Source organism: Heterocephalus glaber, unplaced genomic scaffold (genome assembly GCF_053883595.1).
Source record: "Heterocephalus glaber isolate CG9 unplaced genomic scaffold, H.glaber_assembly_v1.0 deba00001004, whole genome shotgun sequence".
Classification (NCBI taxonomy): domain Eukaryota; kingdom Metazoa; phylum Chordata; class Mammalia; order Rodentia; family Bathyergidae; genus Heterocephalus; species Heterocephalus glaber.
The window spans coordinates 7178588-7320009 of NW_028258179.1; the positions used below are offsets into that span (position 1 = coordinate 7178588).

At 51.5% G+C, this 141422-nt stretch overlaps 1 protein-coding gene and 2 long non-coding RNA genes across 10 annotated transcripts; 2 read left to right on the forward strand and 1 right to left on the reverse strand.

The window, feature by feature from the left end:
• Positions 1-3984: 3984 nt before the first annotated feature.
• LOC110346425 (uncharacterized) lies at positions 3985-5102 on the forward strand. Its single transcript, XR_002390471.2, has 2 exons — positions 3985-4160; positions 4657-5102. It is a non-coding gene; the product is annotated as an uncharacterized LOC110346425 (long non-coding RNA).
• Positions 5103-32956: 27854 nt separating this feature from the next.
• Positions 32957-49149, reverse strand: LOC110346428 (uncharacterized). Its single transcript, XR_002390473.2, has 4 exons — positions 49041-49149; positions 37554-37637; positions 36154-36369; positions 32957-33709 (listed from the first exon to the last, which is right to left on the reverse strand). It is a non-coding gene; the product is annotated as an uncharacterized LOC110346428 (long non-coding RNA).
• Positions 49150-49266: 117 nt separating this feature from the next.
• On the forward strand, positions 49267-120197 carry Sh3bp4 (SH3 domain binding protein 4). Of its 8 annotated transcripts, XM_021247425.2 has the most exons (8): positions 49270-49430; positions 95624-95835; positions 96200-96319; positions 99788-99929; positions 104809-105060; positions 109977-112330; positions 117688-117876; positions 118498-120197. In XM_021247425.2, exons 5-8 carry the CDS (start codon positions 104943-104945, stop codon positions 118723-118725), a joined length of 2889 nt encoding a protein of 962 aa, XP_021103084.1. In that variant the 5' UTR covers positions 49270-49430; positions 95624-95835; positions 96200-96319; positions 99788-99929; positions 104809-104942; the 3' UTR covers positions 118726-120197. The 8 variants fall into 8 exon arrangements, 7 of the variants coding, with proteins under 7 accessions (XP_021103084.1, XP_012922398.1, XP_012922397.1 ...); XR_015450598.1 differs by lacking the exons at positions 96200-96319; positions 118498-120197 and adding an exon at positions 114047-114240 and having other exon boundaries at positions 49267-49430; positions 117688-117875; XM_013066944.3 differs by lacking the exon at positions 96200-96319.
• Positions 120198-141422: the final 21225 nt, after the last annotated feature.

Consider the following 141422-nt stretch of genomic DNA (forward strand, 5'->3'; position numbering starts at 1 on the left):
AGTGAGATGAGCGTGCACAGGACTTCCTGCTGAACGCCTCCACTCCACCATCCGAGTCAGCACTGATGCCGCCCCGTTCCACTGCAGACTCAGGGATATGAAATGATTCCGCCATGGGGACTCCAGTAATAAGTGATACATGCAGGCTCTGAGCCCGTAGTTTGAGACTTTGAACTCACACCTCTTTTCACTAAATGACAACTACTCTTCAGAAGAGATAAACCTTTCCAACCTGGGGATGTCACCAAGCCAGTGCCACTTGGGATGAGAGAGCCAAGAAAGCCGCCCCAAAGCCAGAGAGGAAAGAACTAGAGGGGTGGCACGGGACGGGAGCCCAGACAAGGATGCCCTGTGATCAGTGATGGGACGATGCTTAAACTAAGAGCTCCCGGGTCTGTACTTCGAGTGAGGACCCGCTGTCCTGTCTAAGGGGACAAAGCGGAACTGTGCCTCTTCTCAGGCACTTGCCGCAGCCTCAGTGTCAGAGTGGAGAGGACAGGTCAACTTTAGCCAGTAACTAGGAGAATGCGCTAACCCTAAATGTCAGTCAAAAACTTGGAAGAGGGGTTTGTGTGACATAAGGGCCACATCCCTGATTATCCCTAGGGGATGGAGTTAAGAGGGCCACACCCTGGCATCTGAAACCAGCGTTCGACAGCACAGTGTACCTCTTCCGGGGGACACTGGGGCTGGGTGAGCCCCTCCCCAAAGCTGGCCTTTGTCCTCTGCGGCCCCATCCCCGGAGGATGTCACCAAAGGTCAGCTCTCAAGACAAACAATGGCCTGGCCCTCCTGTATTAGAAACTCAGCTGAAGCTCGGGTTTCTGTCTCCTTCCACAGCTTCCCAGGCGTTGGACACGAAGTGCCTCTCTCTGCAGCATGGTGTGTGTCACGTGTAAGAGTCTGCGTTTGCATGTTTCATTCCTGCTCTAAGGCAGAATAATGAGTTCTCTGCACGACAGAAACTCTGCATAAATTATTAGCCAGGCTGTGTTTACTTTTGTGCTCAGGTGAACCTTACCCCCAATTTCAGCTGCCACCGCTGCTCTGTCAGAATGAGCCCGAGCCCCCGCCTTTGAGGACTGAGCCCCCCGGGCCTGCTGGTCCCGCCCTGGGATACCATTTCCCAGTGCTGAGAAGGGCAGTGTCTGTGGAATGGTAAACAGCATAGAAGCTGGTGCGGCCCATGCTAAACCTACACTTGAGTGAAGGGCTGCCCTGGGTGGGGAAGAGCTGCCTGGCAATGTCACGTGACACTGAGGTTTCAGTGACCTCCTCGGCCACACAGCCACCTGAGAGATCTAATCGTGACAGCAAGCAGTGTGATTATTTTTGAGCCAAGCATAAAAAGTATTAACTTCCTTGTGTTAGTTATCAGGTAGTGGTCTAGAGAGAGAGAGTAAAAGGAAATCTGTAAAAGCAAAGTAAATAAACTACATGTTCTTAAAATTAGTAAGGAAGTGAGCTGGGGATTTAGCTCAGTGGTTCTGCCCCCTGCCTCGCAAGCGCAAGGTCCCAAGTTGGATTCCTGGTACCAAAAAAAAAAATAAAGAAGTTAGGGAAGTGATCAGGGCTGAAACTATCATGGAAAAATCAGCGGTGGAAATGAATGAAATCCAGGAGTTGCTTAAAAATAACTGGGCAGGGAGAGACAGATTGGGTGGGGAGAGAGAAAGCAAGATTGATCATAAATTAATTATTCTTGAAGTTTGGTTTCAGGCACTCACAGCTTCCTTGTATTCTTCTCTCAAATTGTATAAACTTTTGAAACTACTCTAAAAGGTTTTTCTGAAAGTACCCCATGCATAATAACAAAAGCCATAAAACACAAAATCAGATCCACCTAGATATGTGCCATGCATTTCAAAGAAATCTGCAACATCTAACTGAAAAACCTAAAGGTCCAATTAGAGAGACAGGATATTCCAGGATAGTTGTTATCAGAAAGACATTGATTTTTTTTCACCCAATCAATCCATAAATTCAATGCAATCCCAATCAAAACTTCTGCTGGACTTTTTATTGTAATATAATTGGCTCATTCTAAAATTCATGTGATAAAGAGAAATAGGTAAGAATAGCAATGAAATTTCAAGAACACAATGAATGAGAAGGAAATTATCTTTTTGAATATCAAAACTCAGTATAATGCTATAATTAAAGTACTGTGATTTTAGAACAAGAAAGGACATTATATAAATAGGACAGAAATAGAGATTTTGGGAGTAGACACACACACACACTGAAATCTAGTTTAAAATAGATAGCATTTCAAATCTTTCCCCTCCTTATTTGGGAAAAATAAGATTTTTAGCTTGGAAAAAATATATTTATGTATATTCATTTATATATCCATTTATCAATATGTCTCTTTGGTAACCTATTTCTATGACTATATAGTCATATAAAATTATATGTTCCTCACAACATACTTATATTTTACATTTTTATACCTTTTCATCTGAAAAATATTTAACTAAGATTTGTTTCTACATCCCACAGAGGCTAAATTCTACAAGACTAAATAAAGATAAACAAAACAACGTTCCCAGCTGCCCTGTGCCACAGTCCGTATTACATATGTGTGCGTATCACACATATGTCTATACAAGTGACTTACATGTCTGCAGGCATGTACCTCTGCACTTTTGTGTATAGCTACCCTATAGGGAAGACACCTGTTCCTGTAACGCTCAGAAGTCGGAACTTAAACCCCAAGGTGATGGCGTTGAAGAGGCTGGGCCATTGGGAAGTGAGGACTCTAAGCTCATGGATGGAATGAGAACCTTGAGAAGTGAATCCCTCTCTTCAGCTTGCCTGCCTTCCACCTTTCTGCCCAGCACCGCCTTGGAGACAGAGCGCGGCCTGCAGCACACATCACACGCTCCAGCACCTTGATCTTGGCTCTCCCAGCCTCCACCGGAGCTATGAGAAACGGGCTGTGAACACTGTCAGAATCAAAATGGGGCCGCTTGTGTCAAGCCCTAACAACCAATCGATAAAGAAAGCTGGGAGTTTGTGAAGGAGAGGATTTCACACACGTGAGCCTAATGGCAAGAACTATCTCGAGAAGCTCTGCCAGAACCACATCCGTGCCCAGAAACACTTCCTGCAAGGCCATCTGTGCCGCAACTGCCTGTTCGATCTTGGACTGACACTGCCCTGTTACTGACCTGTGTAGCCAGCCAAGCTGTTTGAAAGCAACCTGGGTAACTCCCTGCATCTTACCTGTAGGAACCCTTGTTTCCCTTTATCTCCCTAAACACATCCATAATTTCCTATGGCACTCGTATTCCACATCACAATGCCTGTTCAGGAATAAATCTATTGTCTTTGGATATTGCTCTTTGTTACTTAGTCTGACAGTATATACTGAGAGAGAGAGAGAGAGAGGGAGGGAGGGAGGGAGAGAGAGAGAGAGCGAGCACACCATGGAGACACGGAGGTGAGCAGGAGAGGTTGAGGAAAGTCTCACAGAGTTGGGGCGTCTGCCCAAGTCTTCCCCATGTGCCCAGCCAGAGCAGCCCTGGGAACCAAGGTGGAGGCCCAAAGGCTCCTGCAGTTGACATGTGGTGACTACCGAATGTGCCAGCAGCAAGTGCTTTGGGAGAGGCAGGAATGCAGGTAGAAAGGAAAAGAAGAGGCAGATCATGGGTGTTGGGAGGTAGGTCTCATCCTCGGCCTAAAGGAGATGCAGCAGTGGCTGCCAAGGGGAATGAATGGAGGAGGACATAGCCTGGTGGGTGCAGGAAAAAGCCCCTTGGTGGGCACCTGGGCACCAGAGCCAAGCAGATGCATACAGAGGCCAAGGCACTGGGCCCAGAAGTTCAGCTGAGAGACCCACCTGGACTGGAAGAGGAAGAAAGTCCAGAGGCTTAGGGCAAGAGTTCACACCTGGGCACCTATGGAATCACCTGGGGGCCTCATGACAGGCTGGTGCCTGCCTGGACTCTGCCCAGACCAGTTAAATAATGATGGACAAGCTCCTCAGAGGATTCTCTTTCGCAGCCAGAGTTGAGAATCACTGAGGTTTTCAGCCAAGACAGCAGGAGGGGCTGGTGCGGTTGGCCTTGCCATAGCTGCAGGACATCCCTGTGGAGAGGTTTGTTCACTCACAGGTGTGGACCACCATGACTGCCACCCTGGAGGCTTCCACCAAGGTGAGGCGTGAGAGGGGACCTGTGTCTATTGGCTCAGGCTGCGGACATTTATTGTCTGGTGGACACAGAAGCTGGAGGTCCAAGGTCCAGGAGCCATAGGGTGGGTTTCATCACAGGACCCTCTTGGCCTGCAGGTGCCAGCTTCTCACTTCCTCCCACGGTCTTTCCTCCGACTGTACCTGGTGTCCCTTTATGTGTCCAGGTTCCTCCTCTTATGAAGACCCCACCCTTACAGGATTGCTGCCCACTGGGTAACGTCCCATACTAGGGCTGAGGCTTCAGACTATGAAGGTGAGGGACGTGATTCAGCCTGTAACAGCATCTTCATGGTGGTGGACAGGTCAACCACAGGCAGCTTTGCCCCTCTGCCCTGGGCACCAAGCCTGGGATGGGAGATGGGAGAAGCCCCCTGCCCAGGTGCTGTCTGGTCTGAGGACATTCTATGGGAGGGGTTCTTGCAGTGTGTCATGCTAACCTCTGTGGTGTCCACCTCTAGCAGACCATAACTGGACAGGAGGATGCTCTGTGACGACACCGTCTCACCAGGGGAATGAGTAGCACACTTTCGTTTCCTTGGAGCCAAACAACAATCGTGCTCGCCTTTTACTGAGAGCTTCCTGAGTGCTGGGAACAGGGTCGGATGCATCATCTTGTGGCATCCCTCCCTCTGCCGACACACGGTACGTCTGCTGTCGTCACCTGGGTTTCTGAAGATGGAAAAGCAGTTTGCCACAGTCATGCGACAGCTCAAATTGCTTGGCTGGGCAGTGCCAGGCTATGACCTCATGCGTCCTATCCATCTACAATGCTGTGACTTTGACCCTCACACTGTACTGCTTTTTCTTCAGGTGATTTCAGCTGTTTTTGTCTAGGAAGATTTCTAATTCTTCTAGAACTCAAAGTTCTTAGGGAAACGCCATATCAAGTAAGTGTTTTTATATCTAGGTTTTCAAACCTTTGTATTCCTGTGACTCTGGGAGCTTTGGAAGGTGCTATGGACGGGCTGTTGGGAGCTTCGGGCTGGGTCTCTGAGGGCGTCCTTGGAGCAAGACTGTGGCAGGCTCCAGGGATGAGATGCAGAGGAGAGGAGCTGCCAGGGGTGGCACTGCCAGGGAAAGGCGTTTCATTTCTCCTCTCTGGGCGACATCAGGGAGGAATCCGGACAGTGACCTGGGCTGAGGAACTATGGGGTCCCGGTGCTGTAAGTGCTTCAGGCCTGTAGCCCCGGGATGGGCGCTGAGGGAGATCAGAATGTCCTGAGATTCCCAGGGTGAGCAGCAGGCAAGCGGAGCATCCAGGGAGCTCAACACACAGCCCGCATCTGTGGCCACATCTGCGCCAGCTGCCCATCACTCTCAAGAGAGCCGTGTGGCGGAGGATGGGAGGGTTCCAACTTCATAGATGGGACAAATAATTCAGTGTCATTTCAGCTAAGCGCCCTTTACTTCCGTAGTCCAGATGGGCACACAGCCACCTGGAGAGAGAAGCCAACGACCAACATATTCCAGAGAGATTAATTACCAGGGGAAGCTGTTAAAAAAAAATGAGAATTACAGAGGAATTGGTGTCACCAAAGTGAGCCTCGTCGTAACAGCGACAAGTATAGAGTTTTATCGCAGCAGAATGGCATCCTTGTTGCGCAGTCTGTAACGCAGAGAAGTGGCACCAGAGTTAAACGCGGTTTGTCCCCAAGTTCATGAGCTGGGAGCTGGCTCCCCAGTGGAACAGCATGGACAGGTAGTGGGATCGTTGAGACACAAGTCCTAGAAGGAGGTAATGGGTCATGACTCACGTGTGAAGGGATTAATGCAGGTCTCACCAGAGTAGATCGGTTCCCCAGAGAGCAGGTTCTTGTGAAAGACAGAGGGCGTCTCCTGCGTCCATGCTCAGCTGCTCTCTTTCTTACACACTTTCTGGCTGTGTGATGCAATCCACCATGAGGTAAGGATCAGAAGCTGATGCCAACACCATACTCCTGGACCTCCAGAGCTAGAAGCTGAGTAAACCTCTTTTCTTTCAATAACACCAAGCCCCAGATATTTTGTTACAGCAACACCAAGCCAATAAGATAAGTGGACTTCAGTCTACAAAGGTATTTGCTGAGAACATTTTAGGTTAAGTAGAATTGTTTTACAAATAGCTTCTTCTCATCTTCAGTGTGCAATACAATGGAAATCACCAGGGATGTCTGGAAAACATCTCTACATTGGAAATATTTAGGTATCTCAGAAAATTGAATTAATTCACTGCAGGAAAAAAAAGTTCTCTTACTTGGCAGGTATTTTCCAAACAGGACAAATACATTCAAAGTAATTTTTGTTTCAGTGGCTGCTACAAGAAGCTATAAAAATTACTGGCACTATCGTAAGTTTGTTTTGGAGGATAAAGCATATGAAGCAGAAAGAATAATCCTTATTACTTAACAAATATGCAGCCAACCTGCCCCTAGCCCTCGTCCTCCATGAGTGTCCCCTCTACTGTGTCCCCAAGACCTCGGTCCCCCATGCCCCTGCTGCTCCTCACGAGAGTGCTAACGCCCAGCCTTGCAGGCTGAAAGGCAGGGACAGCCACTGCCCGCCCAGGTAGGGGTGGGCGGGAGGGAGGAGCCCCGTCCAGATGCACTGGAGCTCACTGTCTGCCTGGGTGACACACCTTCCCAAGTGGGCTGTGTGCCTCGGCCACATGCAGACCGCTCTTGCTTTACAATGCTTTGACTTGTAATGTTCTGACCTGCCAGTGGGGCAAAAGTGATAGATCCTCAGGATAAATCATACTTCAAATTGTGAATTTCGCTTTGCTCCCAGGAAAGCCAGGTTTGGCACGGTTGCCCTGGCGATGCTGGGTGCCATCGCTGAGCCACAGCTCTGTCAGAGGGAGCCGACAGGCTGTCTACATGGCAGCAGGGTCTGAATGACCACCCGGCGGCAGGACACGCCTGGCCCTCCTGGGTTCCCCTGAGGGACGAGGAATTGTCTTAGGACCCATAGGAAAAGTGGGATGTAGTTAATGTATCTAAGTGAGAAAACTTTCTTTTCTAACTTTTTTTTTAATTAGCAGGAGTGTGTGACCCACAGGTTGGACACAGCTGCTCCACAGCATGCTGTTTTGCTCTTAGGTGGGTGAATTTGATATCGACTTCTGATATTTTCCACTCAGGATGGGTTTATGGGATGTAAGCTCTTCCCAGGTCCAGGAACATCTGTAATAGATACCACAAATGGTGTAAACAGCTATTTTGAATTTCAAATATTCTAGTAGGACAAATGGATAGATTTCCCTAATTATTCATTGTGATACGTTCCAGTCTTCTTGTTTGAGAAGGAATTTCTCACCCACTCTGTGGGTCTCTCTCTGCTTCCTGGAGCAAGGACCCAGTGCCACCCTGGACCTGGGGCCACCGCAGGAAGAAGAGGTAGCAGAGACTGAAGCAGGGCCTACAAAGACCAGGAATGTCCCAAGATCCCAGGGCCCAGAAAACCCAGGAATTCCTCCTCACCTCCACCCAGTGACCACTTTTCTCTCTCCCTTCTCTCAAAAACATAGCCGCTTTAACTTCTTTCCTTGGGCCTATGTTAACGGACGTTCCTTTAGTCTCGAGAACAAAATCATGTCGTCTTGGTTAAGTGGCATTTCACTGTGACCGCTGGTCCCTGGCCACCAACTGAGGCCCGAGTAAGCAGAGACGGCCCACCCTGTGCCCCCACCACATGCGCCCCTGCCCCACACCTGCTCCTGCGTGGCTAATGTGGGAAACCTTGGGATGGTGAGAGGAACAGTAAGTAGCTGGGCTGGTGTCTGGAGTGTCCCTAGATGAAACTGTTCAGGCGGAACCATCACACGGGTCACAAGGCACCTTCCTAAAGGGAAGAGCCAGCGTTTACACCAGGTAAACTGGGGTGTGGACTGGGAATTGAGTCCCATCGAAATAGCTGCTGGAAGAAACCTGTGCATTTAACATCCTCCTCGGCTTGACCATCTGCAACACACTGACAAGGCGCCTACTGGAGAGCTCTTATTTATTAACTCTTTTACTAAGTGGTATTGATTATCCCCATGTGGCAGATGGGGGAAAGAGGGGGCCTGGGGGATTTCTGCACCTCACTTAGGTATGTGTGTTACGATACTGAGAAACAGATCTTCGGTCTTCTCTCCAATTCCTGCCACGGGACTCCTAAGACTCTTGGAACCGCCTGAGTGGTAGGCGTGAGAGGAGCGTGTTAGGCTGTTTGTAATAAACTCCTTGTAAGCAAATCTGAAAAGCGCCTGTAAGGTATCTTTTAGTGGATGCCTTGGGGGTGTGTGTGGGTGTGTGTGTGTGTGTACATGCAGAGCTGGGGATTGAGTCCAAGACTTGTGCACTGAGCTACTCCCCCAGCCCTTTTTATATTTTTTGTTTTGAAGGAGGCTCTTGGTGAGTTAGTTGCCCAGGCTGGGGTTAAATTTGCAGTCTTCCTGCCTCAGCCTCCAGAGTGCTGGGATTACAGGCATGTGCTGCCATGCTTCACCATTTTTATTCCTGAAGCCTGATTTTTATCTGCCTCAACCCTCAGACGACAGTCCAGGCTGACTATGATGGTGCACACTTGTACTCCCTGCTTTTCAAGGCTGAAGCAAGAGGATCCCACGTTCAAACACAGCCTGAGCAACTCAGTGAGCCCTTCCCTTCGAGTGAAATGCTTGCCCGGAATGCACAAGGCCTTGAATTCAAACCTAAGCACTGCAAACAGAGGCAGCGCGTGTGTCTAGAGGACCCACACACCCAACCCCAGAGGAAGGGAGAGGGGCCGTGGGTCGAGTGGCCACTGGCCGGGGATTTAACCCTTCTTTCTGTGTACACGGAACCTCTGAAAATCCCCAAGCCTCGGAGTTCAAAGAACTCCCAGCTGGGGCACATGTACGGGTGCTGGAACACAGCTCACCAGGAGAGAGTGGCAGCTGCTTCCAGCTTCCCCAACACCCTGAGCATCGCCTCCATTTGGCCACTCCCTAGACACAGTCTTTATTAAAAAATGAAATTAACAGCTGCGTGTGGCGGTGCACAGGTGTGACACCAACACTCTGGGAGGCCAAGGCAGGAGCGTGGCAAGGTTGAGCCCAGCCTGGACAGCTCAGCAGACCAGCAGAAAACTCTGCCTCAAAAGAAAAGATAAAAATGGGGAATGGAGCTCAGTGCAAAAGCCCTAGCTTGGATCCCCAGTACCTTAAACAGACAAACAAAAGAACAGTGAAAAAGGGTTTTCCTGAGTTCTGTGTGCCCTTCCAGAAAAGTGCTGGTTCCAAGGAAGGGATCTGGACCTCCCCAAGGGTAGGTGGCCAGGCAGGTGTGTGGGGTCCCAGGCCTGGGGTCCGGGGGTCTCTAAAGAGGCTGCCATCTCGGGGGGATGAGTCATTCACCTGTGGGGCCCGAGTTCATCCAAGGGGGAGAATCGGGGTAGAATCAAACTGTGAGGCATCAAGCTAGGGCCAGCGAAGAGGCTGATGTGAGGAAACTGCCCTGCACATTCAGGGCCAGAACTGCCAGTTCTAAGATAAGAGAAAGGAGAGAGAAGATTGAAGAAAAAAATGCAAACTTTTGCAAATGGAAAAGGGGACAAGAGTTGGGGGCAGCAGGGAGGGCTGGGAGGGGAAGGGGATAAAAAAGAATTAGGACGTTTTCTGTACATGGAAATAAACCCCTGGGACAAATGCAATCATTATGAACTGCAAACAGACTAATAAGAAAATTGTTTAAAGGAGAATGCAAGCTGGGTGTGAGCAGAAAGCAGCTTGCCCAAGAGCAAGGGACCCCCACCTCCACTACCGCGGTGGCCATCCCTGTCACCTGGCTGCGGTCCGCAAATAGGTGAGGCCAAGCCACTCGGTGAGCAGCGCCTCACAGGGCCGGGGCAGCGGGGAGCGGCAGCCCCTGAGACCAGGAGGGGAAGGGATTCGAGCTCCCTGACGTCTCAGAAACGCCGCAGAGACGATGCAGTCACTGAGAAGTGACAGCTTCTGTGCAGTCTGGTCCCGGTCAGCCTCTCTCTAACCCTGACAGCGGCCTGCTAAAACCCCATTCTCCTCCCCAAAGGAGCTGCGAGAAGGGTCCCTAACCTCACAGCACACTCTCAGCCTCCCTCTCCCTCCTGACCTTGTTCCGGAGTCAGGCACTCTGCCTCCAGGAAGTCTTGACTACTTTCTCTGTGCTCCAGGCTGCAAACGTGCACACACACACACTCATGCACACACATGTGCGCAAATGCATGCGTGCACAGTCGCCAAGTTGGAAAGAATGAACTAATGGGATTGGCACGCATTTCCCCGAGGCAGAATGGTGGGGACAGATTTGTACTCTGTGTAATCACAGGCACGATTATATCAGTTTGTCCCTGGCACACAGTCTAAGAAAGAGCAGGAGAGTGGCTGGGCTCGGGCTGATAGCAGACTGGTGGATGAGCACTAGGGGAAGGCCTTCCCGCCCTGCCCTGGTGGCCACCGGGGGTCCTGCTCGGCCGCCTCCTCTGGGCTCTCTGAGGTCCACCGCCCTGGGTGTCAACCTGAAGAGGGCTTCTGCAGCCCGCTCCACAGGTGGCCACTGTCTTACATGTTTTGTTCTTGCTTTATTTTGCAGAAAAGATTGACTTTTGTTTGTTGTTTCATTTACATAAAAAGTTTCCATTTAATATCCTAATCTTTGAAAAGTCTTGTAGCTGCCTCCGTGTCATCCGCATTTATGAAATAACGCTCTCAGTGTTTCTCTTTTCAGTGATCTCTTTATGGTCTTGGTTTTACCCTGATCTTGTTTATCATTGCTATGGGTTGAATTATGTCCCCCGCTTCCCAGGCAAATTCACATGTTGAAGTCCTAACCCCCAGCACCTTACATGGGATCTTCCTTGGAAATAGGGCCAGGGACGATGTAATGCGTGAAGATGAAGTCACAGGGGAGTAGGCTGGCCCTGATTCAGTATGACAGGTGTCCTTATGGAAGGGAGAAACTGATCCAGAGACACACACAGGGATGGGCCATGTGAAGAAGGAAGGGAGAGATGACCCAACTCTTCTAAGAGCCAAGGAACCGCGAGAGCCAGGGAGAGGCTGGGCAAGGTCCCCCACAGCTCAGAAGCAGCTGCCCCTGCCCAGACCTCTGTCTTGGTCTGCCAGCCGCCCGGCTTCGGCACTATATCACACAGCCCTGGGCAACTAATACGACACTCGGATTCAGTTCACACCGTTGTCCTTTGGCTATTTCCCCTCTACGGCCAGTTTTATTACTACCTCGCTTCTTAAAGTCTGGTTTTACCTCTCTGAATAGTTGAATCTTTCCTTTTACTACGTCAAACTCTATTTCTCCTACTTCTTTTCTTTTGTTCCTTTTAGTCTTTCTTCCATAGGTCATCTTTATCATCTTCTTGTTTGAAACAAGGTCTCACCCTGTGGCCCTGGCCTGGAACTCCTGCTCCTCCTGCCTCAGCCTCCTGAGCACTGGGATTAGAGTTGTGCGCCACCACGCTGCCTGGCCTGCAGGTCACATTTTACAACTTGTATTAGCACACGATTGCGGTATGCAGGGATTATTCATGGTGGCTGTTGATGGTGTACATAACACTTCTTTTTTTTTTTTTCGGGAAAGCAAAGCTTTATTAGCTCTTGTCTCCAAAAGAGATGGTTCATGTAGGGCGTTACATACAAACAATATCTTTTTTAGTATTTTTTTTTATTAAATTCTTTCATTGGTACATAGTAGGTATACAACACAATTACATTTCTCATTGGGAATTGTACCTTTACATGATGCATCTTGGTTCTTATTTTTTCCCCATTCCTAGCCCTCCCTTCACCCCCTCCACCCTTCCCTATTTACAAAGACTTTATTTCCATTTTTTCCATTTCTCATCATTTTTCCTTTCCCTTCTCTCCTTTCCCCTGCCCCTCCCACTACCCCTACCCCTTTGGACCTTTTATTCCTATTTTGCATTATCGATTATTCATTCTAATCATTGGTACATTTTAGGTATACAATATAATGACATTCATCATTGGAAATTTGCACCTTTACATAGTCTCTCTTGGTTCTTATTTTTCACCCTTGCCCAGCCCTCCCTTCAACCCCTCCATTCCTCCCTATTTACAAAGATTTTGTCCCTATTTTTCCATTTTCTCATATTAATCCCCTTCCCTTCTGTCCTTTCCCCTACCCCCCCCCACTTCCTTCCCCTTTGCCCCTTTTCTTCCTATTTCACATTACCTATTATACATTTTAGTCCTTATTTACACTTTCAGTTTCTCACACCAAAGAAACTATTTGTCATTTATACATGTATGTCCTATTTATTTCACTTAAGAATATTGCCTCAATGTGCATCCACTTAGCTATAAATGTCTCTAATTTCTCATTTTTGATGGCCGAATAGTACTCCATTTTATTAAAAAGCCACATTTTCTTTATCCAGTCTCCAGTTGATGGGCATTTGGGCTGTTTCCAAGTTTTAGCTATCACAAACTGTGCTGCTATGAACATGGGTGCACATATATCACTGTGGTATGATTCTTTTAATTCTTTGGGGAAGATCCCCAGCAGTGGAATAGTGGGGTCAAATGGGACTTCCAGTCCTAGTTCTTTGAGGTATCTCCATACTGATTTCCACAGTGCTTGCACCAGTCTACACTCCCACCAGCAGTGGAGCAGGGTTCCTCTTTCCCCACAGCCCCACCAGCATTTGTTATTGGTTGATTTCATGATAGCAGCCATTCTTTCTGGGGTGAGATGGAATCTCAGTGTTGTTTTCATCTGCATCTCTTGAATAACCAGTGATGTTGAACATTTTTTCATGTATTTATTTGCTATTTCTACTTCTTTGTCTGCGAAATGTTTGTTCATTTCAGATGCCCATTTTCGGATTGGGTCTTCAAATTTGGGAGGTCTGATCTTTTTAAGTTCTTTATAGATTGGAGATAGTAGACCTTTGTCTGAGGAAGAGCAGGTGAAGATTTTTTCCCACATTGTGGGTTTACATAACACTTCTTAATTCTTTCTGCCTCTGGGCCTCTCCACAGATTATTGAGCTGGCATTGCTAACTTGTTGTCGGCAGATTGACTTCATCTCTGATTACAGCATGTGAAGTGGTCCAGCAGATACCACCATGGCATACCCCTTGCATGGACCCTAAGGATAGACATGCTCCTCCTTCCTTCTGTTCTCATTTCTTTCATTGGATCTCTGTCTCCCTTAGCAGTGATCACCGAATATTCTCCACTTATTTTTCCTGAAGACCTCCAAGCCAAACCAATTCTTCTGGGACTGTTGGGATTCTTGCTGCTCAGATTAAACCCTTGATTGTTGGGATGTGTTATTTTCTGTGTCCTCCACCACGGAGCCACTTTGGGAGACGAAGCCACTCCAAGGACACAAGCTCAGAGTCTAGGCTGGGGTCTCAAACTGCTTAATAGCTTCTGCTGGGCCCTGAAAATTATGTAGCCAGTTCCATTTGGAGAGCGCTGTCTAAAATCTGCACTCTTCTATCGCTAAGCAATGGATGCTGGCAAAGTTACGCGAACACGTTAGGGTGTGTGATAGCAGTCCTGCCGAGAAAGGACCATCCGTGTGAGGGCTGGGCCTCCCAGAGCTGGATTTCCTGCTCGGGTTCCCTGGAAGGAAGCCCAGGGTGGCCCTGTGGTCACTCTTGGAATGACTCTAGGCATTCTGCCTCGAGAGTGGTTTGTTGCCAGTAGGGCTGGAACTCATCAATATGCAGAATTATGGTTTTACAGTTTCCCATGCAGGAAAGAGAAGATGGGGAGGAAACTCTCTGAGACAGGCCGATGGGCTGTTGGGTAACATCTCAGCTCTCACTGGGACATCTACAGACCTTGACGAACCTGAGACACAGGACACGGCATCATCGAAGCCCCAAGTCCCCTGCTCCATCAAACCCCATTTCTCCATGAGCAGCTTCCTCAAAGGACATGGTCCTTTTGCCCAGCCAGGACTTTCACAATGTGGCCTCCCAGTTCCCTCCTTGGCTGCCTCTCTGGAGGCCCCAGACCCATTGCTCACACCCTGGCTGAGCAGACCTGGTTGGAGTCCCTTGGGCTCCAGCCCATGACTCCATCCAGCAAGCTGAGCTGTTTCTTTTTATAAAGCAAGTAGAACAGTACTCATAAAAATGCAAAACAATGTGTTTTCATAATCCCCAAAGCCTGAGAGAAAAGAATTTTTTAAAATAATGTTGTAATAGGTGGATGAGATATTGCGTGACTTGCCCTTTTCCCCCCAAATTTTATATTTTGTTTTTGCATTAACAAAGAAAAAAATCTGTATTTACTTTGCCAAACATTCTAATGTACATCTCAGAGGTTGGTGGGGTGATATATACTCCAGAATATTATAAAGTAAAAACCCAATAATGATCAGAAAACACCCCCAAATCAATGCAGGATATACTGTGAAGGCCCCAAAATAAGCAAAATGGGAAGCACACAAACACACGTTGTGAGTCAATGTGACATATTATGAAGGAAAAATTACAGACTAGTGAGGCAATGAAATACGTTCCTGCAAATCATGTTTGTACAATAAATAAATAGGCTGAGAGTTTGGAAGACAGTTAAGTCTTCACTTTTCATCTTGAATGAAAATGAACTCCAGATGGGTTTGGAATTCAATATACAGAACAAAGCCGTAAAAATAACAGAAAAAAGAGATGAGTGACAGGTTGGCACATCATCAAGGCGGAACAGAGACTTCTAAGTGAAGACACTAAGGCCCCTGGGTGGGCTGGGCAGCACCAAGACCGGGGCACAACCAAGAACACAGCCTAAGCGGGCTCCGTGTGTCACAGGAGCAACTATCTAGAGGGTGTGCGGCAGACAAGCAGATTGTTACATCACGTTTTACCCTTCTATACATTGCTTTCATCCTTCTGTATATTGTCATAACAGCAAAAGCAGAAGAAGCATGTAAAGCTGCTTTTATATTATAATAGCAGTTATAATTTTAAAACCCGAAGTTAGCAGAAGAGAAAGACTCATTTCAATAATTATTGTATTAAATCAGGATATTCTGTTGCTGAGCCAGCAACATTTAGGGAAGTCATAAAAGAAACAGATATAATGAATAAAATGCTATATTTAAGCCATAAAATTATTTTCTTAGCTTCAATTCTTTTCAGCAAAAGTCACAATGTTTTCATTAAATTTTCCACCCAACTTTATTCCATTGACACCAATTGAAACGATCAGAAAATAAAATTTGATTGCATTCCAAGAGTCCAAATTTTGAGTTATTTTCTTCAGAAATACAAAGTGCATGAAGATCTTTTTTAAAATCTGAAATTATTTTCATGGGTTTTCTAAAAATATTTTTCTTCTAAAATATGCATGATTTCCCATCAAAATTAAAAGACCAAGTTTTAATGATGGCTATTAGAATTTTAAATCAAAATTATTTTTGCAGAGGTGAAACGTTAAATTTATTTGCATTAATTAAATCTTAATAAGAATTTTAATTAAACTATCACTACTTGCAAACCTACTATTCACAGTTCTTGTTGCCAGAGTAAGGAAATGAAATCATGCTTCACACTTGTCACATTTATAAATGTGGGTGCTTATGGAAAATACTACACCCAGGATATAAACAAGACATCAGTTCCTACAGAAGGTAATGTCTGTATAAAATATTGTGTGGGGCAAGGGATTTTAGCTCAATGGTTCTGCCGCTGGCCTTGCAAGTGCAAGGACCCAAGTTCAATCTCCGGTACCAAAAAAAAAAAAATATATATATATATATATATTGCGTGTGCAGAAATCTTTTAATCTTTATAGAGAGGTGTGTGTATGTATGCATATATAAAAGATCATATATTGTGTATAAAAATCACTTTCATCCTTTTATAAAGAGATGCCTATGGGTATACACACAAAGAAGAAGAGAAAAATTATGAATAATTCAGTATTCCAACATGTTCCTTGGCTGCCATATGCAATTTTGAATGCCATGCTAATCTTGGAAAATCCTGGATTCAAGAATTTGAAGACTAAAAGAAGCAAGAAGATTGGTACTCCTCCAGCCAAGAAATTGTACTTTAGGATCCAGAATATACTACATTCATACTATTCCAGGGCCAGGGTTTGACTAGGAAGTCAATCTCTGTCCCTGCCTTTTCTTGTCAAAGCTCTTTGGCCACCCAATTGTCCCCTCTCAAAACTAGGGTCCCTTCTCGGGTTTAATAGTGGCATAACAGACTGTCCTGGTGTTGGGACATGATCACCTTCAATTTTAGAGACATGGGACAAGAGATGAGAAATCTTTTCCAGCAACAAGAACATCACCAGTGAAAATATCTGCTTTAAGGTGTGGACCTCAAAGTACCAGAGCTGGGTGTCCCCAGGCCCTAAGAGGACACTGACTTTGACAACATTCAAAAACTCACATTTTTATGAAACAAATAATAAAGCAAAAAGTTCCTTGAGTAAAATGAAAAAGTAGATGTTATGTCTATATCTAGTTGTGTCCAGATGTCCCCCTGCAAAGCCTCATGTGATCATAAGTGGGGCTTTTCAGAGGTGGCTGGATCTAGGGTGTGTGAAACCAGGTGGGTGCCAACTGCTCTGTTCTCACTGTTCTGAGGTCCCACTGGAGCAGCCAGTTATGTAGATGGCAGGACAGCCATTAACTCTGCTGCTCTGAGGGCACCAGAAATGTCAGCCACCCATGGTGGCAACTGTCTGAAACTTCATGGCTTTGTTTTATTTGTGATCATCTCTAAAAGAGCCAACTCAACAAAATGATGGCTTTGCCAAATACAGGTTCCATCATCAATGGCACTGAACCGATCTTAATTAATCACGTCCTCTACCACCATAGAAATGAAAAACGCTAGCATTTGTTTAGATGGGTTGAACTCTGGATCTAAAATGGCATTGCTGCTTTTATAAAATGTATAGCTACATTTTTTCTGTTACCATTATTAACTTAAACTAGCGATAAATATTGAACTAGAATTTCAGGACTAATACCCAGTGAGCCTAAAAATAGCTTGTATTTATTTGCCATTGGTGGTGCAAAGCACCTTTCTATTTAGCAAAAGATTTTATAAATCATTATTAAAAGGAATTGTTTCAAGAATCACTCTTTGGAAACCATCCCGTCTGCCACCATATTGTAGATTTATAGATGTCCCTTGGTGTGCTCAGGAGATTTGTCTCAAGACCTCTCAGATTCTAATATTTGAGGATGCTCAAATCACTTATGAAAAATGACATGGTGCTATGGTTTATGTCTAGATGTCCTCCAAAGCCTCATGCCCTCATAGGCGAGGCTTTCTGGAGGTAGCTTGATCTAGGGTGTGTGGTACTGGGATTAAAGGTGTGTGGTACTGGATTAGTTCACTAGTTGGTTTAGTATAGTTCTGGATGTAGATGATGGGAAGGCCCACCCTGGGTGTGGGTGGCCTTCCCAAAAGGCAGCCTGGATGAGATAAAACTTGCTGCTTCCTGCCTGTCATCCCATGGACTATTTCTCCTTTGCCATACCACCCTTCCTTGCTAGCTGACAATGGATTGGAACCTCTACAAACTGTAAGCTAAAATAAACCTTTCCTCCTTTAACTTGGTATCGGGTATTTTGTCCCATGAACAAGAAAGTAACTAAGACATAGTGTTTGCCTTAAATCACCTCTAGGTCACTACGATACCTAGTACAATGTGAATGCTACATGAATGCATGTTATGCTGTATTGTTTAGGGAATAAAGACACGAAGTCTGTACATGTCCAGACAGATATGTTTTCCTTTCTTGGATATTTTCGTCTGTGTTTGGTTGAACCCCAGGATAGAGAACTCACAGATATGGAAGTCCAACTGTATATATCAAATAGGGGAATCATAGAATGAGAACACTAAGTCATCTTTCCCACAGCCACATTCTCACTGAACCATGAGGCCAAAGTAAGTGGCACTAACCTTAGCCAAGATTTAGCCAAACTAAAATAATTACAATACTCTATTTTAGCTTTAGCTTTAAAAAAAAACAAAAACAAAAAACACTGTTCTCAATTGATGCAGTGGATTCTCTCCTCAGTTGTTCTCTTGGGTCTCCCACTTAGAAATTACCACCTACTTCTTGGAGGAACTCTCCAAAGGAGTTAATAACATGCTGCCTTCAAGGGTGGTCCCTGAAGCAGAATTTCTGGATTACACCTGAAATTGCACTTGACTCTCCCAAATAAGCACCATCTAAAGTAACCAGAAAGAATACAACTGTCCACCCTTCCTGAGTGTGTAGAGCAGTACACAGAAGTCGCTAAAAGGTCTCTACTGGAGACACCGATTCTGGCCAATGTCATTTTCCTCCGCTTCCTGGAAGCTTTTTAGATAGAGCACCAATGTCCCTTTGGGCCATTAAAAGCCCTGCAGGTTCCAAGCCCTGCTGTCATCTTTCCATTGCTTTCGTTACAACCCAGGCACAAGGTTCAATTTCTGCTACTGTTACTGTTTCTGTTGTTTGTTCATGGTGATGTCCTGCTACTGAGGTAGAATGACTACAGAGTTTTCATGAAAAGAGGCCATATAGTATGCATAGACTATTAATATGCCTAGACAAATCAGTAATTCTAACTTTATAAATTTTACTAGAATTATTTTCAAAAGAATCAGAGATGCTGCTTCTGTCCCACTTCTGTGACCCAAAGTGTTCATGAGTGGCCATCCTTAGGCAATCCCAAATTCCCATCACACCCAACACCTGGACAACCTAAGGATGAAAGCATGATAAGATTAAATAGGAGGGGGCCAGGGATTTAGCTCAGTGGTTTCGCCTCCTGCTGGGCAAGCGCAAGGACCCGAGTTTGATACCCGGTACCAAAAAAAAAAAAAAAAGATTAAATAGGAAAGAGGCCAAGACATGGACAGGGTGGAAGAGAGAGAGAAAGGAAAAAGAATTAAGATTTGTGGTGCACATATGCCAAGTCCGCATGATGAATGCAATCATTATGTACTGAAAGCATGTACTAATAAAAATGAAATTCTTTTAAAAGGACGATGAAACTAAGAGTACATGTACAAATGTGTGTTCACAAAATATTAGCAAAACACGTGTTCTCCTAGACCACTTGGTGGTTGTAATTACATCTGAGAAACAGTACAACATATTTGTAAGATCTTGTTGTCTCATGATGTATTCCCAGCCTCAGGCTTCCGGCAGCAGTGCCTGACTGTCTAGGACAGAAGCGGTGAGTTTTGGCACATATGTGGGGGAAACAGAGATATGCTGAGCCCTGTGTGTCCACGGGATCCAAAGACATCCTGACAGGCTCAGGGAGTCTAAAGTGAGACTGTGAAAGGGGGCTCCCACCAATGTGGGCTCAAAGTGCTCAGACATCAGCAAGGGTGTTAACACTGGTCTGTGGGAAGAGAAACACAGAGATACGTTGGGTTTGGCTCCCTTAGGGTGGAGAAACCAGCAAGGCAGGAGTAGGATGGACACTGGACCTGCTGCAGGCACAAACACAAGGACCAAAGCCAAGGTCTAGGCAGGGTTACCTGGTCCTGCAGGGGGCATAAAGACTTTGGCTCAGAAATAAGAAAGGATTCATTTATAAGGAACCACACTGGCAGAGTAGGGCTGGCTGCAAAAGGGAAGCCTTGCTAAGCTTCCCAGGGTTGGTCTGGACATGTTTGATTACCTGTCCCAGAAGGAAAAGGCAGAAACGAATGTCCCCAGGGCCACCAAGGCTGAGCTGCAAAGAGGTGGAGACAGACATAGATAATTACTATGGGCCTGAAGTCATTCCACCAGGGCTATAAAACTATTGACCATGACCCAGCAGCATTGTAAAAATGTCACTTGTCAAAACAGGGAGAAAAGGGAGGCATTACATAGGATTTCTTTCCAAACTCCACTGCTTTTAAAATCAGACTTCTTTTAGACAAGTGAAAAGAGCATACATGGAAAGAAGATAATGACAAGAAAACTTTTAAAAGTTGTTACTTCAGACTCTCCTTTCTTAAATTATAGCTACTGGTCCCACTATTGTTAGGAAAAATTGCACGAGACTTTAAAATTTAAAAATATAAAAGGGCTTATTGTGCTTACTTCTTGGGATACAGTCTGCAAAAAGAATATTGGTATTGATGCAAATTATTTCTGTCCAGAGAAATGTGAATTGGTTGTGTCTAGTGAAAGGCAATTGATTATAGACCCACTTTGTATCTATTTACACAATCATCTCTGCCCCCCTTGTCTGTGTTTATATTCAGTGTACTCCAAATTCTCCTTTATACAGATTGTAACATCTTACTGGTTCCCACATTCATTAATGAGTTAAATCAAGTCTTTGTCATATATTTGAGAACCATAATTAAACTCTCTTGTAAATATTCTCTTTTAATACCAAAGAAGGGTTGGCAGTATTCAGTCAATTGGAAGGATGAAAGGTAACACTTATGTGTCCTAGAAGACAAAGTCACGAGAGGAGGATTTGTGACAAAATAATTGAGAACTGGTCATTGAAATACTGGGCTCCAGTCCCAGGACTGGCACTGGCTACATGGCAGTGGACAAGTCCATGCCTTTCCCTGGGACTCAGTTTCCCCCTCCAGATCAATGAATGATGGTTCTAATTTCTTTGCTTCTACATCATCAAGGAGTCAACTAGATTTGTCTTGGATTATAATCCAAAATTATTCTATCCTAAAGCGTGGACCCACAATGTCAAAACTTCAGTCTAAATAATTTCCCAAAGGAAGAATAAACATCTCTATTGACCTGTCCCTCAGAGTGGGCACAGGGCACTCCTGGCAGCCAGACTCCTTTCAGTCCTCCTTGGGAAAGAGCTACCCCAGATCCCAGGGCTACTGGGAAGACCGGCTGGACTTTGGCCTCTTCCAGAGGGAATGGGCAGGAGCAGGTAGCTGGTAGACAATACGGGTTGTGCCCACAAGCCCAGCCTGGCTTAAACCACTGGCGTGCACAAAGTAGCCCTCAGAGAGATCTCCATGAAATTATACGACAGTAGAAACAACCATCCAACCTCCAACTTATCACTGCTCAATCAAGTGTTGTAGTCAACGGATAAGGCAGCCCTCACACATTTGAGTTTGAAAACCAAAAGAAGCAGAGATAACTGAATAGACAAAGTCCATTAGTCTTGCGTATATACAGAAGCATGGTGTATAAATGTATATTCAGAATACATATATTCATATACACCTATATATTTTTTCTTTTTTACCGCTCAGTGAAAATGCTCCCAATATTGAAGAACCCCTAGGAAGCTGCTCACTCGCAGGTTTGTGCTTAGCATGTCCAGGCCAGTCGCACCTGGGCAGGGAAGCAGGTGCATGAGACAGCTTCCCCAGCTGGCCGAGCTTTGGGACAACTTGGTTGTTTGTGTCAAGCAAGGGCTTAGGAGACTCTGAAGTGACTGCAAGTCCCAACTGTCCACCCAGAGCAGGGAGGAGCGCAGAGTGGATGCACCAGCTCCACCTCCTTTGGCCAAATTCTCTTCAGAGCCTGGCTGAGCTTTGGTGCTCAGCATGCAAAACCGGTCACCCCTCAGTGACCGCAGGGTGTCCCAAGACCAGAGACACTTGGTGGATGTGCAGTAAGGCACTGCCAGGGCCTGCTCCTCAGTGTGGGTCCCCAAGGTGACTGTGATCATGAGGTGTAGCAGGGCCACACCGGTCAGAAATCCAGGCAGTGCACACACAATGTGCACACGTGTGGGAGGCACACATGAGTCCCAAGCGCACAGTGCTGTTTCTGCGACCTTTGTGTACAACTCTATCTTGGCTTCATTTCCACCTTCTGGTTTAGTTTTCCAGGAGAAAATGGTTCAGGCATTTGCATACCCATGCTTCAAATAAGATGACTAGATTTCTTTTTTCCTCTCGCTTTGCTTCATGAATCAACATGAAATATGGGTTGAAACAACTCCTGAAGGGAAGTCACATTTTCAGCATCTCCACTAACCTTAGACAAATCACATTTTTGTCAGGAAAGTTCACTGTCATAAGTTTAAATTGTCCCCAGAGCCATTAAAATCCTGGTCCCAGAACCCATCTATATTTTACGACTTGCTTCCTGTTCACGGGTCCTAAATCTTCTGGGAAGGAGGCATTGTTAACTAGAGGAATGTAACCAGCAGCTGGGACAGCCTTGTTTCTCAGCAGCTGGCGGGGCGAGCACTGCTCCCGGGTGGATGCGGTCTGGCTTGGCCACTTCCCTCAGGTCTCCTGGAGCGGAGGCAGCCAAGTCCAGCAGAAGCCTGGCCCTCACTTCAGTTCTCCCCTTCAGCAATGTTTGTTTCTACTTCCTTTGATGGTGTTTTCAGCCTCTAATTTTCAGTCATGTAGTATTCTCTCCATTGACTCAACACTGTGTTAAAGGCCAAACATTAACTTTCTGGCATACGCTTGTTGTTATCTGTATGAAAAATGGAAAAGGCTTTTTGCCCAGCCATCTCGCTGCGAGTCTACACCCAATGGAGATGAAATAGGTACTGCTAGAGGTATCTGCACATTATCACAGTGTCATTCACAACAGCCTAGATATGGAGACAGCCCAAGGGTCCCTCACCCAAATAAAGGATGAAGAAAATGGGGATGTTTGTGTAAATAAATATAATTTCCTTCCTACCATCTTCATATTTATACAATGGAATCTTGTTCCATCCTTTAAAAAGGAGATACTGCACGCATTATGGATGAAACTGTTAGACATCATGTTGAGTAAAATAAGCCAGGGGAGGGGGATACTGCATGCTCTCACTTACATGTGGAATTTTTTATAAAAGTGGAGTACTTAGAAAATGAGGCAACAGTTACTAGGAAGGGAGGAGGAGGGGAGCGAGCAGTGATATGTAGTAGGCAAAGGGGATGGACTTGCACAGATGCCCCCAGTACTTGACTAGATGACCTAGTCTAGAACTCTAAGGTGCACCACGAGGACTACCCTTATTATATGCAGTGTATGGAAACTTGCCAGGAGAGTGCGCGTTGATGCTTTCACCACCCACACAAACAAGATGATGGTGCGAGCCGAGATGATGGGGGTGTCAATTCCCTTGACTATAGTACCATTTCCCTATGCATATCCAAAGCCATGTTGCACCCCTTGTATGTAGAATAAAATGCAATAATCATAATAATCAAAAGAAAAGTACTTTGGTAATTTTAAAGAGCTATGCAAGGTACATGGTTGAGGTAACACCGCTCTGGAAGTCAACTAACGAGCAGCATAATGGCTTTTTGTGGAAGCCTTTGTTTCATTTTGGCCACCATCTGCTGTGTCCCCTTCCTCTTCCAGCTTGAGTGGCCTGAACCATACCCAGCAGTCAGAAGGTCTGAAGTTTGCTGGGAGGGGACTGAACTTCAGGAGCACAAGGCGATTCAGCCCCTAGCCTGTGTCTGGACCTAGGGGACCAGCTTGTCCTGATTTGTCTGGGGTGCATCAGAAAACTAACAAAGACCTGAGAAAACCACACTTGTTCATCCCACCTGTACTCTTGCGTCCTTTCTCTGCTTTAGAGAGCTCTGGGCCGACTGTGGGAGGTCTTTCCTACCTACTTTCCCAAAGATATCGAGAAAGTAGCTGCTTCCTGAAACAGCCTCACCCTTACGTTTGAAATCTGCACGAGGCTGCAGTGTGGCTCTGTGGTAGAGCATGTGCTTAGTCTTGGAATCCACTTGGGTTCGCACTTAGCGTGTGCGAAGCCTCGGGTTCCACGGCCACCACCCCCAAAAGTTAAAAAGTCAGTAGGGTGTCTCTACCACCACAAGAACTCCATTTCTACCCCCTTACAACTTTTAACAGGACACCAAAGCTTCCTTCTCCTGCCAGTGTGGTGAGACACTGCAACAACCAAATAATAACTCCACCCTGTTTGAGGGCTCATTGGGTATAGCCAAAATGATTTTTGCCCCCAATACTTCAGGCAGGGGAGAGGTCTGATGTTCCCCAGAGGTATTTTTATTCTGTAGCTATTCCAAACACTAGGCAGACTGCCTCAGGTACCCTATGGCTGCTCCCAGAGGTATTTGCTTCCCTCATACCAGCTTCAGCCATGGACCAATCCCAGGTGATTCCATCCTGCACACGTGATGTTTGCAAGCTGAGGCTATGATTTATTTGGAAATGCAAAGGGTATAGAATAAGCAAAATAAAACTGACAAAGAAAAATAAACTGGAGGGCTTATTTCAAGCTGATTTCAAGACTCGGAAGGCCACGCTCATCAGCACTGCAGTGCTGGCACAAGGTTAGACCTGTGGATAAATGAGGTGGGATGGAAGACCCAGACAGAGACCTATGCATGTGCGGAGAACTCTCTCAGCATCGGTGCCTTCAATGGGGAAGAGAGGCTGTTCAATCAATGGTGTTGGCACTCCAGAATATCCATTTGGGAGAGAGAAAGAAAATGAACCCCAACTCAGGCTAAGTAAAATTCAGGTTACAAAACACTTGAATCACAAAATATAATACTAATAAACCAATCTTCATTAAAATTAAAATTGTCTGCTCTGCAAAAAAGGTTATGCTTTTAAGAAAATTAAAAGCCAGGCTGCAGATCAGAAGAAAATGATCTTCACAAAGATCTCTGAAAGGGATTTGTACTAAAAATATATAAAGAACTCTTATAAATAAAAATAAGATAAAATTCCTTAAAAATTTTTGCTTTGGGTACTGGGGATTGTACCCCTGGGCCTTCATGCTAAGCTACATCCTCAGCTCTTTTTATTTTTTATTTTGAGACAGGGGCTCACTAAATCACTAAGTTGCAGAACCCAGAAGGAAGCTCCCCCACCGCCATCCCAAGCTCCTAGGGCAGAGAAGCTGAGCCGGTCCCAGCACCTGGAAGGAAGCTCTCCCACCACCATCCCAAGCTCCTAGGGCAGAGAAGGTGAGCAGCGCAGGCACCAGAAGCACCCCACCCACCATGGAAATGAGAAGACACATAAACAAGCCTCAAAAACAGACTTCTGGATCACCTACAGCATCCCCAAAGGGAAACGAGATGGAACAATCTGATACTCAACCACCTGGACTCTCTGAACTGGCAACAAAAGAGGATCTGGGAAAAATGAAATCAGAAATAATTACTCAGATAACAGCAAAGGTTTTGCTCATGGTGCAAGACATGATTAATAAATCCAGAGAGAACACAGATAAAAAATAGAGGATCTGAGGAACATGATGGAATCCCAACATAGGAAACAAATGGAATCCATAAAACAGATGCAAACAGATTTCCAGGAGATTAAAAACTCCATTGAAAGTCTGCACAACAGAATGAACCAATGTGAGGACAGAATTTCAGATATAGAAGAAAAGATTGCAACTAGTAACCAGGAAAAGAAAAATTGCTTTAAAATTGTAAAGGAACACGAGAAATCAATCCAGCAGCTGCTAGACGATGCAAAGAAGAATAACATAAGACTGATTGGAGTCAATGAAGAAACAGGAGAGAGTGCAGATGACATAAAAAAAATTTTCACAGAAGTGATGGCAGAAAACTTCCCAAGGAGGGGAAAAGAACTTGACATACAGATAAGTGAGGCATATAGGACTCCAAATAGCCTTGATCAAAAAACATCTACACATAGGCATATAATAGTTAGGATTCCAGAAATCTAACAGAAGAATAAAATTCTACAAGCAGTGAGAGAAAAGAAACAAATCACATACAAAGGAAAGCCCATCAGAATCACAGCAGACTTCTCAATGCAAACCCTCAAGGCAAGAAGAGCTTGGAGTGATGTATTTCAAGCCCTAGAGGAAAACAGCCTCCAACCCAGATTGATGTACCCTGCAAAACTATCTTTCAAAATTGATGGAGAAATAAGATACTTTCATGATAAAGAGCACCTTAGGGAACTTCATGAATACCAAACCAGCACTCCAAAAAATTTTAGACAATGCCCTAGGAAAAGACAATGAGGATCACAACCCCAGGAAACCCAGCAGAATGAATCCACTGGGCGTGACAAATTAAATGCAAAGGGGGAGAATCCAACAAAAAGAAAAAGTCATGACAAGGCTTTTAAAACTTTTGACTTCATCTCCCTAATGAGTGTATAATTCAATCTTTATATTGTACTGATTGCTATTTTTCTGATTCTAGAGTTGCACATCATTCCTTGTGCTATACTGGCTATTTATCATCTTCTTATGTCTACTTTTTAATTGGGTTGTCTATTAATGAGCTGTAAGAATTCTTTATATATTCTGGTCATAGGTTATATGCATTGTAAATATGATCTGTTTAAGGGCTACTTTTCATTTTAATGATGTCATTTAAAGTTCTAAATTTTGATGGAATCTCATTTATCAATTTTTTTCTTTTATATATCATGTCTTTTGTATACTAGGTAGTTCTTGTGTACCCTGAATTCATAAACATTTTTCCTTATAATTTCTTCTTAAAGTTTTATACTTTTAGGCTTTCATATTTTGGTTCATAGATACCTTCAAGTTATTTTCATGTAGGGAAATAAAGGGTTGAGGTTAATTTTTTATATACGGATACCAGGTGTTCTAGTGCCGTTTGCTGAAAACACTATCTCTTCCTTGGCTCCTGAATTGAGTTTATAGTCTATAAAATGCTAATGTTAAATAATCTTTCAAAACTCAGTGGACCATATATGTGTGGTTCAATTTCTAGATTCTCTGTTTTATTCCAATGATCTATATGTCTTTCCTTACACCAACACTGCCTTGATTACTGTAGCTTTAGAAGAAGTCTTAAAATTAGGTACTAAATGTCTTCCAACACTATTTTTGTGTGTGTGTTTTTTTAACTTTTCTAGGTCCTTTGTACTCCTACATAACTTTTAAATTTCAATATCCAGTTCTTCATTTATAGCAAGTATATACAGACCTGAGTTTTTATATATACCTTGTGTTTTCTAATCCTGCTAAATTCAAATACAAGTTCTAGGGGCTCCTAGAGATTTCTTAGTATTTTCTCTGTAGATGATCATTTTATCTACATATAAAGATTTTTCTTCTACCTTGCCAATCCTATCCTAATTGTGTCATTTTATTGCCAGACTATTTTGGTGGGGCCTAGGTTTCAAAGTTTAATGGACAGATAAAGAGTAAGCCTATCTGCCCTTGTTCCCAACCTTAAGGAGAAAGCATTGTATCTTCTCCATTCATATAAGGCATTCTCGCTGGAAGTATGGTGTACATGTCTTTAAGCTGTTGAGAGGGTTCTGTTCTACTTCTAGTCTCCTGATAGCTTTTACTGTGAACAGCTCTAGAATTTAGTCCAATACTTTTTCTCCAACTAGTGACAGGATCACGTGGCTTTTTCCTTTCCTCTGTTAAAATGATGACTTTTGGGGGTGGATCTTCCAATGCTGAACCAACACTGCCATCCCTGTAACAAAACCACTTTCTACATCCTGCCAGATCTGACTTCTAAGAGTTTGTTTTGTTAAACAAATTTCTATCTATGTTCATACCTTTTTCTTCTATTATCTTTATCCAGTTTTAGGATTAGCACAATGTTGAGTTCCTAAAATGAGGGGAGAAGTGTTCCTTCTTTTTTCTGCTTTAATTGTTTGATATAATTTATCAGTTAAAATGTATATGAGCCTGTTGTTGTCATATAGGTAGGTTTTCAAGCTAGGAATATACTTTCTTTAATAAGGGGTATTCAAATTTGATATTTCCTCCAGAGTTAGTTTCATTAATTTGTCTTCCAAGGTACTTCTTAGAAGTTGTCAAGTTTATTTCAAAACAGTTTTTTGAAATATGCTGTCTACATCCTTTTAAATTCTGTAAAATCTGTGGTAATGTCTCCTAGATCTTGATATTGTAATTTTAAAAATGTATAATTGATATTGTGTAACAAGAAGAAAAGGTCTAAAGGTGCAGGGGAAGTGGGAGGGGTAGGGGAAAGGAAAAAAGGGAAAAGCAAAAATATGAGAAAAGGAAAAAATGGAAACAAGATCTTTGCAAATAGGGAAGGGTGGAGGGGGTGAAGGGAGGGCAGGGGAAGGGGAAAAAAATAAGAACCAAGAGACTCATGAAATGGTACAAGATCCCAATGATGAATGTAACTGTATTTTATACCTAAAATGTACCAATAAACTTAATGGGAAAATAAAAATAAAAAATAAATCACTAAGTTGCCCAGAATGGGCTCAAACTTGCTGATCCTCCTGCCTCAGCCTCCCAGAGGACTCGGATTACAAGCATGTGCCACCACACCTAGCTAAAACTCCATTTTTTTTAAAATGGGCAAAATATTTGAATAGACTCTTCACAAAAGAAGATACATGAACGGACAAAGGCTTATGAGAAGCTGCTTATTAGGATTATTCATCGGGGAAATGTGAATTAAAGCTCTGATCAGGTTCCACTCCACATCCGCCAAGAGACCTAAAATTAAACTGACTGACCAGACCATGTTGGAGAGGAGGCGGAACTGTGATAACTGTATGAAATGATTCCGCTTCTTTGGTAAACTGTTCATCCATTTCTCACAAAGCCAACCATATTTCTAAGCTAAGGCCCTACAATTCTACTCCCAGGGATTTACCCAAGAGAAATGCAAGCAGATGTTCACAAAAGGACTTTTGCAAGAATGCTTTTTGTACCTTTATTCATGAAAGACAACACAGAAAATAGCACAAATATTCATTATCAGGAAAATTGAACAAAAAACCCAAATAAACAAGAAAGCTGTAGGGGATCCATGCTATGACCACTACTCAGCAACAGAGACAGACTTCTTATCTGTACAACAGGGATGAATCTCAAGAACTTGTTGAACCCAAGCACGTGAGGGTACGTAATGCATGATTCACCTCCATGCAGTTAGAGATTGGGAAACAAAACCCACAGTTACAGAAATCAGATCCGTCCTGGCCTCCAACAAGTGGAGGATTAAACAGACGGCCGAGCAGAAACTTTCTGGAGTATTTCACATCTTGATCGGGGTGTTGGTTTTACATTTGTCAAAACAACTGGATGTTTGGGATTTAAGCATTACATAAAATGTCAATTTTTCTAGTATATTCTGCACTGTATTTGGAGGGATGTAAAAGACTAAACAAAGAAAAGAGTTTTTCAGGAAAAGAGAGCAGTGGCATGCTGGGAAGGAGGCAACATTTGTGATTGGGAAACATCTGGGACCTTCTTGTTCATTCCCAACTGTGAGCAAATTGTCATTTTCACAATTATTTGGTGAAGCTGCATTTAGATGTTATTCTGTTTTCTGATTTCAAGTTGTATATCAGCATTTTAAAACCATTTTTAAAATTGCCATGGCAGCTTTCTAGTTCTTTGAAGAATGAAATAGCTCTACCACTCTGATTCTAGCAACATTGCTCACCTCCCTCGGCCTCTTTATTCTTATCACCAATTTTCCTGTACATTTCTTTAAAGGAAGCAGATTGATTCTCTTCTCGTCTTTATGTACCTTTCTATCCCACAGCCTTCAGGCTTTAGATTTTCATCAAACAGCTTATCACAATATTTTTTTAATATCTACCTTTTTGGTTTATACAACAGAAGATGACTGATTGAAGGATGGATAGACAGGTAGGTGAGAAAAGGTGGAGGAAAGAAACATTCCTTAAGAACAATGACTTTTCAGGAATCCAGGATAATATGATCCTAATTATATTACTTTCTGTGAGTTGGAAGCTTCTGGTTTCCATGGTGATGTACCACCTCCAGCCATACCTGAGTTGTTCCGAGACCCCTTATAATTGGACTGTGACATTTGATTTCCAATCCCCAATTCACGGCTGAGTGAACAGCCTATCATTTTGACAATGCATTTGATGGTGAAATGGGAAGGGTGATTCATTCCAACGGCACATCACACATACTGGGGGTTGCTAAGCGTTCAGAAAGCAGGAGTGTGCTTTTAGCATTCAGCAGAGCTCACACGACTGTCTGCAGCAGCATGGGGTGGGTAAAGGAGGCATCCCTCTCTGTAGCCGCCTCTGAGGGCAGATTCCTGGAAATACCAGAGGGACCCCTATTTTAAACTTGCTTCTAAACATAATCTCGAATCATAAGCCAGTTACCAGAACCACAAGACTCCAGCAAACATAGTTGCGTATTCAGTTTATTTTAGGAAGCAGCATATAAGGCATCAAGAGTATTTTGCAATGTGCTCCTGATTTGCCTTCCAGTTCTCTAGAAAATGTGTTCATCTGCATGACTTCTGTCACTGGGGGACTAAAGAGGAGAAAGGAGCTGTGCAGAGCTATGCAGGTGCCAGGCACAGGCTGGCATTTTCTGGGTTCTAGGCTAGTCCATCCTCCAGTGTGGGCGGGGTGCACTGAGGAGCACGAGCAGGAGCCCCTGGCAGGTCAGAGGTCATTCTACCAGGATGATTTGCCCAGCGTCACCCAGCATCCCCTGCGGAAGCCAGCGGGAAGCCAGGAAGGACCAACTCAGGGGAAACAGGGTTCTCCACTGGAGCGATGCCTGTGCCCCTGGCCTGTCCCTTCCAGTAACAGCACCTCCCTTCAACCACACAGTTGACAGTGGAACTCTGGACCCCCCGTGCTCAGAGGCAGCCAAACAGAGAGAACTGGACAGCTTCACCTTGTCCTTAGGGGAGCCAACAAGGAACTTGCCCTCCCGCTGGGTAAAGGAATGCGGTCCTCCACCCTCCCCTGTCAGGGCATGACCACTAACACACTGAGGCTCCCAACGTCATCACAGTGGAGAAGCTAAAAGCAACGATGACAATAGCAACCGAATATTTCCATCACCCAAGCACATCCCTGCTATGATTCTCCTGGCATGAGGTGCTCCTGGGGGGAGCCAGCTCCAGAATGAGTCCTCCTGACCACAGGGTAGACAGTGGCATTTAGGGTTGACTGGCTGCATCCAGCATGGCCGTACTTTGCCATACTCTGCATTCCTTGCAATATTTTTTCATTGGTAGAATTGTTGTCCCCTTAAAACTCCTACTCCCAGGGCCTCAGAATACAACTGTATTTGGAAATGGGGCCTTTAAAGAGGTCATGAAGATGCGACCACACGAGCGGGCCCTAATCCAGGTGACTGATGTCCTCATAAGAAGAGGGGAGTAAGATAAAGACGATGTAAAGGTGCGGAAAGAAGAGCCACCTGTGAGCCAAGGACAGAAAAAGCCAGCCCTTCCCACACCTTGATCTCAGGCTCCAGCCTCAGAATTCTGAGAAAATAAATCAATCCAGCCAATCTGTGGTGCTTTGTTATGGCAGTCCAGGTGAACAAACGCTATATGTAAATATTTAATGAGTGCATTTAATGATCTTATGGGAACGCCCATGAAGGTAAGATTGCTATTATTATTCCATTTTCCAGAAGAGACAGCTGACACCTGAGGTCACATGGGTGGGGGCCAGGAGACAAGGAAGCCCCAAATCGGCCTTCGCACCAGAACATTTATGCACTCTGCTGTGCTGTGTACAGCCAGATGCGGCTCTCGGCGGCCAGTGAATGAAAATGACTCTTGTGGCCTTCAGCAGAAAAGTCATTCACAGAAGGACGGACCCACTGGCCCCAAAACAGACAGGGCCAGCCTTGGCACTGCCTGCAAGCCGGCCCCCAGCACCTGCACGAGCACCACCTTGGCTACTCGGGGGAGCACACTGCTGGCTCCTGTTGATCAGGACTCAGGGCCCACTCCTTCACACCCCAGCCCTGGCTGCAAGGAGTGAGCCACCAAGAATCCCTGAAGTGGCTGAAGCTGCTCCCTTTGCTGGATTCAGCCTCTGTAGTGCCTCAGATGAGAGATTCCTCCAACATCCAGACAAGATTCCAACCCCAGGCAGCCAAGAGGAAGACAGCCTTGGAAAGCCTCCTGTGTGACGCAGCTGTAGAGCAGCTGAGCTGGAATGATTTCAAACAGGGTGCGCTCAGCACAGAGAGGGACTGGGGAGGAATGAAGGCTCCTTTGGGACCAAGGCCGAAGTCTTAGTCACTTTGCTCATGGCTGGGACACAACACCTGATACCCACAATGTAAAGGAGGAGAGGTTTATTTTGGCTCAGGGTTTCTAGAGATTTCAGTCCATAGTCTGCTGAACCCAAGGTAGGCCAGCAAACAGAGAAGTGCAGAGCTGGGAAGGGAGATATACTCTTCCAGGCCATGTCCCTTCTGATCAGCCCCCACCTCCTAACAACACGGCAGCTACAAATACCCACAATCTAGTCACCTTCCAAAAGCCCCACCTGCGATTGCATGAGGCTGGGGGGGGGCGGGCATTTAGATATAAACCATAACAGAAGGACTCTCTTCAGAAGATGGAGGTGGCAGCTGTGTGTATGCCCCAGGAAGATGGCTTCTTGTCACACCTGACAGCAGCTACCTCTGATGTACCCAGGCCACCAGTGCTAAGGACCCTTGGTGTCTCAAAGGCAGATGCAGAGGCTGGCCTGGAGTTGGAGGAAAGAAATCAGCATCAGGTGACCTTGGCCTGAGAATGGCCGAAAGACCTACAAACATGTGATCTCAAGACCAATTCTGTGACTCTTTCTGAGGGAAGGGCAGCAAACTGAACTTGACTCTGTGTAGACCCTGTTTTTCGCACTCCACAAGGTTCCAACAGTGAACAAAGGACATAATCCCTAAAATGGAAGAGATGGGAAACACATGTATTCAAAGTGGAAGAATTAAATTCTCAGTAACAATGAAAGGCAGCAGTTGGATGGGCACCATGTGGCAATTCAAGTGCAATGGCTAGGTGAATTTTGAAGATAAAAATTTCTATTGCAAGGATACTAAATTTTAGACAAACTCCCTCAGACATCTTGAAACCATATTTCCCATCAGGATGAATAATTAAGACCCATTCGTAGGTGGTCAGTTTCATGAAATCTCAGGTGACATACCTTGTTATTAGTACCTGGATGAATTCTTGCACTCTGTTTACTTAGATGCAGTGTTGGGTTGTTTTTGTTTGTTTTTAATCCACTCTTAATGAAGCGTATGGAGGTTATATGATTTGTGTATTTCAGCAATAAACATCAAGGGCCGAGTTTTCTTTCTTGGCATGTGTGACATTTCCTGGAGGAGTGGGCCTGCTCACCACAGATGGGAATGCATGCTGGATGGGAAACTCTCCAAAGGAAGCAGAGCCAAGCAGGACCTGCGGGTGCCGACACACTGGAAAGCTAACCCTAAAGGCCATTAGGGTTTGCGCCTATTTAGCATTATCTTCTCATTCCTTCTTCCATTAGCACAAATAATTGAGTTTTGTAAAGTACACTGAAACTATTAAGCACATATGAGTCTTGCAACGCTCTTCCTCCTTTAGCTCTGCTTAGTGGTTTTCAAGTCAGAGCAGACATCAAGAGCCTTCCCAGAACCACCTTTTCCACCGTACAGAGAAAGAGATGGCCCTGGAAGTGTTTTTGGAAAACAAGTGACGTAACGCAGTTCTCCCCAGGTTGCCTCACCAGAGTGACTCAGAACCAGAGGATGAAGGTGGCAGCTGTGTTTGTGGCAGTCAGATGAAGTGCACAGGTGTGACAGTCCCAGGGTTCGCCTGGCATAGGAGGCAGCCCCTGCATGCTGGATGTCACTCCAACCCTGCTCCCCAGCCAAAGATCCTGCCAAACATACTCAGGTGATGAAGGGTGCCATTGAGGAGGTAATACTGCTAATGCAACTTAAAGTAAAACATTTGCCAACTTTAGTACTTTACGTCTTGCCAACAACAATCACTTTAAGTAATAGACCAACTGTGTAAAAACACCCATGGGGTATGACACCCCAACTGAGAAGACCTGCCCCAAAGTATATAATAAAACAGCCCACATCATTTTAAGTAATACACTTCCAGTCTCCAAAAAGAGGCGGCATTTGTTTTGTATAATGTTATGGTTTAGATCTGGGTATCTCCCCCAAAGCCTCATGCTGTCATAGGTGGAGCTTTGGGGAGGTGACTGGGTTATGGGTGTGTGGTACTCATCAGTGGATTAGCCCACTGATAAATTTTTAGCTAAATGGAATGCTGAGAGGTGAAGCCTGGTCGGAGCAGGTAGACTGGGGGATTGGCCCTGAAGGGTCTATCTCCCTCCTCCTCCCTTGATCTCTCTCTGCTTCCTGCTTACCCTTCCATGAGCTGTTTCTCCTCAATCAGGCCCCTCTGCCATGCAGCCTGAGTTGGAGCCACCTGACTATGGACTGAAACATCTACAAACTGTGAGCCAAAATAAACTTCTATTTCCTTAATTTGTGGGTATCAGGTATTATGTCTGAACAGTGAAGAAAATAGCTAAGACACACACTAAGCATATATTCAAAATGTAAGTGCAAACTCTCTGAAGAGATCCACATGTAAACTCAGTAGAGCAAACCAATTCCCTCTCAACCAAGCAAAGGGCTGTAAGACACCCACTTCAGTGGGGTTGCATTTCTCAGCCAAAAACTGAAAAAAAAATCTGCTGCACAAGGCCAGGAACCTGAGTAAATATTGACATTCAAGATGGCCCTGTAACATTCAAGAGGGGCTGTGGCTGTACTCGAGCCACTGGCACTGTGCTGTTCAGCCAAAGTGCAGAGGAAGCTGGACAGTCAGTCAGGAATAGAAAAATTTGTGAAAGGCAGGAGCAAAAGAAGCAAAGTGTCTACTGACCCGTGTGACAAGGAGATGTGCACAGGGTCAGTGTGACCTGGGGCCTAGTGAGCTGGCGCTGGTAATGTCCACTGGCCTTCAGTTGCTGTGAACCAAAAATTAGGATCCCAGATCTCAGTTCTAGGGTTTCACTCTTCTGTTTGAGACTGCTTTAGCTAGATCCTCCCTTGCACACAAAACAAGACAGAAAAAATCTGTAGTGCTGGAGCAAAGCCAGTAAGCAAACCAGCTTTCACCACTGTTGTTAAAATCACTCTCGTCCTGTGAAGTCAGAATTGCTTTCACTCTCTCCTTGCGATTTCATAAACATAACTTTGCAAGAGGATCTCTACAAAGTAAATATTTAGAAGGCATGCTTAGCCATAAAAATGCCTCATTAATAAATATTTAGGAAAGAGAAAGTGTTTCTGTAAATGATACCATGATGAGCAATGACCAAGAGGAAAACAGGGCTGGGGGTGCTGCTTGGTGGTAGAGCTCTCGCCTAGCACCGAAAACAAAAACAAAACTGTAGTTAGGAATAGATGCTGAGTCTGATTTAATCTATTGCTTTGTGAACCCAGACTTATTCAACAAAGATTTGAAGAAATCCCAAAGTCTTCAGAAAATAGAATGTATTCCAAGAATTAAACCTTTGGGAAGCAAAACAAATGGGTATAAATGGTTGAAAGGCTATGAAAGGGATCTCTCTCTCTCTCTCTCTCTCTCTCTCTCTCTCTCTCTCTCTCTCTCTCTCACACACACACACACACACACACACAGATACACACACAGAAGTGTGGTTATGTTTTGTTGTTTTGCATTGCTTTTCAGATGTATTACGAGTATACTCTTTGGGAGTTTCTTGCACATCCAGATGCTATTACTCTGCCTGGAAAGTGTCTTGTCATTATACTAGCATTCATTCCTTCTTTCATTTCACAGAGCACCAATACCGTGGGAGAGCATGTGGACAGAAGTACATGGCCCCTAGCGTGGTGTTTGCCCTCCTCGTACTTTGAAACAAAGGAAGCAGAAATGAGCCTACCATTCTAATCCATGCTGGCCTTTAAAAATAAAGGCCATTGGGCTCGAATTGGAAACTTCACGTCCCTGGACACCCCTCAGCCTGGCAAACAGGACAGCTGGTCACTTGGGCTGGCGCTTAGGTCAGAGCTGGCCAGGTAGGGGTGCTCATGACACCACTGGGAGGAGTGTGGGGAGGTAATAGATGGGATCGGGCTTGATGCAAATCGGGGATCATTAGCATACAGATGATAATTAACTTGAGGAAGCTGGATGGGCCCAGCCAGAGAGTGCTGAGGGCCTCACTCATCCAGGAGGGGGGCTCCACCTCCCCATGCCCACTTAGCTTCGCACTTTGAACTCTGCTGCTGGCTCAGCCCCTCTTCAGCTTCCTCTCTGGTTCTCACTTACCTGAGAGGCATTAGTTTGTATGCTGTCTCCATCGCCATGTTACGGGCCTGACTTGTAAGCAGCTGATCACTGGATTCCATTTTTTCCTTTTTCTTAGAGAAGAACCCATTTATACTCATTGTCGTCTGTATTTGGTCTCCCTCCTGCCACCTTGGCCTGTGCTCTATTTGTTTTCTAGTTGTTTCCATTCTGTTCTACTTTATTCAGTTTCTTTCTCTGTATGGGTTTTGAGAAGGCAAAGATTCTTTTAATGCTAATAACGGCTGCAAGAACAATTTAGAAATAGATTCTTAAAGTTAATGGAAAGTAACCACCAAAGTCAGCAAGACTCTGCTCTCCTTCTGTAGGAAAATAGTGGGTTTGGAAATGTCTTCCTTGCCCCTCACCCTCACCCCCACATTTGTGATACTTTAATGTGACCACTGCCATTTGGGTCACTCCGCTTGTTATTCAGCTTTCTGTCACTGGGACAAAATGCCTAGGACAAACAACTCAAAGGAAGAAAGGCTTATTTTGGATCATAGTTTCTGAGGCTTCTGTTTATGGTCACCTGGCCCTGTTGCTTTGAGCCTGTGGCAGCATGGCATATCCATTACGGCAAGAGTGAGTGGTGGAGGGGGCACTGCTCAGCTCGTGGTGGCTGGAAATCAAAGAGCCAGACAGGAAGGGGCAGGGTCCCGGCATCATCTCTGAGGGAACTTTGTCGTCTTCCATGATTGAACTTCCTCCACAAGGACCCTCTTCCTGAAGCTTCCATCCCCCCTCAGTGCCACAGACTGATTCGGGAGGACAGTAAACTTCCAAAGTATCGTACCTTATGATTTGTTTCAACAACAACAATACATTTTAAACAAGTGTTTGTTATAGTTCAGCATGCTATCATCTATGTAAAAGAAATAGGATATTAGAGATATAATGACAGAAATTTAAAAGTTCAGTAGAAAATTTGGAAAATAAAATGGAAGCAGTATCTTCTAAAAAGCAGAGTAAAAGGACAAATTGATAGAGACTAAGTAAGGGGAAAAAATAGGAAAACAGAAACCAAGCCAGGGAGTCAAGCATGTGAAAACCAGGATTTCTGGAAGGAGAAAATGAGCCTCCGCAGGGGCCCAATTTATCAAAGTGAAGATTCAGGAAAATGTCCCACGATTTAAAGACATGTGTTTCCAGACTGCATGGCTGTTAAACTGACCACTGCACCACAAATCATAGCAGATTACAGCAGAAATCAGCAGATATCTCAAGAAAGCTCCCAAGCCTAGGAACAAAGAGAAATTTCCAGAGCATTGAGATGACTGACTCTTCAAGACAGGCTCTGCACAGCAGATGTGAAAAAAGCTGATCTCTTTGGATGGGGGTAAAATTCTGATGGGGAGGTGATAAACTTCTGCATAACTTACTGTGTTCTTCTTTTCCTTGAGTTGCCAGGAAGCTTAGGTTAAATTCTCTGCTCAGCTGCAGGCATTCTCCTTGAACGTATTTTGCTGAAATGAAAATCTTAGTTCGTATTGCAAGGCTCTCAAATATCTATTTTCTTTTTAATGGCTCTATGGCTTTGGTATTGGTTATTGTGAACTGGAGACCCGTGGGCCCATGTGGTGGAAGGAAGAGTCTCCTTTACGTCATCACTGCTTTCCGGATGTGCCCAACTGTGTGCTGCTCAGCCCTGTGCTGTACCTGTCACACAGGCACTGTGGTCACACCTAGGACTACCCAGCCCTCACCCTCTAGGAAGCCATAGAAGGAGCAGGGTTGCTGATGTAGAGAGATCTGCAGTGTGTGCCACGTAGCTTCTTGCTCACCAGGCATCCCAGAGGCCTGTGAGTTACTAGACTATGTGCTTCCGGGGCAGGTACTGTGCTGAGAAGCCAGCAAAAGCAGAAGATGACAGACAGTCTGTCAGAGGCGAGTTCTTGCAGACTGACTCTATCCGGGACAGTCTAGGAAGCCAGACCCAGAGCGGAGGGTCAGAGCACCCCTGGGCTCAGGGTAGGTGGTCTGCCCACAATATGCAGAGCAAAAGAAATGTCCGAAAGATCTTCCCACAGCAACTTGGAATGCAGATGCTGGGCAGCAAGTGCGTACACAGGATCCCAATCACTGGCCCAGAGTGCTCAGCTGAGGGATGCGGGTCCGGAGGGCTCTGTGCACAGGAAGTAAATCAGGGCGAAGATGAGGCCAGAAGTCACCCTCCCACTGCGGAGTTCACTGGGCTGCCTGTGCTGGGAGGAGCTGGGAAGGCTCTCTGAAGCCCGCAGGTGGTTCGTATCAAGAACTGGAACCTGTTTGTGTGCAGGGTACAAGCGCACAGTGCCAGTGTGCCAGAGCCTTGGTCAGCACTCTGAGATCGAGTCCTAATGTCGCTGTCTAAATGAGCCTCTGCCGGGTGAACAACCCTGTCCATGAGAGTTTAAATTCAGGTGCTCAGGGGGGAACCAAGGAGGCCCCATGGCCTGTCTTTCCAGGTGTGACTGGACAGTCTGCCCGGCGTCCACTCAGGGTGTCCTCTGTGAACCTGCCCAGTTGCCCCAGAGAAGCAGCAAGCTAACTCCTCTGGCCACCTGCCACTCGCCCTCTGCTCTCCAGAACCTCTGGGACAGTGGTTGGAGTCATCTGGGCTGATACAGGAAACAATCGGCATCACAGGGAAGAGACCACCCCAAAGCCCAGCCCACAGCAGCCCAGTCCTGGCCCTGCCTCCTCCCTCCTGGTGAGGACTCCAGCCGCAGGGCTTGTCTCCAGGCAGAGAGCTCTGGCAGCAGGGGAAGAATAAACTATGAGGGCAGCACCAAGACCACGTTTGGGTCCCAACAAGCACGCACAGCCTGGAGAGGTGGGTCTCTCAGAAAAAGAGCCAACCCCCTGGCCACTTCTTGTTTTATTTCTTGTCATTTTCTTTTCTTTTTGTTTGTGGTGCTGGGGATGGGATCCAGGGCCTTCAGCACACGAAGCACATGTTCTGCACTGAGTTACATCCTAGCCATTTCCTTTTCCTTTTAGAACTTTCTCCCAAACACGCCTCATACTAGTCAGCTTTCCCATTGCTAGGACACAATAGCTGATACACATGACTTACAAGAGGAGAGATTTGATTTGGCTCACATTTTAAGAGGAATCAGTCCATGGTCACCTGGCTCCAAGGCAGGAACATCACAGTGGAAGGGCCTGGTGGAGCAAAGCTGCTTAGTTCATGGAGACCAGGAACCACAGCAGGGGAACAGTGCCAGAGAACAAGGCCAGGGACCAGGCATAGACCCCAAGACCACACCTCCAGGACTCACCGAGTCTTAGATACACCAGTAGGTGTAGTCCACCAATACCCCAGCCACTTCTGTTGCCAATCAAGTGACATTCCAACCTCATTGCCACACATGTGATGTGCAAACAAAAGCTCAAGTTGTGCTCCTCTTCAGGCACTTGGTCTTCACTTTTATAACCAAGATTCGGGACAGAAATAAGAAATGGACACAGACTCAGGCCTGCCATGCGCAGTTAGCCAGGCCCAGAGCAGCAGCTGGAGTTTCAGACTTCAGAGCAAGGCAGATCTAAGTGCCAGCTCTGCCCCAGCGGTATTCCAGCTGTGATGGTAGCCAACTCATGCACATTGTCTCAGTCTTGGTTTCCTTGAACTTAGAGTGGAGAGCTGCAAGTTCAAGCTCAGCCTAGGCAACTTGGCAACATAGCATGACCCTGTCTCAAAATAAAAACGGACTGGAGATGTGGCTCAATGTGAAGGTCATGGATTCAGTCCCCAGTACCACCAAACAAAGCAAAACAAAACAAATATCCAAAGCAACATATGCTGGCCGGTACCATCTCTCCCCAGTGAGAAATAGGCTATGTAGTAATATTCTCAAGTTTCTTTTTTCTAATCCCAAAAGAGCCATGAAAACAGAAATGTGGCTAAGAGGGGGGAAAAAGTCTTGTTTTCACCCAAGATAAAAAAGAAGGAAAAGAGAGGGAAAGAGGGAAGGAAGAGGAGAAGAAAAAGAGACAAGACGCTTTCTTCAATGTCTTAAGCAGTACAAAAAGGCCAGTAGATTCAACAGCAAGGCAGAGGAAAAACTTCCAGCTTTCCTAAGGAAACTGCAAGCACATCCTGCTGACATACTTGAAAACATGCATTTATTAATTATTATTTTATTATACATTGATAAATTATAATTATATACCTATGTATTTATGGTGTAGAGAGTGATGATGTAATTTATGAACACAATTCAGAATAAGTAAATCGAACTAATTAACATGTCCACCTCAAATACTAACCATTTTTGTGGTGAGAATGTTTGAAATTTACTCTTAGTGACTTTGAAATGCACAACATACAACTGTTTATTCTATTTACCATGAAGATCTCAAAAAAACCCCTATTCCTCTTGTCTAAGGCTTTGTGCTCTTTCACCATCATCTTTCCATTCCCTGCACCCCAGCCTCTGTAACCCTGTCTTACCCTTTGCCTCTGTGTGATCAATTTTCTTAGATTCTTCAGAGAAGTGGAAGCAAGTGATATTTGTCTTTTTTTGTGCCTAATTTCACTCAGCAAGATTGTTCTCCAGTTCCATCCCTGTTGTCAGAATGTTCTTCTTTTTAAAGATGGATAGTAGTACTTTGCGTACACGTACCACATTTTCTTTATTCTCCTATTGATGGGCACTGAGATTGATTGCAGAACTTAGCCAGTGTGACTAGTGCTGCAGTGAACACTGATCTCTAATCATTGGGTAAATACACACAAGTAGGATTGCTGGACCATATGGTAGTCTGATTTTTAATTTTTTGAGGGCTCTCTGTACTGTTTGGCTGTACACATTTACATTCCCACTGACAGTATACTAGCCTTCCATTTTCTCCACATCTTCAACAATACTTACTCTTCAATTTTTGGTAATAGCTATTCCGATAGGCATAGGTTTATACCTCATTGTGGTTTGCATTGATTAGTGCTATTGAACTTTGTTGTTTTTTTGCTATACATCTGTTGGCCATTTGTATCCCCTATTTTGAAAAATGTCTATTCAGGCCCCTTGCCTGTTTAATTGGAATATTCTTTTCTTTCTCTAGAGTTGTTTTAGTTCCTTATACATTCTGGATATTAATTCCTTACAAGGTGTATGGCTTGTAAATATTTTCTCCCAATCTGTAGATTGTCTCTTCACTCTAGTAATTGTCTCCTTTACTGTGGAGAAGTATTTTTAATTTGATATAATCCCACTTGTCTATTTTTGCTTTTGTTTCCAAATCTAAAAAATCATTGCCAAGATCCCTATCATGGAGGATTCCCACTCACGTTTTCTTCTAGTAGATTTACAGTCTTTGGTTTTATGTTTAATATACTTTGAATTGATTCATTCTTGTGTGAGATGATGGTCCAATTTCACTCTTCTGCATGTTTATATCAGTTTTGCCAACAGCATTTATTGAAAAGATTGCCCTTTTCTCATTGTATATTCTTGACACCATTACACAGCTTCATTCCTGGGCTCTCTCTTCTGTTCCATTGGTCAGTGTGTTTATGTCAGTGCCCTGTTTTAAATACTATTACGTGTAGTACAGTTTGATGTCAGCTAGTGTCCTGCCTCCATGTTGATCAACTTCCTATTACTAGGACAAAATGTCTGACATACATGACCTAAAGGAGGAAGGATTTATTCTGACTCATGGTCATGGAGTCAGTCCATGGTTGGCTGGCTCCAGGGCAGAAATATTATGCCCGAAGGGTGTGGCGTGGGAAAGCTGTTTTCCCGGCTACAGCTGGGAGCAGAAGGCAGAAGAGCCAAAGATGAAGCGGGCAGGAATCAGACATAGTCCCCAAGGTGAGGGCTTCAGGACCCACCAGACTGCTTCACCCATCTCTTCTGACTCCTCCAAGCCAGTCAAGGTGACAGTCAATATTAATCTCTTTTTATTTCCCCATTGTATAAGTCTTTCTCCTCCTTGGTTACATTTATTCCTAAGTATTTTATTTTATTAGAACTATTATAAATGAGATTGTTCCCTTGATTTCTTTTTGAGAAAGTTTGTTATTAGTGTAGAGAAGCATCACTGATGTTTGTGTGTTGATTTTGTATCCTGCAACTTTACTGCATTCTTTTATGAGTTACCACAGTGTTTTTGGTGAAATTTTTTTCAGAGTTTTCTACATATAAAATCATGTTGTCAGCAAACTGGCAATTTTACTTCATTCATTCCTAGTTTGATGACTCAATTCTCTTGCTTAATTTCCCTGTCTTCTGGTACTACATTCAACAAAAGCAGTGGGAGTGGGCATCCCTTTTTTTGCTCCTTATCTTAGAGGAACAGATTTCAATTTTTGATCATTAAATACAGTGTTAGCTATCAGTTTATCATATAAGGTCTTTAGTGTGCTAAAGCACAAATTTACCTAATTTTTTCAAATACTTTTTCTGTATCCAATGAGATCACATGGTTTTTGTCCTTCACTGTGTTAAGGCGTGTATCCCATTTATTGATTTGTACAGATTGGACCATCCTTGTGTCCCTGGAATAAATCCTACTTGACCATGGTGAATGATCCCTTCAATGTGCTGTTTGCCTGTACTTTCTTGAGAATTTTTGCATCTGTTCACTGAGGTTACAGCCTGTGGCTTCCTTTTCTTGTGGTGCCTTCTCTGGCTTTGATGGATGGGTGATGAGACTTTAGAAGTATTCCCTCCTCTTCAGTTTCTTGGGGAAAGTTTACAAAGGATCTAGATTAGCACTTCTTTAAATATTTGTTAGAATTCGGCCGTGAAATAATCAGTTCTCCGGCTTTGTTCTGTCTTTCAGGTAGGAGACTTTTAGTCACTAGCTCGATTTCCTTACCTGCTACTGATCTGGTTTCTAGCTCTTCTCAGCTCAATCTTCTTGGGCAGTCTGTGTCTAGCATGTGTCCGTGTCTTACAGGTATCTCATTTGTTGGTGTTTGATTGTTCACAATAGTCTGTTAGGGTCCTTTGTATGTCTACAGTGGCTGTAATATGTCTTTTTTTTCATTTCTAATGTCATTTAATTGAGTCTCTTCCCTTTTGTTTCTTAGTTTAGCCTAAGGTTGATTGGTTTTATCTTTTCAAAGAATCGACTCTTGCTGGGCAGGATCAGCAAGGGGATCACAAGTTTAAGACAAGTCCGAATAACTTAGCCAGACCCTGTCTCAAAATAAAAAATGAAAAGGGGCTGGGCATCGCTAGCAGAATGTCTCCGGGTTCAATCTTCCCTACCTGAAAAGGAAGAGGAAGAAGGAAGAGGAGAAAGAAGAGGAAGAGGAAAAGGAAGACTAACTCTTAATTTTGTTGATATTTTGTGTTACCTTTCTAGTGTGGCTTTTAAGGCAGGGTCTGGCTGTGTCGCTCAGGCTGACCATGAGCTTGAATCATCCTGCCTCAGCCTCCAGAATTCTGGGATTATAGGCCTGTGCTGCTACATCCCCCTCTAGTCTCTATTTCATTTATTCCTGCTCTGGTGTTTAGTATTTTTTCTTCTGCTAATATTGGGCTTGGTTTTCGCTTCTTTTTCTGTTTCCTTGAGGTGTGATGTTTATTCGAGATCTTTGCTGTACCTGGAAAACGCAGATTTAAACCCAGGTTGACATGACCAGTCGTAACTGACATTTTGCAAAGGAAATAAAGCAGCTTGACCCAAACCACGTGGAAAAGCCAGGTGCAAGGAAAAGAAGCCAGACTAGACCAGTCTCAGGCCTTGGGAAGCGACTTCTGCTGATCTAGAAAGTTTGGATTTTTCTGTAGGTCCTGCCTCTTCCTCAACCCACAGTCTCGTCCCTCCTGCCCCTCCAGACACAGGGAGCCGCTTGCTCTGTGCCTGGAGTTTTCTCAAACCCCCTGATTTGAACCTGCAGATTCTGCCCGGATGCCTGTCCTCCCTCTCTGTTCCTGAGCCCATCAACAAAAGGCCTTTCATCACTCAGCTCAGAGGTGCTCACTCCTGGGGTCCACTCTGTGCCTGACACCCCCAGCTCCTCAGGGCTCTGCAGAGTGACGTCTGGGGGCTCGGGGCACACTTACCTCCCTCTGCTCTGCTCCTACCCCACCATCCAGCCCACGGTGAGCATGCCAGACACATTTACTAAATGCGAAAGTGAATAAAGGAGCAGAGTAATGACTTTCTTTAGAGGTATTTCTGGAAGTTTTCTTAAAGTCAAGCATTTTGTCTCTCTGTGCCCTGTCTGGATTTTGTGTGGCTTTTCTGGACTGTAAGCCAAGAGTCCAGTGCTCCTGGCACCCCCTGGTTACAGCTCTGTGCGTGAATTAATGAAGGACAACAAGCAGGGTACAGGAGCACAATGTTTAGAACTGGAGGGACAGTGGCAAACAGCTTACCCGACACCTTCTGACTGACAGGAGACTCCCTCTCCTACAGCAGCGCCTTTAAAAATTCTTGGCAAAACAATCCAAGGCTGAATTGAAGGGCAGTGAGCAAGGACTGGGCAGCGTGTGGAGGCCTCTGAAGCCCCAGCATGTCTCCGTGCTTCAGTCTCCATCTCCCTCTTCGGGTCTCCTCAGGGTACACAGTTCTCCCGAGGCTCGGGCTCTCTCTGCCGGGACCCTGGCCCACTCCCTTCCCTCTGGCTCTGCTGTCACATAGGAGGCCGCCTCCTCAGCCGTCCAGCCTGGACCAGGTCCCTTCTCCTCAGCCCCTGTGTTCCCTTCCAGGTCCTGCCTCGCCCTGCAGATGTCCCACCTCCTGCCTGTGTCGCCACACCAGGACCTCAGCAGTGGACAGCCTGTCTGCCTGTCCCCTGGGCTGTCCCAGCCACACCCAAGGGTCGGCACAGAGGAGGAACAGACCTTTGCCATTCTCGGGGCCTGGGAATTACACAAGTGCTGCCTTCTTACTCAACTTAAACACACGGAGGGTGTTTATCCAGGATGTGTGGATGATTTTTGTTTCTTGGTGGTTTTGAGGGGAAGGGTGGATATTTTCTTTGTTCTTAAGTATGCAAAAATTATTTCTCCATCCCTGGTATTTCAGTTGGAAAATACATTTGAAAGGAATGACTTGTGGGCTCGGGGTGCAGGTCATGGGCAAAGCTGTGGGTTCCATCCCAGTGTTGAAACAAGAAGGAAGAGAGGGAGGGAGGGAGGGAGGGAAGGAGGGAAAGATTTAATATGTGTAGTCATAGTTACGTAGATATAAAAATCACGCCTTATCCATAAACAGCATGCCATTTTGAGTTGAATTCACACTTAAAATACAGACTTTTCTTTTTTCAAATCAGGAAAGGTCCAGGTGTGTGGAGTAGCATAGTCTCATTTCCGAGCTCCCAGAACCCAGTTTTATGACTTGGGTTGACTTAATGCAATAAAACAAAATTAAGCACTGCTTGATTGCTGTTTTTGTCCCAGTGCTGGGGATGGAACCCAGGGGATCACACGCACTAGGCAAGGGTCCCCCACCGAGCTACACCCCGGCCTACAATTCCCTTAAACTGTTGGAGGTTTTTTTGATTTTTTAAATGGCAATTAACAAATGACAAATGACAATAGGCTGCTACAAATATGACTTTATACTGAAAACATTGTTTCTAAGAATCGTGTAAATATTTTTTCAAATTAAAACAAACTAGAGGGGTTTATGTGCAAGTCATTCAGTGGAAAACCTCTCAGATGTGTGCTTTGACATTTGTCGCTGAGGGGAAGCCTGGGTTTTCTTAGTTTTCTAAGAGAAAACTAGCTTTCTCCTCGTGTTGTCCACTTCCTGCAGGCTGAGGACATGACTGTGTGGCATGAATCCTAGGGTTTGTCCAAAGGCCCCTCCCGTACTCTGAGTGGACGACAGGGAACTGGAAGCTCCATTCTCCCACGCAGGAGATTCAATTTCTGTTATAGATTCCACTAGAAAAATAACAACCAGCATATTCATTAAGCTCTTCTTTGCTTCCTTAACTGTATTTTCATATTTTTATCCAACGTCTACCAGCGATCTAGGCGTCTCGGTCATCACCGATTTCACGTCATCCATATGACATTCTACTTTTGTCCCCTGGCCAGGATGAGACACACAGGACATGTCCACAGACAGATGCGCTCCTCACAGGCCCTGCTGTGACTTCTGAGCAGTTATTTCCTAATTCAAAGTGTGTTTTATAGGTGGCCAAGTGTTACGACATAGCACAGCGCCTGTGTGGAGTGCAGAATAGCATGCATTGCTTGGGCATAGTTCTTGCCTGAGCTGCTGTTTCTGGGAATGCTTTACCTATTTTGAGACTCGTACTTTCCCGGGCGCTTTTTGCTGTACATGGAGAACACATCCCCACAGAGGAGCCAAGCCAGCCAAGAGCCACTCCATGTGGAACCTGGAAACGAACCCTGAAGCTACCCACCCTGGGCAGCTTGTCAACCCGTTTTCCTGACGTCAGTGTGGACATCCTCTTGAAAAAGATTTCTACTTAGAATTAACTTAAAAGCGAGGCTCATTTGCTTGAGTTTTACGTGACAAAAATAACTTGTCAGTATATGTGTATATGAGTAAGAATGATTATAGTTTGTATTGGCAATTGACGTACTGTACCAATCAATCCTCTTGCATTATCTCAATTAATCTTGGCAACTATTGCACCTATTTTAAAATGACAAATCAGGTGCCCTGTAACCTTCCTTGACTTAAGTTACCCAGCTGTCCGATAGTGGAGCTGCCGTTTAAACCCAGGCAGCCTGATTTTAGAACCTACCCCATTCTGTCTTTTGCTATGTATTTGTGCATGTGTGTGGATATATACATACACATGCATATATACACATACACATAAATACACACGTGTCATATAAGCATGCATATACTTATTAATAAATGTGTAAATGCTCAGAAAAATCTTCTGGAAAGATTTAATTCTCCTCAACCGTGCGCTCTTGGGAGAGGCATTTGAAATTAGGATCAATGCTTACATTAATTCCACACATTTCTCTAATCATTTTAATCCCCAAAACAAACATGCATTATTCTTGTATTTTAAAAAGTAAGTTATTGATTTTGCTGTCTGTGTCCCCCTGGAAATGCTTGCTGAATAATTGAAGAGCAAGTCATAAAATCTGGTAGAGACAAAACAGTTCACAGAGCCAGGGATGTAGCTCAGTTGTTTTGCCGCCTGCTGCGCAAGCGCAAAGATCCGAGTTTGATCCCCGGTACCAAAAAATAAAACCAAAAAAACAGTTCACAGATGTCTCACACCTAAACATGTGTTCTCTCCTGGCTCACCCAGAAGTAAAATGCAAGTCACTGTAGAGAAAGTATAAGATGCCGTGTTCTTTTTTTTTTTTTTTTTTGCCACTTTCTTTAAAGATTTTGACCTCTATAAATTCCTCTCCTAGAATGTAGGCTGGTCTGAAGGTGCTTGCAGCCTGGCTATACCAAGTGCTGTATCCACATGGCTGCAAGAATCCCTGCTCTCTACGGTGTCTGGGCGTTGGGTCTGTCCGCAGCACACCCTGCATGTCCGCAGCACACCCTGCATGTCCGCAGCACTTTGTTCCTCCTGATTTCATCGCTGCCTCCTCCACTGCTCAGCTGACCGAGCTCTACCTGGGCTGACCTTGGCTTTCTCGTTTGATTGCTTTTTTGTGTTTTCTCTGAGCTCCTTCATTAGTGCAGCTGACTCTCTGGGCCATGTGTGGTGTTTCAGGAATTGTCTTTTTATACCTTTTGATCATTTTCTCCTGGCTTGTCCTTTTCAAAGCTTTATAGGCTTTTTTAAAAAGTATGAATGTAATTCATTAGTGCACTGGCACTAATAGTACACAAAACATAGTGAATGCTGCTGTGTGCTAGGCACTCTTCGGAATACTTTAGACGCTGGATCTAATTTAGGAAACTGAGTCACGGAGAGGAAAATAACTTGCCAAGGAGTCTGGCACAACAGGATGGGTTCTCAGTCCCCTCCATAGTCCGCCAGACCCCGAAGCTCTCCTCCACTGAGGTCTCTGCTCCCACACCTGCCCCTGCAGACAACTTTAAATCTTTAAATCTGCAGCGCGTATTCCAGGGGTGATTGTGTCCATCCTCAGGAGTCCGCTTCTCTACACCGCAGCAAACAGCAAGATCAGAATGCGGTCCTGAGCCCTAGGCCGCCTCTGTCTCCCTGCGTCTCATCTGAAACTTCTCCACCGGCTTCCCCTCGGGCGGTCCCGCAGGAAACCAGGTTCCTGAGAGAGAGGGAGGCCGCTAAGGCAGAGGAGAGGTCGGGCTTGGGAGACTGAGAATCCAGCGCCAGCCAGAGGGGTCGTGACACAGACGGCCGCCGTGCCTACCGTGTGCCTAGCGTGTGACGGCACCCGAGACGAGGGGGAGAGGGCCGTCGCGTGTCTGGGCATCCGTGCCCGCCTCTTTTCCCTCCAAAGACCTGTGCTTGCTGCTGGGCTCCCCTGCGTTGGAGAGCCCACTTCCTCAGGGCGGCCGCTGCCGTACGCTCAATGGTTAGAGCCAGGCCTCTGGCTCACTTTCAAACTCTGACTACTTTTCTCTCGCTCAGCCTGGAAGAGGTCTGAGGCGGGGTAAATGGTTCTGACACTATGAATTGCGTTCGGCTTAGCGGGGAGCTTTCTTTCCTTGGAACTGTCAATCGCAATCGGTTTCTATTTGTCCTTACTGTTTCTAGTTTGTTTTTTGGAACAGGGTCTCGGTGTGTAGCCCAGGTTGGCCTCGAACTGGGGGCGATCTTCCTGCCTCAGCCTCCCAGAGGGCCAAGATTACAGGCCTGCGCCACCACGCCCCTCTCGACCCCCCTCCATCAGTGCGCCCCTCCGCGGCCTCACCAAGCCCTATCGCGAGTCCGCGCCCTCTAGGGCTTCCTGGGGAGGGGCGGGGGGACGTCGGGGTGCGCAGGAGCGCCACCAGGAGGGCGGGATCGGTAGCGTCCAGGTCCGCCCGCTCCTTACCAGGAACCGAGACCCGGGGCTCCAGGCAGCGCCAAACCGCTGCCGCCGCGCCCGAAGCGGTTAGAGCAGGCGGCGCCGGGGCGGGAGGCCAGGCGGCGCCACCCGGCCCCCGAGGCCCCGCCCCGCCCCTCCGCGCTCGCCCCGCCCACGACCCGGCTGCCGTCCGAGGACCGCCCCGCCCCTCCCCTGCCCCGCCCCGCCCCGCGCACCGCACCTCCCTCCGCCCGCGGGCGGGGGCCGATCGCGCGGGGCGCTGGCCTCGGACCCGGCCCCTCGCCGCCGCCACCTCCGTCCCAGGCCCCGCGGTGCTTCCCGGAGCCGCGCGCGCCCCCGGCCGGGCGAGCCCCGGACCACAGAGCCGCCGGAGCCCGCGGACGCCATTGGAGCCAGGTAGGAGCGCGGGGCGCGTCGCGCGGGACCCGAGCCGGGCCAGCGGGCGCCTGTGCCCTTCGCGCCTCGGCCCACGGAGCGGGCGGCCGGTGGGCGATCGCCGCTCCGGGCTTGGGCTCGGGGAGCGGGCGCGGGGGCTTCGGGCAGCCTCGCGCCCCCCGCCGCCCCGGGACCCCGCGGATCCTCCGGGCTCAGGGCGGCGGCAGCCTGGGCCTCGGGGCGCGGGAGCGGGGACCGGGCCGGCGCGCGGCTCCCGGGAAACTTGGTGCCCTGCGCACTCCGAGTTCTCCGGGCGCCCTCGTGGACGGGAGGCGGAAACTCCGGCGCCCGGCCGGCGGTCGGTGGCTAGCCGTCGCGAGGTGACAGCGCCAGCGGCCGGCGGGGGACCGGCTCGGGTCGAGGCGCGTTGCTCTCCGCTGCCGCTGGATGTGAGGCGTCGGATCCCGCGGCTCCCAGCCCGGGCGGGCCGTGCTGGCGGGGGGCCGTGGTGTGGACGGGGGCTGAAGGTGCCGGCCCGGGACTGGCCGTGCAAGCCCGGAGGCTTGCGTGTAGGTGGGCTGGCCGTCCCTCGCGTGTGTGTGAGTGTGAGTGACCGGGAGTGTGAGTGGGGGGGCGCTCTGGCCCTTCCCAGTGTGGGGCCCGCGGAGACACCGTTCGGGGGCTGCCCAGAGCCGCCCGGCTTTCTGGCTGCGGAGAAGGTTGTGGAGCCTGACGGGTCACTGACACCCGAAAAGGGATACTGTGCTGGATTTTGTCCGTGCGATTCCTTCCAAGTGAGGGCAGCAAATCGGTCCTGTGTGATGATCAGTCATAGTAAAGTTCTGGTAACTTTCGTTCTGATTCCCAAACCAGCGTGTGCAGGAAAGGTGGGAATCCGCACCCCAGCAGAGCCATCCTCGGTCCTGTAGATCCTGCCCGCCCTTCATATTTACATTCCTGGGGTCACTGCCGCGCCTTACGTTACAGCCAAGGCCTTTCTTGCTGAAACCAAAGAACCGCCTGTGTGCAGCCCTGCCATCCCCGCACTTCTGAGTGTGCTTGTCTCCGAAGTTTGGGGTTTGCCCTAGCTCTCCGTGCAGCAGTCTCTACCGGCCCCGAGTCCCTTCTGGGGGCTGGTTCTGCCTGAGATTGTGCACATGGTTCGAGAGACCTGGTGCCTCTCTGCCCTCGCTGTGGCTTTGGTTCCTTGCCTTGTAAAAATGACGGTAATGATCTTCCATCTGCTTCCCGGGCCACCATAAAAATTAATGGGTGGTTTGCAGGGCGCTTGACATCCCCGATGACCGAGTCTGTACTTCAAGATGCTGGGGAGCATTTTGCTGTTCTACACTGGCATCCAATAAAACAAAAAAAGCTGCCTCTGACCTGTGCACCCTGCCTAGGAAACAGACCCCAGGCGTGTCAGATGGACACTGGGGGAGTAGTTCCTGGTGTATGCCTATGCTCACAAGCCCCTTCCCCTAGAGCAAGGGGTCACCGGCTTCCTGCTCCACTGCCTGAGCCTGGTGCTCACAGGGCTGCTGTGGAGGGGGAGGTTGGTGCTGAGAAACCCTCAGAGTGACTGGCCTGGCTTTCTAGGGCCTGTGCATGGCTCCTGCTCACTTGGAGAACAATGCCTGGCTTGGGGCTCGGCTGCTGAGAGGCTTGGAGAGGCTTCTTCTGGCCTTTTTGATTTTGTGCTGTCCCGAGGAGGTTCAGGCACGGTGGTTTAATGCCCTTGAAAACGGTCCATAGGAACACTCACCACCTGGTGAGTCCTGGTACCACAGCCCCTGCAGGAGAGGCGTCTCACTGTTCCCTTGGTCTAACCTGCTTTCCCCAGAGCCAGGGCAGAGGGTCCTTTTTCCAGGGGCCACCCTTCCATAGTTTCATTTTTACTGTTACTCTCCCAGCCCTTTTTGCCAGGCCAAGTCTAGTAGCAGATAGCAGCCCAGATAGGTTTGGAAGGACCCGAAAGTGGGCTGAGTGAATTGCTGATAAGATCTCTCGCCGGCCCATTGTCTGGTAATACAGATTGTGTTGTTGATTTTCTGCGTGCTGAGAGGAGAGGGGACTCTTCCTGGAATCTCTCCTTTGCTCTGTGCTAATCCAGCAGCCTCGAATTATTTCCCTCCGGGCTGTTTGAAAAGACTTTCTTCTTATTCTAATGCTGGTTCTTAGTCTGATAATAAGCTGTGGATGAATGCTGAATGGGGTTTGTGTCCCTGGGTCCTGGGAGACCTCCTGGGTGTAACTCCTCCCCCAGCCACCTGGCAGCTGTATCCCCTCCCCCTGGGCCCACGGGAGGTTGGGAGCCACCTTGGGGAGCCGCCCACCTGCTCAGGCTGGCTGGCTGCACCCCTGGCTCGGGGTGTACCTCAGTAGCTCCCTGACTAGCAAGCAGCCAGCCCTGTGGGTTTCCCTTTCCTTTGTTATTTTCAGACTCTTGGGTTCTGTTATGATTCTTCTTCCGAGAATTGGAATCAGGCCCCTGGGACGGTTCCCAGGGCCCTGGAGATGGGCACCAGAGCTTCTTTGTCCCAACGCGGTGGCCTGACAACCAGGAAGCCGGAAAGGTCAGCTGGCAGATAACCCCACTTCAAGAGGAGTGCTGGGGGCACTGGGCCATCCCTGTGTGCACCAAGGCTTCCGAGGCTGGCTGCTTGCGCAGTAGAAGTCCCACATCCAGTCACTACCCTTTCACAGGGTGACAGAGTAATTCACCGAGCCCCAAGACACCCAGCGAACAATCCAGCTACTCACTCAGTGTCCTCCAGGAAGCCTGGGCCTGCTCAGGGCATCCGTGTGTTATGTCACTCGGCACCTGAGCCCTGGGGAGCAGCTCCTAGAGGAAGGGGTGCCAGCAGCCAGCATTTAGTGGATGGGGGTGCACCATGTGGGGAAACAGAGCAGTGTGGGCGCTGTAAGCGGGGAAAGGTGAGATGCCATCCAGACCACGTCCCTTCTAAAACCATCCGTAAACAAATGCGGCTTGGAGGGAGTTAGACGGTGTGCTGAGTCTATCAGATGTGGCTCAACATTTGGGGTGTCTGGAGGGGTAGAAAAGGAAATGGCTTTTGGAGGGCTAGTGTGCACACTTCCTGGTCTCCACAGGTACGTTGTAGGGTTGGGTTGCGTTTTACCAGAAGCAGCGGCAATTCAGGTAACTCCTCCATTCTCAGCCCCGTGTGTGCTTGAGCTGGGATTTGGACCTGGATCTGGCCCGTCCAGAGCCCCTGAGCACACTCAGTGTGCTGAGACTGAAGACACCAGTGCTCTCAGCCACGCACTGGGGGCTCTGAGATGCAGGCCTGGCCAGGGCGGGGTGTACCTCCTTGTGCAATGACTTGTACTCTGAGGGTGGTGAAACCCTGCATACCTGGCAGCCTCCTCAGCCTAGTGGTGGAAGGCAGCCAGGGTGCACCCCATTCCCTCGCCCTGGCTGCAGGGTAAGGCTTCGTGTGTTTGGAAGATGGTGATTTTGAAGTAGGGATGGCTCAGACAGGATCCGGTATGAAGTCTGTCCTTGTACGGCAAAGAGAGGATTCCGGGCAGCTGAGGTCACTAGAATAAGATTATAGGAAGGCTATTAAGTAAATATAAGATAAGGTTCCACCTTCTTCCTTACAGTCAAATAAATGGCATAGTAATAATCTCAGTAATGTGATTATTCTTATCTGCTCAATAAAAGGTTGTCTCAGGGGAACCCTCTGCTGATGCCTGTGAGCCCAACTCCCCTGAACAGGTTGGAAAGAATCCTTTCTTTCCCAGGATTGTAGCAAATTCTCAGTCTTCCACCTGAGGCTCAAGGAGCCTCCTGAAGTCTGCCGGTCTTAAACAAGCATTTCTGGCCTCGGGTGTGGGAACCTGCCGTGGGAATCTGCCGAGGAGGAGAGACAGCCCAGGTGATACCGTCTGCCACGCTCTGCGCTGTACACACGCCCGCCACGGCTGATTTCAAGCTGCCAGGGGGAGTGGGGTCCGCAGTAAATATTTAACAACCTGTGGGAGCCGACAGGAGCACCCGCAGCCCTTACAAGATGATGAAATAGTCACCTGCCCAGTGCTTGGGCCTTGTGTGCCTAGGAAGAGCCGAGCAGAGAAAGGCTTTGGTCACTGAGTAACCTACTGTGGCCGCGAGGGTGGAGTGCTTCAGAACTCACCCAGAGGCGTGGTGGTAACAAACTTTCGACCTGGCCTAGTGGATCAGAAGAGGTGTCCCTGCTGTGTCTGGGTGGGTCTGGGAGACGTGACCTTGGGGCCTAGGCCTGACCCCTCCCACATCCTCTCTGGTGCTGACCTCCTGCTCTGCTTCCAGCCTGCCCAGAGCCACGGCTTTGCTCCACCATTCGCTTCCACCGTGATGGTCCTGCCTTGCAGCCAGCAGACCATGGACTGGATCCCCCCAAACCGTGTGCTGAATTAACCCTCTCTCTGCCCCTTTAAGTCTGACTGTCAGGTATTGTGTCCAACGGTGGGAAAACTCAGACCCTTTCTCGAGCAGCGCAACTGGACAGACTCTGGGTGTGGGCCCCCAGCGTCTCTAGTTTGCAAAAGCTCCCCCGGGTGGTGTTCATGGAAACCCAGAGTGGAGCACCCCTGATGCACGATGGGGCTGGGGCTGGGGCTGGGGCTGGGCGTGGCAGATCCTGGACCCGAGGCCCAGAGTTGGGACTGAGCTGTGTAGAGGGACCCAAGCACCGAGCTTGTGCCCAGTTCCCGGGAGAGGCAGGCGGAGCCACGGCTGCCTGTTGTCTGTCTGACCTCAGCGGTCCTCTCCCTGTGGCTGGTGGGCAGTGTGCCTCGCATTGCTTTGGCGAAGGGCAGAAGTGTGTGGGACGAAGCCAGGGAGGAGCTCCTGCAGAAGGGTGGGCGATGAGCTGATGGATCTCCACGTTAAAGCAGAGCCCAGGAGCCCGAGCAGCTTCCGGGGCCACTTGGCTGCTGAAGGGCCATGGCCAAGGACTTCGTAAGAGTCCTTGAGCTTGGTTATACACATAAGTAGGTTATTTCTTCTCCATCGTCATTAGCAGCAAAATTGTTTGAAAATGTGGAGCTTTCTGTGGAGGCAGCGAGCTCAAGGCGGGGGCTGTCCTGCAGCTCAGAGCCGGTCTGAGGTGGCTGAGCTGGGAAGGGGCAGCATCCGGGGAAGCGTGGTCCAGTGGGGCGGGGGTGAGCGGAGATGGGAGAATGGGGTGCTGGGGACTTGGAGTGATGCGCAGAGGCCGTCCTGCCTCTGGGCACCCTGACACTGGCGACAGTGCTGCGTGTCCCTGAGGCCACCCAGGAGAGTTGGGGGGGAAGTGGGGTGCGAGCCCATGCGAGCAGGGAACTCTGGGCAGTGAAGGCCTGGAGACTTCTGAGTTTGCTGTGTAAGAACCTTGTCATGTGGCAGTGGGAAGCTTCTAGGAGCAAGAACTCAGAGCTGAGGCCATGCGAGAGATGTGTGTGATACCAGGAATAGGTCCACGGTTTGAGACATGAAGACAGGCAGGCTGGAGCCAGCCAGGGTAGGGAGCCCACGGGGGCCTGGTGTGGCACTGGCCATGGGAGCGAGGGACCCCGGGAAGGGACGGGCAGTCACAGGTCCTGACCGGGAGGGTCTTTGGGAGCAGCTGGTTAAAGAACTTCGCACATATCTGTCCAGGTTGCTCATCTGCAACAGGCTTCCATCAGCCTTTGTGGGGCTGGCTCCTCTGTCCCGAGATGCAGTTCTTGGGATGCCTTTGACTCCCCAGGTCAGAGGTCAGGAGCTGTCCCTGTAGGCTTGCTTGTTGCTTCGTGGGGAGAAGTTGCATTTTAGTATCTGTGTGTCCTCGGTGGGCCAAAGGCCCTCAGGGGCAGTGTCGCCAGGGAATGCAAGAACGGGGGTGGGGGGGGGCTGGCCGGCCTAGTGAAACAGGGTGGTGACTTCATCTAACATGTACATGGTGACAACACTAATATTTGCTTCGTAGACATCTTGACAGTTTAAAACTTACAATGTATGACCAGAGTAATCTCTGGCTTTAAGAATTCTGGCTTATGAATAATAATCAGCTTACTTATAAATGCTGTCAAGTGGCCATCCCTAGAATTGTATGCAATTTAATTTTTAATTCAGGCAGTCATGCCCTACCTTTGTTTAGCCATTTTCTGCTGTCCTCCTTGGTAAAAGGATTTGAATTTTTAATAGCTTCAGGCTATGAATAGGTAAATGGAGTACCCTAACCTTGTGTGCATTTAAACATTTTAAAATCAGCCTAAGAGTTGCAGCCTTGACTTGACAGGTGGCCGCAAATATTTGTACGCGTTCTTGGCATAAATGGAAAATAAAGGTACCCCGTTCAGATCTAACCAAAGACACCGGTTGGAGCAGGTGGGATGTGGAAGAGTGATTCAGGCCGAGTACGGGCCCAGGGCCTGGCCCCTCGCAGCTCAGCAGCTGGCTTGTGCACTGGCAGAGAGTGCAGCCCTGTCCTTCCAGCTGCAGCCTGCTCTCCCCTTCTGTCCTCTTGTCCTATCCCACGCACCCCTGGACAAGTTGTATCCGTGTTGCTCCCATGGTTGCAGAAATCTGTGTTCCAGGCATTCACGAGAGGAACGGGCTGCTTCTGGATGGCTGCTTTGGAGCACAGGGCTGGGTTCTGGACTTGGTCTGTCCTGGCGGTGCCCACTGTGGGTGCCCTCAGGCGACCCTGGTGGGCTGGTCCTTGGCCGTGGGCCCCTACCATTCACTAGTGCTCACTGTCACTTATTTGTTGTTGGGACATGAGTGATTTTGGACCTGTTGCATTAGGGGAGGTGGTTATGGCGTGCAGACATACCAGCCACACCCCTGACTACCCCGTGTCCTGTCCGCAGGAGTCCTCTGTGCTTTCAGACTGCTGCACTCACCGGGCTTTTCCCGCGGTGTGTGTCAGGCAGTGCTACACTTCTGCAGGTGACTGCAGCCAGTCGGACGGGAAGCAGGCTGACCCGCACACCGGAGTCAGCTTGCAGCGTACCCTTGCCGCAAGTTAAGTGACTGTCCCTGTGCTCTTATGCCCAGTACCTGGTGCCTGTTTTGTGCCAAGCCGTGGCTAGGGACAGTAGCAGAGAGGAGGTGTTCACAGGCCGATTTCGAGTAGTCTTTTTCCCGGTGGCCTCGCCATGGCCTTTTCTTGTCCTGTTTCATTTTCGGGACTGTCAAATGTGACAGAGCAGGAGTTCCAACCCCTCACCTGCGTTCCCAGCCTAAACGTCTGCTTGGTGTTCGGGGTTCAGCCTCTGGTTCAGTCCTGGCCTCCGCAGTTGGAAGTCAGATGAGATTCCCACGTCCCCGCGCTGTTCACCCGTGAACTTGGCTACATCATTGTCCTCCAGGTTGGATCTGGGCCCGTACTTATCAGCCCGGAGCTCTTTGACTGCGACTCGACTCATGACCTCTTTGGGCACTGGTGTTCGCACTGTCATTCACTCCTGAATATTGAAGAGAGAGCTTTTGTGACCTGGGCTGTGACATGGCTAGAGAGGCTTCACCGTCAGAGCTGATCAGAGTTGGGGCTTTGGTACAAGTGCAGTCTAGCCTTTAAAAGGTAGGCATGTTCACTGCCCTGAGCTGGAGGGGAGAGAAGGCCCGGCGTCGGCTGGCAGCCAGAAGGACCACCGCGTCCCCGGAGGCCTCTGTGACTTCCAGGGCAAGAGGTCCCACCTGCCGAGCTGCCCTGAGCAGGGCCAGGCCGAGCAGCGCCTGAGCCCAGAACGAGTGCTTCATAGAGAGATGAGCCATCTGGGAATCGCTTGCTGCTCCCACCACAACTCAAAGGAGCGAAAGAGGGCCGGGGATTTAGCTCAGTGGTTCCTCCGCCTGCCTCGAAAGTGCCAGGACCTGAGTTCTATCCTCTGTACCAAAAAAAATATATAATAAAAAATTTTTTAAAAAAGGAACAAAAGACTTATGAAAGAGAAAAAAATTTTGATCATTAAATATTTCTCTTTTTTGATACCGGGGATCGAACCCAGGACCTTGCGCTTGTGAGGCAGGTGCAATGCCACTGAGCTACATCCCCGGCCAATATTTCTCTTTTTAAATTTTGAATTTAAAACACAAACCCCAGCGTCATGCATGTTTGCTTTCTGTTCCATGCATTCACCACAGTTGAGTAAAGATCCAATCTGATTATTAAAAAAATACTGTTTGTCCCTTATATTTTTTTAATCAAGTAATTACATGTTCATTTTAGAAATGTGAGAAGATGTTAAAGGAGAATAAGTTCAAATCTGTGAAATCCTCCCACCCTGATATCCTTGCTGCTCGTGTTTTTGTGTGAGATTTTGAGAAATTCTCACATGTAGACACAGACCTTAGCCTTCCACTGTGTTCCTGGCACACGGTAATTTTTCAACATGTATTGTGTTTGTTGAATGAATATTAAGCTTTTTAAGATAAGCAGCCTTTTAGAACTGGGCATGATGTCGAACCCTGTAATCCTGTAATCCCAGCCCTCAGGAGGCTGAGGCCGGGGGAGCCTGAGGCCCGCCTGGACTACATAGTGAGACTCTGTCTCAAAAAAGAAAAAAGTTTTGAAGAGCTTTTTATCTAAAATAGTTTGGCGTATTTTCACATCAGTAAATATAAGTTTGCATCCTCATTTTTAGTGTAGATGTCACCCTGCGCATTTAGCAAGTCCTGATGGAGAGATGGTTCCTGTTTTGCAGTCACAACCTGCGCTGCAATGAGCTGTGTCCTAGACAAAGGGACAGGCCTCTGCAGGCCGTGTTGTTTCCCTCGGGGCGAGTCTTCTGTTGTCCCCAAGTCCCGAAGAAGCCGCACTGGGTCCCTGGGGAGGGTCGGGGCTGCTCAGGAGGGCACCTGGGCAGGTGGTGCCATCTGCCTTGAGAGACTGTGGCCTTGTGTCCTCTGCCCTGTCACCCAGACCCTGTGGGAGAAGGTGCTGCTGTCCTGGGAGTCTTCAGGGCCCGCTCCCCCTTAGGTGCAGAGTGATGATTCACACACACACACACACACACACACACACACACACACAGACGGCCTCGGGGATGGCGGCTGAGCTGCTTCAGGGTCACATCCAGTGTCGAGGGATTTGGGAGCTGGGTCCGTGGTCAGCTGTGACAGTGGTCACACTTGCCCCAGGAGCGACGCAGACTTGATTTTTGGGACCTCTGGGCTCGTTATGGGGAGGAAGCTCTCACTGCCTTCTGCTGGTGTCGAGGTCATCGTTTGATCTCTGACTGTGGTCTGGTGTCCTGGGCCTTCATCCTGGCAGGCGAGGAAAGCTAATGTATGGGTGGAATCTTTCTTGGCCTGTCTCCCGCGCGTGGTCTTGGCACCCGCTGTGTTGTGAGTCATCCTCCTCGGGGTAAGGGTAACGTGAGGCAGCACTATGGGAGCCTTGTAAACCCCTAAGGTGGGCCTGCCCAGGACCCCTGGGGTTCTTGTACTGCTCATTTGCTCCGAGGGAGGGCGAGGCCCCTTTCATTGGGTAAGGGTGGGCAGGCCTGAGAGCCCCCCCTCTCGTGTTCTCCCCGCCCCTTCCCTGCTTCCTGTTGGACCCAGCATTACTTGGTTGGGGGCAGAGGAGTGGGGAGACCACCAGGACAGCCTCTGTCCTCAGAGCCCTGGCTCCTCCTGGAAGGAAGGAGAAGGTGCTACAGTCCTGGAGGTAGGCAGGGTCCTCTCGCCCTCAGGGTTAGTTAGGGCAGGCGCCCCAGAGAAGCTGCGCAAAGTGACAGGGCAGTTGGGGATCTGGGGGTGCTCAGGCTCCAGGAGGGGGCTTGGTGGGTCCAAAGAACCGGGATGGAGACCAGGGCTGGCCCTTTCTGGGCACACCCGGGAAGGGATGCCAGAGGCAGGTGGCCAGGTCAGACAGGTCCTCTGGGCTTTGATCAGCTTTGAACCTTATCTGAGGGCACTGCAAGACTTGGTTAGAGGAGTGAGCGTGACTTGGAAGGGGTGACCTGGCCACAGCCACCGGGTGACCCATCACACCTCCTCCCCACATGGGTCCCTTTTGCACAGCCCAGAGACCTGTGTGCATGAGCTGGGGCCTCCACCCATGACCCGCTTTCGTGACCCGTGCGTGTGCTTCTCTCTCTGGACCTGTCTCAAGAGTTCCATAAAATCATCCCGAGTAAACCTTCTACAGTACTTCAAAGTTACTTTTATTACCATGAAACAACACTGGGGAAGAAATTGAGCCATCGGCTGGATCATTACAGAGGCCACCGAGTCTTCGTAGCCCAGAAAGCACCGGTCCCTGATGAGGAATGGAGGCTTTCAGGTTACAGCCACATCAGGGGTACCCAGAGCAGACCTGGCATCAGCATGCCTCTGCATGGCAGTGGCACCCTGATTCTCCTGGGAACCTGCCTGTCCCCCACCCCCCGCTGGCCAGCAGCCGTGGCTTTATTGTGACCAGGTCCCTGACGACCAGGAACTGCTAACCAGGTGTGGCTTCCGGTTGGCCCGAGAGACGTCTGTGTTTCACCTGCGTTAACCCAGCTAACCCCTCTCTTCCCAGAAAACCTGAGTCCGGCCTCTGCTCCTGTAGGAAACCAACCCCTCCCAGTTCTCCCAGAGTTAGCCATTGTGTCCTCAGGGCTCAGAGGGCAAGACGGAAAATGATGTCATAAACACCAATTTGTTTGTCACTAGCGAAATTGGCTAGAAGTTGGCCACTTGCTAAATTGGGAGCTGATTATCATCCCGGCAAGAAGGGGGGTTATTTTGCTGAGCAGGAAAATGGGGAGAGCAGTGTGATTCCCATGCGGATCTCTGTGTGGGAAGGCCGAGTAACAGGTGATGGACACTTTCAGAACAAAACACAGATTTGCTGCTTAGCAAAATGATTGTAAATTAGGCATTATGGGAAAATCTGTGTGCGTGTGACTTTGAATATGTCAGCTTGTTTGTGGCTGTCCTTTGCCTTCACATTGTGCTGCTGAGAATTGCAAATTAGCAACTTCGCAGAGCTTGTAAACAGGGCCTGGGAAGGAATGTACAAAAATAATAGTTGTTGTCGGGTGAGAGTTGGCACAGAGTGGTTTGGGTGGTCATTTGCTCACCCCTCCTGTTGTCTTTAAGGAAACATAGCAAACTGCACACCTAAAATATCTTGGGAGAAAAGAAGACAAAGGAAGAAGTAGGCAGTACTTGTAAAATCCTACTATACTAGTAACTTTCCCATTGCTGGGACGAAGTTTCCAACACCCACAGCTTCAAGGAGGAGAGGTTTATTTGGCTTGAAGTTTCAGAGGGTTCAGTCCATGGTTGGCTGGCTGGCTCCAAGGCAGAAAGGGCATGGCAGGAGGGCTTGGAGGAGGAAAGCTGCTCAACCCCTGCCAGCCAGCAAGCAGAGAGACAGAAAGGACCTGGCAATAAGATATACCCTTCCCGGTCACACCTGCAGTGACCACCTCCAGCCAGGCCCCAGCTCCTGACAGCACATCCAGCTATGAACTCATCAGTGGATGAGTCTCTGTGATCCAATCCCCCTCCACCAGCTCCTGCCCTCAACACATGAAGACTTTTAGGGGACAGTTTGGCTCTACATTATAACAAGACCCTATAGGCCGTCACTGTACCAGATTCTTCCACTTATTTAATCCCCAGGTTTAGCCACTGGGGTAAACGGTCTTGTTCACATGTCACCGAATGCGCCCATGGACAGACTGTCTGAAAACACCAGGAAGCACATCCTTACTTCAGCTGGGTGTTAACAGAGGGAGTCAGAGACACAAGGTGCTGGCTTCATGGCTTTAATTCTATGCAGCTGTCACATCCCACATCTGAGGATGTGTGAGCCTTGGGTACCATTTTCATTCCCTCATCTCCTTTGAATTCTGAGGGTCCCAGAAGCTTCTGAAATAAAGTCGTTTTTCTGGATGGCAAATAGCCTTGGTAGTAAACTGGTGCGAATGTTGTCTGTCTGGCAGAGAAGGTAGAAGCTCCGCTTAATGAAGCTACTGTTATTCTTGGTAGTGGAAGTATTAACAAATGCACATAACCTCGCTTTGCTGACGGATCCTGCTCCAGTATTCCCTCCCTCCCTCCCAAGTCCTCCTGGCCTGGGTTGTGCTCACGTGGTATTTGGCATGTAGCACCCTGTGCCTTTACCATGGTGCCTAGAAACCCTTCATTTTTATGACACACATGTGGAGCACAAGCACTCTTGCCATCCCTGTGTCACACATAGGGAAACCAAGACACAGAGGGTTGTGGAACATGAGTGAGCTGGAAAGGGAGGCGCAGGAGCGAAGTCCAGGCCATGCCACTGTGTTCTGTCCCATGGGCCTCCTGCCACATGTGCAGATGCCCACCCCTCCCTGGCCCAGTCCCCGACCACCCCACACAAGGACTCAGCTCGGGATGGCAGTGATGCCTGGGATGTTCCAGATCTTCCTCTTTGGGAGTGTGAACTCTACTCAGGGGAGACATGTGGTCGGTAGAGTCACCAGTGGACTATGAGGCATGGTCACTGGGTTTCCCCTGCCTTCCCAGGGCCAGATGGACCGTGAGATGTTTTCCTGTTGGACTTCTGAGGAGGTTCTAGGTTTTGTTCCAGTGTCCTCTGTAACACTAGGGACTTCAATTTTCCCCCTCTTGTTTTCTCCTTAACTTCAAGGATTGTTGTGTTGGGGCCAGGTGTGGCTCTGCACAGTTTGCTACTTCTGGGAATTTATTGAAATTTTCTTTGATTATCCCGCGGATCCCGGATCCCGGGAGAGCAGCTGGACTTCCCCTGGGACATGGGATCTGCTATGGATTGGCTGAATCGAGGCTTCGACCGAGCTGTGTTTCACTTTGCACACCAGGTGTGTTTGTCTGCCCTGCTGTCTCAGTTTTCAGGCACGGGTCCCCGTGTACCTGTGGCTTGTCATTTCTCTGGATTAGCACCAACCATTTTCCTCCTGTGTTCCAGTTTTCTGCCAACATGATGTTGGGTAGTTTTGTTGTTTTGCAGTTTCATCGATATAAAAATCCTCGGGTGTGTAATGTTTTCGGTCCTGAATTTTACTTTTTCTGTTCTGGTTTGGTGTCCCCCTTTCTGGATCAGGTTCTGGTTTGTCATGGGAACGGAGCCCTGGAGGCTCTCGGCCCTGGTTGCAGCCCCGTTTCTGGGTCCTCTGTGCATATCTGGGGTGACCTCACCCACTCTGGCTTTCGCGTGCCTGCACCTCGCAAAGGTTGCTTGCCAGCCTTTACTGAGCACCTTCTCCCTCGGGCTTGGGAGCAGGGTGCACCGTGCTCCTAGTGTGTGCAGCCCTTGCCCTGCTGTGAGAAGGACTTTTGTGCTGATCCCTCTCTCCTTGTCCTGCTGAATCTGCAGATCTTGTTAGGTATTTTTCCTTGCTTAGGATATCTGATTTTTAATTTTTTCCCGTACTTTGTGTGTGGTTTTGATTTTATGTGTTGATGCGTGGCTGGCTTCGGGGCACGCTGAGCTCCCGCTTCTCTGACGCGTGAAAGTTGCGTGTTATCGAGTGTGCTGGTGGGTTCTGCACTGCGCGCCGCAGTGGCGGGGAGTCGTGTGGCGCGGAACCCTGCCCACTCTTCCTGTTAGTGCGTTCACTCGGCAAACACTCAGAGTGGGCCTGGTTGCTGGACTCGGCCCGGCGCCCTGGTGTCACGGATCTAAGCTGGCCTCCCAGAACTTCGTCCCTCGGGCTGGTCCTGCGGTGGCACCCTGGTCCCCCTTGAAGCGTGTGGGCTTCCGGCTTCCTCCTGGCCTGAGCCCCGGAGCCCTTTGGCTATACCCCGGCTGCTCTCGCGTCCTTCCCCACGCGCCTCTGCTTCAGGCCTGGCGGCCCGGCAGACACACCGTGTCCCCAGTGTATCCTGACCGTGTCCCCAGTGGTATCCTGACTTTTCGCCTGGATTTAAGGGGGTTTGGGGGCCTGCTTGTGCTAAGGAGTCACCCGGGATGGCGGACAGGGCTGCTCAGGTCCTGCCCCGCCGAGATTGAAAACACCAGTCCCTCCGCTGCAGTCCCGGCTGTGCCGTCCTTTCTGACCCGGTGGTGTTCAGAGCTTGGGTGTGGCTGAGCCTGTGTTGCACCCCGATAACAGACCTGCAGGAGGGAGGGACCCGGCCAGTGCCACACTCCGGGACGTTCTTCTCCAACTCCCTGTCCGTCTGCGCGGACTCCCGCAGAGGGCCTGAGGTACCACCTTGCTTTCTCTATTGGCTCTGGGGATCAGGAGCCCTTTGGACTCCTAAAACATTGCTTTAGATCCCTTTTGTGGGTCATCGGCTCGACTGGAAAGGAGTCCAATATGGCCACAGAGGCATGGCTTCAGAAACTAGGTTTAAAAAGGGGTCCTGCTCTATGGCCTCCTTGTTTATCTTTTTACTTTTTAAATTTTTTAAGTTTGATTAAAGATGTTTTGCCACCTTAAGCATTTTAAGCGTGAATTCAGGAGTGTTTAGCCCAACCCCACTTTCCCGAGAAGCTTTTCATGGCGCAGTTCTGAAGCTCCGCCCCCTGCCGAGCCTGGCCGCCGCGTCCCACTCCCCGTCCTCCAGGGGGCGCCGCAGTGTTTGCCCTTGGTGACCGCTGACCTCAAGGCCCGCCTGGGCTGTGGGGTGTGGTAGGTTTTGACTGAGAGGTACCCGCTGTGTGGGGGGACCGCCTCTGTGGATGTCTGGGCGCCCCCTGCTGTCTGGAAGTCTACACCCTGCTGTCAGGTCAGAGGCGGGACTGCGGTCCTGGGGTCACATCCACTGGGGGCGTTTGGAGGCACCTCTGTCCTCTTCTCTGCAGCTGCCTCAGCGTCCCCTCCCACCAACAGTGAATACGAATGCCAGTTTTTCCACGTCCTCCGGCAGGTGTTCACTGTTTTTTGAAGGTCGTCATCCTCGTGGGTGTGAGGGGATCGATCTCACTGCGGCTTTGCTTTTCTCTGGTGATTACTGTTATGCATGTGCTGATTGACCTCCCGTTTTCATTAACTCAGATTTCTTGTAAGGTTATTTTCTTTTCCTTATTTATTTATTTATTTATTTATTTGCAATACTGGGGATTGAACCTAGGGCCTTCACACTGATCTATATCCCAACCCCTTTTAAAAAATTTTTTTGTGTTTAGAGAGGGTCCCACTAAGTTACCCAGGCTGCACTCCAACATGTGATCCTCCTGCCTCAGCCTCCCAGAGTGTTGGGATTACACTCACTCACCACCACACCCAGCTGGTTCTTTTTCTCTCTAGGAATAAGAACTACTCATGTTAAAAATACAAGCTCAGGTAACTCGTTTGTCTTTTCCCAGTGCGTGTTTGCGGGAGCTCATTTCTGCTGGACAACGTGACAGCAGTCCTTCTGTGGAGAGTGGGGACAGCCCGCCTCCCAGTGCTGCTCCCCGTGGTCACCTGCACCCTTGCCCGTGTTTAAAGGCTCAGAACCAAGCATGCTGTCATGAACAGTACACACCAAACACACACATCCCTGAACACGAGTCCTGTGATTCCAGGAATGGCCAGGGGTTGCCTTGATTATGAGTAATACACACACTTAGGGTGAGAGACTTAGAAAATCGAGACAGAAGCCCTCTGCCCTCCTGAAGCCCCATGTCTGTGGGACACGTCAGTAGAGATTAGGGTTTCAGTTCTGCAGTCCACTTTGTCACCAGGCGGGATAAGGGCAGTGTCCACAGGCAGCACAGGCATCACCGCAGGCCACCCAGCTGTGCAGCCGTCCTGGGCATGGGGCGGGAGTTGCTCTCTGCCCGCATCGATGCAGCACACAGCCACCTGCCCCTTGCACGCCGGCTGTCACGCTTCCCCTCCAGCCTTCCCAAGATCGAAGTTGTAGCATCCACGTCTCTCGCCAAGGTGCAGGCCTGCACTTCTCGGAAGTCGCTGCAGCGCTGTCTTGAGGTCAAGCTGCTGAGCAGGCACCGACCACCTTTCTGCTGGCAGCACCAGACCTAAGGTGACTTGCATTCCCGGGGGAGGAGAAACACGTGTAGATCAGACAGTGCGCATTCTCACCTGGCTCCCGGGGCCTCTGCTTTCTGAGCCTGAAACTCCACCCTTCTTTGCTGCCCCTGAGGTGCCTTGCAGGGTGTGGGTGGCCTGGGTGGGATGAACCGCACTGTGCGCACAGCCCGGGGACAGTAGGGATGGCTGGGATCCCTGCTCTGGAAGCAAGGAGAGGGATGTTCAGCTCCAGCTCTGCCTCTGATGGGCTGGAATGGCTTTTCCAGGGCTTGTGTTCTGGTGACCTTGGGACTCCGATGGCTCCATGCTGCCCACCGCCCCGGTGCTGCCAGCTTTCGTAGTACAGGAAGAGCGAGGATTCCTTGCCAGCCCAGCCTCGACCGCCCTGGCTGTTCGCTGGCTGGCAGGAGGGAAGAGTGCGTTGGTCCATGTGTTCCCGCCTCGGGTGATGCAGCTTGGGTTTCAGCACGGCCTGTCTGTGACATGCAGCGATTTGTCACAGGGATCCTCATAAAGCACCCGATTAGAGGCAGTGTGGGGTGTGCCCTGCACTCCCCTCCGTCCTGCCCTGGGGGCTGGCTGAGCTGGGCTCGGGGAGCCAAGGCCTTTTGTGGGGGTCTTGGGGACTGGAAAGGGGAGGGTTGGAGTGGAGGGCATGTCTCTCAGTCCTGCTTGGTTCGGAGTCAGGCATTTTCCTGTGGTTTCAGCTGTTACCTGGGCAGAGGATGTGCCGGGCCCAGGCGGGTCCAGTCCCGCTGAGCTCAGGGCCCGGAAATCTGGCTGCACCTAGGCCGTCTGCCCCTTCCCTCCCTCCTGTGTGTGGTGCCCCTGCTCAGGTGCTTGCTCTGTGTCAAGGGGCTGTGCCTGGTGCTCGGATGCCCGCCAAGAGCCGGGCGCTGTAAGCGTCTATGTTCAGCATGTGGGGAGACTGAGCCCCAAGCATTTCGCCTGCGCTTTGAGGAACAAAAGTGGCATAAGGGTGCCTGTCCTGCATTCCGTCTCCATCTCTGCTCTCGGCTGCCCTGCCCTCTGCTGGATGCACTTCCCTTCTGCCACCTCCTCTTCGGGGCCCCTTCGGCCAGGGTTCCTGTGACCTACATACAGGCAGTGCCCTCTGCTCCAGGCCGTCTCCCCGGAGCCCAGAGGCCTGTAACTGTGCTAGGGATGTGGGGTGGGTGTCTGTGTCTCCTGGGGACGTGGATCCCAGCACCGTCCACCCCGTGACTCCTGAAAAGGGTGCCTGTGGGACCCTGTAACCCGTCCAGCTCGAACAGTGACCGCTGCAAGAGCCTGAGGCTGCCGCAGTGCCACCATCTGGCCGGGACCAGGGAAGGGCACTGGGCAGGGGCGATGCTCCGGGCCCTTCTAGAAATTGCTGTGTCATCTCTCCCCCTCACCCACGAATTCAGCCCCTCAGAGTCTGAGCGTCCTCTGTGGTTCCGAGCAGTGAACGCAAGTGCTTGTGGGGCTCAGGGCGGCGCACAGCAGGCTGGAAGGTGTCTCTCACCGCTGACCTGGGCTGCCTGTGTCTGACTCGAGGAAAGCAGTTCCCACCCAAGCAGCATCTTCTGAAATACCTGGCCAGTCCCCCCAGCACCGTCAGAGCCGTCCAACATCAGCGTTCCAGAAATGTCACGGCCCGGAGGAGCCATGGCAGTCAACCGTCCTTGCTGGCCTGGGTGGGACCTGGGGACAGAGCGGGCGCATCAGGGAAGGACTCCAGGGGCCCCGTCTGCGGGCACCACGCTCGCCAGCCTGGTCCTCTCCGGGCCAGACCTTGGCTGTCTGCCCGTCGGTGAATTCTCTGTCCTCCCGTCCCTCCGCTCTCCTTGATACAGACACAGAGTGAGCTTGAGGGGAGTGGAGTGGCAGGCACAGTGGCTGCATTAACTTGCTGCTCTGAAATTCAGAGCCCCGGGGGCCCTGGAACCGGCTGACCTGTGTGCCAGGCGCTGTCCCAGGCCCCCGCCAATCCCCTTAGCACCTTGGGGGTGGGGGTGGAAGACCGGATGGGGTTATGTAAACCTCGTGTGAACGATCAGGGCCACGTCCAGGCATCCGCTCCGTTAGGTGTGCTTGGTCAGTGCAGAGCGAGCCCAGCCTGGGAAGAGCCTCAGTGTGAGCGGAACGCGTGCACAAACCCGCACGCATGTGACCTTGCCCTTGAGCCTGTAATCTTAGGGAGGAGGCTTTCTCATGCGACCCACAGGAGCGGGGCTGTGCTCTGGGATCACAACGCTGCTGTGTCTCGGATTGGGGTTTCCTGCACAGAAATCTCCTGGAAAGATCTTACTAGAATGCGGGTTCCGGCCTGTGGCCTGGTACGGTGCCTGGCTTCCAAGGACTGGGCTGGGGAGCAGCCATTGCTGTGGCCCTGACGCAGCTCTCAGTGCCTGGAGGACACTCGACGTCCCAGGCTGCTGTGGGAGGGGAGGCGGTGTCACTTTTGGCCTTTTCGGAGCTGAAGCAGAGAGGGCCGGCCAGCTGTGCCGGGCGTGGGCTCTCAGCCGCTGAGCTCGGCCAGCCAGGGCAAGTCCAGCTGCATGCTACAGGGACGGCCCTGCACCAGGCGGGCATCGGTGGTACAGTCAGACCTGGCGGGTGCGAGGACACCCCAGACTTGCAGGCGGACATTTGAGACCCTCTGGCCCTTCAAAGCGATATTCTGGAGCTGTCCTGGCGGGGACAGAACACAGAGAGCTGTGAAGAGAAAACCATGGGTGGTGGGCGTGGTGGTGCATGCCTGTGAGCCCAGCCCTGTAGGAGGCTGAGGCCGGAGGACGGCAAGTTCCAGCCCGGCCTGGGCAACTTAGCAATTCAGACCCTGCTTCAAAAACAAGGGTGTGTGTGTGTGTGTGTGTGTGTGTGTGTGTGTGTGTGGCACATGCACACAAACCCAGGGGATCAGGGGCTCCTGGCCAGCTGTAGGTGTGCAGCTCCATGCCGGGTGGCTCTCAGGAACACATGAAGAGCTCTCAGTGACCCTGGGCTTCTCACTTCTGCTCCACCCTGCTTTTAGAGGCCAGAGCTGCTCTGATGTGACCCAGGCCAGGTGGCCACCCACTGCCCTGGCTGTGCCCCAGCCCCCACCAGCTCTGTCCCTGGTTCTGGGCTTCCTTGGAGCTGCCCCCTTGCGCTCTGCTCCTCCTCAGCCAGGCCTTCAGCTCTCAGTGCCCACAAGGCGTGCCTTTCGGCTGAAAACCAGGAGATCCCCTCTGGTTCCAGAGAACATTCCTCTGGTGGATTCCTGAGTGCTGAGGTGTCTCTGGAGAGGCAGCCTGTCCTCACCTGAAGCGCTTCAGGAAGCGGCTGTGGGTGTGCAGGCCCTGCACTTGGGGCCTCCCAGGAACCCAGGTGCCTGTCCACCAGCCGGGGCTGTGGCTGTGCCAGCTGTGGTCCTGTGCCCCTGCAGCAGTTCCGGCTCGCTCTGAAGACCTGCTAATATCTCAGTGTTTCCTGCCCTGTCTGGAGCAGGGCGCCATTCATTCATTTGTTCATTCATTGTTCATTCACTCATTCAGCAAGGATCTGGAGGTGCCGGTGTGTGTGGTGGGCAGGTAGCAGTGCACGACATGGTCACTGTCACTGCGCTTGCTCACTGCTGCGGGACCAGACTCCGAGCAGGCTACTTCTCTACCCTAGGCCTCGAGTCTCCTCCTTCCAAAGTTCTGTGTGTGGCGACATTGGCATGACTGAACCAGTGTGTGGCCAAACAGGATGTGGTTCTGGGTGGCTCCCAGATTGCTTCTGGCAAGCCACGGTTGTTGTTTTCAGTTGCCTCCAGAGGTGCAGCCTGCCCCCACAGCAGTAGGTGCTTTGGGGTCCTGCAGGGGAGCCCTGCCCAAGTGAAGAGGCTGTAGAGCTGCTCTGGTTACTCAAAGCCACGAGGTGGGGCGAGCTCTGAGCCTCTGCACATGCCTCGGGGGAGCTCACCTGCAGAGAGCTGGAGCGCTCTGGCTTGGTTTGGGAAGCGGGGAGAACCGGATTTCTGGTGGCGGCTGTGCTTCTGGGCCGTGGCTGGAGCGTTCCTTTGCTGGGCAAGGCCAGCAGGAGGTGGGGGTGTCAGCCGGAGCAGGCTGAGCTTTCCAAGGCCCCATTGTGTGCAGAGCACCTGTCCTCCCTCCCCTGGGCTGCCGAGGTCCAGCCATGAGTCCCCACACTTTGGGTAGATACAGATAACACTTGAAAATGTTTGGGACAATTACAGCATTACAGAAACAGTGAAGATTTGCACAAGTTTGTGTGGCCATGGCCCAGGCTGAGAAATGGAACTTAACATCAGCCTTAACTCTGATGCCCCAGACCCCTCCCATCCCTTCCTCCCCCTGGAACGGGTCTCCTGCACCCTGAGCAGTGGGGGTGCCCCGCTCCTGAACGTTGTGAGCCTTTCCTCTGCTCCAGTTTTGTTTCAGCACACAGGGTTCTGTCCCAAGCAGTATTGTTTGTTTCGTGTTTTAAACTTTTATATAAATGGAAGTCTCTGTTTGTGGGTGCCCCTCTCCCCACCCCAGAACTAGGCTGGGCTAGCAACCTTCTTCTGATGAGTAGAATTCATCAAAGTGATGTCTCTCCGTGACTAGGTTACCTGATACCACAGTATCTTCCACACTACTGTGCTGGCTTTGGTGACACAGCTGCCGCGTGGAAAAGCTCCAGTGACCAGGGATGAAGGTGGCTTTGCACCAGCAGCCAGCACACAACTGATGCCCTCAGCCTTCTGCCCACAGGGCAGTGCCTGCAGCCAGCATCAAAGTGGGCTGGGAAGAGGATGAGTCTCCACCCAGCCGAGGCTCTGAGCCATGCGTGGATCCCTGAGCTGCTGAAGCAAGAGAAGTGCTGGGTCCCTGTCATTGTCATTTGCTGTGCAGCACTAGGTAACTAACAAGCAGTCTCCTGAGAGCTCCTGTTGGCTGAACGGCGTGTTCTTGAGGTCGATCTGTGTCCATGTGTGTGGCTGGCATCAGATCGGCCCCCTCACGTGGCTTCCGTTGTCTGTAACGCCCTTAGCTGCCTGTTCTCCTCCTCGTCCTGCACTGTCACAAACCTCACTCACGCCAGATCTTTGTCCTGGCCTCCAGTCCAGCTGCTCTTCCCAGGCCAGGTTCCTCCACATCTCCACCACCTCCACCTCCGTCCACCTTTGCCCCAGGGGGGTGTTCTGGGGCTGTGAGCTGGTATCTGATGTTTTTACTTGCGGTTTTCCTGTTTCCCATAAGCTGATGTTTATTGGCTCTTCTGGGTTCTGCTGATAGGAAGATCCTTTTCAGGGTTTTGATCTATTGAATTGTAGGAGCTCTTTGAACTTTCTGGAAAATAAGCTTTACTCTTGGGACTGCCTGTTCATTTGTCCCTCACCCCTGTGAGCCTTTAAAGTCAGCAGGGCACATTCTGAATCTGTCTGTCCCTGGGTGGGCAGTAATCTGCAGAATTCTGTCCCCAGGCCTTCCGGGGCTGGGCCTGCGAGATGGGGTGCCTGTCTGTTTTCATGGGATCTGGCCCAGCCTTTGTGAGGCAGAGCCTGTGGCTCACCCTCTCACCTGGGAGTGCCATCCTGTTCCCAGGACCCGCAGGCAAGGCCAGGCGAGACCCCTTGCTGCCAGCCTGGAGAGAGGCGGGCGCTCTTGGGCTCTGGAGGTGGTGGCTGCTGCGATGTGCAGGAATGCGGGTGTGGGTGTGTTGAGAACCCATGCATTCCTGGAGGAAGTTAAAATTAGAAAGAGCTGCTACATTTCCTGCCATTCAGCTGAGCAGGCTGGTGTTTGTTTGCACAGGGCTTCTTTGGTAACAGTCTGCAGTGGGTTGCTGGAGGAATTCGAAGTGAAGTCATGACTTTCAGGATGGAGGTGAGCAGTGCCCACGGCGACCTCTGTTGTGGGCATCACCGCTTTCTCAGTCCTGCAGAAAGATTCTGAAATGGAAAAAGTATTGAAACAGTCTCTTCTGATCTGACCGTTAAGCAGAAACTTTCCTTATTTATTTGTCTGCTTATTTAGTATATTAGAAAGCAGCCCTTTAATGGGAAGTGTCATGGAGTGAGTCTTATAAGTTTAGCAGCTGGTCTCCCCATACACACTCCTGGGGGAAGAGGAAGTACTTCCTGTCACTTCCTGTGAGGCCGGACTTCCAGGGTACCAGGTTTGGCCAGTAAAAGTGTAAGATACTCAAGTATATTTGGGACATACACTAAAAAATTATTTGTCGTGTCCCCTAAATTCAGATTTAACTGAGTCTTTGGTTTTTTCTGGAGACTGTAGCCTCCTGGACCTCACTTTACAGTCCTAGGTCTCCATGTCAGGGATGCGTCTTGCCCAGGTATGGAGGGGCGTGGCCCGCCTGTGCCAGCTGGTGGCACCCGTGGGGACAGCTGTGGGTCTCTGGGTCTGTCCACTTCCCGTTGGGGTGCTGTCTTATGCTGGTACTGAGCTGGTGGCTCCCACTTAGGGTAGAGCAGCATGGACCTTAAGGGTGGCTGGGATGAAGGGAGTCGGCAGAGGCCGGAAGTGTGTGGGACGGCCAAGCTGGGGAGACCTTCCACATGGACAGGGAGATCTGGCTCCAAGAGGTCCGGGTGGCAGCAAAAAGCAGGGTGCTTTGTGTTCATGCACCAGGGAGCAACACCCCTAGCCTGAGGAGCCTGGGGAATGAGGCGTCTGTGTTGGACCCAGCTAAGACCAGCGTGGGGGGCAGTTGACCAGTTGACCTGAAACTGAGCTGGATGGAGGCCCCTGGTCCGGGGGAGCTTTCTTCTCTGTTCAGGTAACAGGTGCTCTCAGGCCAGGATGTCTGTGTGTCAGGTGCAGGCCTAGGGGCTGGAGCACAGTATTGGCTGAGACAGGTGGATTCCTGTCTTGACAACCACACAGCTCACAGCTCACATTAAAGTGATGCTGTTCCTCACGAGGAGTCTGCAGTGGCCCCTTCAAGTGCTGCTCCTGCCCGCCCTGCTGGGGTCTAAGGACCGAATTTTAATCCTCTCATCTTCATCTGCCTGTGTACATTGTTGTGGATACTCTAGAAGTCATCAGTTAACACAGATTCACTGAGTGCCCGCCAGGCTCCAGCTGGTGCCAAGTGCTCAGGTGAACAGAACAAAGATCTTGCCTTCATGGGCATTTATTCTGGTGAGAAAGATAAGGAATAAACAAATGACAGATCCAGAATGTCGGGAGTGGCAGGTGAAGCCCGGTGCAGGAATGGGGCAGAAAAAGTGCAGTTTTCAGTAGAGAGTGTGGTCAGCTGCATGATCTCCCCCTGGAGAGATGTCACAGCCTAGTTCCTGTGAGTTTTGCCTCATGTGGCAAAGGGAAGTGTACAGATGCAGGGTCTTGATGGAGAGATTTCCTGGTGTCTTTGTTTTCTGTTGCTATAATGAAATACCCAGGGCTTGGGACTTTATAAAGAAAAGAGGTTTATTTGGCTTGCAGTTCTGGAGATTCGAGAGCATGGTGCTAGTCTCTGCTCAGCCCTGGTGAGGGTCTCTGGCAATGTCACAAGGTGGTAGGTGGCATCATGGTAGGAGTTTGGGGGATCACATGGTGAGACAGGAAGCTAGAGATTCAAGGACCAGCCTTGTTCTTTTTGTAACTTACTCTGGTGAGAATGCGCTAATCCCTTTGGGGGCTAGTGCCGCTGTCACTTGATGACCTAGTAGGTCCTACCTCCCGCAGCATCTCCATGCTGGGGCCCAGGCCTTCAGCACACGAAACTCTGGGGGTCACACACAAACCTTGTGCAACCTGGGTCGCCTCAATCCATCCTCAAAGTCATCGCAAGAGTCCTCACAGGAGGGAGGTAAGGAGATTGGACCACAGAGCAGAAGGCAAGGGGCGGATTAGAGCAGTCAGCTTGTAGCTGGAGGGAGGGACAGGACCCAGGGTTATTGCCAGCCACTGGAGACTGAACAGGGCAGGGAAAGGGACTCTCTCATCATAGCACCGGATGGAGCCGGTCCTGGGGGACTGCAAGGGATCAAGTGTACTTTGAGCCAGAGTTTGTGGTGAGATCACAGGGGAGCTGGAGAGCAAGCAGAGGACCTGGGGCTCGAGGAGTTGACGTCCAAGCAGAGCTGCATGGCAGTGACTTGGTGCTTTCCAATGGCTGTGCCCGACCTGCAGCAGGTGACACTGCACCCCAGGTTGGCCTCCCTGCTGGCCACGGCCCCCACACCAGGATCAAGGCCCAGGGAACAGCCCCAAGTCCCCTGGGAACAGTGACTCCATCAACTCAGAAGTGATCCTCAGTGAGTTTATGTATTTTTGATGTAAAGATGCCTGTTAGGGTATAAACACCCTTGTGATTTTCCCCAGATTTGGTTGAGTATAAATGTATCCTGCTAATCGGACAAAACTCGTGTTTGGCCTTCTGAATTTGGATTTTTCTGACACTCAAAGCAACCCAGTGGCATTGAGCAGCACTGGCCAAGAGAGCTCTGCTTGTTTCTGCCACTCAGCCTGTGTCTGTGTCTTGGCCAAACGCCCCACTCTGTCTGGTTTGTGACCCCAGAAAGCAGAGCCCAGTCTGAGGACAAGGGTGCTGATGTTCTGGGGGAGGTGGCTGATGGCAGCAGGTGAGGAGGTACCTGAAGGGTAAACCAAGGAAAGAGAAAGTAATGGGTAGTGAGCGATCAGCCACCTCGAGCCACTGCATGGACCCCAGGGCTGCCCCACAGGGAACCACTGCAGCACCAGTGAGGTGTCAGCCCCTGGAGGGCTGGGCTGGGAGCAGCAGCAGCTCAGCAGGTGACAGTCCCTACTTCCGGGGGTCCCCTAGGGGTTTGAGACAGGGAAGTCCTTCAGGTCCGTCCAGCAGGCACTGGACAGGGCACGCCTTCGGGGTGCAGACCACAGTGTGGCAGGCGTCTAGAATGTCGAGCAGGTGAGATGCAGGAGGGAGAGATGCACGGGCATGGCCCACCTTGTACCTCGCGCCCTCCCTGCCCAGGCGGGCTCAGCTCCCAGGTGGCCCCTTCTCCATGATACCTGCAGGAGTGGCTGGGTTTTGCCTTGTTCAGTGTGCATGTGGGCAGCTTTGTGTCTGCCATCGTCTCCATCAGCTGCTCTCGTGGAGCGGAGTGCGGCACTCCAGCATGTTCCGCATTTTCTGAGTCACCAGCCTCGCTGCCTTCCTAAGAGAGGCCAAGGAGAGGGGCTGGGGCTTACGCATGACACTGTAGCCATTGGTTGACATTCTTTAACCTCAAGGCCCTCAGAGCCACGTGAGCCCCACCATGAGAGGAGCAGCGGTTTTTAGCTGTACTGACCTCCACGTCTCATTTAAGGTCAGAAGAAACAGATCCTAGAGTACTCGAAGGTGGAGAGGCTGATCCTGGAGATCCTGGAGACTCAGGGCTCCACTGGGGTGAGGGACAGGACAGGATGAAACCCACGCTCCGTGTCCCCCATGTTCCCTGGACAGCTGGGTCTGACCAGGACCCTGCTCTGTGCTGTTTCAACCCGACAGAATCCGGGAGGCTGTGCCATCACCAGGGAAATGTATGCCCTTTGGCCAGCTGTCCTCGTGGGCTGGGGATATTTTAAAATCAAATACTAGCTTTATTCAGGTTTTGAGCTTCAGCCAGTGGTTTTGGCCAGTGATTCCCTTCTGACTCAGTTTCCACCTCGGATCTGAGGGCTTGTGATCTGAAGGGGGTGGTCTGTGATGTGTCCTCAGGTTAATGAGTGTGTGCGCCCTGGGGATTGATCCTGGGTCCTTTCCATCGAGCCACACCCCTGGCCTTTTTAGTTTTTATGTTGAGACAGAGTCTCACTAAGTTCCCCAAGCTGGGCTCAAACAAGGCTTCTGCTGGGATTCCAGGTGTGTGCCTGGGTGGGCTTTCTAAAGCATGAATGTCCCCACAGTCCGGCTGTAAGATGAGGGCCCTGTGCAGAGCTGAAGAGAGAAGGGGACTCCTATTCCCGTGAGTCCGGCGGGGAAGGAATTTGGATCCCATTGAGAAGCTGCCCTGGGTGTCTGAAGCCACATTTTTCTTCTCTTGCCTGTTTCACTGTTGCTAAGGTGAAGATCTGACTGGCAGGAGGGAGGGCCCAAGAGGTCAGGTGGCTGGACTGCCCAGCCCTGCGTCCTGGTGGTCCTGGTTGGTGACAGCTCTCTGGGGGTTGGGCTGTGTGTGGCTCTGGAAGTGAGAGGCAGCACTTGATGGGCACTGTTGAGCTGAGCGACCACGGCCCTGTGGACAGCATCTTATCCGTCACCCGGGAGGTCCAGGGACTGCCCCAAGCCCAGCCTAGGCAGAGCCGGGATTTGAGTCCGTGTTCACACAGAATACGGGTCTACAGCATATGGACTTCTCTGAGCTGTTTTCAGCCTTCTCAACATTTGCTGGGGGTAGAAACTCTCCAGGACTGGAGGCCATGAACTTCCTCCTTCTGCTTTAGGCAGGATATTTGCCTTCTTCCCAGTTCTGGGCTTGGTGGTTTTGTAATCCCTGAGGGAAGAGGGGAAGAGGGAAGGAAAGGCAGCAGCGGGCCCGCACCCGCCCCAGCCCCTGCAGACCTCCAGCCGCTTTGTCTTCGGGTTGTTTTCTCTGTTGGTGGTCACTGCTGTGCTTATCAAGGTCCCAGATGCTGGCTTGGTGGTGCACTGCCTCGTGGTCTGGGGTAAACCACTGGAGTGCTGTTTCCTCATCTGCTGAGGGAGCCCGGTAACACCTGTCTCGCCCACCACACGGGTGTGTTGAGGAAAACAAGGGAGGAGGCACATGGACAAGCACATTATCAAAGAGCACAGTCATGTGTTACAGCCGGGGTTCCCTGGTGTCCCCGGTGGACATGTTAGAAGTACATGTTCTCGGGATTCGAGGGGGGCCCGCAGTCTGCGCAGTAAGAAGCTGCCCAGGTGACTCGGTCCATGCCTTACTCGGTGCAAGAAGTTAAGTCCCTAACTTTGATTTCACTAGAGTTTCCTTAGGGCTCTGCTGTGCATTTGTCACCAAGTGTCTGGGTTTTATATTTCCAAGAAAGAAAAGACAGAGTCCCTACCCTCTGGTCCATGGGCGAATAGAGAAGGGAAGAGAAGGAAAACTCACTGGATATATTTTCTTAGAGAACCCTCTTTTACAGTCGCAAAAACCAAGGCCCAGAGGCCGTAGGTAATTTAGGCCAGGTCACCAGGTGAGTCTGAAATGTGAGCTCCTGATGGTCTTGAGATCCCCATTTACCAGGCTGCCTCCCAGCATGGGGCAGCTCCACCTTGTGGTATCTCCCCTGATTTCCGGAGAAGGGTCCTCATCAGAACCCAGGCACACGGTCCCATGGGCCCGTCTTCACCAGCTTTTAGGCACTGATTGTCCATACATTGGGTCAAAACCTTCAGCCCACTGGTGGAGCCCAGAACTCTGAGCCAGGTCCCATTGTGAAGGCCCAGAAGTGATTGGTCAGTAAGCTGAAAACGTTAGCCAAAGCCTGGGAGGATAGCTTTTTTCAAAGTGAAAAAAGCAAATGCACCTGATCTGCTGTCTTCCTAACTGCTGGGTGCAGGTCTTTCCTGAGGTGGGTTTGGCCACAAGTGGGATGCAGTGTCTTTGGTTTCCAACTGAAAGTAGAGCATGGCCATGACAAAGTGACAAAGCCCAAATCCAGTAAAGTTTTATTGTATTTTCTTCAGATGCTTCTCTTTCAGTTTGAGCATGGTTTTAAGAGATTCACCTTTTGTGGAGTTTTTCTAAAATTTTCACTTGAGTTATCATGGAAGTCACTTCTCCACTCATGACCATTAGTTTATAACAGGGGCAAAGTAGGAGGAGGAAGCAGCCATAGGCATGGCCAGCAGGCCTGGCACCGTGAGGGCACAGACACACTAAGACAAATGCCAGGAAGGAAAAGCATTCAGAGAAGGTGGCTGCAGGGTCTCAAAAAGCCATTGCTAGATCCTGTCCGGGTTCCAGGAAGAGGCTTCCAGTGTGCAGAACCAGGGGAAAGCTGTGCTGATGAAGAGGTGAACTCGGCTAGTTGTTTCTTGATCCTTTTCCCCTGACTCTGCTTAATATTTGGTATAGATTTAATGCAAGAAAGAGTAAGGTTATATCGTATTCCTTACCCCATTCTCTGTAAGATTTGAAATTTTATGTGAGTGTAGGAAAGGTAAGCAAACCAGTTCTGTGCTCCGTGTAAGAGAATTTAACTGTATCAGGTGAGATTTCATTTGCTTTCTCTTGGCTGCATCACTTGCCTAAATACTTTCTTAGTGTCAGTTCTGATAGTATTGATGTTGATAGCCTTAAATGTAAAGGCTGTACCCAGTCTACTGGTTATTGTCTCAGTTTTGTGAAATAATCTTTTCCCACAAACAGTGAAAACCTGGGGCTAAGTCCTTGGCTAGGCCATAGAACCCTGGTCCAGTCTCAGATATCACCCGCCTGACACCCAGTCGAGCTGACCTGCATTTGGAGGAAACGCAGGAGCCATTGTGCTGCCCAGAAACCAGGATTGCCTCCCTCTTTGGAGGTCAGAACGAGCTCTAGATAAAAACTTGGATGCTGATGTTGAGCCCATTCCTGCCTCCCCTTCTGGCCGCACCCTCCATTGTTTACATTCCTCCTGCCATTTCTCTTCTGGCTCCCTTGGCCATCATGCTTGGCCAGCCTCACTGTGCTGATGAGTGGGTGTTGCTGCCCTCTGGCTTGAACCTGTGGCCACCTAGCACCATGGCCATTGCATAAGTGGGACTGGCACAGAATGGCACCTGCAGACCTGTCTGTAAAAGCCTAGGGAGCAAATATTTCCAGCTTTGTAGGCCACAAGCTCCCTGAAACTGTTCTGACTGTGGCACAGAAGTAACAGAGAAGATACAGACAAACGGGTGTGGCTTGTGCAATAAACTTAGTTATAGACATTGCAGTCCGAACTTCATATAGGTCTCATGTCATGAAGTAATCTTTTGATTACTGTCCTCACTCTCTTACTACTTAAAAATGTACAAACATTCTTTGTTCATGGAGCAGACAAAGACAGTGGTCAGGCTGGATTTGGCCCATGGGCCACAGCCTGCCTCTGCTATAGGACAAGATTTCATGTAATTCTACTCCTCCAGCACTTGTGGATCGGAGGGGTGGGGAAGAAGGGGCCTCAATTCCTGCCAGAGAAAGGCTCCAGTCTGCATGTAGACAGATGCAGGAAAAGTGACCTCTTTGATGGATCCATTAATGTCCGCTGCAGTGACTGTAACTAAGGAGTGGGATAATGAACTTTCCAGGTGCCCAGGGCCACAATACAGTTACTTCATCTCTGCCTCCAGGGTCTCTGTGGATAAAGCCTTAGGCTGCATTCAGAGGGTGTTGGCTGAGATCAGAAGACCACGTAGATCCTAACTGAAGAGGCGTTGCAGAGCACTTTCCCTCAATGGTCTTGGGAATTGCCAGGCCCATGAGAACTCCTTTCCTATTTTGCAGATAGGGTGTGATGTATTTGCATCATAGGAATGTCTGAACGGAGAACCACAAACTTCTGGGTGGCTGGGCCAATAGGAATTTCCTTTCTTAGTAATCTGAAGGTGGGAACTCCAAGATCAAGGTACAAACCTGTCATTCTCTCCTGAGGGCTGTGAGGAAGAATCTGCAGCTCCTGGGGCATGCCAGCAGCCCCTGGTTCTCCAGCCATAGAAGCATTGTCCACCACTGTCTTCGTGTTCACATGGACCCCTGCTTGTGCACATGTCTGTCTCCCAATTTCCCTTTGTTACCAAGTCACCGAGTCACACTGAATTATCGTCCTGTTCTATTCAAGACTTTGTCCCCAAAGAAGGTCGGATTCATTCTGTGGTGCTGGGGCTTAAGACACTAACATAAAAATCTTGAAGGGACACAGTACAGCCCATAACTTGGGAAATAGAGGTCCTGGCTGAGCATCTTGGTGGTGACTGTTGTGAAATGAAGATTTGAGAGTTTCAGTCTCTTCGTGAGTGTAGTTTCCTGTTTGAATGTGCAGGTGAGGACCCTGGCCTCCTATCATTATCCATCCAGCTTTCTAGGTAGGACCAGCTCTGCAGTTTTGCATCTGCTGAGGCTGTTGTTGAGCTGTTGTTGAGACGTTGTTGAGACAGCGACTAAGAAAGGCACACAAGGGATGTAAATGCCTCTTTTGTGGGGCTGTGGCAGAAGACACTGGTGTTTTTAGATTCCTGTAGTCTTCTTGGCAAAATGGTTTGTTGAGACTCCCCCAAAGTCTGGCTAATGACAGCACTGATGCTTCTTAAACAAGCAATCAGAGTTAGGTGTCTTAGACCTTGTGCTAACTTGCTCCTCCCACATTCAATCTCATGGTTGATTTGGGGGCCATTGAGACTGACGGGGTCACTGAAATGTGGTGGCTCCTTGTGCCTTCTCTTCTCAGGAGAGCTGGTCCTATCCAGGGATCTTGGACTTCAAGAGAAATCCATCTGTCACACAGTCCATCCAGCATGGCAGTCCCAGGCCAGCTCTCCCGCTCTCTTCTCCAGCCTTGAGGGAACTTGGCTGAGACCTAGGGGCCAACATAAACTCAGGTCACTGGGGCCATAAGTAAAGGTCTTCCCCTAAAGAACCTGGTGGTTTGAATGGCTCTTGTCCAGAAATGCTGACAGTCAGCACTTAAAGTAGCAGTGCTGTAGAAAGAATGTGGATGTCTTACTTCCAGATGGAAGCCTGACAACTCTTTGGACTTGAGAGCGGGTGGCACTTGAAGTTTTCCAGCCAATTCTGACTTTGTGCCTAGCCACAGGAGCTGGGCAGTCACAGAGCCCAAGACAGGATATGAGACAGCTGACTGCTGTGGGTTACAGTCCTGTGGGTTGCTCTTCCCGTGCACTTGCCCTGTCCCCCCCATTATGAATGACCATCACTCCATGGAGTAGAGAGCTGGGGCTGCAGGCATTTCACAGACAGCAGGGTGGGCCCTGGTAGTGGGCAGGGCTCTCTCTCAGCACAGCCACATGGCCATGGCAGGCTCTGGAGCTCCCTGCAAGGGAGCTGAGTGTCTTGAGGAACCCTCAGCACCACTGGGAGAGGCCCCCTGGGCTCCTCTGGGAGGTGCTCTGGCTGGCTCCAGCCCATAGGTGATTTCTCCAGGTTCCTCTCAGAGGATGTTCTGGCCCCATGGAAGAGAACATTGCCTCAGAGCCTCCCCTAATGTTTTCCCTTCCTCCGGGCCTATTTCAGTACCTTTCAGCATGATGAGTTTCTAGACTGTTCTGTCTGGAAGAAAATGTTTGGAGATTATCAAGCACCAAGCTGGGAGTGGTAGACATCTCCACCAAACCTAAGGGCTCCAGGCTCCTGCTGTCCATCAAAAGCACCCCCGACTCCCCCAACTCCCGTGGTTTCTCTGGAATGGAAATCTTCCGTCACGCTTGTGAATGTATTTTCTCATGCGGTTGTGGCCCTTTTCTGGCTTGCACTGACTAGAGCCACGCCTTTCCTGCACCTGCAGTGCCACGCATTCCTGTGTTTAGGAGGCTGGTCTCCGTCCCCTGTGGCCCTTTTCCTATAGGACCATGTTCCGGGTTCTGGTGGGCTGGTCCTCTGCACCTGTGCTGGGCACCCAGGATTCCTTTTGCTGTTGGCATGAATTGCAGCCCTAAGGGAGAGACTGTTCTGAAAACTAAGCAACTGCCCAGCACCCCAGCAGGCGGCTCTTGCCTTCTTGGGGGGCTAAGATGCTCTTTAAGTCACTTGTTAGATGGCCCACAATGCAGGACTTGCAGATGGAGTGGCCTCGGAGATGTGTGGGTAGAAGCCTCCCTCTCTTCTGGGACCTGCGAGGTCCCAGGTGCCCAGGGCGGCTCTTTGCTCCTGTCTGGAAGGCTGGTGGCTCCTGGGTGCTTGTGCTGCCTCCTTCCACCCCACCATGCTGGCTGTTGGTGGTCAAATCTGCTCTGGAGATGTCAGCTCTGGAGCTGCGTGGGCTCCGGGGGATGCAGTCTCCCGCCACCACATCCCGTGCAGATGCACCTGGAGCAGAGTCCCTGCCCGGATCTGGCTCACATCACCTGCTGTCTCACAGCACCTCCCTCCTCCCTGGGCCCAAGGCCAGGCCCTGGAACTCCTGCCCTGACCTCGGAAAGCCAGCATCCTCCCCCAGGTAGGTGACACCTTGGTGGTGGCTTCATAGTGCTGGCATGGGCTACAGTGCCCAGACTTGAGCGGGCGTACAGGTCCCACCCGTGTAGAAGGGGAGAAGTGGCCCTGGGGATGCCTGCGGCCTTTTACAATCACCGAAGGCGGCTCCCTCCAAATCTTCAGCCACTGGTGTCCCCAGCACAGGGAGGTGGATCTTTGTCCAGGTGGCGGCTGGGAAGCGCACACCTGCTTGCGTCCAGAGTGGCCCCCGTTGGCTTACTTTCCATGAATTCCAGTTCTGATTCTACTGAGAAACCAGATCAGCAGCCCGCCCCCCTGGCCTCTCCCTGTCAGCCAGCACAGTGCCCAGGTTGGCTGTCCTTGTGTGTGTACACACAGGAGCTATTGTCCCCAGGAGGAAAGAAGTTGTGGGAGTTTCCCAGCAGGGCACCCAGTGACGAGAAGGCTCCCTGTGGCCCTGCAGTTTCAGGTCACCCCTGGCCCCTGGCCCAGGCTGGGGTGGGGGCGGGAGGACAGTTGTCCTTGAAGCACAAGGGCAGAGGACATTGGGAGAAAGTGTTTGGCTTGTGGGATCTGCTGGTGTGGGGATCTTGGTTATTTCCAGGCTGTTCTTGACCTTGACTCTTGGCTGGCGGGAGAGGGAAGGCTGCCTTGTAGAATCTGCAGGTAGGGTTAGCCACATGTGCTGCGCCACCTTCTTTGTTTAAAAGCAACTAGGGAGCCTCCTCTCCCGGTGGAAAGGGTTGGATGCGAAGCTGGAGGAGTTGAGAAGTAATTGTGAAGCAGGTTTGAATTTTTTAAAGCCCTTTCAGATAAAACAGAGAGCCACGTGAAATGTTGTAGGGTTTGCTTTAAATCCTGAGTGCCTGATCCACAGAGGGAGGCTGGTTAGGATTTGTTCTCTCCTGGTCTTTTATGGCTGGGCTCTGCTCCCCAGGGCACTGTGTTTTCAGGACCAGTGTCTGGCGAGGTGAGGAATGCAGGGCCTGGCTGGTACCAGGGTCAGGCCTCAGCCCATAAGAGACCTGGGCCCTGGAAGCAGCCAGCTGCATACCCTTGCCTTATAAGTGCAGTCCTGGCCTGGGAGGCTGTCTGTTTGGGTTTGGGTGAAGCCTGCTGAAAGGCGTCCACATTCCTAGCATTCTTCTGGCTTGGCATCCTTGGCCAGAAAGTGGGGATTCCTGAAACCAACTGGCAAGGGCTGCAGCTTGGTTCCCCCTAGAAACTCCCTTGAAACTCGGAGCATGCTCCGCTGCTGCCCTCAGATGGTCTCCTGCTGGGATCTGGTCTGGGGAGGAGCAGGCCCTGTTCTGAGCCCAGCAGGGTAGCAGAGGAAACCCTCTCTGGCCTGAGGTTCCCTGGATGTGCTTTGCTTTCTCTGGCAGTGTGCCAGGTTGCTGCTCTTCCTGGGAGCCAGCCCTGGGGTCCTGAGGTGGCAGGTGAACAGTGGGTGGCCTCCAGATGCCCCTGGGTTTAGAAAGACCACCCATAGCCTTCCGCACTTCAACTGGGTTTTGTGATTTTTTGCCCCCCGGAAACATAACTGCAGTGTTTTGAGTGCTTCTTAAATTCAAGGCCCAATTTCCCGCAAAGTCACCCCGAGGCAGAGCTTGCCTGGGTCTCCACTCTTGCATCTGGAGTTCGGGCCCTGATTGTGTGATTGGCCTGTAATTCCTGCAGCGCGGGTTCAGGTGCTCGCCTGTCCCCATTCCCGCTGTGAGCGCCGTCAGAAGGTCATGGATGTCGCGGTTCCAGTGACGGGCCAGGTGTGAGGGTGACCCTGCTCGGTTCCCACACAGCTGGACAGGGACCAGGCAGGAGACTGAGGCTGCAGAAGGCCACACCCTTAGTTGTTCCCACTGCTCCCTGAGGTCTGGGAGGGCTGGCTCCTGCCTACGTCCACTCCGAGCACCCGCACGTCCTGCCCTTTGACAGGTGAGGGAACGCGCTCCGGAGAGCACCTCAGTCCTCGCCAAGCTCAGAAGGCTGTTAAGCAGCCACGGTCAGGCCTGGAGTCCCACCGAGACTATGCACCCCCAAGCCACCCTTCCTGGGAGGGTGACGAGCCAGGGCCAGGTGCTGTGCCCCAGATCCTGCACAGAAATGTTCAGAGTCACAAATGTGAGCCATGCAGACGTAAAAGTAAACTGATGCAATTTTTTTTTCCACTGGTTAATGTACTTGAAAGTCCAGGACAGAATGAAGGAGTGTGTTGGGCAGTCAGAAAGGAGGGTGCAGAAGCAGTGGTCACTGGGCTCCTCTCTTTCTTCTGGGTGATCAGGCACTCACTGGCAATCCTGACTCCGTTATCCTTGGGGTCTTGTGCCCCACCCCACCCCAGCAAAGCACCTGTGACGAAGGTGCCGTTAGGGTTTGGTGGACCATGAGGAGGCACACTCAGCACAGGGAAGTGAGGGCAGTGGGGTGTGTCTTTGGAGGGGACACTGGGACCTCAGCCTCTCCTCTCTGCTTCGGAGACACACTGTGCTGCCACAGGCCCAAAGCCACACAGCTGGACCATGGACTGCACCTCTGAAACCGTGAGCTGAGATAAACCTTTTCTTGAGAAGTTGATTTTCCCAGGTATTTTGCCGCAATGACAGGAGGTAAAACACTGAATTCAGGGACCACAGTTAGACTGGGAAACTCCACACTTTTCTAATTGGGCGCCTGCCTGCTTGGTTTGGGGGTGAAATTCACATACTATTCAGTGAACGATTTCTAAGTGTGTAGTCGGTCCAGTGTCGTTTCCAGGGTCCTGCAGGCGCCCCACCCAGAGTCCCAACATGCCCCTGACCCTGGCTGCCTGACTGGCTCCCTGTGGAGTTCTGCACTGGCTTCAAGTCCCAGGGCCTCACATCTGTGAGATCTGCTTTCAGGCGACGTAGCAGCTAATGCTAGTGGCCCTAACAGCGCAGCCCCCAGGCTGGTGTGGACAGTCTCCAGCCAGTGACCTGCAAATGCTGACCATGCCTGTGGACCCAGCATGTCCCCTGGGTCGGGCCTGACCTCGCAGTCGTCAGCAGATGGCCAGGGCCTGGGAGAGCAGAGGGCCAGGCATTGTCTCTCAGCCTCTGCCTGGAAGCGTCCCCGGAACCCAGGCTGGCTCAGTCAACGCAGGGCCAGGGCTGGAGGTGGGTGAGGGGAACCCTGGGAATCTGGACAGAGAGAAACTGGAGCCCTCTGCCTTCCTGAAAGGAAAGCTCCCCTTTCATCTCAGAAGCAGCCTTGCCCCTCCTCCTGGCTGGCAGGGCTGAGGACAGATGAGACGTTCCTAACATTCTTGGGGGTTGGGGGATAAAAGGTGTGAGCTGAAGAAAGATTCCACCGTTGTTTATTTCAAGAGCCTTTGAGTCTTTCACAGAGCAGGACTAGGACTTTGAAGGCCTTTCCAGTCTAATCCCTATCTGTGAGCTGGAGCCTCCTCCTTTGTTAACTCACTCTTTAGAGCCCGCTGGGCAGACTGCCCTTCACAGCGCACAGGGACTCCAAGTTGTCCCTGGGGCTGGAGCCAGGACCCTGCCATACCAGAACCCAAGGTTTTTATATATAATCTGCTCACATCCTCCCATGTGTTTTAAGGCATCTGTCGATTACTTAAAATACTAACAGCGTAGATTCTGTGTAAATAGCTGTTGTGCTGTGGAGGTCAGGGGATGTGACGAAAAAGTCATGTTCAGCACAGATGCTGTATTTTTTCTCCAAATGTTTTTGATCTGAGGTTGCTTGAGTCCATGGACACAGAATCTCACTCGGACCAACTGTGCTTCATTGCTGGGTCTGAAAAATAGCTATACAAAGAGCTCGTGGCTTTGAACTTTTCTGTGTATAGAAACATTTCGAGTCTGGCCGTAATAGTATTTTGCATAAATTAATTTTCTCGGACCTCAAATGTTCCCCCTCAGTGATCAGTCAGCGACTCTTGAGGGCTCTGGGAGACTGGCAGGAGTCAGATGTGCTCGAAGGCGGGCTCCAGAGGAGGAGGGGAGGGTGTAGGGGAGACCAGAGCCCAAGCTCAGGGTTTCCTGGGAAGCTGACTCGGAGGACTGAAGCTGCCCTTTGAGAAATGCACATTCTCCCTCAACCGGCCCTGAATGGCCCTTGAGCCAGGGCACCGCTGTCCTTGTTGGACCTGCCCCCACACCTGGGCCACTGAAGCAGCTGGCCCTTCCCAGCCTATGGTTGGTTCACCTGGACAGGGCTCCTGCACAGGGCACCTGTTGCTGATCCATGGGGGGAGCAGGACCACAGGGGCGCCCCTGGCTGGCGTGAGCCCCAGGGACGCAGGAGATGGCCTCCCCCGTCTTCAGCTGGGCCCGTCTGCAAGCTCCCCTTCCCTCTTTCCTCTTCCTTCAGAATCTGCCAGACCCCATCATTTACCCTCGGGGGCCACACTTTCCTCCTGAATTGACTGGCGGCCTCCAGCATCCCTCCTGGGATTCCTCTGTGAACATTTTTGATTCGACCCACGGGGTCTATGACCCTTCACTGTGCACTGTTTTCCCATTGCCCTCCAGACCTCAGGCTGCCCTCTTGGTCTGCAGAGCCACTAAGATCAGAGGAGAGATGAACACGATCCCGTGGCCAGAGTCAGTACCCTGGGGCCCCTGCTGAGGTGAGCAGCTGGCCTCCAGAAGGCTCAGCAGTGCAGCACAGCACAGGCCTCGGGTCTGCCGGGTGCTCTGGGTGCTCTTCGTCTCCCAGCCTTGGGCTCAGGGCACCCAGCTGTGATGCTCACATTCCCATTGGGCGGAGGTGGGTCTCCGAGCCAGATGTGGGTGCAGAAGGACACAGCCAAGCGCTGCTGCCCTGGGCAGAGGAGGAAGCAGGGCTGAGGGCAGGTGGCTGGCTCAGGGTCTCACTGTGTCCCCAATATCACCGCCATCTGCTGCCCGAGGGGCCGGGGCTGGTTCCACCTGCCCTGCCTCTGGGTGTGCTGCCCCTGGCTGCTTGCAGGCCTCATTCTGCCCCCTTTTCACTCCCTGCCCAAATCCTCAGGCAGCCCTGGACTTTGCTCTTAGTAAACACAGCCTGGTTTTTCCTTTCATCTCCCTCACTGCCCGAAATCCTCTACGCCTTGGTCCCTCTGAGTGTGTGCGAGCCTCACCTGTGCTCGGCGTTGGAGGAAACAAATCATAAAAAGCACCGTCTCGAGGATTTCTCGAGGAATGCAGCAGCTTTTATCAGTAGAAAGTAGGTGTGCAGACCCTGTGCCCATGAGCCCAGCTCAGTCCTTTTGGCGGGGGGATCGGGTGAGACCCTGAGATTCTGTGCAAACCTCCACAGTTTGCCCAGAGCCTTTGTCAGATTGCAGAGGGATTTGCACCCTCGAAAACATTACCGCCACTGACTTGGAAGAGGGCCCAAGACAAGCCTGTGAACATGGAGACGAGCAGCGAGCTGGACTAGCAAGGGCCTGAATGTTCCCCGGGCCGCAGTGCACAGCTGAAAGGGAAACACAGGTGGAAGCCAGTGGGAAGCCCTTCTTTGCTTCCCGGCTTTCATCTCTTTGCTTTTGTCAGATGTAGCTGTCCTGTCCTGTGCGTCCTCTCAGAATGGGGAATGCCTGGCTTGCAAAAACAGCCTGTGGATTATTGTTGAACCTGGGCTCACTTGGAACTCCTGGGAGCTGAAGGTGCTTTCCAGATGGTTAGTACAAACCCAGGGCCAGGTCCGAGTCACTAGAAGGCGGCCCGCGCATGGGCGACTGAGTGGACAGAGGTCCTCGGGAGTTTTGTGAGAGCCTTGGTGTCCGATGCTAGTGCAGCTCCCAGAGCAGGGGAGCCGTGAGCTGTGGGTCCTGGGGCTGTGGCCAGATCAGCGTTGGCAGGCCTTGAGAGTGGCAGTGGTGCCCAGTGTTTGAAGAGCTCTCCCCCAGGTCCATCTGTATTTAGGTTCGCACTGGCACAGCTGGCAAGGAGGTTTATCTCCCTTGATCTTCCCCAGGATGGTGGGTGGGCACTCATTAGCAGCCTCCTTTTACCGATGAAGAAACTTGTGCCTCCAAGAAGCTGTACAGCGAGTAAGCCAAGGTGAGCTCAGGCAGGCCCAGCCCAGGCGAACCGGTTGATCTCAGCACCATCACCCTAGGTCTCCAGAGTTCGCTGTAGGCTCAAAAGACAGAAGGCCAAGGAAGGTCCTAGAAGCACCCAGCTGAGGAAGGGGTGGCCTGAGAGTAGTGGAATCCAGGGAGGGCCTCACAAGCCTCCGGCAGGGATGCTGAACACCCTCTCCTCACCAGCCTTGATCTCTTGATTTCAAAGGGGCTTGATGTACCTGGAGCCCCTATCTGCGGATATCTGCTGTGCATCTGCAGACAGCTCCCTATGAAGTGGTTACCGAGCTTGAGCGCCAGGTTTCTGCGGAAACCCTTCCGGTGCCCTGTGAAGAGGCTTCAGGCTGATTCACTGAGCCTCCCATCGAAGGGCCACTTCCCCTGTGGGCACTGCGTGGCTGTCCCTGTACTGGGTCTGTCCTGCTCTCCGTCCTTGCTTGAGGGCCACCCCAGAGGAACCCAGCGGCTGGGTCGGCCTGACCCAGGGAAATGTCCTCTGGCTGGGTCTGGCCCGCAAACACTGGTCCCGGGGTGGGGGGACTCGGATCTCACAGGCCCAGGCCCAGGTTATTAGTGGATAGCGTCTGTGTTTGTCACTTCCCTTGTCACTGGGACAAAATACCTGACACTGCAGCACAGAGGAGGTGTTTATTTTTGCTCATGTTTTAGTCCATAGTTCACCGGCCGTTACCCCCATGTGGGGTATGAGAACCCAGTGTAAAGATTTGGAACCTGCAGTGGCCATGGCCAGAGCTCGAGGAGGCCTGTGCAGTATCTGACCCAGGTGCCTGTTGAGATGGGCCTCCTGTCCCTCCCACCGCCGCACTGGGCTCCAGCCCGTTCCTGCTGTGGCTTGGCCAGTTTAAACCTCGCCAGGCACCCAGACACCCAGGCCCTCCTGCTGCCTCCTGGAGGCCAAGACTGGGGTGAACCGTGCCTCAGCTTCACCTGCTGATGGCTCTCCCCTTGGCAGGGCCACCCTGCCCCCGACTGGCACAGTGATCTTTGTGGCTGCTGTGGCTCACCCCTGATGACAGCAATGTGCTGTCCGTGTAGATGGTTTCTGAAGTGAAGGTGTCTTTACAGACTGCTCTCCACAGTATCCCAGCCCTGCCACAGCCCCACTGGTACTGGGCCTCCTGAAGGTGACTTTGCTACATCACCAGGTTTGCTGTTTCTTTAAATTACTATTGAGGCATAGTTGTTATAATGTAATTAGCCATTTTTAAAGTATGGGGATTCATTGAAATTAGATACTTGGCATCAAGCATGCTGGACATCACTTTTGACTTTGTGATGACTTAGGATCGTTTGGTTTACAGTATCTTCAGTCTACAGTGGGTTTATCAGGATATCCTAAGTCAAGGGACATCTGAAATTGAGTCGTGTAGTCTGTGACCTTTTGTGAGTGCCTCTTTCATGTAACCTGATTTCAGAGCGCATCCATGGAGCATGGATCAGAATTTTATTCCTTTTTATGGCTGCACAATATTCCATTGTGTAGACAGACTCCCTCTTGTTTATCCGTCTGTTGGTGACCGTTGGGTTGCTTCTGCCTCTTGGCCAGTGTGAATATTACCGCTAGGGTTGCTTGTATTTTGTTCTCATTTTATTCTAAAAGCAGCTTCCCCTCATCTGTAAATTCTTCGAGAGACCCTCAGCCTTTAAGCCCTGCTTCTCCCCCCACCATGCCTGTCCCCACTGTCTCACGAGTCTTTGGAGCGGGGCTTGATGTGCTGTGAGCTCCCCAGTGTGAGCATGGTGGAGCTGCTCACAGCGAGCCCTGAAGACCTGCCCAGGAGCTGAGGCCCAGGGCCGCTTGGGAATCGCAGCTCTACTGCTCGGGTCACAGGGAGGTTCCCCAGGCTGCTGTGTGCTCACCTGGCAGCCTTGCCACACCTGAGGGGAAAAGACTGTCGGGAGCTGGGGGAGGCAGAGGCAGGTATCTCCCTGCCCTGCAGCTCTGCCCACACTTCAGTTCCCTGCACTGGGGCCCCTGTCCCCCCTCGGGTTCTAGCTGCTGCTTCCCCAGTGCATCCCCACACCCCCTGTGACAACGGGCCCTTTCCTGTCGCTGCCCCAAATGATCCTCCCCTGTCCCTACCTGTGAAGACCTCCTGAGCGGCGCCCAGGAACCTGCATTCCAGCTTCCTGCACCCCGAGCTCCTCAGTTGCCTGCACTCCCTGGAGATGGGGCGCCAACAGCTTCTCCCTGTGATCTCTGCCCTGACGAGCTGGAGGGAGGAGAGCGAGGGTATGCAAGCAGAGGGATGTGAGCCAGCACCGGCATCCATCCTAGGGTCCTTCCTGTGGGCCCCGCACACCCAAGCACTCAGCTCCCAAGGTTATTGGGTCCCTGGCTGCGTCGCCGACTCTGGGGGCGCCTGCAGGCAGCGGCTCTGCCCTGCAGCTGCTCAGCCTTCTGGCTCCACACTAATCCAAGCCTCGGCCACCTGTCCTGCCCTGGTGCCGGGCCAGCCTGACCTGGCCCTGCTGACACCCGGCGTCTCCTGCTTTGCTCTCCCTTCGTGGAGGGCGGCTGTGCTGAGAAAACCTCAGAGGGCTGCTTGCTGCTGGAGATGCCCAGCGGGGCCAGGCAGGCAAGGATGAGTGTTCACAGGCGAGGGGCACTTTGGGGAGGCGAGAAGGACCTGCCACCAGTGCTGGAGTGTGCACCACCGCCAGGAAAGGGGAGGGCAGGCGGCTGGCGCAGGAAGGACCCTTGGAGCACAGCACTCCAGCCCCGGAGGCTCCCAGTGTGCACCTTGCTGGGCACTGGCTCCAGGGCAGGCGGGGAGGAGGGCAGGACAGGGGCTGCAGGCCTCGTGTGGGCTTTGAGCACCTCTGCCAACAGGGCCAGAGAGAAGGTGCCAGAGAGCCGGCTGGGAGCCTGAGCTGAGCCACAAGGAAAAAGAGGACAGAGACGCGCCCAGGGTGGTGCCACTTGGCAGGTGCCCCTTCCTGTCCCTTCTCCTCCTTGGTGCTTTTCAGGTCCTGGGAGAGGCTGGCCAGGAACTGCCCTTGGCCAGCACTGCCCTCTGGCTCCAGGTCACACTTGGCTGCCTGAGCTGAGCGGGAAGCCCCTGCTGGGTCTGGGTCAGGAGGAGCCTGTAGGGTAGGTCGTGTCTGTCTCATCTCTGCTGGGCAGGATTTGCCAGTGGCTGTGCTGAGGGGTGCAGGACCCAGCTCCTCTCCGGGAGCCTCTGACCCCTTCCAGGGAAGTGAGGAAGAATGCCTCCCCTTTGCTGAGAGCCTGATCTTCCACAACTGGCCTTTTGTTGGGTTTGTTTAGATAGAAATAGTTCCTCATCCAAGGTAGACATCCTTTGCCCTTGGGGACTGTTAACTTCGGGCAGTGCACGGCCAGTCCTGTTTCCCAGCAGTCCACACCCTGAGGTGCTCTCCAGGCCCTGAGCCTCCTCACTGGCAAGCCTGCTCCTGTGGACCTGCTGCTCTCCCTCTCCCATCAGCACTGACTCCTGGCACTGGGCTTGGCCTGCTCTGCTGCGGTGGGGTGGGGTCGAGGTTCTGAAGACCCTGGAAAAGTGGGCTTGATTTTTCTGCCCCTCGGTTTCCTCATCTGCAAAGTGGAGGCAATAATCTATCTCACACACAGGACGGCTGGGGTATTTAGATGAATTCACACGCAGAAGCAGACTCCAACAAATGCCGCATGTGCTTACCTCCTGGGGCTGCTGTAGCGAATTATAAAGTTCGCCCTTCACTTCCACAAATCCGTGGCGTCAACTGACCATGGGAAGAGCGTATTGCCCCCAAAATTGTACACACTGAATATATACGGACTTCCTATCATTGTTCACCAAACAATAGAGCGAAACAGTTGGCACAATGTCCATTGTGTTAGGCATTAGAAGTCACCCAGAGAGGACTTAAGTGTTGTAGGAGGTGGGTGGTTCTGTGTAAATACCAAGCCCTTCTATAGGAACCAGGGCATCTGCAGGTTCTGCTGCCGCCTCCATGGCAATCCTGGAACGCATCCTTTTGGGTACTGAGGAACAACTGGATGTCAACTGGGTGGCCGCAGACCAGAGAGGTTTATTCTCTTTCATCTGGAGCCAGAGGTCTGGAACGGAGGCCTTGGTGGGTCCAGGCTCCCTCTGAGGGCTCCTCGGAAGAGGACTCCCTGGAACAGGTGCCTGTGCTAGGCAGAGGGAAGCCGGCTGTGAAGGCAGTGGCTGCAGAGAGGACACACTGCTGCCCTGGCAGACACCGTCCACACCGCCCAGGGCTCAGAGAGACGCAGGATCGAGTGAGCATCCTGATCAGCTGATTCCTTCTGTTACGGGGCCCTGACCCAGGCAGCCACCAAACTGGCGACTTCGCCTCTCCAAGCAGCTCGGGTGTCCCAGGCGCTGGCACTGCTCAGGACTCCTGGGGACAGCTGGCAGCGAGCACAGGAAGGGCCCTTGGTCTCCCTCTGTGGACAGGTGCAGGGATCCATGCCCCGTCCACACGGGTCAGTGACAGACAGCCAAGCAGGGGCCCGAGTGTGCACCGGTGAGGCCCATTCCCACGGCGGGGAGGGGTGGCAGTGGCCTTGTTCCCTGGAGACAGCCGAGCCTTCGGCTGAGGGCCCTCCTCGCCATCCTCATTTTCCCACGCTGTGTATCCCTAAAGAAAGCAGCAGCCATGCCCACCCCTGGCGTCCAGCAGGGAACAGGAGTGAAGCCCCTTCCTTTGGCCGCTGGTGACCCAGGCGCTCCCACCACACTCCAGAGCCCAGGTGCCCGGTCCCCAGCTCAGTCCCCCATGGTTCTGAGGGTGAGGAGGAAGACGGCACGGATGCATTTCGATGTTTCCCTGGGGGTCGGGTGAGAGAGCCGAGGGCCACAGCACCGAGCATGCAGGACTCGGAACAGAGCTGTGGGCTTCCTGTGGCTGTGTCTGGGCTGAGGCAGGGCCAAGTCTACAGACTGGCAATGCCCATCTAGGCAGTGGAGGAGGTGCCGCAGCCTGCTTGTCTCCTGGGCTACAGGGACAGCGGCCCACTGGGGAAAAGACAGGTGTGGATCTGCTCACAGGAAAAACATGTTTCCAGACAGCCCTCTGTCCCCTGGTCTTTTTCCAGAATTCTAGTCTCGATGAGTCAGTAGAGGTTCAAGAAGAAACGTTAAGGCCCTGAATGTTGATTGGCAGGGCTTCCCAGGCCAGCGAGCAAAGTGGCACTCTGCAGGCCTCGCTGTGCTCGTGGCTTGCTTCCTGGCCTGTGCGATTTGCTTCTAGGCCTTGCTCCTTCCTGGGCAGATGTGTGTCCCATCTTGGTGCAGTATGGCTGCTTATGGGCATTTGCTTATACTGCTGCAGGCTGTGCGCCCCCTGAAGGACCGCTTCTCCAGCAGAATGGGGAGAAGAGAGCTTCCCCGGATGGTGCACACAGTGCTCAAGGGGGCTCTGGTTCTCGTCCTCTTGTTCCTCCTGGTTCTAACAGTGTGCGTGTGTCCTGGTGAACCCCAGTACCCTGTAGCTCCACCATCATAGTACAGTGGTCTCGTGAGGCCAGCCATTTGGTTATCATTAAGAAATCCCTTTTGTGACTCTTCAGGTGGCCTAGGACTTTTTACATCAAGCCCTCTGGGTTTCAAGGTTAACTACTACCTGCTGCCCGCCAGCCTTAGACTCATCCCTCAACTGTGTGCTCACAGGACCAGCTGAAGGCTGACGGTTTTAGACCTTAGGGACGTGTGTTCAGAAAGCCGGGGGCGAGATGCAGTTTCACCCGCTGTGTTTGGAGCTTGACTTCTGAATGCCTCTTGGAGCTTCCTTTGTGTTTGGGGTGATGTCAAGGGGCAAGGAGGGGCGCTGTGGCCAGGAATGAGGAATGCAGTTCTACGAAGACAGATGGATCCGTGTCCAGGCCTTTTTCAGCCTTAGCTTCCACGCAGAGGTGCTGGCTTGCTGGGGCTGCAAAACAGCCTGGCCACAGGTCCTTTAATAACCAGGAGGGCTCTGAGAAGTGGGTCACTGGGCAGTTTCCCGTGCAAACATCTTAGAGTCTGTTTACGCAAACCAAGATGCCTACAGAATCGTTCTGCACTCCAGTCCCCTGGGAGCACGGTCCTATGCAGTCTGTGGTGACCTCGACTTCACACAGAGCAGGACTCCGCTGCACCCTGGGCGGCTCTCCCCGCAAACTCCTTCCCTTGGTTCCAGAGGCTGGAGGTCCAGAACCGAGCCTCCGCACGGCGGGCTCCCTCTGTGGCTGAGAATGAGCTGACCTGGAGACTCCCCTAGGCCTGTTCTTGGTCACCTTTTGCAGGCTTCATGCCATCTTCCCTATGTACATGTCTGTGTCCAAACTTTGCTTTCATAAACAAGAATCCCCAGGCTCTCCCTCATGACCACATCTTTATTTGGCCATCTGTCTGCAAAGACCTGGTTTCCATAAGGTTGCATTGCAGTATTGGGTTTAGGACCTCGGCATCTTCTGGGGGGTCACAGCGTAACTCCTAACAGGGTGTTGGAATGAGGTGAACGAGGCTGGCCTCTCACTACCCTCCTCTCGCTGCCTGGTGGCACTAGGGTATTGGCCAAAGGTGCTATTCACTGTACCCTTTTGGTCCGAACCCCTACATCGGGCCCTTAACAGCTCACTCCACTGGAGAGATGGGCAGATGTCCTTGGCCCTCAGCTCCACACACACACAGTGGCGTGACTCCCAGGGGAGTCCTCACTACCCTCCTCTCGCTGCCTGGTGACGCTAGGGTCTTGGCCAAAGGTGCTATTCACTGCACCCCTTTGGTCCGAACCCCTACATCGGGCCTTTAACAGCTCACTCCAGTGGAGAGATGGGCAGAAGATGTCCTTGGCCCTCAGCTCCACACACACACAGTGGCGTGACTCCCAGGGGAGTCCTGTGTGCAGAGCAATTAGTGATTCGTAAAGGGCTCAATCAGACTGGTACATTGCTCTGGTGGGTGTGTTTAGAGTAGCGTCGGCCCGGCATACAAGCTTGCACTCCTGATGTCTTCCAGGGCTTGATGCCCACCAAGCATGGCCCGGGGCTGCATTCCCTGAGCCCTGGCTCCCCCGACCTTCCCGGATGGCGGGGGACCTGGACACAGAGGCCGCAGCTAGACATGGGTACGACGCATTGGCCCGCTCCTCCCGGGCACCCTGTGTCCCTGGGGTCTTCTGCAGAGTGCTGGGGGTGTGAGATGGTAGTGCCAGTCTGTTCCTCAGCGGAGGCCCTGTGGTCTTCAGAGCTGCACGGGCCACGATGGCAACTGGAGGATGGTGGGAAAGGAGGAGCTGGTGGCCCATTCTTGAGGTCCTCTGATTAGGAGCTGAGAACATGAAACGCAGGAGCCCTCGTGCAGGCTGGTGGCCCAGTGTGGTACCCTAAGAGAGCTGCAGCTGCACTCAGCTCCGTATCCCTGCCTGGGCACCTGCGTGCCAGGATCACCAAGCACAGCCAGAAGTGGAAGGTGCAGGTGGTGGCCTTGCAGCTCGAGTCAAGTGCATGGTGTGTCATGGGGCTTGGGGACACAGCTCCCTGGGATGAAGAGGTCAGGTCCCATTGATAGTTGACACGGGGCAGTGGGTTGGCGCATTGGAGCCATCGCAACTACAGAGGCAGGAAGGTGCTGCTGGCATCTAACAGGCAGAGGCCAGGGCTGCTGCCACTCACCCTTCTACACACAGGACAGCCTGCAGCAGGGACGTGGGTCCTTAAGTGATGGCATTGCGGGCTCAGGAGCCCTGGCCCCGAGGGTGAGCGGCAGCAGAGCTGGGAGCAGAGCAGCAGCACATGAAGCCCCCCCTGGGGCTGGGGAGCAGGAGCTGGGGAAGCAGTGGGGAGACCAGAGCTGAGGGGAGTCCCCAAGGTGGGCACTGGGCCCAGCGAGCATGCTGTGATGACTGTGACCCAGGGATGGAGGCCTGCTGCACTTCTGCTGCTGCGTTTGGGAAGGCTGTGTTCCCTGTGGGTCACTTGTACACAGCTGCCGGGAGTGGTGACGCGCATGTTGCATGGGGAGGGGGCAGCTCACCCAGGCCGCACCTGCACCTCCTATTTTCCACCTGGGAGAGCACAGGGCCTGAGGCAATTTAGGGAACAGAGAAATCTCAAGTAAAGGAGAAAATCATCCGCTCTCACCGCTCCCAGCCGGCTTCTGTTTGCTTTTACATACATATGTGCTTCCTCACACACAGAAAGAAAACTCAGAGCCCGCGGTAATGCGGTGGGGTGAGAGGCCTCAGGAGTGAATTGCTGGGATTTCCAGGGAAGTGAAACGCTCTCCAGGACTCCGTGCAGTCCATGCAACAGACCTTCCGTGACCGGCCTCGCTCCTGGCCTGGCTGGCGTGGCATCGCCCTGCACACAGCTCCGAGGATACGTGGCTGCTCCCCACTGTGCCCCGCAGGTGGGTGCTGACCCCGCCCCGAGGGCAGATGCGGTCACAGGCACAGCCTCTCCTGTGCACTTTCTTTACAGGGGGGTCTGGGCTCTGTGCTTCCTGGGTATTTTTGAGTTTTTGTTTTGAGGCACGATCTCCTGAACCACTGAGCTGCTCAGGCCAGGCTCCACCTGGATGACTTCTCCAGGGTGCTGGGCTCACGCGTGTGCCACTCCCCAGGCTGCTGCCCGCTCTGAAATCCCTCCAGGAATTACAGGCCATGCCAAGCTTATGAATAGATGAGTAATTATTTTAGCATGTGGCTTTTAGGTTGAACCCCATCAAATTGCTGATATTCAGCCAGTTTGGGGTTCTTTCTGAAACACGACAGGGACACTCACTGAGGTCCACGTCCACACCTGACCACTTCACATCAAACGCTGTCCACGTGGAAGAAGCCCCTGCAGGAGTGGGACTTGTGGCTGTCCTTGGGTGAGGCCGGATCTCCACAGTGAGTCCCCAGTCAGGCCACCTGTGGGGTCTGGGAGGTCACCACACCTGGGGCGGGGAGGCGGGAGGAGACTGTACTTTCCTTTACCTTATCAGAGAGTGGCCTAAGTCACTCCACTGGAATCTGAGGGCTGCATGAACAGAGCCTCTATGGTGGGCGCAGTGCTGAGCTCAGGGGCCAGGAATCACAAAACCTTGGCCCTGCACCCTCCTCAGGTGTGGAGCCAGCAGGAAGCTGTGCCCTAGGTCTGCCTTGGGGAAGTCCAGGAAGAAAGGGGCCACCTTCCTCTCTAAAACAGGTAGCTGCAGGCTCTCACCTGACGCAGCCCAATTCCACTTTGGGAGACTTCACTGAACAGCAAATTCTCTCTGCTCCCCCTTCCTGCCCAGGGATCTTTGGCAAGCAAAAGTTCCTGGAGATTTTTCATCAGAGCAGCAGCATCAGAAGTAGATTTAAACTTTGAGTCTTTCTGGTGGTTGAGAATCCGCCAACCCAGTGCTTCTGGGCCAAAGCAGGGCAGAACGTGGCAGTGCGGAGCGCTGGCTTCCTGTTTCCAGGCTTCACCCGTTGTTTCCTTAAGTGACTGAGTCACGCCCAGTGGGTCCGCTCTGGGGACAGTGGCTGGGCCCAAGGTGCTGGATTTGGGGACAGAGGAGAGAGAGAACTCTCAGCGTGTGGGGATGGTGGTGTTGATGGCACAAAGGCATGAATTTCTTTGTCACCTCTGTTTGTCCTGCTGCTGCCATCTCAGACTGGAAGAGGCCCGACCCCAGAGTGTCTCAGGAATCACGTCCTTCACCACCACCTCTTCATGTGGCTTCTAAGTACTGAGTTACAAATGCTCAGCTACAGGACTCAATGACTTCCCTTTGCCGGCAATAATTCCCTCAAAATACAATAGGAGAAAGAGATGACATTCACAGTCGCAGCAATGCCAAACCCAAATCTAAAAATTTTTTAAGTGTTCTGGAAGTGTTTTCTGGAAAGAGTGGTTTTTTTCACTAAGTCACCAGCTGAGGACTTGTGTGGGTCCCAGGCTCTGAGTCTTACAGCTGGACTCCAGTCTAGACAGAGCCTCACTCACTCCTAACCTTAACATGGCAGTGGTAAGGCCCCATGGCCCACCACTTGTGTTTTATAAATAGTTTTATTAGATCATGGTCACAATCACTTGCTGAGTAAGGACAGAATTGAGCCTTTGTGACAGAGAATGTTTGGCCCCCAAAGTTTAATTTACTCTATATCCCTTCAAAGAAAATTAGATAAATGGAAACCCACCATGTTTCTGGAAGAAAAAGTGAACTAGTATGAAGATGTTAGTTCTTACCAATGCAATACCAAAAAAAAAGTGACTGTCACATTACTTTTTTGAGGAAATTAAGTGGTGGGAAATAATTACTAAATCATCCTGAAATTCATTTGGAAGAAAAAATAAGGGAAAATAACTGGTAGGACCTTAAAGGAGACTGGTCCATTGGAACTAGTTCTCTTACATAATAAGAGTGCTGTGGTTAAGTAAGGGTTGACAATGTTATAGAAATTGGCAGGCTAATGACACAAGACAGCCCTCGTGTCTGTGACCATTAAAATGCATGAAGGTGACATTGCATCAGTAGAAGGGGACGTGTTGTTTCAGAACCCCATGCAGGAATAATTGCTTAGCTCTTTGCTAATTAATTTTGTGGAATTCCTCCCTGAGAAGCAAAATAAATTCTTTGTACATTAATGTCAGCACACAAACCAGTTTTTTAAATGAAGGAAAATAGATGGGAACGTTCATCTAATTTTTCACTAAAGGAGGACTTTCTGTGTTTAGGAGGAAGTCACAGAGCAGGATTGATACGTGTGCATCATGGAGACACCATCAAGTTAGCAGATGAAGTAGTGTGAGCACCAGGATATCAGCAACTGATGAGATACAGTTTGCAAATGTAACTGAGCAAAAGCTGCAAAATGAGAGTCCATGAGGGAGAAAATAAGAAGTGGTAGAAACAGTCATGTATTGCTCGGTGGGGCTCATTTTGAGAAACATGTCAGTAGCCTATTTCTTCATTGTTCAGAAAGCGAAGTGTGAGCTTACACAGTTAAGACTGGACACAGTTACCAGGCAGTGTGGTCCCACAGGACCATGGTTCATGCGTTTGGACCACTGTGCAGGATACGAGCATTTGAGAAATTTCTAAAGGAAGGCGAATTTACACTCTTGACATCTCTTCACCCTACTTGTCAGATTGTCCAGGCTGTTGAGATCCTGAAGGGCCGCAGCCTCCCAGGAAAGCATTTGGCAAGACTGCACGCTCTGCTAGGAAGTTGTCATAAGAAATTCATCCAAGGTTGGGTGCAAAGATAATCACTTCCGGGTCATTTATCATAGGACCATGGGGAGCTTCTCAGGGGAGGAGGGTTAGGCTGGCTTGGGCTCTGCAGAACTGTGGATGGGCCCAGCTGGCCTGGTCCACACTGCCCATTTCTGACACTCCTATCCCTTCTCAAATCTCCTTCCTCTCAGATGGCCCATGTCTCCTAAGTAGTGGAATCATAAGACCAGGAGATTTAAGTATGAGTACAGTGTTTTACCCCAGATCGCGGAGCGGGCCCAGAAAGGGTGGGGTCCCATGTGCAGGATTGTAATGCACCTCACACTGGGGGCTCCCATGAGGGTCGGCTGCAGGACCCAGTGCCTGCCCGGGGAGGGGACTTGCGGAGCTGGAATCAGGGCTGGCTCAGTGAGACTGAGAATGGGGGTTTATTTTATGAAATATAATTTTTAATTATAAAGAAGAAAATTGAAGGAAATTTGGAACATTTTAAACAGAAGGAAAAGCGCTTGCATTTGTTACCTGGTAATAATGTCAGCATTCAGAATAGAATTTACTTTTCTTCTATCAGGTGTTCCTTCTTAAAAACAAAGTAGAATAAAATTTGTGGGTTTGGGGCCGGGGATTTAGTTCAGTGGTTCCGCCACCTGCCCTGCAAGTGCAAGGACCCGTGTTTAATAGTTCAATCCCCGGTACCAAAAAAAAAAATTTGTGGGTTTAATTTATCCCAATATTACATCATATGGACTTTCCATTCTATTAAATAGTCTAAGAAAATGGATTTCAGGGCTCCGTTCCCCATTAAGGAGATACACACTCTCCCTCTTGTGTCGCGTGATTGAGGGCTTCTCTATCTGTCTACATCCTTCATTTCCCAAGGACAGAGGTATTTGAGGGGCACTAGACAGGCAGGGCGAGTGAGAATTCACTCCACTTTCACCCCCCCTAACAGATATTGATGGTGTATGGATTTGTGGTTGGCTTACTGCTCTAAATATCTTGATGAGTAATTCAGGAGCTTGGTGGCTCATCAGTAAAGAGATCCATCCATTCATTGCTGGAATTTTGTCGATTGCTCCCTGGACTGGGCACGAGGTTCTTAGTGAGGTGGCGGCGGCACTGAAACCGCTGTCTTCCGCTGTGGCTGCAGGTCTGGCTGGCCCGGACCCTCATGGCCTTGAGCTCCTCCCTGTCCGGAATCGTCACCCTGCCCACCAGCGCCCTGACGGTTTGTGCATGAGACTTTCTGGGCATCCTGGGGACTGGTGTTGGTCGCCTTCCAGCCGTTCCTGGTAAGCTCTGCACTCCTTGGTTTTCCTTCCCCCTTGTGCTTTCCCCAAGGCATTAGATGCCTATCTTGAACAGGAGCGCCAGACTTGGTTCATGGGAGTCACTGATGAGGACTCAGCAAAACAGGGGACCATGTTAGACCCTAGAAGCTGCCTCCTCCTGCTCGTCAACCCCAGGCTTTAACCTGAGTTCCCCAGCAGAGCCCAGGGACGCCACTTCCAGGACACGCAGCCTCCATCCCTCACTTAGGTAGGAATGGGCCAGCCAGACCTGCCTCTTGGAGAGGGATCTAAGATTGGCTTGAAAAAATCCATATGAGTTCTCAGAAAGCACACTTCAGGTCTGTCTGAGGCAGTGATAGAACGATTCCTTTAAAATAGCACTCAGCTGTCAGCAGTACACTGACTCAGAGAGCAGAATCCATGTATCCTCTTTGTGAAGGACTGTGGCACATCAGGGGCCAGCGTGTGGAAGTCACAAGCCCTCCTTGTGCCGTTCTGCATCTTCAGGGAGGAATTGCTGGGGTCCAGAGCCCATCAGATGATTGGGTCTTGAGCTCCGCTGCCTCAGCACTTCGGAGCTGGCTGTGCTTTCTCCTCCCTGCCGGCCTCAGGGCTGGCTGATCACAGGACCCTCCTTCCCAGCCTGTCTGCCGGCTGCTGGGTCACAGGCCCAACCATGGACCACCGTGGATACGAGCAGCCCCTTTACCCCAGATTTGGAGGCACTGGAGTGGCACGGCTGGGTTGGTCTCCAAACCCCATGTGGTTTTCACCAGGAGGGTGATGCCATGTAGGGGGACAGACGAAGGTGCCACCCAGCACACATGGCACGAGCAACACACAAGGTGTCTCTGGCCAGCCTGTCTCCTCCCACGTCCCTGAAGACATACGCGGAACCCTGCCCTGCTCCTCCCAGCTGATGATAAGCAGTGGAGAGAAGGGAGCAGGTCCCGAACTCGGCACTAGCTGTGGCGTGGCAGCCTGTGGTGCTGAGTCAGCAGATGGGCCTGACAGTGGCAGAGCCACCAGGAAGGCAGGAAGGAAAAGGGAAGGAAAGGAAGGAAAGAAGGAAGACAGGAGGGAAGGAGACGGAAGATAGGAGACCATGAAGAAACAATGGGCAGAATAGCAGCTGTGGCACTCGGGATGGACACAGGAGCCCTGGAAGACGCCAGGGGGTCCTGGAGGGCTCCAGCATCCCATTTGCAAAGGCCCTGATTTGAGGCATCCATCTGGAAAGGGAAGGGTTTACAGCCCTGTAGGGGTGTCGAGAAAGTGGGGTCACGGGCAGCTCAGAAGTCGTGAAGGGAACAGCAGCCGTGCTGGACACGGGGGCCGTCGACTGCGGGAGCCCTGGGCCCGTGCTCGCCCGGACATGAGGATGCGTTGGAGTCCGACTTCGCACTGAGAAGAACCACCCTGCTGCCCGTGTGTGGGGGACAGGGGCCGCCCCCCAGCCCCTTCCTGTCCCCACCACAGCCATTGACCCCCAGCTCAGATTTCCTGTGGTGTCCCTCCCCAGCCCCTCGAAGGCGCTGCCCCTCTGGCCTGTCGTCCTTGCATGGCCTGACCGAGAGCCCCAACATCAGAGTCGTCCTGTCTGTGTGTCTGTCTCCGACACAGGCTCCCCAGAAGCAGACTGGGCTTTGTGTCTGTCCCCAGTGCTGAGCACGGACCTGCTTCCAGAACCTGTGCTCCTCCAAGCTGCGGGTGACCCTGTGACCAGGCGGCTGGCACCTCCAGGTGCTCGGGGCTGGGACTGCAGAGCTCCTGGGCTCCCAGCTCACCTGTGTCACGAAACACTCTGGAGGAACCCTGGGAAGCGAGTCTGGGGTCCAGGTGCCTGAGGGTGGCTCCTGCTAATGTCCCATCTCGGGAGGGGACAGGATTTGAAGTCCCTGCCAGGCCATCCTTGGACGTGCCACCACAGAGCCACATGTGGCTCCCCACAGTTGTCCAGGCCACTTGGGTCCAGACCGGAGGCAAACTTCTGTGGTTTTACCTTCACCAAGAGAGAGGTCTCTGGGTATGAACCTGGTGGCAGCCAGAGTGGCCCCATGTGGCCCCATCAAGTAACCCTGTAGAAGCCAGACATTCCCCGGAGCACCCTGTTTCTTGGGGGGAGGGGGTAAGTTCCCGCCACAGAGGCTGGCGATGGAAGTCACACTTGCTGCAAGCTGAAGGAAGTTGGGTGAAGTCAGCAGGATGCCTGGAAATTATACACCTCCTTAGGGCAGGATCAGAATTGGCGGGAGGGACCACAAGCAGTACTTTTAGGCCAGTGTGGGGTTCGGGCTCCTGAGATCCCAGGGAGACCTCACCCTGATGGGTGGGGGCCGATGGGTGGGGACCATTCCTGGGTGGGCTTGTGGTTTAGTTGCTCCTGGGACAGAGGCCACCCCCATGCGGGTGACTGGAATCCGCAGAGTGGTACGGTGGTACCAGGTGAGGGCTGTGCAGCTGCCTGGCTCACCACCAGAAGCCGACACTAATCCTGCCATGCCCAGTGTGCCCTCTGGGCCTGGTGAGCAGAGGATGGCCATGCTTGTAGGGCTGGGCCATCCCGGACCCCTGTGTAAGCAGATGTTGAGCAGAGCCAATTCCTGAGTTCAGCCTGCTGGGTTAATCCAGTCCCTCCTGGAAGATGCCCCGAGAGCCTGGCTGCCTCCACACTGTCCCTCTGTGTCCTGTGTACCTGAGAGCCGAGTGAGCACAGGCCCATCTTAGGCCAGCAGGAAGGAAGCAGGCTGAAGGGTTACATTCCAGGGACTGGGGTGAGAGGTAAAGTGTGTGTTTGTTGCTGATGAGGAAGGGGAGGATAAGAGGCGGAGGGTGTACCTGTAGCCAGAGACCTGAACAAATGGAAAGTCAGTCTGGTGAATATGCAGGCAGGGCTTTTCAGGCCAATGGGGACAGCCTGTGCAAAGGCCCGGTGACAGGAGGGGCTCAGTGCCTCTGAACTGGGAGGAGTTACTGGAGGGAGGGAGAGACTTGCAGGAAATGGAATCCAAGAGAGAGCAGGGGCCCGTAGCACAGAGCCTGGAGGCGTGATAAGCACACCCTGAGAGCTCAGAAGTTTTGGAGTTTAAATAGAGGCCTGAGAGTGTCTGGCTGCTGATTGAGGGGTGGACTGCAGGGTGTGGGGCTGGACACCGGCAGCCCTGGTAGGAGGCGCTGATTATTGTAATTGAGCTGAGATGATGGTGGCCTGCAGGTGCTGGGAAGGGTCAGACAGAGGGTAAGCTGCCGGGTGTGTGTGTGTGTGTCTGCCTTTTCAGCGGGTGAACGGCGCTGTCGAGGACTGACGTGGTGGGCTGGGGGCGGAGCTGGGGCAAGCCAGGGTGCTGGATTTGGACCTGGAAATCTGAGGTGCCCCTTTGGCACCGAGGCAGAGATCTTGGTGCAGGCGGGGGTCCCTGGCCCCAGTGGGGACCTGGCCGAGTCCGCCATGCTGTGCGGGTGCAGGCTGCCGGGCACTGGGCTTGTGGCTCCTGAGGGCTCTTCCCAGCCTCGCGGCCAGTCCTCCTCACACACGTCTGCGAAGGCAGCTAATGACAGGTCTGCGCTGCTGCCCTCCTGGTTTCCAAACCCGGCTAATTGTGGCCATCGGGGGCATGTGTGCAAATTGGGAAAATAGCACAGTGAACCTGCGGGAACTCTGAGGCGCCCCTTTAATAAGGCGAAGACAGTCGGCTGTGGGGCTGGCAACCTGGACAGAGCGCCCAGGGTGATGGCTCGGCGGGTCTCCCCAGGCTCGGAAATTCTGAAATCCGGAGTCCTGGAGAGGCAGGCAGTGCCAGGAGGGCAAGGAAGAAGCCCGAGGCTCCTGAAGCACAGGAGCACACACCACAGGCTGGGCAGGTCGGGGCTGGGTTTGGCCGGGAAGCCAGGAACAGGCCTGGAAGGTGCGGGTGAAACCAGGTGTGGAGAGTTGGCGCCCGGGCCGGGGAGGAGCACTGAGCAGCAGTGCCAGGCCTGGCAGGAGAGTGTGCTGACTTCAGAGGTTGGCAGGAGATTCCGGGGCCTGACAGCCACAGTGGACTCCGGACCTGGGACGAAGTGGTCAGCAAGGCGGATGGTAGAGAGCCTCCCTCCGAGCCCTCCTGCATCCTCTGGAGTGCGGCCTTCTGGGTCTAGAGATCAGAGGAAGCCCCCTCCAGCCTTGGCCTGCTGGTGCGGCTGGCTCCGCGACCTTGCAACGCAGCCTAAGCACCTCCCTTGCCGTAGCTCGCCTGCCCTTCACATTTGTGTGAGCCCAGTTACCCTGGGGTGACGTCCACCCTGCCCTCCACCCCAGTGCTGTGGGCAGCGGATCTGTGCCTGCCTGCTTCTGTGGATGGCATGGGAAGCTCGCCACTTGGGAGTCAGCTCTCAGCCGTTCCTGTTTCCTGTCCATGGGCCCCAAGAAAGGGGCCCCCACATCAGTCACCCCAAACAGCTGTTCCCACGGAATCACCTTCCGCCGGTCTAGTGACAACACCAGGGTTCCGAGCGCCGTGTTGCATTTTGAGGGAGATTTCCGGAGCGTGTGCTCAGGGAGCTTCCCTCCAGCCCCTGGGACCACGGAGGCCAAGTCTCCTTCCTGCGCCCGGGAGCAGGTAGTGTGGGCCGTGTGGCCTTATGTTGTCCTCTCTTCAGCAGCCTAGATGGGCTGGCAGGGACTGGAACATAGTTCACAGACCCCGCTGTGCCCGGAAGAGCAGCCGCAGCCCAGGAGACAGCCCAAGGGGTGCACAGGACAGCCAGCAGCCGCACTCCGTTCCTGCCCACCAGGAGAAGCAAAAGCGCACACCTGGCAGAAAGAGGGTCCCCTCCTCCCGTGAGGCACCCTCGAAGCCATGCTCGGGGGCCATTATCCTCCTCCCCTCTTCTCTTGCAGGAAGAAGCGCACTGCCAAGTGGACACCGCCGTGCAGCACAGCTGCCTGACCCGAAGCCACAGCCGCCGTGGAGAGAGGGAGGAGGAGACATGAGGCTGTAGCACACGGGCGGGTGAGCAGGCGGGCAGTCCAGCATGGCAGCCCAGCGGATCCGGGCGGCCAACTCCAGCGGCCTCCCCCGCTGCAAGTCGGAGGGTACCCTGATCGACCTGAGCGAGGGGTTTTCAGAGACGAGCTTCAGTGATGTCAAAGGTGAGTGGGGAGGCTGGGCTGCGGGCCCTCAGGCCAGGGGCTCCGCTCCACCGTTCACCAGTGTCATGGTCGGATGCTTCCGCGTTGGCTGTCAGGGCCTCACTGCTACACGTGCAGCCCTGGGCCGTAGCTCCTGTCTGACTTCAGTGTCCGGTGTGCAAAGGTCCCCCTCAGTAATGAAACCCGCCCCGTGAGGACCTGTGTTCTCTCTTGAAAGGTTCTGGTAACAGTGTCTTCATCACTCTCCTCATCTCTGGAACACAGTCCTGGATGCCCACAACTTAAAGCAGGAGAGGTTCTAAATTTGGCTCTAAGTTTGTAGAGGTTTTGGTCCACAGCAGGCCAGCTCCGAGGCGGGGTGCTATGGCACAGGGCCCTGGCGGAGGAGAGCTGCTCAGGGCCTGGCGGACAGGAAGCAGAGCGAGCCAGGGAGGGGGAGGAGCCCTTCTAGGCCACGCCCACAGCACCCCGCCTCCTAACAGCCAGCTGTGGTGCCTGCCCAGTCGCTCACTTCCGAGAGCCCCCACCTATGGGCACATGTAGACAGACACCGTAACAGACAGTAAGGTAGGGCTGCAGAGGTAGAGAAATCTCAGAGGCAGGAGGGTAGAGAGTAGATGAAATATTAGGGATCACCAGGGAGGGAAAAATGGGGCCGGGATGCGTGGGCAAACTACGCAAGGAACGCTGCAAAACAGCATCATCACCACCGTCACAGTCGTCGCCTTCTTGAGCACTCGCCACTGACGCTGACATCACCTGCAGACCTCCTTGGAGCACAGCTGAGCAGGGGCGACTTTACCTTGTGTCCTTAGCCCTTGGCATGAACTCAGTAGGAAATTAAATGTTTCAGACACGAACTGCAGCCCCCCAGATAAATGCAGCCCTTGCCCTGTCCACGGGCTGTGTTTACATCTTTGTCATCCGTTAGCTGCTCCTCTCCACTTCCCTGGCATCTCCCTTCCCCTTCCTGGCTGAGCATCACTTTAAATGTTCTTTGAGAGACTACCAAGTGAACCATGGGTTTTCTGAGATAGAGACAAAGTCATGGGTCGCTATAAATACTGGAACCATTTCTTTTTATAGTCTGGTAGTGGCCAACCTTTTCTTTATAACCCAGCAAGTCAGAGAAGCTGAGCATGAGCTATGTGGTTTGGACCAGGCTCCTCAAGTGAGGAGCAGGGTGCTGGATTTTAAAAAACAATCAGTGATCTGAAGACAATGAGGAAGGCCAGTGTCTCAGCCCCTGAGGGCCGCAGGGCCGAGGGACTTCGGACTGTGATGCTGAGGGCAAGCAAGTGACCCAGGCCATGCCCAGCCAGCAGCTTCCCATGCATGCGCCTGGTACACACTGCTGGGGGAGACCCACTTCCAGCCAAAGTGCCTGCTGTGATGCCTTCCACCCCGGTGAATGTTTTGCCTGCATAAAACCTAGGCAGAGGGGTGAAAAAGGTATCATTGAGTGCACTTAACTTCTAATACCCAGGGAGTTTTTGTGTTAAAATCAAGGTAGCTGAGGATGTGGGCAGTGCTCCCTGAATTCATTAAGCTGGCATTCGATGGGGATGTTGGGCACTGCGTGGGGTGAAGCCCTGCCTCTCTGAGGTCCTAGGTGCTTGCTGGCAGTGCCTGGTGGAAGGCGTGACTATGTCACGGCCACCCAGGGGTCCCCAAGGGAAGGAGGGCCCCTCGCCCTCGGACAAGCCTGTCCTGAGTGATACACAGGACCCCTTCTCCAAGGAGAGTGGTTGGAATTATAAGTGAAACCATTCTTATTCTTCGGTCCGGTGAAGCTGAAATGATAATTTGCATTGATACATTTTAGGCTGTGCACAAAGCATGCATAATCGCTTTGAGTTTTTAAATTTTGAAGATAGTACTGTAAGGGAATTAATTATTCTGGAGGAGCATAATAGGGATATAACTTTGGAAGGATTCTAACAAGATTTGAATGGCTGACAAGCTTACTGAATTCTCACTGGTCTCTCATTCCTATTTCTGGTAGATGTGTCAAGGAAACAAAGCACTTGGCACTGCTGGAGACTGCGGCCAGCCACAGAAGTGGGCGCAAAGGGCCCGTGTGGTACCCGCCAACCTCACCAGCCCAGTTCCTTTCCCCACTTCTCCCTCAGAGTGCTTCTTGGGGCTCAGGAAACAGCACCTCTCTGACCTTTTCCTGTCCTCCTATCTCTGCCCCTCCAGGCATGGGAACTAGAATTCTGCTTCCCACAGAGCCGCTTTTCCCAAGGTCAGCCCTGGCCCCAAACCCCACTGTGACCTCCCCGCTTCCTACGGAACAGTGGTCCGCACAGAAATCCTGGAGGGCCTTGTTCCAAAGGCCTCCGCCCCACGAAGGGGGAAGAACTGGTACAGCCAGGGCCTGAGGAGCCGGGCTGTGGGCAGACAGCCTCGCCGGGGTCCCCCAGTTCCCGCGGACACATAACCTTTTTGTCTGGCCTCCTTTCTCATCCCACCCAAGCAGGAAGATGGATCATTCACTGCAAGTCTTCAGGTCTTGGCTCTGAGGGCTCCGATCCCGGGAAGCTGTGGTTAGCCAGCTCATTAGTCCTGGCTCTCTCCTGCTGATCTGTTTGTTGCTGGTGGATTTCAGCAGACTCCAGGAGTGGACCCTGAGAGGGGAGCTGGAACTGCCCCACGCCATCCTCTTTCACTGCTGCTTTGGTTCCCTCCCTTCCTTCCGAGATAGATGTGTCTCTGCAGCGGTTTCATAGCAGAAGGGCACAGCCCCGGACGCTGGCTCTGCCCGAAGCAAGATCCGGCCTCTGTGCTGCTCAGTGTGTCCGGCGCCTGCCCTTCCTTACCAGGCACTTGCAAGTGCCAGCCCCAAGCACAACCATGAGCAGAGTGGGCTCTGGAGCTCACACCTAAGGGAAAGGGGAAGCCCTCCCTCCACGCACAGACAGAGGGGTGTCAGGGGGAAGGATAGCTTTTGCTTCTACCCTTCTTGGCGAGCCCTCTTACTTACTAACAAGACAGGTTACCAGCTCATTTGGTGGATGTTTTACTCAACACAGAAGCCTTCTAAGGGGATGAAGAGCCAAATTCCAGGCTAAACTGGGTGTTTCTACCCTGGGTCCAGGGAAGCGTGCAGAGTAGTGAGAAATGTGGGCCTGCCGCTGATGGCAGGCTCAGATGTCCTGAATGGGTGCCAAGCCTGCGAGTGTGGTCCCCTGTGTCTCGGGAGGCCCCTAGGTAACCTCGAACCACCCCTGGGACCTTCCCCACTAACAAATTTGTGGGCCTTTTGTTCTATGTAATCTGGTTTTTCCAGCGAACCTTCAGAGTTGGAGGGGACTGTTCCCGTTGGCCCGCAGTGAGAGCTGTGGAGAGACTGGGAGGGAGAGGGGCTGGAGGTCGTCACCGCGGGCTGAGCGCCGCCACACTGAACACCTGGGCCGCGGCCTTCCAGCCCAGCCCCCTCAGCCCGAGAAGCTGCTGCTCCATCATGACTCACAGGCTCCGGCGGCAGGGCTCTTAGGGTCCTCGATTATGGTCCTGGTCTTGTGACCCCAGAGCCAGGGGCTGAGGCACCAGACAGAGGGCTGGGGCGGCGGCTCAGGAGGGTGGGGCGCTCTCTGTCACCTCGTGAGTGGAAAGGCATAGGAACTCCCCGTGTTGTGTCTGCAGACTTTGCCAGACGTAGAATTTACTTCTCTTTATTCCTTTTCAAAGACAAAGGAACCGGCCCAGCCAACGTGATAGAGTAGAATAACGTAATGACACATTGGAACAGATAAAGCTTCCATTCCACCAGAAAGTTACTCTTTTGCTCGTGACTAAGCTGTTGGGGAAAAGAAAAGTCCTCTTTCCCATGCTTGTTCCCGGAAGCCAGGGCACCTGCAGACAGGGCCTCAGGGAGAGGGGCTGTTTCCCTCCGAAGGGGCTTCTCTCAGCCTCACCCGGGGAGGGAGAGCACAGGGCCCTGTGACACGCCCCATTTCTCGGAACACCCCTTTAGGTGCCTGGTTTTTGCTGTTCCGTCGCTGCCAACATTGGTAATGGTCATAACTTAATGCCAAGACGTGCAGGTGGACTTGGCTTATTTGTGAAGTGTGATGTTTTCTGGCTGCTCCAGCTGCAGCACAGTGATCTGTGATACCTGCCCAGACTTAAACCACTCCGTGTCACGCGGTGTGGGGCTGTCCCTTTCCCTGCTGTGACTTGAATCATTTAGAATGTGGAGGAGACTGAGCTCAGAAGTCATTATTCACCGACAGAAACACTTTGGTGAGGAGCAGGTTGAACCTGGAAGCTTGGGGACTGGGCCTGCTTGTGGGGAACCCGTGTCCCCCGCCCCGGGAGGACAACAGGGATCCCGTCACTCAGCCACCACGAGGTGTGTTTGAGGCCCCTTATTTCCAGTCCAAAGCTCCATGCAGTGGGTCGCCTAACTCCTGATATCACTGTGTTTTCTAAGAATCTCACGCTCAGCCTCTCTTTCCACATAGGAATAATTCGGGGAAGAAGTTAGGTAATGAAAAAGAGATGTTCAGAGCCAGGTGTGGTGGTATACCCTTATAATCCCAGTACTCGGGGAGGCTGAAGCAGGAGGATCACAAATTTAAGCCCAGCCTGGGCAACTTAATGAGAACCTGTCTCAAAATTTGAAAAATACAAATACAGATGTTCTGAACACAGAGAAGCACTCGCTGTTCCCCGTGTAGACTGCCTTTCTGTGGGTGGTGGACAGACTTTATCCACGGCCTTTCGGTGAACTGGAGAGTGACCAGGTGTCAGAGTGGGGGTTCTATACTGAGGTTGCCGGCCGGGTGACGCCTAGAGTTTTCTTGTAGGTTTGCTTCTTGTGGTCAGTCGCCTTCCCGGCTGGTAGTACTCTGCTTCTTAGCCCACTCGTCCCGGATGACTCACCGCCTGTCCCTCTGTGTCTCTCGCAGTGCCTTCTCCCAGTGCCTTGCTAGTGGACAACCCCACACCTTTTGGAAATGCCAAGGAAGTGATTGCAATCAAGGACTACTGCCCGACCAACTTCACCACCCTGAAGTTCTCCAAGGGCGACCATCTCTACGTCCTGGACACATCGGGTGGTGAGTGGTGGTATGCACACAACACCACCGAGATGGGCTACATCCCCTCCTCCTACGTGCAGCCCTTAAGCTACCGGAACTCTACCCTGAGCGACAGCGGCATGATCGACAATCTCCCAGACAGCCCGGACGAAGTGGCCAAGGAGCTGGGTCTGCTCGGCGGGTGGACAGACGACCAGAAGGAATCAGGCAAAGCCTACAGTAACAACCCTTTCTGGAACGGGGTCCAGACGAACCCATTTCTAAATGAGAACGTGCCAGTGGTGGCCAGCTTAGATGAGCTAAAGCCCAAAAGTACTGTGGATTTGCTGCTTTTCGATACAGGCACATTCACCGAATCCAGCTCAGCAACCACGAACAGCACCGGCAACATCTTTGATGAACTGCCAGCCACAAACGGACTCCACGCAGAGCAGCCAGTCAAGCGGGACAACCCTTTCTTCAGAAGCAAGCGCTCCTACAGCCTGTCAGAACTCTCCGTCCTACAAGCCAAGTCGGACGATCCTGCGGCATCCAGTTTTTTCACAGGTTTGAAGTCACCTGCCCCCGAGCAGTTTCAGAGCCGGGAGGATTTTCGAACTGCTTGGCTGAACCACCGGAAGCTGGCCCGGTCTTGCCACGACTTGGACCTGCTAGGCCAGAGCCCCGGCTGGGGCCAGACCCAGGCCGTGGAGATGAACATCGTATGCAAGCTGGATAGTTCTGGGGGCGCCGTGCAGCTGCCAGACACCAACATCAGCATCCATGTGCCCGAGGGCCACGTGGCCCCTGGGGAGATGCAGCAGATCTCCATGAAGGCCCTGCTGGATCCCCCGCTGGAGCTCAACAGCGACAAGTGCAGCAGCGTGAGCCCCGTGCTGGAGGTCAAGCTCAGCAACCTGGAGGTGAACACCTTCCTCATCCTGGAGATGAAGGTGTCCGCTGGGGTGAAGAGTGACGTTTTCAGCAAAAGCACAGTGGCCCTCCAGTGCCTGAGAAGCGACTCCAAGGAGGGGCCATACGTGGCCATCCCCCTCACCTACAGCTACGGGGACACGGTCCAGGTGCAGCTGGACAACCTGGAGCCCTGCATGTACCTGGCGATCGTTGCCCACGGCCCCAGCATTCTCTACCCTTCCACCGTGTGGGACTTCATCGACAAGAAGGTCACCGTGGGGCTCTACGGCCCCAAACACATCCACCCGTCATTCAAGACAGTGGTGACCATCTTCGGGCACGACTGCGCCCCCAAGACCCTCCTGGTCAGCGAGGTCACCCGCCAGGGCCCCAGCCCCGCCCCCGTGGCACTGCAGCTGTGGGGGAAGCACCAGTTCGTGCTGGCCCAGCCCCAGGACCTCCAAGTCGGTATGTTTTCCAACATGAGCAACTACAAGGTCAAGGCCAGCGAGCAGGCCAGGCTGGTGCGCGGCTTCCAGCTGAAGCTGGGCAAGGTGAGCCGCCTGATCTTCCCCATCACCTCCCACAGCCCTGGCGAGCTCTCTGACTTCACGCTGAGGGTGCAGGTCAAAGACGACCGGGACGCCATCCTGACCCAGTTCTGCGTCCAGACGCCGCAGCCGCCCCCTAAAAGCGCCATCAAGCCCTCTGGGCAGAGGAGGTTTCTTAAAAAGAACGAGGTGGGCAAGATCATCCTGTCCCCCTTCGCCGCCACCACGAAGTACCCCACGTTTCAGGACCGCCCTGTGTCCAGCCTCAAGTTGGGCAGGTTGCTGAAGACAGTGGTGCGGCAGAACAAGAACCAGTACCTGCTGGAGTACAAGAAGGGCGACGTGGTGGCTCTGCTCAGCGAGGAGCGCATCCGGCTGCGGGGCCAGCTGTGGACCAAGGAGTGGTACATCGGCTACTGCCAGGGGAAGGTGGGCCTGGTGCACGCCAAGAACGTGCTGGTGGTCGGCAAGGCTCGGCCCAGCCTGTGCTCGGGGCCCGAGCTGAGCACATCGGTGCTGCTGGAGCAGATCCTGCGGCCCTGCAAGTTCCTCACCTACATCTACGCCTCCGTGCGCACGCTGCTCATGGAGAACGTGAGCAGCTGGCGCGCCTTCGCTGACGCGCTGGGCTACGGCGGCCTGCCGCTCACCTTCTTCTGCCGGGCCGAGCTGGACAGCGAGCCCGAGCGGGTGGCGTCCGTGCTGGAGAAGCTGAAGGAGGACTGTAACAACCCCGACAACAAAGACCGCAAATCCTTCCAGAAGGAGCTGGTGATGGTGAGTTCTAGCAGGCGTCCGGGCACAGGAGGGACCGGGGCCGAGGTCCTGCCGCCCGGCTCCTGGGGATCAGCTGGCTGGGTTGGCAGGGCACCCAGAGCACAAGGTCGCGTGTGTGACCCTCAGGGACCTGGGAGAGGAGACTCGGGTCTGTCTTCCTGCTGCCTCTGGAGCCCCTCAGGGGTCTCAGCAAGGCCTGTGGGTGCAGAGCAGGACCTGCACTCTGCTGCCTCGGGCTGGCTCTCTGGAACCGTCTGTGTCTGATCAGATTCCCAGCCCAGGCTGTGGTTCTGAAGGGAGGGAACCTCCGCCCAGAGCCTCGCCTGCCTGCGATGTGAGGCCTCTCCTCCAGCAGCTCCCTGTGCCAGGCTTCCCTCCGCCTCTTCCCGGGTTCTGGGTGAGGCAGGAGGACCTTAGCTGGGCCGGCACCCTGGGACCCGGAGCTCTCCCAGGAAGCGGGAAGTTAGTAACCCACTGCAGGGCCTGCTGCACGGTGTCCTAAGCCCTCATCTGCACCCCACACCCCCGCACTCACGGTGTGCTCACGCCAGGGGCACCTGGGGACACCTGGGGCCGGCGTTGCCCCACCCGCTCCCTGGCAGAAGCGGCTCAGCCATCCTTCTGGTTCCCTGGAAGCCCTTGAGATTGAGCCATGCTCCCCCTCCTGACCCTGTGGCTTTGATCCACTCTTACTGATCGCAGGAGGTGCTGCTGTCCTACTCTGGCCTCACCCCATCGCCTCGTGTGTGAGCCCCTGTCCGAGTGGATGCGCTGTGAACAAAGAATGCAGTGCATGTTTAAGTTTTAGAACTTTATTGCAGTAAAAGACACATTGAATCCCCCTCAAAAGCTCCCCCTTCCTTTGAACACACCCCATCATCCCTGCAACTTTCTGAGCAGCTCTGGAGTCCTCTTTCCTGAGTGTCTTCAGTTGCGCTTTCCTGGCAGCCTCAATGTCCTGAATCGACTCAAAATGTTGACCTTTTGTGGTCATCTGGACTTTGAGGAAGAGCCAGGAGTCACACGGTGCCAGATCTGGTGAAGGAGATGGAGGAGGACACTAACGTTTTTACCAGCTGCCTTTCTGCTGGGTGGCACTAGGCAGCAGTACTCACTGTATTTTGGATCACATCTCATAAAGACCCTCAGGAAAGAGGGCTCCAGAGCTGCTTCGGGAAGTAGCACAAACGTGGGATCAGTGTGTTTGTAGCAAGGGTAGATATTGGAGGGGGTTTGTGGCAGTATGCTTTACTGCAGTATGTACTTTTAATGTAAACATTCACCATACGTTTTAATCATAGTGCATAAGAAGGTTGACCCAAGAGCAGCTGAGGGAGGCAGGCGTGCTGGTGCCCATGCTAGGGCTCTGCAGACCACCTGCATTCCAGCCTGGCAGAGCAGGACAGGACAAGGGACCCTCAGACAGGGGCCATGGAAACACACAGTGCAGGAGCTTGGAGCCAGCAGACCTGAGGTGCCCAGAGTGGGGAGACAGAACCGGATGTGGCAGTGGAAGGCGGTCAGGAACGCCCTGTGGTTGGCACGGAGGTGTCAGTGGGGTGGAAGCCAGGTCATCCCAGAGGCTAGGGACTGAGCGGAGGCAACCGGGCACCTGCTCAGACCCCTGCATGCTCCGTTCTGGGGGTGATGCGGATCTCATGGCCGCCTTCACCTGCATGCAGTTCAGAGCGCAACCCCTCCCCGGCCCGCCTGCAGGACGGACTCCAGAAACAGCCAACCCGCACTGGCTCCCCTGTGAACCCTGGCTGCGTCCCTGCTCTCCATGATCTCGGGGTTAGGAGCTTTCACAGGACATAAACAGTACCGAGTGTCCCTTCTCCTGGAGCAGACAGAGGTGAGAGAGGAGCGGCCGCCCGGGCTTCTCCCCTCTGCGCTGTGGGACACCGGAGGTAGGCTTTGTAGTCTTTCCTGCCAGCTTGTTTTGAAATGATCAAACTGTTTGCTCGACTTGCCAGCGTGTCTGGAGAACATTCCCCTCTGCCCAGCGGAGGAGGAAATGAAACCTGACCTGGGCTGGAACTTGGCCCCTAGGCAAGGTTGGTTAAAGCCAAACTGGTTCCGCAGCCTGGGTCCCCAGGGCTTGGGAGCAGACGGTTTCGCCTAGAACCCAGGCTGACCGTCCGGCCCCAAGCTGCAGCCATTTCCCGGGATTTGTCCCGCTGGGCATTCGGGTCCTGCAGCCTGGCTACAGCTCTAGTCTGCCTGACCAGTGGGGATGCAGCCCAGATGAGCTGGCAGAGCCCTGCGGTGAGCCAGGAGGGAGGTCAGGGACACCACCAGCAGGCTGTGCCCAGGTCCTGGGCTCTCCACAGCCGTCGGCCTCCCTTCCTACCCCTTTGGTCCTGGGAGGCCTGGCCCCCACCTCACTGCTGGGGACGCCCCGGCCCAGTTCCACAGGCGCTGGCCCTCCTGCCTGGAGCTGCTGCCCCATCCACACCTGGGCCTGCGGGGCTCTGGGTCACACCCCGCTTCTGTGCTCTGCGTCTATCCCTGTCTGCGTAGTTTGGGAGCCTCTTCTAAGCCCCCAAAGGAGCTGCGTGAGGGAAGGCCTCTGCCCGCTCCCCTAGTGGGGCTCCTGTCCTCCCTCCCCACCAGCTGCCCAGCGGCCCAGGACTGTGCCTGTGGCAGGGTGCAGGACCCAGCCCTGGTGCCCACCACTGAGGGTGCTGGGCAGTGTTTGAGGCCTCGAGACGACAGAGCCCTGGAGCCCTGGGCTGGGGAGGAGCTGCCAGGTCTCCCTGGAGTGGGCACCACAGGTCTGAAGAGCCGTGAGGTCCAGTTCTGGTGCCGAGCAGGAGGAGGCCACCTGGAGGAGTTCGAGGCCACAGCCCCTGACCCAGAGCCAGGAGGAGGAGGAGCCTGGTCAGGGCTAGCGGAGGTGCTGGACTCAGTTCCCACTGAACATCTCTGGTGTCTACTCACTGCTCTTGCCTCAAGAACTCACTGTGAACAACCACATGAGCAAGACAGACCCCGATTGCTTTCTTTCCTCCTGGAGAGATTCAGAGTGTGCAGAAGTGGTGGAGTGGGAGCCTGAGGGATGCATAGGAGCCCTCGCGTGGGGAAGGGTGGTCGGGTCAGCGTGCACATCACGGGCCAGAGCTAGGGACGCAGACCTGCGAGGTGGGAGAACCTGCCGGAATCCTGGATCGGGGAGCACCGGGCGGGGCGTGGAGCCCAGCAGAGGGTGCTCTGCCCCCCCCCCCTCGCCGTCTTCCGTGGCTCTGAGGCCCCCACATGTCGAGACTCCCAGAGCCGGATATCCCGTCCAACTTCACCCCAGCACTGCCCCAAGGGCCCTCTGGAAGCCAGGCGTGGTGCAGACCCCCATCTCCCACGGCACCAGGGCAGTCCTCCTCGATTTTCCTCCATGTAAAGGCAGCGTGCTTGGCCCTGCGTGGAGCCTGGAGAATACCACACCGGAGAAGCAGAGAGAGGCGCAAGTCCTGCTGGCGTCTAGAAACCCCGCTTGCCCTGGGTGGAGATGACACGGATCCGCGAGTGTTTCCCACAGCTGTCTTGGGACGCGGCGTCTCTGCTGTCCCGTAGGGAGGGAGGAGGACTCAGCCGGCCACAAACAGGGCAGTGAGCATTGGGGCAGGGGCACCCATGGTGACCCGCAGCCCAGGGAGGAGTTGCTGAAGGGCCTGGGCCAGCGTCACGGCTGATCCTGGAGCCTCCACCAAGATGAAGCCTGTGTGTGCCGCAGCCGAAGTCGGTGGTGGTGTCTGTCCAGTCCCCCTGGCGGAGACAGAAGTGCAGGTGTCGTGTGCCCTTTGGAGGGCTTCTGTGAGAAACAAGAGGAACCAGTGCAGGATGCAAATCTGGGGGTGCTGTCAGGAGGTGAGGGCCAGGGTAACCCCGAAGAGCTCAGGAAGCTGGAGGGGGAGGCTGGGGCTTCGCTGTGCCTCAAGAGAAGCCCACTCTTACCTCGCAGGCTCTTGCAACCAGGGCCCCGGGATCCCTGCAGGAGGCCCCAAGGTGGGGGGTGCTACTGGCTGTGCTCTCGGGTGCAAATGGGACCCCAACATCCCGGAGCAGCGAACGTCTGCAGAACCCGAACCAGTACCCACTGTTCCCCTAAGCTCCAAACGGTAGGCACCTGGGCCTGAGGTCGCCCATCCTTGTGAACGCCCTCCTGGGACACAGCCATGCCACCTGGCCTCTGGCTGCTCTCAGGCCACATCTGCAGGGTGTAGAAGTCACCGGAGACCGTGTGGCCCACAGAGCTGCCGCATCTGCAGTCTGTCCCGGTACAGGTGAAGTTCGGTGGCCCTGACTTCATCCTGGCTCTCTCAGGTGAAGGAGACTCCACCTGAAATCGGGTGGTGCTCTATTGGTGCACCATGTGGCCCAGGGCTGACACGTGGTGCACACCCACGCTTGCCCCGCAGAGTACACATAGATCGCCCCATGGCGGTGCAGGAGGAAGCCGGGGCCAAGCTTCATACAGGCTGGGAAGGGGCACCCTGGTGAGGGGAGCGGGACTTCGGGCAGAGCCACAGCTGCCCCAGCAGGGCCAGAGCGGCCAGCGCTCTCAGGACCTTTGTATCTGAGCCCAGAGGCCCCGAGGAGAGAGTGGTTTGGTCGCTTCTGCCAAGAGTGACTTGAATCAGAAGCAGGTGACTTGGACGTGTTTTGTTGCCTGAAAAATAAGGCCACCTCTGGAGCCAGGCACCTGGACACAGGCACTGGTGTGTGTTTGGTGCAGTTGAGTGACTTGGTGTTAAACTCTGCAGTCACCCCACGTTCCTTCCCGTGACAGCAGAGGCGGCAGAGGGGCCCTCAGCCTGTGGCTCAGAATGTCCCCTGCCCCACACCACACCAAAAGATTAAACCCACGCTCCACCCCATCCCTACCCCACCTCTACCCCATGCACCTGAAGGTGTAAGGTGGGGCCTTTTGTCTTGCTGAAGCGCAAACCTGGTCTTTTTATTTCTTTAAAGCAATGTCTTGGCTCTGTCAGAGCTCAGGTTGAAAGCTGTAAGCCCTAACACACCCTGACGATGTTTGTTTGGTTCCATGCCTGGGGTCATGTGGTTCCCCCAGAATCAGTGGCCGGTGACTGGAGCCCCAGGAAGTTGGGCCCAGTGTCCACCTCTGGGGCTGGCATGAGCCACCACAGAGTAAGGAGGACGCAGGGGGGACCGCACCAGGGGTGGGGGCCCGTGTCTTCCCTCAGCACTGTTCCCAGGGTGAGCGACAGCAGTGGGCATTGGTGGCCCTGACTGGTACGACTCCCTCCGCTGATCCTACCCAGAAAAGGCCCCCGCCTCGGCCCTGACGCACCCGCAGAGCTGCCCTTCCTGCCTCACCTGTGCCTCTCCCTCCCCAGGCCTTGCTGAAGATGGACTGCCAGGGCCTGGTGGTCAGGCTCGTCCAGGACTTTGTGCTGCTGACCACAGCCGTGGAGGTGGCGCAGCGCTGGCGGGAGCTGGCTGAGAAGCTGGCCAAGGTCTCCAAGCAGCAGATGGATGCATACGAGTCCCCCCACCGGGACAGGAACGGGGTGGTGGACAGTGAGGTGAGGGTGAGGCCTCGGGGCGGGGATCCAAGCCATGCTTTGCAGGGGGTCAGGAGCTGGATGGGGATCAGGGCTCAAGCCGTGACCGTCCTGGGCCGGGCCACCCTGCGCCGTGCCGGGTCTCCTCTCAGACTTTGGCAGAAGCTGTCTAGGGGGAGCCTCGCTCGGCCTCCATGGGTCACAGGATGCTTACTGCAAGACAGCTGGGGCTCACAAGACCCCGGAGCAGGAGGTACCAAGAATGATGCGGGCGGCCTTGGAGAGCCAAGAAGGGCCCCCGGCTGTGCAGACACACACCCTGTGTGCCTGCCACTTCGCTGGGCTCTTCTCTCTCTCTCTCTCGTGGTACTGAGGATTAAGCAGAGAACCTTCACACTGAGCTACATCTCCAGCTGTTTTTTTAAAATTTCAAGACAGGGTCTGCCTAAGTTGCCCCCGCTGGGCTCGAACGTGCCACCCTCCTGCCTCAGCCTCCCTGAGTGTGAGGATTGTAGGTGTGCACCACTACACCCAGTTCCTCACTCTTAGATGTCCTGGTAACCAGGTGAGCTAGGTATGGAAAGGAATGTCTCAGCCCACCTAATCTCTTCCACTCTCTCTGTTTCGCGGCCACACCCCTAGGCCATGTGGAAGCCTGCCTACGACTTCTTACTCACTTGGAGCCACCAGATCGGAGACAGCTACCGGGATGTCATCCAGGAGCTGCACACCGGCCTGGACAGGATGAAGAGCCCCATCACTAAGCGCTGGAAACACCTCACAGGCACTCTGATCCTCGTCAACTCGCTGGACATCCTGCGGGCGGCCGCCTTCAGCCCCGTGGACCACGATGATGACTTTGTGATCTGAAAGCAGGCCCTGTCCCGCCGCGCCCACCTGGACCATGATCCCGGGCCGAGCCCAGCGCCTGTGCTGTGGGGGCTGCGTGGCCTGGGATGCAGGCTGCTTCCCATCCGGGCCAGGCTCTCTCCTGCAGGTTATTGCCAATCGGATAGCTTCCTGTTGGTTGAAGTGTACATTTAAATTTAAGATCACTTTGTTTTTAAAGACTGGGGAGGGGACATGTGAGAGGTGGTATCTAATTTTATAATGCACCATGAAGGTTAAGAAAACAAGCTTCGTAGGTCAGATGCTGTTGAGTTTCTATGTTGTTTAAAGACCTTTTTAAATTATGTGACAGATGTACGTAGGTATTTAAGGGCCACGGGGCGCTCCCTCCGACTCTCAGCCATACTGTGCATTTCCACTCCTGGGTGTGGACAGGGAGATGGAGTAGCAGAGCGATTTTGCAGATGGGCAGTCGCTCCTGCCCTCCCTGAAAGGCCCCGTCCCCGCCCTCCCCTTATTTTCTTACCTTCCTCCCTTCGCCTCCTGCTGACTCCCTGACCATCCACAGAACACAGGAGCTGCAGTGAGATTGTGTGGGCAGCTAAATCCGCAGGGCAGGGCCAGGTGTGGGTGAGCGATTTCTGCCGCCGTGTGTGCCCGTGTCAAGGGTGGGAGTGGGGGGCTCTAGGCCGCTGTGGGTGTCTCCCTCGGGCCAGCAGGGCCTGCAAAGCCGTGGCTCCTCAGGCAGGACGAAAGCCACCCCAGCTCCCTTGCCCACGCCGAGACCGTGGCTGATGTGCCCCCTTCCCCAAGCTCTGGGTCCCGTTTCATCTCAGATGTACATCCTCCCCTCCTGGTGTGCCCAGGTCTCCACAGACGTGAGCAGCAGAGGGGAGACCACTCATTGCACAAGAGAGAAGCTCTTCAGAGCAGGTTGAACACCTTCTGCAGAGGGAAATGTTTCCCTCAGGGTGTGTGGTTGCCTTAGTAACCTGCACAGTCGGGGGTCAGCTTGGATCTGCTGCGCTGATGCCATCGCCTGGCGGCTGTGGCATCTGAGAACGGGGCCCGAGGCAGGTCAGCAGAGCGAGGCAACCCCAGTAATGGGTTGGTCTGCAGGGCTGTTGGGTCCTTGGGGATCCCCGAATCTCTCTAAAACTGCTCTTTGGAAACCTGTTAATTACTTAGGCTAATCAATGTATAATCCCTCCTTGAGCTGAAGCATTGTTCTGTAGCCTCTGATTCTGACACTGAAGACTGACCCACGAAAACACCACACATCTCCTCCCCGTCGTCACCCAAAAACACCGCTCCTCCCTCCATCCGGCCCAGAGATGTCCCTCACCTTCTCCCCAAAGAAGAAACAAAACCAGTTGCACCTTAAACCATGGATATTTTTCCTCAGGGGCTTTAAATAGTTTCCTATGCAACGTGTCTTGTAGCACAAATTAAATTCTACAGAAGTTGCAGTAAATTTTATCTGGATATTTTAACCTGTCAGGTGTGTGTGTGTTTTCTGTACCCAAACTTGAAATAAAACAACAAGGAAACCTAGTGGAAGCCGGGACACAGGTGCTGCAGTCATTAGGCGGAGGCCAGTGCTGCATGGAGCAGGCACAGGGTAGCAGGCTGGGTTGCCTCGTTCTTGGCCTCATGCACCTGGAACTGGTGACCCCAGCCCAGGGGACGGGGTTTAGGAGCAACTGTTGTTTCCATGTGCACTGGGTGCTGTCCTTGAGGCACTGACTGGGAATGCCACTTTGCTGGGAGAGAGCTGTGAGTGCAGGAACTGCTTCTGGAGATCAAGCCCAGCTCGGGGAGGGAAGAGGCTCGTGGAAAGCCCACTGGAGCAAGTGTCCTTAATCCAAGGCCTGGAGGCCGAGCAGGAAGCAGCTAGACCAAAGGCAGCTGTGAGCCGGGACCGCTTTTGTGTGGTGTTGACGCAGGGCACGTGGGACTAGGGGAGGCTGAGCCCTCCCGGGGCGCATGGCTCCCTCGCTGAGCAGGAGCCCCTCAAGCTGCACTGTCCACGCTACACATGTTCATCCTGCCTGGCACAGGTTGGCTGGGGAGTGTGTAAAGGCCTGGCCCCGGCCTGGGGCACTGCTGGGAGCTGGAAGAACCTCGGAGACGTGAGGCCCGCTGGAGGGAGTTGGGTCTGGGAGCGGTGAGCCTGGAGGGCACTGTGGCACCTCAATCTCTTCCTCTCTGGTCTCCTTTACCACGCACTCCTGCCGCGCTGGCTGTGCAGCCATGGGGCCCATCAGTCATGGGCTGAAACCATACCCTTTCTCTTTGGAATTTGCTTGCCGAGTACGGAAAAGCGGACTAACAGCTGCTCTGCCAGCACCCACTCCGTCACACCCACATTCATTTTGCAACTGAGGGCGTGGTTCCGTCCAGTCTCAACTTCACATTGCTGATAGGGAAGGCAGGGATTTTAACCCAGGCCGGCCCTAACAAAGCCATGAATTGGGTGGCTTAGAACACCAGAATTAGATTCCCTCCAAGTCCTGGAGGCCAGGAGTCTGCAGTCAAGGAGTTCTGTGGTCACCTGCCTGTGTCCAGGTCTCTCTGTCCTCATGAGGACATCAATCATCGGGTTCAGCCTAATCCAGTACAAATCTTGTATCTGCACAAGGTCACCTTCCCAGTAGCAAAGGTTAGGTCCCCATCCTGTCCTTGGGCCACAGTTAAGCTACTCAACTGCCTGCCTCGTATTCTAGGAAGCTCAGTTAAAACCTTCAGTCTCCAGGGATGTAGCTCAGTGGTGCACCACCTGCCTCACAACCACAAGGTCCTGAGTTCAATCCCCAGTACCATCAAAAAAAGAGAGGTAATTTTGTCCCTGATAAATTACTGCTTTGACCTTCCATCAAAGCATCAATGAGTCACGTGGGGCATGTGCCCAGTCATTGTTTCCTGATCTTCCTGCTCCCTCCCCCTCCAAGGCACCTGGCAGCAGGTGACTGTCACCTGTCACCCAGAAGCAGTACTCACGCTCAGGCTCTGACCTGGGTCCCCAGACTCCAGCAACTTCTGGGTCTCCCAGCTGTTCCCAGGCTGTGACCAGACCAGACCTTTCCTCCCCCTTGCTGTCAGCCCCACTCCTTCATTCATTTTTGTCCAAATGTCCTAACCCCCGCTTCCTGTCCACTTCCTTTTGTCTCTGTCCCCCATCCATGGGACACAGGAGCCCTTCCTGTCCCCGTCTGTGGCCCCCGTCTGTGGCCCCCGTCTGTCACCTACAGGTTGCACACTGAGCTCTGATGATGGCAATCTTGCCTCTGTGTTCCTTCGTGCCTCAGAGCCTGGTGCAAGCCATTTGTAGGATGAAGGAATTGATTCTCTGCAACCGAAAGGCCTTGAGCAATCGGCGATGGCTTTGGGTATTGGAGTGGACAGATGGGCTTCACACTGTTTGCTGCCCATATCAAAAAGGAGTGGAAATGTGTCCACTATGGAATGCATCAAACCCAGCTTAGGTTCTAAGAGGTCAAAGAGGAACACTGCAGACATGGTACTCAGTGAAGTTTGTCCTGAGCAGTCACATTTTTAACGATTCATCTTCTGGCACAAGTGAAACATTTTCGGTTTAGTCCATGATTTATGTAGCAGTAGAATTCGGCTTTATGGAGAACAGACCAACATGAACTCACTTAACTGTCTTTTGCCATAGACAACCCCCCACCCCAGCTACCTGGTGCAGGCTGTGACACCTCAGAATTATGTAAAGGCATGAAATAAAACCTGGGAGAGCAAAGAGAACCAGTCAGAGATTTTTTAAAAATTGTGATGCAGTAATATGTGCTCTTCTTTATACATTGAATAACTCGATCTTGTAGTAAATCTCATATCCACCAGAAACTCAGGATATGATGAGCATTTAGATATCTGCAAAAACACTAACGGATATTAAAATATGTGAGAGTTCACAGGAATGTCTTTAGCCTCACAGAGCTTCCTCACCTGCATGCATTCTTGAAGGAAATGCTAGTGCTCAGTTAAACGTTAATGAAAATAAAGATGTGATTGATCCCACACATAGACGCCCTCATCCTGAGGAGACAAGTCACCTAGATTTGCTGTTCATGGTGTTTCGTGTTTTCTGCTCCATCCTAGCAAGGATGGTATTTTTAAAGCTTTGCTTCTCTGATTTACTATTCTCCCTAATGGAGAGGGAAACCCTAAAGAAGTTAGTTGGTTGTGCCTGTGACTTTAACTCTCAAAAGTCATTTTTCCTAATTTCCTGTTCCAGTTGGTTTACTTTCCTGAATAACTGTGCCCATGTAGGTAGGTAGATAGCCGAGGGTGCAGCACCCCAGGGAGCTGCAGGCAGACTGGCAGAGTGGACACACTGCTCATCAGCGTGTGTGTGGATGCCCCATGTGGCACACACATGGCTCAAGGGAGTCTGAGGAGAGAAGAGCCGCTCCCCAGGCCTCTAGAAGTCCCTCCATTTGGGAAGATCTGGGCCCAGGAGCAGATGCCTGAAGTTCACAGCAGACTCACAAGCTGTTGGCCCAGTGTGCCAAGCTAGCAGCAGAGCAGGAGAGAGCCCGCTGGGGGATGGCAGGAGTGCTAGGGTTGTGACAGGAGACAGCAGGCCACAGGGACCATCCGGGAGGATCTGATGCTTATTAGTGACAGGCGTTGACTAAGCATTTGCCATTTTCCAGGCACTGTCCTAGGCCCAGGGACCCTTCGTGCCGTGGGTTCTGAAGCCACAGGTTCAGCTCACCACAAGTTGAAAGTATTCGGGAGGAAAATCATGTCTGTATTGAACACTGTCGGACTTGTATTTCTTGTCATTCTTCTCTGAACTATACAGTGTAACAACTACTTACATAGCACTTACATTGTACTGTATGTAATCATGAGGATTTATTGTACCCTAGAGGATATGTATACATTATATGCAAATACAAAGCCATTTTAGAGGGGACCTGAGCACCCTCAGATTTGGGGATCCTCGGGGGTCCTGGAACAAGCCTCCCACAGATATTAAGAGACAGCTGTACCGAAGATATCTGGAAAACCCCCAAATGCTTGGAAATTGCCCAACACACTTTTAATCTCCAGGTCAAAAAAAGAGGTTTCAAGGCAAATTTGAAAATGTTAAAATGAAAATGAAAACCAATATATTGAAGTTCTAGGATGCACTGAAAGTCATGCTCACAGTGAAACTTGGCATTAAATGCCATACATGGATTTATGCTGTGCCTTAAATACGAGGCGTCTGCAAACCGATCCCCCCCATAGAACAGCTGTAGTTTAGAGAAGTTGGGGTTTAATGTGCTTAGCAAAGGACAAAGGGGGGAAAGGAGGGAAGTGCTATTGTCTGGATGCATTCCCTCAGAAATTCACGTGTTGGAACTTAATGGCCAATCTTGGGCTATCAAGAGGTGAGCCTTTAGAGCTATGAAGGCTCCTCCCTCAAGAAGAGGACAAAAGCCCTCATGAAAGAGGTTTGAGGCCCCATAGTATTTGGCGAGCTTGCCTGCCTCCCACCTCGAAGACAGTGTACGACCCTCTGGGGGACACAGTGTTCATGGCGCCATCTTGGAAGCAGAGACCAGACCCTCACTAGGCACTGAACTTGTTGCTGCCTTCACCTTGGACTTCTGGCCTTTAGAGTTGTAAGGAACAAATTTCTGCTCTCTATAAACTGCCTGCTCTTGGGTATTTTGTCAGAGCAGCCCACACAGATCACCCGGAAGCTGGGCCAGGGGAGAACAGCCTCCAGGGTCAGCCTCTACGTCTTAAGAGTCTGCCCAGAGGGAAGAGGCTTCAGGGCTCTTGGAGAAGGGCCCGGGTGGCCCAGAGACACTCAGGGATGGTGACAGCAGGGCGGGATGTGGGAGCAGGAGGAGAACCAACTCCACCTGCCTGATGGGGTGGGTGGCTGGCGGCCTCTGAGAAGGTGGCAGGGCCTCAGCTCTGGAGGCCCCTGGTATCAGTGGATGGTTGTCCTAGAAAGAGCAAAAGGAGGGCGAGAGGCTATGGGTGGGCAAGAGAGCTGAGCAAGATGCAGATAGGGGTAGGAGCAAGGGGTAGGACTTTGGCTCTCAATAGAAGGATTTAAGGAGGAGCTGAAAGACTTTGCACCTGCGTGCCTAGCCTTTGAGAGAAGGCCAGAGAGAAGTAGGAAATACTTAGACCCCTGGACACCACCTGTGTGCCCTTTTCCCCTCTCATCTTATTTCCCCACCATCTTACTGGCCACTGGGCTCCTGAGGAGGCCACCTCTCCTGTCCTCTCCCTCTCCAGGGCTGCTACTTTAGTCCTAGCCTCCATCCCCTGCCCCCATTGCTGCACTCCAGCCCCATCCATCCACCCATCCTTCACATGGTCATCGGTTGGGCCTCCTGAAACATAAACTTATGTCCCTCTCTGCCCACCTTCCTCCTCTAGCAGCTGAGTGGATGCCCCTAATGCAGCCGCTGGTTATCATTGGCAATGAAGCTTCCATAGAGACGCAAAGGAGACAGACAAGAGCAGCACGCTGGGTTTTCATGAACACACATTTGTGCAGATCAAGTAGCCGGTCCTGATGCTGAGATGAAGTCCTTCCTTCATTTTAGGGGCTAAAACACCCTCTGTTTTGATGACAGTAGACTGCATAGAGGTGGTAGTTCTTTTAGTGCCTTTCTTGGCAAAGTGGAAGGCTGGCCGGCAGCAAACACCCACACATCCTCCAGGAAGACTTGGCTGTGAACCACAGGGAGACACAAGTCCCTGCTGCCTCTTCCTGTGACTACCTTCCCTGTGACCATTTCTCCTACACCACCCTCCCTCTGTGAGGCTAGCCTTCATCATGGCTTCTGGGTGCTCCACATTCTGGGAACACTTGGCAAATCTGGAACACTCAGAACACAAACTAACACCTTCCCTTGAAGCTAAATATATATGTGTGACCAGCCTGCACCATGTGGCACTCCGACTCCGGGGTCAGCAGCTTGCAGAAGAAGGTGAGGGCCTTAGCAGAAGCACCCAACTTTCAGGAAAGCAGTGGTCACACGGACAAGCTCCAGGTCCAGCTGTGGCATCAGTGGACACCTGTGATTGTGGCAATGTGCCCTGGTGCTTGGTAGGCCCACTGCATTGCCGCATTCCTCCTGAGAGCAACTCTGGACACTTCCTGGCAACTTAGCCTCATTGGGACTTCAGCACCAAGTCTTCTGTGAATTTCCCAGCTATCCCGTCAAAAGTTCTTTTCACTACAGTATGTACATTATTAGCACCTTGACTTGTCTTGTTGGACCCTCTAGGATGCAGCTGTGAAAATCAGGCTCCTCTGGGGTCTTCTCAGACCCCCATCTGGGCTAAAGTTCCTCCTTTGATTTCCACAGCCCTCTGCCTTTGACACCACTATACCCTGAGTCTGTACCACAGGGGTCTGCTTGCTTGGTGGGCTCCAGACTAGGAAGTAGGCAAGGAGGGGGTCACCAGGTCCACTCAAACTCACGTTTGGTCAGCTCTTGGATAAATGACAAGTGACCTCGGCAGGCAATTCTTTTGGGTAAACAAAGGCCAGGCATTAGTGCTCAAATCGCTTTTTATGTACCTAGTGGTAGTCTTTCTTTAACTTAAACAAAGGCAAGTTTTGTGGGGAAAACTGGAAAGTTTTCTAGGAACTTCTGTGTCTACTTGTTTTAGTCCACTGGTCTTCCCAATATAATATCACATGTGTTTAGCTCAGCTGAATTTCACACTTTGGAGCAGCAAGTGTTTGCTTTACTTTTCACACACCCACGTGTGCTTTTTGCACCCAAAGTGCAAAATCAGCTCACACCCAATGTGTAGATCATGCCACCTAGATGCAAATAGCAGACATAGGTCGCTGCAGCCCCAGGGGAGCAAGTTCTCCCTGCCCTTAGGCAGTTGCCCTGACACCCAAACCAGGCAGGAAGCAGGAGGAGGGGCAGGTGGTTGCCTGGCAACGCCAGGATCACCATACTCTTCCATCTAGGATAGAAGAGATCTAGAGAACTGAGTCACTTTCATTTTTGACGCTGGGTTTATTTGGCACCAATGAGCACAGAAAGGGGAATTTACAGTAAAATCCAGGCCAACGTGTCAGGATAACAACCACTGCGCATGGCTAGAGTGTGGTGTGGACATTGACTCTGTGCAGATGGTGAATTCATCACCGTATAATTATGCATTAAAAAACCTCTTAGGAAAATCAGATTACAGTTCTCCGAGGCATTTTGCACAACACCTTTACATATTCCTAATTATCACATTTTCCACGTGATGGATGAGTTGAGAAACTAAAGGGAGAAAAGGTGATGAATGTGTGTTGAGAGATTCAGGGCACTTGACCTAGTTAAAAATAATGCTCTCGGACCCTGGAGATTTATGAGTGTTTCCCAGGACCTGGGAGATGGCTATTATTTTTCAAATATTAGGTTTGTATAAAATACAAAGAGATGCTCTGTTGGCTAACGTCATCACGCCATACACAGGCTATCAAAGTCAGTGAAATAAGAATAAATGTGTTTTGCACTTAGAAAATCAGACCCAAGAAAAGTGACCCTGCTTTCTCTCTGTGACATGCATGTAACAGCTTCCAAACTTATGCTTAAAATATTAGTGAGGACCTTTGGTGCCATCAAAGGCAGTTATTTCTCAATGAAAGAGCTTGAATTGTGCTCTCATTTAGTGGCTTTATTATCATTATTTTCAAAATGTCTCCAAAGTGTAATAGTTTTCCTTACACTATTCAAGTTTTTGTAATATTCTTTCTGACTCAAGTACTTTGCAAGTTACTCCGATCACAACACAGCTCCAGTTGAAATATAATTATCCTCGTGGATTCGCATATATTTTCTTCCATTCACGGGGGGAAAGGGAGACTTGAGTACCAGCCTTGTAATCTGGAGAAAAGGAAAGAATGCAACTAAGATCACCTTTCAAAAAAGTAATTTTAGTGACTGCTGACCTGTTTCTTTAAATGTACTCCAGGGATCGCTTGACTATGACCCACTAGGGCTTGCTTTAAAATGCAGGTTCCAAGGCCTTGCCGGCCTTATTGAATTGGATATTTGTGGGGCCCAGGAACCTGCATTTTAACAAGTTTCAGTCCAATTTGTAGGCGTTCCGACACAGGAGGACAAGCTCATCTGGGATTTACAGTAAGACACTGCAGAGAAAGGAAACTGCTTTCTGGACAGGAGGGCGGCATGGACTCTGGTTAGCGATCCCTAACACCGCAGCAGCCATGGCTGCAAACCTCTCCTGCTGCCATCCCTGTCCCTCTGGCAGTGGCCTCCTGCTGAATGTATTTAAAATCCAGGCCCTTGTTTTCCCGAGTCTTCCCTGAAACAACTGTGTCATTGCTGGGACATCTGTGAAGTTGGAGGGACAAAGGGCCTGAGTTTAGCAACGGACCCCTCTCCTAGCCCTCTGTCTCTGCCTCGCAAGATGTGAGATTTATGTCCCTCACTGGACAGTTCCAGGCCAAGGCAGCGGCTCGCCCAGCAGAATGTACTCGGGCACGAATGTCCACAGCTCTCAGGGGCCAGAGGCCGCCTGTCCCCATGGAAGGCGCCATGCAGCAGATGCGCAACTCCGGCCCTGGCACCTACAAGCCTCGCAGAGCTCTGTCCTGCACGTGGGGCAGCCACGGCGGCCTCTGTAAGTTCCTGGGCAGTGGTGGGCACAAGGGAGTCTTCTTGGGGGTTTGTGCGCCTGCACCAGGGTCTCCCCAACCCAAGTTCTATTTGTAGTCTCCCAGATAATGATAATCCTGGATGCTTAGCACTTACTCTGAGACCGTCAGAGTCCTAGCACTCAAGAGGAGGAGGATGTTGATTCATCCGATCCTGGCATCCTAACGCACAGTTACTCATATTATTCATGTTTTATAGATGAGAAAGGGAGACACAGAGAGGTTCCTTGAGTGCATACAGCTCGGAAGGCTAGTTCTGGGGTCCAAATACAACCAGCTTCATCCCAGATCTTCGCCGTATCCGTTCCCCACCACACCCAAGTGAGGTTTTTCTGTGAATCAAGAGCCCCAAAGAGGAGGCTGGGGTATGCTGGATGGTAGAGCGCTTGCCTAGTATGCTTGCTCGTGGGCCCGGGGTTTGAGCCCTAGCACCAGCGTGCTGGTGAGGGACAGGAAACAGAGAAAATGAGGACTTGCATAATTCAAACAGACAAATCGAAAACTGTAATATCTGACTTTGGGATGTGTTGTGTGAAGATGAGTAGAGAAGGGCTTGGGCTTCGTTTCCTTCGGTCAAGCAGTTTCTTTGGTTCGTTCTCCCTGGACAGCCACTGCAGGGGCTGCACGGTGGCCTGTGACCAGGAGTGAGGTCAAAACTGGCCTCAACTTGTGTGTCCATCAAAGACGGGACCAGTATATAAACTGGGGCATATCTATATGCTGGACACTCTTCAGCTATTAAAAGGAAAAAGATGGGTCTATAATTCTGGGTGGAAATGGAGCTCCAAGATATAGGTGCTATAGATGGTGCACGTGAATCCATTTGTTTAAATAGGCTTTTTTGTTATGAGGGAAAGAAAAGTTTACTCCAGTGAGCAGGGACTAAAATCAGGAGATTCTAGCAGCTAGCTGGGAAAAGCACTCTGGGAGACTGTGGTAGGAAGATTGCAGGTTCCAGCCCAGCCTGGAAAACTTACTGACTTAGCAAGACCCTGTCTCAAAACTTTCAGAAGGGCAGGGGTTGAGGAAGTTGTTCAGCGTTTGAGGCCCTGGATTCAATCTCCAGTACTGCAAAAAATAAAAATTAAAAATTTCCTTTATATTAAAAGGAAAAATACTATGGTACACAAAGTATTTCCAGAATAACACTCAGAACCCTCGGTTCTTTGCCTAGAGATCAGCATTTCGAGGAGACATGGTTTCCCTTGTGACTCCTTTTGGGCTGTTTAAGTTTCCCACTCTGAGTCACTGTTATTTTCATAGTTCTACATATTTTTTTGCGGCAGTTCATAATTCATGAAATGGGAGCAATTTGGAAATGGGTATAAGTACCCAGGGATTAAAATTAATGTCCTAATTTGCAAAATTAAAAATCAAACAAGTACCTGATTTACATGTTATTAATCAACAAACTGGGCATATAGCAGCAGATAATCAAAATTGATTGCATACAGCTAGATCAAGATTTATTTTCCAGCCAGGGCCCATGGATGGGTTGCTGGAGGTCTAGGAATAAAACCCTCAAAAAGAGGCATAAGTTCTTAGATTTTGGGCTATGCATCTTCTCAGGAAGATGTGCAGTTTTCAATAGATCATCACAGTGGTTTGTGACCAACAGAAGCTGACCGCTGGCCTAGAGGCTGGGGAAAAGCTCCCTGTCCATGTAAGACTTTCCCATTCCCAGTTGTGAGGAGCATTGGAGAGGGACACACGGTGACACGTGTCAGGTGCGGGCATCGGGCTCCAGCTCAGCACAGGCTGCAGCCACCTGTGGGAGCCGCACACCTTACCTGGGACTCTCTGGGTGCAGCTAAAACTTCATCACAAACAGCCGTGTGCAGAAAGGATTCCCTGTCCTCTAAGGAGCTGTCCCAAGTGGGCGCGGGATCGGCTGATGAGTGGCTAGGGTTAGGGAACCAGCCAAGTCTCTTCCCTCCCTGCTTGGCCACCCTTAGGGTGTGGCTTTGTCCTGCCCTTGAGATGGCATCTTGGGACATCAGGCCCATTTTCCAGATGCATTAGGGAAGGGGGCAAGGGCAGAGGCTGAGTCTGTCTGTTCCCCCCTTCCTCCCTCTCTGCTGTCTGGGGATTGAACCCAGGGCCTTCAACCTGAGCCACGTCCCCAGGCTATCTGAAACAGGGTCTCACTAAGTGGCCCAGGCTGGGCTCAAACTTGCTATCCTCCTGGCTCAACCTCCCAGAGTGCTGAGATTACAGAGTGCACCACCACCCAGGGCTCTCTTTACAGGGGAAAGGAGCTCAGCAGAAGGCCACTGCATTTCATCAGCAGCACCGTGCCATGTGACCTGGCCCGCGTTATTTGAGAGCCTGGGGTGGGCGGGAACCTGGCTAGTTGGCTGATGTTGCTGGGTAACCATAAGTCACCAGGGGATCTATTAAAACAGAAGGGAAGAGGCCAGTGGTGACCGGAGGGCCCGCGTGGAGTCCGCCTGCTGTCACCTGTGCAGGTGCCTGTGTCCCTCCATGAGCCGCAGGCATGGATCAGAGGATCGGCTGGGCCTGAAATCTGGCTTCTCCCCACACTGTGAAGCTGCAGGCAGGGGCCACCACTCCTGCCCTTGTGTGGGAGGACCGCTGGGATCGAGGGTGAGTGCAGTCACACACTCTCAATGACCACTATGCAGGTCTAATTCTGGCCAAGGCGCAGGACAGAGCTGGGACACTGTGGAGGATCCCTGACAAGAGCGAGCTGCATTTCATCGATTTGAGTTTTCTGTGTTATTGAGATGGAAGTCTTCCCATGTTGCCCTGTGTTGTCTCAAACTCCTGGGCTGGAAGGATCCTCCTCGGGCTGGGACTGCAGGCCCAGGCAAGCTGAGAAACAAGAAGAGAACAAATACAGTAGCCACCATGCTTGCCGCCCAGAGACACAGCAAAGTCCCCACCAAGGGCATGGACGTCTCCGCCCTCCTGGCCCATGGGCAGTCTCTGCCACTGTGACACCACAGCAAGACGGGGCCGCTTTTCTGGGGCTTCAGGATGTCACCACGGTGAAGGGGACAGGGACACCTGGCCCCCCCGAGGGCCTGGAAGGAAGCAGGTGGAAGCTGGAAGTAAGGGGGAAGAGATGAGGGTTGCAGGTGAGCAAAGGAGCGTGTGCGGTGCAGCGTGTCTGTCGTCACAGCAATGGCTCCCCGCGGAGTGAGATGGACCGTTCGTTACTACACGAGGTCTCGGTCCGAGTTGAGAGCTCCTCCCTGTGTGACAGCAGCAGGCCACCTGGGCTCACACCTGTGGCTGTCACCCCACACCCCAACACCTCAAGGTCCACTCTGCACCCATGAAACCGCCACTGAGCCGTCCCGCCTGTAGGGATGCCTTTCCTTGACGGGTATTCTCCTGGGAAATTTGTCCAAAGTGATATTTCTCAAAGCCCAATAGCTGGCTAACTGGGAATAGTGTTTCACTGGAAACTATTTTGAATACAAACTTAAAACCATTCTCTCCCTTGAAAATCCCCAGGGTTCTTTACATTAATTTCAGATTTTGAATTTGAGAAGCTTGTGTTTGGAAGAGAAGCCACGGTGTGGGAAGTATGGCCTTTAAACATCCCCTTCCTGATCACAAGAGAATGGTTGTCCTACCTGTCTGTGGTGGAAATTGCCTAGACCAGAATTTAATGCATGAAGAAGACATTATTGAGACCATCCTTGTAGAAATACCCGTAAGTCTAAGAAAAAGAGTAACATTTCCTTAGTTTCCAATAGAGAAAACTCAAAATATGTAAATACTTGCTCAACCTTTTTATTACAAATTATTAGAGAATGGTTTTATATCCTAGTTTCTCTGTAATGGTTGTACAAAGTGGTATTTTTTAAACCATTCAAGTTACCTTTATGTTTTCTACGTATCCAAAGGAATAACTGTGGTGTATTTCACATGCTGTAATTCTGGGAATTACCAGTCCTTTCATCGAGGTTCTGAGGATAAATTGAAATCCAAGCTTCTTTAGTGCATTCTTTGCTTATCATAGCTCTACAATATCTCAAAAGCAGAGTATTCGTGTTCTCCAGTTCTTCAGAACCTGCTGCAGCATCCCATGAACAGCCTGTGAATCTTTAAAATGTTTCCATGGGAGATGCAGCAAAGTTAGAGATATCCAGTAAAAGATGTAAGGACCCTAAGTGCTGTCACCGAAGTCAGCCACAGGCGTCCGGCACCAGGTGTCCAGCGAGGAGGCGGCTGGAACCTGGTCTCAGAATAGGCCTGGGAGGACTGGGAGCCACATCTATCTGTCAGCCTGGTTTCCGCCTCCGAGCAGCGGCCCCTGGAGGACAGAGGACCCGCAGGGTCACATCTGGAGCCCAGAAAGCACACCATGGGTTTCCTGCTTCTCCACAGTATAAGGTGTGGGGGGGGTTCCCACCTGGAGACGGCTGGGTGACTCCTCTCCCTGGTGCCCCCCCAGCGCCCATAGGTCCTCAGTCAGTTTCATTTGTGAAATCCTCCAAGAACCAAGGGGGCCAGGGAAGGGGCTGGGGGTCGGCACCCTAACCCTGGTGTAGGAAGGAGAGACCACAGGGCCGGGCCCTCCAAATTCTCCTGTGGTGGGAGGACAAGACCGAGCTCCCTGATTACTGTGTATCCACCGGCAAAGTGCTAGTGGGCACCAGCACTAGACTGAGAATGGGCCTTGGAGCGTGCGGCCCCTCGCAGCCTATTCACCTGCCTTAACGTCCTTTTTTTTTTTTGGTACCGGGGATCAAACTCGGGTCCTTGCGCTTACTCAGCAGGCGGGGAAACTACTGAGCTAAATCCCCAGCCCTTAACGGCCCTTTTAAGCAGCTCCTTGACTGCGCTTAGAGTTGCTTCAGGGAACAAAACCACCATCATATTTTACAGAACCTTTTCAGATCCTGAGATGGGAATGTACCGTGGGGACAGAGAACTGCCTGCAGGCGGGGCTGACACTGCTGCCTGCAGCTTTACGGCCCAGCTTTGTCAAAAGGAGAGGTAGCCAGGGCCTCAGGAGCTCAGCCCACATCCCTGTCCTCACCTGAGAGAGCTCCCCGCCCCTAACTGCACTGACTGCATTCTCTCCCGCAGTATTACCCAGGACCAGTTTCCTCTGACTTCTGAAAGCATCTCCAGAGTTAAATGAAGGCAGTGTGTGTCCTTGGAAGACACCCTCAACCTCACACAGGGAGGAATCACTGGGCTCTCCGGGTTGTGGCCAGGAATCGACTCCTCCCAGAAGCCCCTGTTCCTCCTGGGGGACCGATAAGAGCACAGATGGCACCGCTGCCCAGCACCTAGGGGAGCTCTTGGTGCTGGCCCTGCAGGCCCGAGGGAGCCCCACGGATGGGCAGCCTCCTACAGGAGAAATGTCTGGGCTGAAACGTACTATCCTCCTGCCTCAGCCTCACAGAAGATTACAGGCGTGTGGCACCCTGGCCAACTGAAGCCACACTCTTATTAAAAGTGGCCTTGTACTGGCGGAGAGCCACTCATGTGTGGCCACTCAGAGTTTACATCCTTCTGCGTGCCCTGGGGATACTGCTGTGTGGACAGGGTGAATCCAGGCTCAGCTCTCCGGAGCATGCCGTTCACAGAGGCCGCTCCAGTTCGCTCACTGCCTCACTGACCGCAGTTCGTGGGAAGATCAGGCTGCCCTTAGGAGCCTCCATGCCTGAGAGAACTCACCCTCTCTCCCAGCCTAGCTTATTGTTCCTTCACTTTTTTCTGTTTTCCCACTTTTTCTCCTCGCAGGGACAGCCATGGAGAAAGTAACACAGCAAAATGAGTAGCAGTCTCCCGTCTCTTCCGTGTGCCTCGTGCTGGCTGACACACACTGATCCTATTATTCTCGAGATTCCTTCCCCCTGGCCTATTTGGTAGATACTTCTACGCTGGTGAAATGATTTCCCCCAGGGACAGAGTAGGGCTGGACCCTAGTACTGAACCCACCTTCCCACAGCGCCAGGGAAAGCTAGGGGACAGCAGGGGTCAGCCCTTGAGCAGATAAATGAGGGGCTTTGAAAGAAGAGAGACACAAGGTGAGGCCAGGTCATCTAGCTCTGCCTGGGCCACAGCACAGAAGGCCCCAGAGGGCTCCTGGAGGTGAAGACCAGGGCTGGGGTTCAGGGGGGCCGGGCAGCTGTACATTGCGGGCAGAATACTCAAGTGAATGAGCTGCACGGACTGCTCTACGGTAAAGACGGCCCGTGACAGTGGGGCAGCCACACCCGGGTTTGTAGCAGCGCAACTTGTCCTAGCAGAACCTTGGAAGTGGACGATATGTCCATCAGTAGATCAGGGGAAAAGAAAATGTGGCATCTCTACACGATGTTGTATACTCTGCCATAAAAAAGGACAAATGTGAGTCATTTGTAGAAAAAGGGATGCACCTTAAAACAATAATATGAAATAAGTCGGACATGAAAGCTTAATTATTGCATGACTTTTATACATAAAAGAAACCCAAAGTATAGGTAATTTAAGGGCCAGGGATTTAGCTCAGCGGTTCCGCTGCCTGCCCCACAAGCGCAAGGACCCAAGTTTGATCCCCTGTGCCAAAAAACACAAAACAAAACCAAAGTATAGGTAATTTAAAGAGCAAATAAAAGCTAGATAATAGCAAACAGCGAGACATATCTTTTACAAACAAGAAGGGAACCCAAGAGACAGGAGGAGGGGAGGGAGGGGAGGAAGGGGAAGTCAGAAGAATTGAGATGTGTTAGGTACATGTTCCAACTTCCTCCAATGAATGCAATCATTATGTACTGCAAACATTGCTAATAAAATTTTAAAATATAAAAAGAGGTGTCCTTTGCCAGGGATGGTGGTTCACACCTGCCATTCCAATACTTTGGGAGGCTGAGGCGGGAGGATTGTAAGTTCAAGGCCAGCCTGAACAACTTAGTGACTTATCCAGACTCTGTCTCAAAAAATAATAATAGTAAAAGTAAGGACAGGTTGTGGGGTGTCAAGACCCTGGGTTTAATGCCTACTACCTCCAAAACATAGAAATAAAAAAGCTGTCCTTGAATTTCTTGGTGCCTGGGGTTCACATTATGCTGTGTAGCACAGGATCGAGCTGCTGAGGTCAGCCAAGAGCTTCGGGAATCTGCTGGCTTAACACTCTGTAGAGCTCACAGTGTTCTGAACAGTCAGGGGAGAGACAGGAGAAAGACTCCACTGAGTGCCCAGGCACTCAGAACGAAGCTCAGAGAGGTCACATTAGTCACGCTGTGCTGAGTAAATTCTGCTCTACACCTGCCCTAAAAATACATTTAAAACAAGCCTAATAAGATCAATCACTTAACTGCCTACCACAGAGAGCTGTGTCACTGCCTGAAAGGGAGACACCAGTCTAGACACTCATGAATACGTAATGTGCAACGTTACACATCTGATACATCTAATAGCGAGTCAAGATTATCAAAGCCAGCATACTACAGAGAAACCTTCATACCCATGTTCATTAAAGAACAATTCACACTAGCCAAGATACAAAGTCAGCCTGGGTACCTGTCAGTGGATGAATGGGATAGAGAAAAGGTGGCGCATGCATATAATGGGGTATTATTTAGTAAAAAAGAATGAAATCATGTCATTTGCAGGAAAATGGATGGAACTGGAGGTGATCACATTAAGTAAAATAAGCCAGGCTCAGAAAGACAAGCACGCTGTGTCCCCCCTAATATGTGGATGTGCAAGGTGGAAAGACAACATGAGAGGAGGGAGACTATTGGGCCAGAGGAAGGGGCTCAGAGAGAGGGGCCTAAAGAAGATAACAGGGGATTGCATATGATTAAATGTTATGTGCATGAATGACAATGCCACCGTGAACACCAATGTTTTGTAAAATGAATAGGCACTATTTAAAAGATGTACATGGGAAATAACCAACACAAATCCTATAAAAAGTACTTGAGGAAACATAACTGAGGTATTTCTAAATTTTTTGAAATTCTCATATCCAAGATACTCAGTGACTCTGTCATGATAAACGATGAAAGTCACACCAAGATCTATACGTCTATGCTGTTATGTCTATATCTATAAAAGTGCTTGAAGGTAGTGAAAAAGAGGAATCCGGAAAGCAGTCAGAGAAATTAGTTGCAGTAGAACAAAAATAAGAATGCCACCAGCAAAGTAAGAGCATTTTCAAGAGCCCAAGGTGGTTTGAACATTTGGAAATTTACCACTGTAATTCACCAGATTTACAGAATAAGGGATCATTGCAATAGATGCAAAAAAAGCACTGAGTAAAATGTAATGCCCATTTAAGAGTACAGCTCAATCCATTTTAACAAAGCTACCTGCCATGTAAACTACCACATAGCCAAGATACCCGGTAATTTCATCTCCCCAGAAAGAGTCCCCATGGCCATTTACAATGGATCACCTTTCCCGCTTCTGACAACCACCGATCGGCATCTTGCTAACACTGTTCAGTGTTATTCTAAAATGTTACGTGAAAGGAATCATTTATTTGCTCAGCCTAAAGGTGTTTGGTTTTGTCCCTGTTGTTGCATGAATGGGTGGGGTTTTTCCCTGTGATTGTTCCGTCATATGCTACTGCATGGACATACTGCACTTTGTTCATCTGTGCACTGAGGTATGTGACAGACATTTAGAATATTCTTGCATAGGGGCTACAGTGGGGAGCACTGCTGTGGATGTTCATGAGTAAGGCTTTGGGGGACAAATGCGCTCGTCCATCCCTTTCTACCAAACACTTGGGGTACAGTAGCTGGATGAAGTGCACTCTGCCCTCTACCCCTGTTTCTCCTGTGTTTATTCTGTTTTCCTGGTTGTCTTATGTATTGCTGTATGGACCAAATAGCACTTACTTGAAATGTGTTAGCCACACAACATGCCAGTATAGATCCTGAGTCACTTGGTGAGAGTTTGTAAGGAAAAAAGCTTTTTCCAACTATCTGCTCACCAGTGCGACCACCACTGAACAGTTCTGGGACCAAAAAATGTGATTTCCCCACCCCAGCCAGTCCTATAGCTGACAGCACAGTGTCCTCAAATTTCACTTAGTTCAGATACTGCCTGGGGAGTGTCAGACCCCTCGGGGGAAGGCCCGTCCCACAGGACTGTCCCTCTGTTCAGACACCAGCTGAAGCAGTTTGTGAACTGTGCTTCTGACTGACCAGAAAAAAATCAGGGCTCCCATAGCCGCCTCTTTTGGCTCAATCTATTGGCTCATTGTAAAGGATACGGAAGAGCCGCATGGGCCCGGCCATGTAGAAAGGCTGAGGAGCCTCCCTCCCTCCCAAGGCAAACCCCACCCCCAGAACCTCCACCCTCCCCGCAGCCCGAAAGCTCCATGTGCCCTGTGCTTTGGGATTCTACTGGCAGCTCCTCACGTGGGCACAGTGGACTAACTTATTGGCCATTGATTAACTTCACCTTCAGCCCCAATTCCTCCCAGGAGGTTGGGGTGGGGATGAAAGTCTGAAGGACCTAGGAGGTACCTTTGCCTCTCCTGTGCCCAGGCCCTGTTCTGCAGCCACCTAGGGGAGCCGGCTGCTCCTCATCAGTTAGCACGGCAAAGACACTGGTCACCCCAGACCCCAAGGGCTTGAGGAGCTGTGTCGGGGACGAAGGGAGGAGACCAAGTGTATAATCCCGTAGTCACACTGGGTTTCAAGAGGCAGACGCACATTCCAGAAGCTGGGCTGGGAGAGCTTTACAACACCGCAGACAGAAAGCATCTCATAGCCCAAAGGTGAGAAATGCTGTGAGGACCCAGAAGCACTGACCACAGGACCAGAAAGCCCCTGGAAATCAGGCAGCTGCGGCCTCCACTTGCAGAGGGCCAGTCGCCTCTGCTGCCGCTCCTCTGTCCTTCCCCACTGCAGACCCCAGCACTGCCTGCTCACCCACTAGCTCAGGATCCACCCCAACAGTCCCGATATGGGGGGAGGCCCCACCTCCAGTCACCAGGGGGCTCCTGCTTCATCTATGGTTGATCATTTGGACTTGGTGGCCTCAAACATTGGAAAAAGCATCTCAGGGGCTCATCTTTAGCATCTGCTATCATCCCTGATTCCCTTTCATAGTGTGTGTGTGTGCACACGTGTGCATGTTGAGCAAGGGGTGGGTCCACATGGCACAAGGTTTGTGCAAATGAACTGTGAACAGAGCGGTTTCCCTAAGAAGGAGCGTGGTGGTGCTGGGCCTCTCGTTAACCGCACACAGTGTCAGCCGGTCGGGCAGCTGCTGTTTGGTGGCTGACTGCCCCCAGGTGCTGTGACAGCAGTTTGCGTCATTAATAATGGAACTGAGCCTGCACGTAATGAATTATTGAAAACGTGAGCAATTCAGATTTGATTTCACTAAAAGTATATCACCAAACACAGGCATTCAGAAAGCTTCTCATCTCTAGGGAAACAACTATGAATAAAGCCTCCACATACCCTTGACTGATATTTGGGTCTCACTTAATTCAATCCGAATTTTCATCACCTTCTGAAAGACTCAGAGGTATTTCCGGTACGTTCATTTATATACATTTTAATATAGGACACAATCACCCATGGAAGTGCAAAGTTCAGCGGATTGTAATATATCCCCAGACATGGACAGCCATCTGTACAGCCAGTTTTAGAGCAATTTATCAGCCCAAGAGAAAGTCCCAGAAGTGCTGGCTGCCACACTCTGCCCCTGCAGCCCTCTCCCCCAGCTACAGATGGCCACTAACGTGCTTTTCGTCCCCATAGGAGTGTGCTGGATGTTTCATACAAGTAGAATCATACCATGTGTGATCTTTTGAGGCTTCTTTCACTTAGAGTAGTGTTTTCAAAAATGTATCCATGTAGCATGTGTCAGTGCTTCACTCTTTCTTAAGGCTGAAGTTTTCCCTTGCTTGGATATGCTACGTTTCATTTATCCACGGACCCATCCATGGATACTTGAGTTGCTTCCCTCTTTTGGATATGGGGAGTAAGGCTGCTATGAACATGGGTGTGTATATACCTGTGGGAGACCCTGGCTTCTATCGTTTTGGGGAGATATCCAGAAGTGGAATGACTGGGTCATACAGTAGCCATATTTCTAGTCTTATGAGGAATCACCCTACTGCTCCCCCAGGAACTGTGCCATGGTCCTTTCCCACGAGCACAGATTTGCCATCACCCTCCTGCTCAAAGGCTCCAGCTGCTGCACATCTTTGCCAGCACCTGCTATCATCTGACCTTTTGCTTCCAGCCATCCTAGTGGGTACGGAGTGATATTTCTTTGCAGTTTAGAAGACTCGTTGGTATTTGGTATTTTAAACTTGTTATATCCAGATAGAACCATCTTTTGCCTCTCAACATCTGTCCCCCATTTCCATTAAGGGCATCAGGATTCACCAAATGCCAGGCTCCCATGTCATTGCTGCATTCCAGCACCCTGAGCTAGCTCTGCTCTTGGCTTACTGGACGGTCGGTTAAATTAAAAAACTATATACCATTTTTTCCCCCAATTACAATACATACTTACTGGAGAACATTTGCGAAAGTATAGACAGAAACTTAAGATCATCTAGAGAAACAACTGTTAAACATACTCTTGAAGTGTTACTGCTGTGTACATAAACTTCAAGTGTGTAAGTTGCATATAACTCCCCCATCTCCCTATTCCCTGATGGAGGTGACCCTGAAGTGTGAGCTACACTGTCCCCAGCGCCCTCTTGTGAACAGAGCCCAAGTTACCCTCCAGGGTGCTTTGTTGGATACTATTGGCGGCTTGGCTTCTTTCCAGCCTAAGTCACACCTTCCCTCTGCCTTGTCTGGTGGGAGCGCACCCTAATGCATCTCTCTCACGTGACTCTGCTTCAGGGAGTATAACTTAAGTCCTTGTCACACCTTTGCCAACTCAGGAGAACTATCATTTTTATCTTTTAATGGGAAAAATTCAAACATACACAAAACAATAGAAATAATATACAGAACCTCAAGTACTCCTCACCCACTCCAACAATTACCTGATTCTGTTCTTTGTGTTTCATTGCTTTTCCCAAAAATGTTTTTGTTTGGAGATCAGAGGGGATCATTTAAAACAAATCCCAGATGTCATATCATTTTAATCATAAACATTCAAGTATTTACTTCTAAAAAATGAGTGATTAAATTTTAAACACACACACAGTGCCACTATTGTACCTAAAAGACAACCAATGATTCTCTAATATTACTACTCTACTAACCAATCCACCTTCATTTTTTCCTGATTTTCTCAAAAGTGTCATTTTATGGTTCATTTGCTCTATTCATTGCTTTCAGCTGTTAAGTGTCTTAATTCACTTGAGCTCAGCAGCTCCGACTCTTCTGGTTTTCTCATGTGCTTATTTGTTAGAAACAGTCTGATTGTTTTCGGGGTCATTTGTCCCACTTCTGGGTTGGCAGGTGGAATGACGGGGGGTCGGCAAGGCTTGCTGCTGTCCCACAGAAGTGTGACTATGGATGCCTGGGTCCAGACGCTCCTGCAGCTCAGGCTCAGGCTCAGGTACCTTGCAGACAGGACCCCTGCACCGTTGCTGCTGTGACCTCCCTGCTGCCTGTGGTCAGGAGACGCGTGCTGTCTGGCTGTTCCCCCTTTGGTGACTGTATTAGCCAGCTTTTTCCCACTCTAATGAAATCCTTGGCTCAGGCTACTTATGAAGAAAAGGAGAATGATTTAAATCCATTTTGCAGGTACAAAGGCCATGACTATGGCCCTTCGGTCTGTCCTGGTGAGGGTAGTAGATGATGGTGGCAGTAGATCGTGGCAGGAGCACGTGGAGGGGCAGGTGGTCACACCCCAAACAGAAACAGGAAGGAGAGGGCAGACAGGTGGGTCCCAGCTTGGTTCTTGTATAACGTTCCTCCTAGGAGAAGTGCCAAAGGGGCCACACAAGACACACCTTGCGTTCCCAGGGACCTGGGGACTTCCCACAGGCTCCACCTCCACTGCCACCCTGCAGACCATGTCTCCAATCATAAGAGACCTAGCAGAACACAAACCATATTCAAACCAAAGAAATGGCATTAAGATGAATGAGGGATCAGGCACTGTCACCCTGACTCTTCGTCCACTTTTA

What these genes read in the sequence shown, in the direction of transcription:
- Sh3bp4 (XM_021247425.2), top strand. Translation starts at nt 104,943, where the DNA reads ATGGCAGCCCAGCGGATCCGGGCGGCCAACTCCAGCGGCCTCCCCCGC. An exon ending in GAGCTTCAGTGATGTCAAAG is followed by an intron (nt 105,061 to 109,976) that starts GTGAGTGGGGAG and finishes TGTCTCTCGCAG; the next exon opens with TGCCTTCTCCCAGTGCCTTG. An exon ending in ACGGGGTGGTGGACAGTGAG is followed by an intron (nt 117,877 to 118,497) that starts GTGAGGGTGAGG and finishes CCACACCCCTAG; the next exon opens with GCCATGTGGAAGCCTGCCTA.